The sequence below is a fragment of the Schistocerca gregaria genome, chromosome 2 (genome assembly GCF_023897955.1).
Source record: "Schistocerca gregaria isolate iqSchGreg1 chromosome 2, iqSchGreg1.2, whole genome shotgun sequence".
Taxonomy (NCBI): Eukaryota; Metazoa; Arthropoda; class Insecta; order Orthoptera; family Acrididae; genus Schistocerca; species Schistocerca gregaria.
Genome location: NC_064921.1, coordinates 548,307,472 through 548,451,650, shown reverse-complemented (window position 1 = coordinate 548,451,650; position 144,179 = coordinate 548,307,472).

Here is a 144,179-nt window from a genome sequence, read left to right as displayed (position 1 = left end):
GTGGAACAGGGAGAGAAGATGCTAGTTGTGGTACGAGGTACCCTCCGCCACACACCGTATGGTGGATTGCGGAGTATGTATGTAGATATAGATGTAATTACAGGGCACTGAGATCCGTTTAAGCAATCATTATTCCAGCGCTCCACGAGTGAACAGATCAGGAAGGAAATCTTAATACATGGTACATTGGGAAACATCTTTTTTCATACACTTCTCAGTGATTTGCAGGGCTTAGATGTCGACGTAGAAGCACATCGTTTTAGCCACCACATCTCTCGCTCGCTTGGCGGCTATGAATGGATCAGAGAGGAGAGAGAGAGAGAGGGGGGGGGGGGGACAGAGCGCGAGGTCTGACGTGTTTGTGGAGGGGTGTTTGGAAACTGGGTGTCGCAAGCAGCGCGGCGTATCTGTGCAAGCGGCGCCTGGGCGCTGCAATGCGGTAATTGCACGCCCAGCTGGCGCACGGCCAGCGCCTGCCGCCGCGGCCTTGTGCTGTGCTGTGGTGTGGTGTGCCGTGGAGTGGGGACCCTCCGTGCTGCCTGTGCCGGCTACTGCCTTTGGCAGCGGTACAGCCGCTCACACCGGCCGACGGCCGCCTCATTATTCCGGCGAACACATCTCTACTCGCATTTGGCCTGCTCTGCGACACTGTTGCAATGTCCAGCGCGCTTATTCCTACCGATATTGTACTAATTGCTCTAGACCCCGTTCTAAATGCTAACAACTGCGAGCCATAAAATTTGAGAACATTCCGCGGCTGTGGATTTTCCACTCGGCTCACTTCGTTGTGGTGCTGACTACAACCAATATTCTTAGTTTCCTTTACCCCAATACTGTTCTTTCAGATAACAAATGACCTACTTAGTTCACTCAAAGTACTACTCCATTTAGCAGGAAGAAATGAAATAACAGCAAGGTTCCACGACTGTAGTCAGATTCAAGTGGGCAGAGCAAGTAGTCTTCGACTTAGGAAGTCTGGGATTCAGTCCTAGATAGGGGCAGTAATTTTTCCTCATTCCCGTCTCCCAAGACTGCCAGGTCCGCTCGCATACTATCAAATGAGTACAAGCGATCTTTCCCGGAGATAAAAGCGGCCGGGGCGATAAGTACGTCATCCTCTCCCTCAGAGTACAGAGGGAGAGAAAGGCTCCACTGTACTCCCAGTCAGACCAATAGCCCTGCGACAGACAGATAGATTCAACGAATTTATTCTGGGTGTGCAAACTCCTAATAGTGTATTTTTGACTGCTAGTGCAACGCTACTCTGTACGTTACGATGTGTACAGCCATGTAACGGAAATTGATCTCGCTTCCGAATGAGGTAAGGTAATGTAGAGTGTTCCACAGGGTTCAATATTAGAGCCAATTATTTTCTTGATACTCGTCAGTGAGTTGCTTTTAACTGTTGTCTACTGGGTGTAGCATAATTAATAACGAAAACTGACACGGGTGAGACTATAGCTTCAGTCTGGAACCGCGTGACCGCTACGGTCGCGGGTTCGAATCCTGCCTCGGGCATGGACGTGTGTGATGTCCTTAGGTTAGTTAGGTTTACGTAGTTCTAAGTTCTAGGGGACTGATGACCTCAGATGTTAAGTCCCATAGTGCTAAGAGCCATCTCAACCTTTTTTTTTTTTTTTTGAGACTATATGATAGCAAAACGCCACTTCGGCGACTTGCGCGGTGATGGGGATGAAATGATGTTGATTAGGACAACACAACACGCAGTCCCTGAGCGGAAAAAATCTCCGACCCAGCCGGGAATCGAACCCGGGCCCTTACGATTGACATTTTGTCACGCCGACCACTTTTTTTTATCTCCTTTTGTTCGCTTTCGTTCGTTGCATTGGCTCGGGGCGGACGCCGTGAGACATCTGTTTTAGGTAGTTGTTGATCGGTGAACTCAGTTTTTTATTACAGAGGGCAGCTCATCCTCTGACCGAACACGCTGTGCTACCGTGCCGGCAGTACCACTCAGCTACCAGGGTTCCAATTTCACCCAAGCCCAGCGGTTGGTGGACGTGGTAAATGTGTGATGGGGTACCAGACTACTTTTGCTGGTGATATGACTTCCAACCCGCCAATATGGTTTGGGATGGATTGATTGAGTGGGCTCAGTCCCTCGGCCTCAAGTATCATCTAATCTCAGTCCTAGAGATTTCTCTGCCAGAGGTCTACATCTATACCCACAGTTATACTCCGAAAGCCACCGTGTACTGCGTGGCGGAGGGTACTTTCTGCACCATTGCCACTCCCCACCGTTATATAACTAGAAGGAAGCAATGTATTGCTCTCTGAATTTTGACTGTAAACCACATTGTGATGCTCAACTCCTGTCATATTGCGTGTGCCATTATAGTTGATTGGGCATGTCCGTATCGCTTTCGCGCTAGGTAAATGAAATTATGACAAAACTTACTGCTGCTACTTCAGTCTTATTGTGTCCTCCGACAATTCCGATCTGGCATGGCTCCCGCACTCACGAGCAATATTCAGATATTGGTCGAATGAGGGTTATGGAAGCTATCTCCTTTCTGGCTGTATTAAACTTACAAGGAATTCTTCCAGTCAATCTCAGTGTGAGACTTGGGCTTACCTGTGATTAGTTTCATGTGATCCTTCCACTTTAAATCGCCCCGTACTCATACACCCAGATGTTTAACCCATGTAACTGTTCGAATGAGTGTTCTGTAAACGTGTAATCAAACAATAATGGGTTTCTCTGCCTGTTTATGTGCAATACAGTTCATTAGCTAATGTCAACTGACAATCCTTGCACCAATTGACTCTCCGGAGGTTTTCCAGCATTTTGCTACAATTTTCTAGCGATGTGACTTCGCTGTGTACATCATACGCGAAAAGTCCCGTTGAACTTTCGACGTTATCCTCTAGGTCAGTTTCATATATTGCGAAAAAAATGCTTCACATTGCTCTGAACACTATGGGACTAAACTTCTGAGATTATCAGTCCCCTAGAACTCAGAACTAAGGAAACCTAACTAACCTAAGGACATCACACACATCCATGCCCGAGGTAGGATTCGAACCTGCGACCGTAGCGGTCGAAACCAGAGACTATTAAGTAACTAGTAATATTGGACGCTGCGGTTTGGAGTGAAGTCGACGTTGTAATTCAGCCCGAAAGTGTCCCGTTGGGTTCAGGTCACGACTCTGGGGAAACCAGTCCAGTCCAGGAATTTTATTGCTCACAAGCCATTGCCTCACAAATGTTGCTCTACGACAACGTCCTTTTTCATACTGTTTCTTGATACAATAATTTACCAACAGCCGTATGTATTGTAGAAATTTATTTTATGAGTGTCTTATGCTGTACCAGTTTCGGTATTACACTGATACCATCTTCAGGCCCCACACGTCTTAGTCGTAAAATCGCTATACACGGAAGGAGCCATATAACTGGATCCGTGAATCAAATCGTTATGCAACAGCTCTTGGTGGCCAGGCGACACAGAGCTGTTGCATAACGATTTGATTCACGGATCCAGTTATACGGCTCCTTCCGTGTATAGCGATTTTACGACTATGACTTGTGGGGCCTGAAGATGGCATCAATGTAATGCCGAAACTGGTAACGCAAAAGAAGTTCATAAAATAAATGTCTACAATACATACGGCTGTTGGTAAATTATTGCATCAAGAAATACATGCCAGCCGTTGTCCCATGATCGATAACGGATCGACGAAGATTTGTCATACTGATACAATCGTCAGCTCCGAGCACTTCCTCTACCATGCGCAGTAAACAATGCTGTAAAAAGTCCTCATATCCTTCCGAATTTAGCGTTTACTTAGGCGCAGTAAGGTGACCACACCAAAGACACGAAAAACACGCCCACACCGCACCGTCGTCTTCTCCGTACTACACATACGGCAGACAACGTTATCCAGGCAATCGCCAAACCTAAGCCCTTGCGTCGGATTGCCACAGTGTATAGAGTCATCATTCCAGCTCAGTTTTTCCCAGTCTTTCCACGTGCTGTGACGTCTCTCTTTACAGTAACTCAATCGACACTTAGCATTGACTACATTAATGTGTCTCTTGTGAGGAGCTGTTCGAGCACTGTGTCCCATTATTTTTATTCCCTTACGCACTATCTTTATGTCAGGTGGACTGCTGGAAGCACTTTAAAACTAAGAAGTCATTCCTACCGCTCATTTAATGCGATTTTCTTCAAACACCCTCAGCAGTGCTAGTCAGTCTCTGACTATCACAACATGAGATCTGTCTGGTCTTGCTTTAGCTGAGGTTGCTCCTTCACGTTTCCACTTCGCAAGCACATCATCAGCAGTCGACTTGGGCAGCTTTAGAAGGATTGAGATATCCCCGAAGGATTTGTCACTCGGGTGGCATATAATGGCAAGTCCACGTTCGAATTCATCGAGCTCTCCTGACCGACAATTCTGCTGTAACTGCTCCTGTGGTGATAACCCAACATTCCCCATCTCCTACTACATTGGTGGCTCCGTCTCCCATGACATGTAGTGGTCAATTCAGCGTTACACAGAGGTGTCCGGACACTGTTTAGCCGCGCAGAGTGGCCGCGCGGTTTGAGACGCCGTATCACAGATTGCGTGGCCCTTCCCGCCTGAGGTCCGAGTCCTTCCTCGGACATGGCTGTTTATGTTGTTCTTAGCGTAAGTTAGTTTACGTTAGCTTAAATAGTGTGTAAGTCTAGGGACCAATAACCTCAGCAGTTTGGTCCCTTAAGAATTCACACACATTTTTGATACGTTTTATCAGCTAGTCTGTATCGCTGAAGTAGTACCAGAATCTGTTCGCAAATATTTCTATACGAAATCTAAATTAAATCATTTTATTTTGAAATATACAGAATTATTGCCGTCAGTGGCGACTGATCGCAAACACAGTAATTACACAATAGCACAAATGTTTCATCGCATGCACTGTTCTGTATACTTTCGGATCATTCTCTCTCGTTCTTCTCGTTTATCGTGTCGTATGGCGCCCACTGTTTTCGTGATTCGACAGATTTATTTTGTTTTAGTTTTGTGGCTGAATACCCTTCTTGCCGCCACAGCCGCCGGTTAACCTGAGGTGTTCGACGTCTGTCTCCGAACTGTGCAATCTTTGTTCCGTGTGCTATCGTATTTTTTAACTCTTTATATTTCATATTTTTTTGGAGGAACATTGGGCTCTACCCCAGCAGTAACCTAAATGAAGGGGGAAACCCGGCCCAAAACAACATTCACGCTGCCCGGTGTAACAGACCAGCCGGCCTGTGTGGCCGAGCGGTTCTAGGCACTACAGTCTGGAACCGCGCGACCGCTACGGTCGCAGGTTCGAATCCTGCCTCGGGCATGGATGTGTGTGATGTCCGTAGGTTGGTTAGGTTTAATTAGTTCTAAGTTCTAGGGGACTGATGACCTCAGATGTTAAGTCCCATAGTGCTCAGAACCATTTGAATCATTTTTGTAACAGACCGAATTCTGGTTACTGCAGATGAAAGGTTTCTTATCCTTACTCATCTGCTGTATTTCCTCCATCCAGAGCGAGGTAAGGAGTTCCCTAACGCACGGCACATCAGTTATTATTATCGTTATTATGTTCTGCTCATGTGCTACACGTATTATATTTTTAACTCACTGAGGATATCTGATTAGATGTAAGAGAAGGCCTGAAGGCCTTAATCCTACCAGGTACAATTAAATAAATAAACAACTGTGTCACAACGGTTCGAATGGCATATCCCAGACCGAAAGATAATTTCTCACTCCTCGATGTCAGCTAAGACCTGCGGTGTTGTTGAGGCAGGTGTCAATGTTTTCTGCCTTGTTTTAGTTTATCTCGGCAATTTGTTGCCGACTATTGAGTGTCGTTACTCCTGATCTAACATTTCAACTTTCTTTAAAGGTCTTAGCACGGATATCGTTAGTGTGAATTAGTAAATACAAAAATAATATAAAATAAATGTGAGTGACAACTGCTATTTCATTGATGCCAGTTTTCCATGTCTTAAAGTAATGCTTTCCGTTTTCTTGTTCCAGGTACGTTGGTGTCAGCGCTGTTTGCGAATGAAGTAGACGCCTAGTAGGTAGGTTTGCCGCGCAGCGCACAGTGGGTTACTAGTGTCTCCTCTTCTTCGTTGTTTTCGTGTAAACTTCAAATCCAATATATATCGCTCAGGTATTTGTTGTTTTGTGGCAGAGAATGTTCCCTAAACGTTTTATTTTGTCAGAACTGACAAAGGTGACCGGCTGAAAACTCCGTTTTTCATACAAACCGGTAAAAAGAATAGGACGGTCAGGTAAGAGAGCTTCTTTGGTCACGCACACTACTACAAATTCTTCCTCTTTGCCAAAGTAATACGAACTAATTTTCGGTTCAAATTAAAGAACCGTAAACACTATTGTTTCTGCGACATCATTGTGTTATGACCGACATGACAATAAATTGAAATACAAGTGGAAGAAGTGGGACCAAAGACAGTTTAGATACAATGAGTACTGGGCAGGGGATTCTAATGGAATCCATTTTAAAAAAAAAGCACAGAAAGTGCATTCATTCCTTTTATATTTGAGAACCATACGGTGAAACAGAAGCAGGATCTCAACAGTGGGAAATGGAAGCAGCTAAATGGTAAAGGAAGGACTGTGGAATCAAGACAGTACACAAAACAAGGATACATACCTCACCTCGGTGTGTGAAATTGTTCTGTAAAAGACAGATGTTTGTTTGTTTTTAATGAATAAGGGAAATAGTATGGATCTTAAAGGTAAAGGTGACGAGATGATGAGGTAATCTTTTTCTTTTTAAGCTTTCAGCTAAAATTAATTAAATGGAGAGGGAAAACAGTTCAGGACCCGCAGATAAACGGAGAACTACGATATGTTCTGGAACCTACATCTGCAATATTGTCAAATACTACTATTTACTTAAGATTACCGCGAGACCGCTATGGTCTCAGGTCCTAATCCTGCGCCGGGCATGGATGTGTGTGATATCCTTAGGTTAGTTAGGTTTAAGTAGTTCTAAGTTCTAGGGGACTGATGACCGCAGCACGTTAAGTCCCATAGTGCTCAGAGCCATTTGAACCATTTGAACTTAAGATTAAGATAGGCGACATATATCAGGATCGAGAGAAACTAGGATAAAAGAAACAGCGTGTGCAGATATGTTCACGAAGAAGGCACAAAAGTCATATAAGTGATGGTTGACAGCCACAAATGACTGCTGTCCCATGTCGAACTAGGAAGAGAAGCAACTCGCGTGTTTATAGTCTACATCAGGGGCGGTGGATGTGTGTGTGTGTGGGGGGGGGGGGGGGGGGCGGGGGTGGTTAGCGGGGAAGGGGGTAGAAAGATATACTATGATTAAAAGTTATCAAACACTTGTTTAAAAAAAAGTTCTAAATTACTTCCAAGGTTATTTAGACTGCTTGTAAGTACAGCTTTCATCCTTACAGTATTTTTGACAAGCACACGTCAGCTAACTTAGCGGGTATAAACTGCCTCTTTTATGTTGCTTCCTTTCTTTCGGTACGCGTTTTGATGAGCCTTGCTATTTGGCGCATGTGACGTAAAACCAGCATTGAAATATTATTGCCATTACATGAAGTTTGGGCCTCTCACTAAAAATATTGTCAAATTTTTAAACATGTATTTGTTAACAACCTTTGTGAATGACACCAATATTGTTAATACGTTGCTGATGTTGTTGTGATCTTCAGTCCAAAAACAGGTTTTTTGCAGCTCTTCATGCTACTCTATCCTTTGCAAGCCTCTTTATCTCCTGAATATGCTTACTGTATTAATCTCGTGGTCTCCCTCTACGATTTTTATCCTCCATACTTCCCTCCAGTACTAAATTGGAAATGCCTTGATGCCTCAGAATGTGTCGTACCAACGGATCCCTTCTTCTAGTCAGGTTGTACCACAAATTTCTCTTTTCCTTAATTCTATTCAGTACTTCCTCATCGGTTACGTGATCTTCCCATCTAATTTTCGGCATTGTTCTGTAGCACCACATCTCAAAAGCTTCCGTCCTCTTCTTGTCTAAACTTTATCGTCTATGTTTCACTTCCATACAAATACTCCATATAAATACTATCTTCGGCATTGTTCCGTAGCACTACATCTCACAAGCTTCCGTTCTCTTCTTGTCTAAACTTTATCGTCTATGTTTCACTTACATACAAATACTCCATATAAATACTTTCAGAGAGGACTTCCTAACATTCAAATTTATATTCGATGTTTTAAAATCAAGTAATCTGCAAAATGTATCATTTTTCAATTTTAATCAAGAAACATTATTTGGAAGATGAATTTTTGTAAAACCAGGTGGAATCTGAACACAGATGCCTTCTTATTTAAAGCAGTGCTCTTAAAAATTCATCAACTGAGGCATAACCCAAGATGATACACAATTTAATATTGCATTACCACTCCATATCTTTCCAAACTTCTGTAATACGGTATTCTTGGGGTTAAGATTGGTGCCATCGAATTATTGATCGATAAGTGCGCTAAGATCAAGGCTATTTGGGAAACTTTATGATATTTATTTATAGATCGGGATTGTGTCTGATTTCCTTTCTCTGGGTAAATTTATCTTCGAAAAGGGGATGATGTGCCGGGAAAGGTTGAGAACTGATGCTTTATATAAGTAAAACTTCAACTGTGCTGTTTGTTCTATTCCAGTTTGCGACAATATCACGCCGACCGTTGCATTTATTATAATTACATATGGAAGCCTTTTATGTTGTTTAGACATTACTGTTATTAATTCCTCAATGGGTAGGATGGAGCGACTGGCTTCAGCCCTATTTGGGTGTTTATGAAGCTGCTCATGGTGATTGAGCAACGGTAGTTGTAGTTGTAGATTATGGTTAGCTTCCGCTAACTGAGTGAATGAAGGGTAGCGAAAGGTGGGATGATGTAGAGGGATCACGCCGAATTGTCCTCGTTGTGCGATAGAGAACTCTAAACACCTTAGATGGAAGAAGTACAGCAGATGAGGAAGGATAACATTCCTTTGATCCACAGCATTAAAAATCTTATCCTGTAGATGATGGAACAGAATTGATAATAAGAAAATGAGTCTTGAAGTTTGCCCAGAAAACGAAAGGGAAGTATGGGGGTGAAAGGAAGGGAGGATCTGTTGATAAACGTGTGAGAGAGTGTCGGGACTGAAAAAGATCAAAGAAGCCATGAGATTTTGTTGTAATATTCGTCGTTAAGCTGTAGGACTTTCACGCAAAGATGCCAACAACTTCAGCAGGGAGAATAAATGCTTGGAAGGGGTAGATTAACGTAAAGACTTAAGTAAGACCTGACGCGAATCGTAGGCACTGAGAAGCGTGAATTTGCAAGTAGCATTTGATGGAGGGTGCGGGAGGCGGTTTCGTACTCACATAGGGGTACATGTGTGGGATGAAGCAGCGTAACTTTACCACCAATGAAGAAGGGCAATATGAGTGAGGTAGGAGAGTGGTTTGGAGCATTCCCAGATATGGATTTGGTGGAGGAGAAGCATTATGTCTGAAGCAGAGGATAAGGTAGGTGTAGCAGACTGGAAATTAATAATTTTTAAGAGGGGTAGAGTGGAAAATACATTTAAGTTCAACTTCTTTTCCGAGGCCAAGAGAAATTGAGGTGCGATATTTAATATATCGACATTTCGAAATTTACAGTAATGTCTGCAGTAGTGAACTGTACAGATAGTGAGGTAAGTATTCCATTCTTCTCTGTCTTTCAACAAAACACCGTAAATTTCCCAAGACGACAGTCATTCCATTCACGCTGGAAACTCACGCAAGTAAAGAGCGTTGGTCGGATCGGCAGCGACATTTTTTCTTAGCTGTGACCACCTGCGTGCCACGAAAGAAACAGCTTTCACTCGCTAAAAGGCCATGTGCTGCTACCGGCCTTGAGTGACTACATCAAACGGTGTGTCAACCGAGCAGACGAAAACCACGGACCTAGTCTCTCGGCTTGTTCAGGGACATGTGATATGTGACACATCTTACTAGAAATTTTAGTGTTTTCCTTTTCTTTTAACTGAGTATGATACACGCTTGCTGTATTTGGTGTCGGCCCCTGTGGCCGAGCGGTTCTAGGCGCTTCAGTCCGGAACCGAGCGCCTGCTACAGTCGGATTTTCGAATCCTGCCTAGGGCATGGATGTGTGTGGTGCCCTTAGGTTCGTTAGGTTTAAGTAGTTCTAAGTCTGGGGGAATGATGACCTCAAATGTTAAGTCCCATAGTGCTCCTTTTGAACCATTTATATTAGGCACACATTACCCGTCAAGTAAACGATAACCGCCGTATGAACATCTCAAAGTTTTCGTTAGTCATTTATTGTAAATAAAAACTACATAATGTGATTCACTTCCCAGTTAACCAACTTCCTTCCATCTATCCGTTACATAGTGGCTGACCATTATTTTCCAAAACCATTATCTCACTCTTTCTTCAGTTTAGTACCGCGAGACAGTCTGTCAGAAGACCTGTCCGCCATCTATTCGTGTCTTCTTTTGTCTTTGTCATCAAAAAAGAGTGTAACATTCATGTTGTGGCTCGTTAATAATGAGGTAGATAGTCAAACACTCATCAATAATAGAAAAAACTTTCAGTAGTGTCTAAGAATTTCAACAGCCTCCAGGCTGACAAAGAATCAATGTTCGTGTGCGCATGAAAACTTTTTGTGTGATTGTGTTTTTAATTGTCGCTCGTCTACACACCTAATACCATGCACCGGATTCTGTAATTCCGATAAATGTGAGAACACATATTTGCGGCTCCTAATATTTAACCGTTTTGAATTAAGTAATACTATTAAGAAACTTTCGTTTCCATTAACATCAGTTCTTGTCACATTTTTCATGACGCCACGAACTTAATTCTCACTCATAAAAGTCAAATATTTCTAACTTTAGATCGAAACAGCGACGGTCGCTTTCTTAGAAATTTCTTCCTAGAACTTTCGTTTCACAGAAAAGCTAAATCATATAAATGACATTACTTTTATAGCACTTTTATTTTGCATATGGTAGAATTTTACCTTGCATGATGTTAAAATATTGCTGGTATAGGTAGCCAGTAGCCTTCATGAGCCATAGCTGAACATAAATGTTGCCACATCTAATGTATAGGTTTTAGACCATATTGGGGGTTTCTAACCGTGTTGTATCACAAGTGACTACAAGACTAGTAAATAATTTAATAAAATCAAGAAACTTTCGTATTATGGGAATATTTTAGTTTATTTGTAGATTGAAAAGCGCAGCTCCGATATCTATAGAAAAAAAAAGACTAGAGGTAAAAATACTCGTCAACACCCCATCCCAATAATGTTGAATGACAAGAAGGCGTCTTCAGATCAGTTCATCCAAGCAACAGATAAAATAATTTTAAAATACAGACTATCTCGAAAAAGGAACCAAAGACATTGTAATTAACGGCAACAGCAAGTTGCTTGACCAGTAGCACGCCAGATAAAATCCGAGAGGGCAATATTACTCCCATCAAGCGAAGGAAAAAAAAAACTAGCGAAAAAAAGCGAACATATTTAGGTCACAAAATATAATAGCTTTTCCCACAATCAAAAAAAGTGTAGTAGTAATTACACAACAAACAGCAAAATTTGATGAAAAATAAGGGAGACAGATTTATAAACACCATGAGTTCAGAAGTGCTTTACCAACATTTTCTAATAGTAATGTAGCTGTCCATTCAAATTTCAGTGCCAAAAAGAAACCCACTTTCATTACTTAATTTTCTGATGTGTATTAAGATTACTTCAATCTCTACGAAAATCCTTCGTCCATTTCCAAACCTCTTACGCTAAAAGTTCTTCTGCTGGAATGTCTTTTACGAGTACAAAACATCTGATTCTCATCGCAAATTTTCTTTTGTTTTACCGCAAGAAGTAGTAAATACAATTTCGGACATATTTTTCGAATGATAGAGAAATCGTAGTTTTTTGCCGGATAACAGATTTACCGAAACTGCCTGTTACAACAGGCTTTCTGTGGAAATTCTAGGAACGCTCTGTTTCAGTTTTCCGTCCCTTTTTGATTCATGTTCTTGTTGCGCTGCTTCCTTTCTCATAATGGCAAGACTCTCAGTATTGCGTAACAGTTGTTTAAAAGGTGCATCAATCGCATTCATTAGACATGGATGCTCTTCGCGTTGTTCCAATTTTCTTGTGATGTGGAAAACTCATCCATCACTTCACGTAACTAAAAACCCCACTCACTGATTAGTTAACAATCTAACTAAATAACGCTGTTTTATCGCATAAGACTTTAATATAGATGAAATTTTTGAAATACGATCAAAGCTATGTACTGTAAGCCTGTTACAGAATCTGTGACTACAGATGTAAAAGGAAGTATGAATTTCTACTTAACAAGTGCATCCAGTAACAAATTGAGGATTACCTGTGAAATTAGCATAAAATATTTACTTTTCGGACGAAAGTGGAATATTAATAAATAAAATTCAAGAAAATTGGCTCTAGGTATGTAAGTGCCGAGAACATTTGTAATCGTTGGGAAAGAACCGACGTTGTTCAGTAGCCTTGTTACGAGCTCGCTACCAAAACAAAGAGCTTCAGCGTGTGATAAAACAAACTCAAAGCTTTGTTAACGAATACAAGCCGAACAAGTGCCAAATGAGTGGAAAGAGAGCAATGTGATAAGCGATCAATGAATGAGAAAATAATGCACTGCTAGCGGAAATGTGCAGATGTGTGTGATTCCTAAAGGATCAAACTGCTGAGGTCATCAGTCCCTAGACATACACAGTACTTAAACTAATTTATCCTAAGAACAACACGCACACCCACGCGCGAGAGAGGACTCGAACCTCCGGCGGTAGGGGCCGCGCAATCCGTGACATGGCGCCTCTAACCGCGCGGCCACTAAGCGTAGCCTCTGCTAGTGATGTGGCGAAATATTCTAAGGAACCATGACAGTACTTAATGTGAGTAAGCAGACCAAAGTGATCTACATAGCCGCTTAGTGATCATAAAATCAGAAGAATGGAGGAAAACAGATTGAATTCAGTCGTCTAAAATTCTTTCACTATGGAAGGTCGTAGTACGAACCTCTTCAGTCCTCGCACAAGGTCGAATAGACAGATATTTAGGTAAGTGGGCTTGGCACAGTAAATATACTAAATACAGGAAAGGTAACTAAACCAGGTGAGGTTCTAAACTGATTATGCGAAAGATCTTTCTCCCTTCCAGCAGGAGTTTATCATTAGCCTGTCGTAAGTTAATTGCCTTTCACTTAGGTATAAGGGTAGGGTGTCAGTATACATTTTGTGTTTACAGTGGGACGTGACTGATGACACATCGCTAACGTACAGTGAGAGTACTGAGTGGGAGCTAGATAGTACGTATCGTCCCTGAGAAATAATTTTTGCTTCTTATGTTACATAGCTTTGATAAAGTTTAGAAATGACATTATACAGCACAGTAGACTGCTTTTTCATTTATTCCTCAATGTACGGCAGGTTTCTGACAAAGAACATTATCCAGGACATGTTGTGCAATTGTCTTATACAGGGCGCTCTAAAATTCTCTTTACAAACTTCTAGGACTTCTGGAGGAGACTGAGTACATTATATTTTGAAATGGAACCCATGTCAGGCAACGTACAGTTTCCATTCTATAACCATTTGAAAACATGTTGCTAACACGACCACTTTTCAAAGTAATTTATTGGGGGTGATGAAGTACATCATTCGTTTTACAATTCCGCTCATTAACAACGAAAGATAGAGAAAGAAAACTTAAGCAGATTTCACAAAAATTGTTGTTTAAAGGTAAACTTAAACCGTCTTTGTCCATTTCAAGGCATGGTAGCATTCTGATCAATTACAATTAAGGTTATATGTGACGACCACAATGTTCGGTGGACACTTTTCACCTACGAATGAAGTTGTGCTACACACACTATCACACCTGATCTCTGCAGTCTGTCCTGCAGCGAACACAACTCGTGCCACCGTCTCTTTCGTCTTCTTCCGTCTCTACAGAATTGTTGCTGTAAAACTCACAGACACGTGAATGAGGTTCGAATCAGGTCAGAAGGTTAGGACAGACGTCAAATGACATCAGCCGATCCGACTAAGCACTCCTCCCTCCCGTAAACCATGATACCCTGTTGCATAACCACCTAGCAAACATGTTTTCAAACAGCTGCCGCTGTAGCGTGGAAACGGTACGTTTCTGGATATGGGCTCCATTTCAAAATATAGCCTACTCAGTCCCCTCTGTAAATCGTAGAAGTTTTTGTGAGGAACTTTAGACAACCTTCTACACAGGAAAATTCCAACTAAAACGGTGTTTCAGAATTGTAGTAAAAATATGAGCAATACTCACATTTTGGGTTGACAACAAGAGTTACGTATACATGGCGTCCCAGAAGGAATGGTCAGTATTCAGGGGGTTATGACGAGGAATGAATCTTCAAAGCAGAAAAAGTCTAGTAAACATGGGCTCTAAAACGCATGCCTTAAGAGCTAGGAGGAGTTCGTCATCTTCGATGCTGTGGCACAAGTCTCTTCTACTGGAAGCTCCTAGATTTCCGTATTTTGAGGGATAGTAGTACGGACCAAAATACAAAAAATATCCAGCAAACAGGGGCTCTGAAGTGCATACCACAAGACCTATGGGCTCTTGCTCATCTTTGTTACTGTCATACGCATCTCTTCTACTAAACAAGTGCCGCGCGGGGTTAGCCGATGGATGCTTTAGGTTAAGTAGTGTGTAAGCTTAGGGACTGATGACCTCAACAGTTAAGTCCCATAAGATTTCACACACATTTGAAATTTTGTTTTACTTAACAAGTCTTCATAGCTCATTTATGGCCCATGTTTAGTAGACTTTTTTGCTTCGAATGATCGTTCCTGTGATATCCCTGAATACTGACCATTCTTCCTGGGACACCCATTATACGTCAATAGAGAACAAAATGACAAAAATACAGTAATTGTAAATAACTTTTAGCCATCCAGATGCATACGAATAGAGTGCCAGTTATAGACAACCATCAAATGAACGCACTCCGTCTCCGTAGATGGGTAAGCGTAAATGGCTGCCATGCGGAGGACCTAGGTTCGATTTCCAGTGCTGCCAAAAATTTTTCCTTGATGGGAAGACTGGTACGGGATGCACTCAGCCTCGTCATGCCAACTGAGGAGCTACGTGACCGAGTAGTGGTGGCTCCACTGTTTGAAAATTCTGCAAAATGGGAGAGCGGTGCGCTGACCACATGCTTCTCCATACCGCATCCGCATGACGCCGCGAGTCACAAGATGACACAGGGGCAGGCAGAGATCCCTTGGGCCTTCACAGTATGTCGAGGAGCTCATATCAAGGAACATACAAAATAAAACGGCAAGGCATAATGCAGAACCGATAACGTAAAATTTCGCTAAACTGGAAATAACGTGGACCTAGCTCCAGTCAGTCGGTCCTATTGACTAGCATCTTAAGAGAACAAATTGAACTGAAAAAAATTTTCGGTATATCTTCTCACAAAGGAAATTCTGCATCTCCTAGCTCAATGTTCGCCTGGGCAGTGTTATAATTGTTATTACTATTATTATTATTATTTCAGAGGCACTGAAAAAATGCAAAGAAGGGCAGCTCGTTTTCTGTTACCGCGAAATATGGGAGAGGGTGCCACGAACATGATAGAAGAAACGGGATGGCAGTCATTAAAACAAAGGTGTTTCTCTCTGCGGCAGGACCTTCTCATGAAATTTCAATCACCAACTTTGTCCTCAGAGTTGAAAATATTTCGTTGGTGCCCAGTGTGGTGTCACCGCCATGCACCACACTTGCTAGGTGGTAGCCTTTAAATCGGCCGCGGTCCGGTAGTATACGTCGGACCCGCCTGTCGCCACTATCAGTGATTGCAGACCGAGCGCCGCCACACGGCAGGTCTAGAGAGACTCCCTAGCACTCGCCCCAGTAGTGCAGCCGACTTTGCTAGCGATGGTTCACTGTCTCTATACGCTCTCATTTGCAGAGACGACGGTTTAACATTGCCTTCAGCTACGTCATTTGCTACGACTTAGCAAGGCGCCATATTCAGTTACTATAATTACTATGTGCAAGAATGTATTCTGAACAGACAATATTGTGAATCATGTACCGTCAAGAGCGACGTTCATCATTAATGGATTAAATTAAGTATCAAACTAATTACGTCCGCTTCCTGAATTCTCATTCCCCGTCGTGTTCCAGACTCACGTCAGTATAGTTATTCCCTCCTGGCGCTAGCCTGCTTAAGCTAAACCGCGTGCATTTCGGCCTCCACTCGTAACACGGTGTTGGCTCTTCTGCTAACACAAAACCCACCTACATAGGGAGATAATGGAACGGCAGAGAAGTAGCTTGAAGATGGTTCAATGAGCCCTCTGCCACGCGCTTAATTGTGAATTATAGAGTAATCATGGAGATGTAGACATCAGCTGCACTATGGAAGGGGAGGAAAAGCTCAGAAACACGTCATTACGTACACTTTTATAGCTTTCGCGATTAAAATTACGTAATATTTTGAAGAACCTTCACAAAATCGCTGATGGGAATAACTGCCGGCACTGGCGCGTGGCCAGAAACCAAAACCGCGCATTCGCCAAAGACCTGTGTTTATAGTGCGCACACTAGGCGAGATGCGAGAGTGCAATTGCAGTGATTCTCTTCCGCCCGAGCCCATCGGGCTCGAAAATACATTCATTTACACACGGGATTATTTGAGCTCGCATTTACATCGGTGATTGCCACAGAAGGCTTTACATTTCATTATTGTACAACGCACCTATATCGCCAGCCGCGTGGCGCCAGAAACGCCTCCATCGCGTGCTGGCGCCAGTCGCCTGTGTCCACCAAAAACAATATTCACATTCCCGCAGACGTAATTCATCGGGTGTGCGTTTATTTGCATATCGCAGCTGTTTTGTTTGCTTTGAGGATTGGAGCGTATATAGGTAGGTGCCGCAGAGAAAGGCCCGTTCGGCCAGCTGTGATTGTGTGCTAGTGTGTAATTGGAGGACGGTTCATGTGAAACGTTGCAAGCGTGCATTCGATATCACGACAGAAAATTGCTTATAAAATAATCAAAGATCAGTAAAAACTGAAGTCGTGCTGTCTTGATTCTGTCAACCACGACATACTTCTATCCACAACAGGGATCAAGACGCGATGCTCACGCATTGAATGGCAGAATTAGGATAGTTTCGTTGTAAGATTATATGTCAGAGTATACGGAGGATTAAAAAATCTGAACTCTCTCTTTGACAGTCAATACAAGTTAAAATGTAAGCACATTGAACAAACATTTCACCAGCACGAGCAGATATCAATCTATTACAGTATAGCGTTGTCTCCAGGCATGACGTCCGCCCCGATAGCTGAATGGCTAGCTGAAATGGTAGCTCAGCGTGTTCGACCAGAGAGTTGGTTAGCCTCTCTATTAAAAAAAAAAATACTGAGTAAAAGGATCAACAACGAACTTGAACGGATGTCATGCGACGCCCGCAACGACCAAACACTACGAACAAAATGAAAAAAAATGAAAAAAACGGGAAAATTATGGTCAGCGTGACGGACTGCGGTCCTAAGGGGCCTGGGTTCGATTCCCGGGTGGGTCGGGGATTTTCTGGCTCAAGGACTGGGTGTTGTGTTGTCTTCATCATCATTTCATCCTCATCCGGCGCGCAGGTAGCCCAACGTGGCGTCGAATGTAATGAGAGCTGCACCAAGGCGGCCGGAACTGCCCCGTAAGGGACCTCCCGACCAATGACGCAAAACGCTTCTTTCCATTTTTCCAGTCATGACCACGGTCACAGATCGTCCAGGAACAGATCCCACAAGTTTCTTGAGGTATAATACATGCACCTGCAGCTGTTCAGTGGTGATTAGATCCCGAATAGCTGCCAGGATGCGAGGATGCTTATTGCTGCTTTACATCGGTGTTGCAGATACACTGTCCCGTCACATTAATGCGACAGCCTGTCATAAGTCTCAATAGCCACCTTTTGTAGCGAGGACCGCTCCCTTGACGTGGAGGAAGAATGTCAGTGAAATTCTGGAAGGTACCGACAGGGACACGGAGCCATAGTGACTCCAGTGCCCTGGCTCCGTTGAAGATCTATGACGCTAGCAGCCCGATCTAGATGGTACCGCAGATTCACGATTGGGCTTAAATCTGATGAGTTTAGTGGCCAGAGCAGGATATCCTGGTGCTCTTAGATCCACGCACGTAGACAGCTACACGATGCATTTTCCTGCCGGTAGATGGGGTCCTGCTGAGGAAAAACGAGCTGCATTTAGGGGTGGAGTTGGTTCCCGAGGATAGATGTATACTTGTGTTAATCCGTGGTTCCTTCCTGTATGACCAGATCACCCAAAGAAGGCCATGAGAACATTCCCCACACCATAACGCTACCTCCTCCAGACGACGATTGTTGCAGTGTGTTTGCTTTCACACGCTCCACGCCATGCACGCCAACAGCTATCTGTCCGATGGAGCATAAATACGTGAATCATCTGAAGAGGCCACCTGTCGTCACTCAATGGACGTCCAGTTAAGTTACTGGCGTGCGAACAGCTGTCTGTATAGCTGCAAGAACGAGGCACCTGCTGTGGAGGCCCACACACTGCAGCGTTCGCAGCCCCTTGGTTCCCATAAGTGGTCAGTTTCTCTACAGCTGTACGTCTAATTTCCCGTACAAACATCGGCAGCCCTCGTTTTTCCCTGCCATCTATTGCCCTTAGTGCACCACAGTTGCCTTGGCGCCACTTTTGGATAGAGCCGTTTTGCCGCTCAGGGCATACTTTAACCATTGCGTCAAGCGAACGTTTTAAAAACTTCGCTGTTTAGAAATGTTTCCACCCTTGGCCCAAAAGCCAGTGAGCATGCCCTTCCGGGCATCAGATACATCGCTGTTTTATGCATCACGACTACGACTGCAGTGGTTTCCGCATCCCCTCGACGCGCTTTATATTCCCTCCACTGCCAGTCCTGCCACCTTCCGTCTGTGAGTGGTTATTGCACATCGACGACGAACGTAAGCGGGGGTCGAAATAATATCACTGCATCGCGTAGTTCCAGACAATTTCTATGAGAGTGAGAACAGGTCATTTTGAGAACCAGTCGAGGTGCTATACGGTGCCTGACTGCGTCAAAACTGGAATATACGCGTGTAGCCCTGTTTACAAATGGTTCAAAAGGTTCAAATGGTTCTGAGCACTATGGGACTTAACTGCTGAGGTCATCAGTCCCCTAGAACTACTTAAACCTAACCAACCTAAGGACACCATACACATCCCTGCCCGAGGCAGGATTCGAACATGCGACCGTAATGGTCGCGCGGTTCCAGACTGTAGCGCCTAGAACCTCTCGGCCACACCGGCAGGCTAGTTCTGTTTACAAAACTGCTTTTATTAGCTTGAAAGACGAGACTGTGCACAGCAGAACAGTCACGAAGATGTATCAAAAGGCCAATAACTGTTCGCAGATAATTCGGAAATATTTATTTATTTTATTTATTTATTTAACCCGATGAGATTAGGGTCCCTCTCTTACGTCGGGCCAGGGTTTCACGAACGCAGTACATCTTTTACATCTTAGTTACCTAAGAAATAACAACGATTTAATACACTCATTTTGAGAAAAAGCAGAACGCCTTGAACGAGTAGAGAGAGGACATTCATATTCACAGGACATGTACATCAGTATGTTTTGCAGAAATGGTTAACATTTGAACCATGTGGGCCAGCTTGTTGAAGGTCGACATCAATGTCAGGGCACAACACCACCCACCGGTAAAATTTGCCTGCGGCCTCGCAGAAGTATCCTGCACTTCTGTTTAAGTCACAATGATCCACTATCTTCGGTTTATAGCGTCAGCGACTGCCGCAGGCAAATTTTACCCATGGGCGCTACCGTCAAATCAGTGAGTTTGAAAGAGGGCGCATTACTGTCGTGAAAGAACGTGTTGCATCCATCCGGGAAACTGCTGCTCGTGTAGGATCCAGTGCTTCGGCTCTACAACGCGTGTGTGCAGAATGGTTCACGGAAGGGCTAGAACCACCCAGACCACCACCGAGAAGATCGACACCTCATTCGAATGGCACTACACTACAGATCTGCTTCGTCCTCGGCTCTGACGCAACAGTTGAAACGGTGTGACACATCGTATACTATCAGGGGTGACAGTCGATCGTCGTTATTACGGCATGGTTTACGTTCGCGTCGTTCACTTCTCCGTCTACCTTTGACGGATGTGCAGGAACGTGCTACACGACAATGGTGTATGGAAGAACGTCACTATGGACAGGAACGGCATCAGATAGTGTTTTCAGGCGAATCTAAGATCTGTTTGTTTGTATCTGATGGCCGCATTTTGGTTCGCCGCAGACAGGAGAAGCGGCATCACAGAGGCTGCATTCGCACAAGAGATTCAGTGCCTTATGGTGTGGGTTGCTAGTGAGTACAGCCACAAATCACAGTTGGTGCGTGTCCAGGGCACTGTGATCAGTGCTACCTAAGTGAACGACATCCTGCGGCCCGTAACCATACCCTTTCTGCAGAACACCGGAGACGCCATTTTTCAGCAAGACAATGCACGGCCACACGTTGCTGTACGAACTCGTGCCTTCTTGGTATCACAAGATGTCAGCCTTTTGCTCTGGCCCATCAGATCACCAGACTTGTCACCAATAGAAAGTGTGAGGTTCAGGGTGAAACGAACGTAGCATCGATGCAACCCAATGCCAAACGCGTTAGACGAACTTTGGAACGAGGAGATTGCACCAAGGATTGCTACACCATAGGACGCCTCGCAAGCCTTATAGCTGTCGATGACATCACGCATGGAACAAGTTATCATGGCCCATAGCGGACACTGGGCCTTGTAGGCAACAGGACACACGCCGAACCGGTGACTGAAATGCCAATCATTTCTGCGTATCCTCTGAACATGAGTGTCCTATCTCTAGTCGTTCAAGGTGTTCGGTTTTTCTGAACATGAGTGTATGACACACATCAATAAAATTATTGCCAGCCGGATTGGCCGAGCGGTTCTAGGCGCTACAGTCTGTAACCGCGCGACCGCTACAGTCGTAGGTTCGAATCCTGCCTCGGGCATGGGTGTGTGTGATGTCCTTAGGTTAGTTAGTTAGGTTTACGTAGTTCTAAGTTCTAGGGGACTTATGACCTCAGAAGTTAAGTCCCATAGTGCTCAGAGCCATTTGAACCAATAAAATTATTTGACTGTCTGTAGAGAGAGAATGTGAAGAAATAGTTCTAACTGACCATGTTGATGATGATGATGATAATGATGATAACAATAGTAATAACATTGACAAGGGCAGATATAAAAGAATTTATAGGTAAACAAAACAGATATTTTCTTATATTCCTAGTTCTGCAGAAGAGAAATTTTAGAATACTACTCCAGCTAAGATCATTGGGGACTGAGGAAAGTGTGGTTCGAAAGACGAATGTAAAAAGGTAACGAGTGTGCCCAAGAACAAAGGCAGTCATTGTTGTTACTTCAATAGATATTTCATGGAGTGTCTTTTGAATTTGGAGATGTTACTCAGTTGTGTAATAGAATGAGGGAGCTCCTCCTATTGAAAAGGACTTCGAAAAAGAGGCGGAACGATGCAGTGGGACAGAAACGATTTTGCTGTGAGGGGAACGGGTGTTTCTCCCATGTTGTTCAGACAGGAGTGTTAAGATCGAGGAGAGATATGAGAGATTGTATACGTTTATAAGACAATAGAGGGGACAGACTGTGTGGAAATCTCTGCGCCTATCTGCGCACAACCAGGGTAGCTGTGCATATGGTCGTGAAATGTGGGCAAAGAATCGAACGTCACAGATATAAACACCCTGGTTCATGTCCACCTTTATCAATGAGTCAAGTGGGCTAATGGTATGTGAGACACCACAGAATCACCTCCGTCGTTAAATACACCCTACACTGACTGTGAGTTAAGCGTCTCATTGGCCCATCGGTACACTCGACGTCTTGCACCGTTCGAAAATAGGCAAAATCGTGACTCGTTTGACCGCGTGGGACGACCCCGGTCAGTGTCTGTCTTATGTGCAACTGTGAGCAGTGCCCTGGGGACACAACCCCAAAAGCTCAATGGTTGTCTTATGTGCAACTGTGAGCAGTGCCCTGGGGACACAACCCCAAAAGCTCAATGGTTCCTTTTCCCTTCCCAGCGTTCGCGCGGATTTTGGTTGATGTGGGACTGTATTCACTGGCAGCAGGGGTTTCTGTCGCACTTGGAGCCGATTGCAATTGCTACACTTTACACTTGTTTCCCGGACAGTGGTAGTTATAGTATCTTTACGGAATAATATTTCTTGCGCCATGTTATACGGCTGCGAGTGGTGCAACATTCCTAGTAGACACGTTGGGCAGTCTGTGTTGATACACCAACAAATCTGGCAACGCCACTCAAAATGTAGCCATGGGCTCGTCAAACACGATAGTTCCTTTCTGCTGTTCTGTCAGGTATCCCTGTCGACTCGTTTTACAGTGCTGTTGCACACAATCGAGTGGCACACTGTCACCATTTCATTGCCATGACTTCGTCAGCTGTCGTTGGTCACATGATCATCTGGTTCTAGTTCTATAACACATACAGCATTCCAAAGCATCTGGTGTGCTCCTTTTAGGGAGCAGCTCATTAGTTCGACGGCTGAGTTGTTGATACTCACAGTGGCATTTAGCGTTGATGGTATCTAACCCACTAAAATGTTAAACAAATTAATGCTTTCATCGGCTACGATGTGATAGCTGCGCTCTCTCGTTGCGCCTTCACTGTAACCTAACTTAGTCGACATATTTCGTTTTTCCAACCCCCTGTCCATGGAATGCGAGATGTGCTAAGTCTGGAGCCCGTCTCATGTTCTCAGTAGCAATCCTACGTCCTATCCGGGCAGATTGTCGCTCAAGTACGCCTTACCATGTCTGCAGTATAGAGGTCTCACAGGTAAAAGTCACTGAGCTTCGAACAACTCTCGAATAGCAGAAAAAATCGATGTCTGAACTACACACATGAAAAACAATTTTTGCATCACCCTGGTTCCCAGAACTCCTGAAGACAGGCGTTCACTGTGGATATTGTATCACAGACACAGACCCTTTGACTGTTCAGAGACGTCACTAAACCCTCCCAAAGATGTAAAGAACCATACATGAGCAGCGCCTATTAGACGGAGGGGGTCCGACAGCCGATCAGCTCCAGTCATTCCACCAGGAAGTAGGTACATGGCTCGTGTGGTCTGTAATTTAACCATGCCTGGCGGTCAGTAGCGTGGTTCAATCGCGTCCACGTTGTTACTGTTCCAGGAAGGGCTCTCAACAAGGGAAGTGTCCAGGCGTCTCGGAGTGAACCAAAGCGATGTTGGTCGGACATGGAGGAGATACAGAGAGACAGGAACTTTCGATGACATGCCTCTCTCAGGCTGACCAAGGACACTGGATGACCGCTACCTACGGCTCATGGCTCGAAGGAACCTTGACAGAAATGCCACCATGTTGCATAATCCTTTTCGTGCAGCCACGCGATGCCTTAGATACACTGTCCAGCGAGTCAAGTATCTTCACTGAGTTCTTGAAGGTCAAACTATTAATGACGTTCTTGCTAAACTCTGTGATAAAATAAGAAGAAACCGACCCGAATTGTGGAAGAATAAGTCATGGTTCTGCATCAAGACAAAACACCGGCTGATGCCGCATTTTCTTTTAACAGGTTTCTAGCAAATGGCAGAGAACCCACCTTATTCGCCTGACCTAGCACCATGTGATTTTTATCCCCGATCTAGCACCATGAGATTTTAATCAAGTCCCCAAGTTCAGATATACATTATAGAGAACAAGATTTCAGTCTGTTGAAGCACTGAAAGAAAAAGCTGCATATGTCATCAAGGAGATCACGGAGGAAGATTTCCAACTGTTTCCAGAAACGGAAAATTGGCTTTGAGGGCTGTAGGGATAGAGCAGGGCAATATATCGAGGGTGGCAATAACTAAAAATGTATGTTTTTGATACAAAATGTTTTACAGCAGTACTCGCGTTGTTTTATGACCACACTTCGTACCCATATACTCCGAAAGTCACCTTGCAGTGTGTGGCGGATGGTACTTCTCTTATCATTATCATTTCCCCTCAAGTAGGCTTTATGCATGGCAACTACGACCTCCGTGTGACCTTTAATGTCTCTTATTTTCTCGTCGCGGGCGTTTTTCGAGACGTGGTGTTAATGTGGGAAGATGTAATACGTCCCTTGACTCTGCCTGAAACGTACTGTATCGGAATTCCAACCTCAAGATTCCGAACAACGCATTTGTTGTAGCTTCAGCTAGTGGAGTTCAATTACCGTCCCTGTAACCCTTTTACACCTATTGAACTAAGTGGAACTACACTTTTTAGACTTTTTAAGTAACAGAACACACAATGTTATCTTAGACGGAAAGTGTTCGTCGAAGACAAGTTATCAACAAGAGCGCCCCATACAGTGTGATAGGAATGCTTTTGTTCTCTATATACACTCTAGTACAACAACAACAACAACAACAACAACAAAAAACAAAGCGCCACGAAGGAATTATCCGAATGGACGAAAATCAGTGAATGTGGTGCACATGAACAGCAAACAAATGATTAGTGTTTCGAAACTGGATGATTTACTCAACAGAAAGAGCTTCACAAATTGTGCGGGTCGGTAATGCGTTGGTGCAACTTATTAGGGTAATCGGCTTGACATTGGCAGAGTTGTTGGGTGTCCTCCTGGTGGATATCGTGTCACATTCTGTCTAGTTGGCGCGTTAAGTCGTTAGCGGTAGTAAATCATTTACTTGTTTCATTTTTGAGCATTATTTGCCCAAATATCGACTTTATTACATGCAAATTAAATCAGATAATGTCTCTGAGCAAAGCATGCCCATGTTATATCTTCATATGAAGATCTTTGTAACAAGCAACAGTTGTACGGCACATTCTGGGTGCTGGCAAAGTTTCGCAACTAGGACATATATACAATGACGGACGAAAAATCGCAAAACTGGAGGAGTGGTACGACATAAACGAGAGGTGGTAGGAGTGTTTCTACATCTGAAAGATCACGTCTGTTCAAACTACGCGCCAGTCGCACGAGACTGGCGCTAGTAGCGCGAATGCGAAGATGCAAATCAGGTTTGCTTTAAATACACGCTGTAACGGTCGTGAACGTTAGTTACATCTGAGATTGGACGTGGCGAGTCGATGTTAGTCAAGAATGCATTTAAGGCGACAAAGATGCCATTATCAGCACATCCATTAGTCTGAACGATGTCGTGTAATAGGGCTGCGATAAGCTGGATGTTCTTTCTGGATACTGGGAAGACTGTTGGCAGGAATGTGACACCACACATGACGGCTGCCTACGATGGTCACGGGAATGTTCAGTGTCAGGAAGGCCGAGCTCCAGACGGGCCAAGTAGCGCTACAGAATGTGTAAATCGGTTACTTCAAGGCCAGAAGCTTGTATCGTGCATTCCGATGAGTCCATACCATCACCATTTGCGACTATAGTTGTGTCAAGCCAGAGCTCATGACGGGGGGCAAGGGGGGGGGGGGGGGGGGGGGAGCAAGGTGGAGGTCCGGTGCCAGTGACGGCCGTCTGTCGCTCAGAAGGATGCCAGGTGCAAGACTTACGCCAAGAGTTGCGGTCTAGGGTGCGATTTCGCACGAAAGTAGGAGCGCACCCTGACTGCAAATTTGCCCATCAGTCTGGTGATTCGACCTGTTGTTCTGCATTCATGGACAGCATTCTAGGGGGTGTTTTCCAACAGGATAACGCTCGTCCACATACCGCTATTGTAACTCAACAAGGTCTACGGAGTGTCGACATGTTTCTTTTCCCTGCTCGGTCACCAGATCTGTTTCCAGTCGAGAACATATGTGACATCATAGAAGAACAACTCTAGCGTCATGCACAAACAGAATTAACCCCCCCCCCCCCCCCTGTACTGACCGACAGTCAGGGACCTCCATCCTACAAACTGATATCCGACACCTGCACAACAAAATGAGTACACATTAGTGTGCTTGCATTCTGCATTCTGGCAATTAATGTACCAGCATTTCACATTTGCAATGGCTAATATGTAAATGTCATGTGAATAGGACCTTCCGTCGGGTAGACCGTTCGCCGGGTGCAAGTCTTTCGATTTGACGCCACTTCGGCGACTTGCGCATCGCTGGGGTTGAAATTATGATGTTTAGGACACAACAACACCCAGTCCCTGAGCGGAGAAAACCTCCGACCCAGCCGGGAATCGCACCCAGGCCCTTAAGATTGACATTCTGTCGCGCAGACCACTCAGCTCCTGGGGGCGGACATTTGCAGTGACTTATCTCATGCTTATACTAAACAGCGGTCTTGCAGTGTTAGTCACTTGAATACATAAATGTATTCCCGAAATTTCATTACTCTACATCAAGCATTTTTAAGTTGCTATTTGTTTACGTCTGTGTAACTGGCTCTGAGCACAATGGGGCTTAACATCTGTGGTCATCAGTCCCCTAGAACTTAGAACTACTTAAACCTAACTAACCTAAGAACATCACACACATCCATGCCCGAAGCAGGATTCGAACCTACGACCGTAGCAGTCGCGCAGTTCTGGACTGAGCGCCTAGAACCGCGAGACCACCGCGGCTGGCTCTCTGTAACTATTAGAAAAAGCGACTAGTTGCAGTTTTCTGTAATAAACAGTCACGAGTCCTTAAACATCTTTACGGGATAAGTCTAAACTCCTGAATTTTTGTCTGCAAAGGAATTTTTGAAAAGGAAGTTCAGCATTGCTACTTGTGCACACTTTCAACGTCCCAGCCCCTTTGCTTCTACGCATCCTGCAAGAAGGACTGTAGATCGTCTTACAACCCGTTATACTGTAGATTAAACACGCCCCTCCCGCTTGCCCGTCACCCTTTTGCCCCTCTCGCTCGGCTTCAACGCAGTGCCAATCTGCGTCACACACGTATGAACGAGCGCAGCTGAACAGGGAGTGAAAAGACTGCTAGCCGATCATTCCGGGCCGCGGTTCTGTTTCCGACAGTGTTTACACGCTCTGCGCTCCAGTTAGTGACATTCGAGTCGTCACCCAACATCAGATAATCACCGGGAAATTGAATTTGCAAAGTAAATACCGCTTTAATCCCGCTGTAACGGAATTATCTCATTTCAAAATGTTTGCGATGCAGTGAAAAGCAAATGCAGACAGCCCCTCTGCGCCAGTGCGATCCTCCCTGTAATTCTTAGTTACAGCAAATTTATCATGTTTAAACGGCGATCATACAGCCCTATAAAAAATTTATATTTCAATTGCGACAATGGCTTTGCCGCGCCGTGTTTAACTACGGCTTCTGTGCTTGCGAACCGCCCACCCTACGCCGCCCCCGCAGTGCTGCTCACGAAAGCGTGTTAATGGCTGTAGTATATCAGCAACTCCGGTGGCGTAATATTACTGAAAAATGCTCGGGTAATAGTTGCTGAATCACAATGTATACGCGCTTTTAATTACAGAAAAGTATGTGCGCGCGGTCTGTGATAAAAAACAGTGTAATTACAATTTATGCACACGGCCGGTACAGTACCGTATCTTAACTAAAAATTATACACTGGGTATTTTTCACGGTCAAGCTCTTTGCATCTGTGTTTTATGACACGCAAATCCCGGCAACACAGCACCACTTCAGCAGCTTGGCAACCGAGACAAAAAGGCCACTCCTATTAAGGACTCTGCGTTAACTTATTTCGTCCATGATAGACTGCTATATGGAAACTATATCGGTTTGTACTGAAGCGACTGAAGTCATAGGACAGCGACACCAACATATTCCAATGATGGTAGTATCGCATACAGAAGGTATAAAAGGTCAGTGCATTGGCGGAGCTGTCAGCTGGTTATGGTCGCATGACCATGGAGCTAGATGCATGGGACATTAAATTTGGGAAATCGTTAGGGAATTCAACATCACGAGATCCACAGTATCAAGAATGTGCCGAGAACGTCGAATTTCAGACATTATCTCTCACCACGGACAAAGCAGTGGCCGACGGCCTTCACATAACGACCGACAGCAGCGGCGTTTGCATAGAGTTGTCAGTACTCACAGACAAGCAACACTGCATGAAATACCACAGAAATCAACGTGGGACGTACGACGAGCGTACCCGTTAGGACAGTGCGCTGAATTTGACGTTAATAGGCTATGGTAGCAGACGGCCGACGCGAGTACCTTCGCTACAGCACGACGTCGCCCGCAGCACCTTTCCTGCACTCGTGACGAGATCGTTTGCACCCTAGACGACTAAAAACTGTGGCCTGGCGAGACGAGTCCTTATTTCAGGTGATAACAGCTGATGGTAGAGTTCGATTGTGGCACAGGTCCCATGAAGCCATGGACACATGTTTTAAACTAGGCACTGTGGCCTCATAACAGTGTTGGGTGTGTTTACATGGAATAAACTGGCTCCTTTGATCCAACTGAATCGATCATTGACTGTAAATTATTATGTTAGGGTATATGAAAACGATTCTCAGCTATTAATGCACTTCATGTTCGCAAACAGCGATGTCGTGTTACTGGGGCACAATTGTTCGCGATCGGTTTTAAGAACATTCTGGACAATTCAAGCGAATGATTTGGCCTCCTACATCGCCCGAAGTGAATCCTATCGAACATTTGTGGGACATAATCAAGAGGTCAGTTCGTACGCACAAAATGTAGCACCGGCAACACTTCCGTAATTATGGACGGCTATAGAGGCACCATGGTTCAATATTTCTTGAAACCATGCCACGTCGATTTGCTGCACAGCGCCGGGCAGAAGGAGATCCGACTGGATATTAAAGAGGTATCCCACGACTTTAGCCACCACACTGTATACCGTAAAACACAAATTAAAATAACTATCTGAATCTGTCACTTTAATTTTCTTCCACACAGCTTTCGAGAACTTACATTCTTAACTTGAGGCAAATTAGTTGTTTTCACGAGTATTTCTTTTCGTGGGTGTTCCCTTACGCATCATTTAAACGATGGTTCAACAAAAAGTACACTATATGTCACTGTATGCACACATTTCTGTCGCTGAGTGTCACACATGTATATAACGACCTGTGCTGTGCTTTTCGCTGCAACATCCACGAAGTGAAGTCAGTGGCAACATCCAGGAAATGAAATACTCATGTAAACAACTGATCGATTTGTAGATGAGGGTGTCAATCGCTCACAAGTAGACTGTGCTTTGGTTGGGTATTGTTTTAGGGATATTAAGTGTCACACTGTTACTACTCTATTAAGTACATTACAATGTGTCTTGGAGGTGACCGAAAGATTGATAGAAATCACTGAAAATCATCCAGAACCCTGAAGCAGGATATGACCTTATGATGGGAGTGGAGGGTTGGATAATAATTCTGACGAGATTAATTTGATCCTCATTTATTAAATTAAAGCTCGGACAGAATAGCTGAAGCTCTCACGTATGATTGGCATAGATGCGGAAGGTGTCTTCACCGTGCTGGTTGCGGAGAATCGGACACTACAGAATCTCCAGTGTATCAGGCCGAGAAGCCTGAAAATATCACCATAAACCTGTAACACAGACTTGGCAACAGCGTAGTACAAATCCTGACGCCCACTGCGACAGTTAAAGAAACCAAAGACGACAGTTTAATTTGTCCGAAAATGCACTCCTACTAAACTCTCAGTATATTTAACAAAATCCTTCCCTCAGGGAAAACAGTTAGTACATATACCTAAGGAGACTGTGCAGCCCGCCGTAAAACTAATAACCGTTATATTTTGCGGGTACAATTAAAGAAGACCTCAAAAATTACAAATGCAACGGGCACATCATAACTCGACAATAACTTTCATAAAACTAGTCAGATAAATTAAAGCTGTAGTAATAACTTAATTAAACAAATTATAAGAAATAACTTAGCTGATAATAATTAAAGAACTTCTAAAATATACAAGGCTGGATGGCATACTCGTAACGTCTTAAAGCAGAACGTCCAAGAAGGGAATAAGATGGGCTATTTCACTAAAATACTATTCAAATACGAGCGCTAGGTCCATTAAAATTACAACAAATATCAAAATGGGTAACGGTAAATTTCATAAAGAAAGGCCCTTAAACGTGAGTCGCACAGAACTGCACAATTCACTGTCTACAGCGCCTGCGCAGTACAGACAGTCACAGAGCCCAAAGTTTGCTTAGGATAACAGGATGGCCTCCACGCCTTAACTAACTACCTCGCGCCGTAATAAGGTTGCCACTGTACGGTTCCCGTCTGCTGGCGCGTATCGTCGAACAATCAGAACAACTACATGGTCCAGGTTAAACATCCCTGAATGCGACCACACCCAGAATAACAGTTACCGTCAAATTAGTAACTTAAATATCTAACTACAGTGGTGCACCGGTACTAAATTAACCAAGCTTTAGTGTAGGTACTTTCGATAAGGTACCACACAGAACAACCGACTCAGAAGAGGAACAGTTGTACGAGGAGCGTCCAGTTATAAATGTAACACTTTTTTCTGGAAGTACGTTGCTTTCGTCAGGATTACAATACACCATATTATTCCCTACTCTCTTAACTTAAGCTCCGTCTCCAATGCGACGTCCTTATGCCACCGTACTGGGACGACTTGTATGCCCGCATGGCACCATCCTACTGGCCGACGTCGGAGGCAACCTCTTGCTGCATCAATAGCATTCCCATCACTCACGTACTGCCTCCCACTGAGTGCGTCCTTCATCGGGCTAAAAAGAAGCAATTCCGAAGGAGTGTCTTCTGGGCTGTAGGGTGTATGAGAAAGAACAGTCCAATGAAGCTTTGTGAGCTCCCCTCGCAGACTGGTTGCGTTGGGTTTTTCTGGGGGAAGAGACCAAACTGCGAGGTCATCGATCTCATCGGATTAGGGAAGGAAGTTGGCCGTGCCCTTTCAAAGCAACCATCCCGGCATTTGCCCGGAGCTATTTAGGGAAATCACGGAAAACCTAAATCAGGATGGCCGGACGCGGGATTGAATCAACGTCCTCCCGAATGCGCAGACTGGTATCAGGCCTTGCGTTGTCATATAGAAGGAATTCCGCTGCATTTTTGTGGCGTCGAACACGCTGAAGTCGTTTCTTCAATTTCCTGAGGGTAGTACAAAACACTTCAAAGCCGATCGTTACATCATGACAAAGAGCATAAAACAGAATATCATCTTCAGAGTCCCAGAAGACAGTCGTCATCATTTTAAAGGCTGCGGTCGTGGCTTTGAAATTTTTCTTTGGAGGAGAAGTGGTGTAGCCGTTTTGTTTCCAGTTCGAAGTGATGAGCCCCCTTTTCATCGCCTGTGACTAGGTTCGACAATTGTCATGATCAGCCACGTAATGCGCAAACAGTTCCGCTCACATGGTGCTCCGTTGCTCATTATGGTCTTCTGTTAGGCGGAGAGGAACCCAGCGGACAAACACCTTTCAGCACCCCAACTGGCGGGCGATTGAATGAGCTCTTTCAACAGAGATACCCAATTGTGCACCGAGATGTTTGATTATGATCCGTCGATAATCTCGAAAGAGAGTGTCTGCACGTTCCAACACTGCAGAAGTCAAAGCTATGTGTGACCGGCGGGCGCGAGAGAGATACGACAGGTTTCTGCGACCTTGCCGTGATAGTGACAGACACCTCGCCCAAAGACTCACCGTACTTTCGTTCACTGTCAGGTCTCCGTAGGCATTCAGCAGGTGCCTAGGAATATCTGCGATGCTCTTGTTTTCTGTCAAAAGAAATTCAGTGACTCCTCTATGCTTGGATGCCTGGAATGCACCTCAGTTACAGATACCGCCACTATCGGAACTTCGATGTCACACAACAAATTCGGCATTTTCTTAACTTAAATCGGACGAGAAAAAAATACGTCGCATTACTTTACGAAAGCTCCTCCTATGGTACTGGATTCTTTGATGTCAGTCAAACAGGGCGGATATCACTCAATCCCTACCAGACCCAACTCATTTTAAAACACGATTACACTCCCGAAATCCTCTGACTGACAGTTCGACAACTTAATTGAGACGCTCACAAATCCATCCACACTATAAGGCCGCTGGCTCAAGATCAAACGGAGATAAAATGATTTCGCTGTGCCAGACTTACTCAAATAATTGTTTACAGGAAACGACCAGATATAGGGTGTCAAAAGCACCAAGTCGTATTATCTTGTAGGTTTTAACAACGCCATGACACTCGGCTCCCTAGCACAACTACGTGAACTAAGCGTTAATCAACACCTATTCGAAGCAAAACCAACTAAATACCAAGCTAATCTTGTTGCTGCACTCAGTCTTACTGCAACATATAGTAGCAACGCAAAGCATAATTATACTTCGCAAACGGTGTGCCCTCCGGCTCTTCTTGTAAATGGATGTATACAAGGACTGAGTCATACCTCAGTAAATTACAAACCACTACTAGCTACTCCGCCAGAAAACGTGTGACGAACTGCAAACACATCAGCGAACACTCGCAACGACAGCACCATTCAATAACAATGGATTATACTCACGGGAGTATCTCCTTTTTAGGCCAAGATCAGTATCCAAAGACTCAACATTGAATTAAATTAAGCTTAATGAGAAACTCCGACAGGCAGATAATAGAGGCGTTAAAATATCACAAGTTTCTCATAAATGTACCGTGAAAATAATGTTATGGTATTGCATCAGCATATTCCAGGATTAAAAAACAAAGCAGATGATATTCTTGATTGTTTAGAAGAGTTAGAAACAGGGGGTGGAATAGATGTAACATGCCTGTCTGAACATCATATAGCCACAGACATGGAAAAGGTAATTTTAGGTGAATATACGCTTACAATATGTGTAAGCAGAAACACTATGGAGAGAGGAGTTGCCATATACGTTATAAGTTATCATAGTGTGAAAAATTTAGAAACTAAAAAAAATTGTGTAGAGCAACATACAGAAGCATGTGCCTGTGGGTTTAAATTATATAATGGAAGTTTAATAATTCTAGCCGTATATAGATCCCAGTTGGGAAATTTTCAGCAATTTCTAAAAAAAAAAAAACTTGGATTCTTAGGTGTGCTATACGTCAGACAGAGGAAAGCAAATTATTGTTTGTGGGAATTTCAGCGTAGATTTTATGAAACAGTCTGATAGAAAGAATCACCTTGAAGCACTACTTGGTTCTTTCTATTTTACATCACTTGTTGATTTTCCTACCCTACTTGGGTAGTATAGGAAAGCAGCATATTCATAGATAATCTTTCCGATTATGACGCACAGCTAGTGACAGTATATGACATACCTCCATACAGTAATGCAAAACAGTCCTCCAATTATCAATTTAACAATAGCAAACTATAGGGAATGCTTGCAACAGTTGGACTGGGATGAGACGTACAGGGAACCTGATACTAATTTAAAATTTAACCTATACCTTTATGAGTATATTTGAAAACATTTTCCCTACGAAAACAGCAAAACATAACTATAAGCAACCGTCTAAAAAGCCGTGGGTTACTAAAATGATAAAAATACCTTGTAAACAGAAAAGGGAAATATATCTCACAGACAGAAAGAATAATGATCCATAAACTATCAAACATTAAAAAAATACTGCACTGCATTAAGAAAAGTTGTTAAAAAGTCCAGAAGTAAGAATAAAATATCTCAGATTATCAAATGGCTCTGAGCACTATGGGACTTAACTGCTGAGGTCATCAGTCCCCCAGAACTTAGAACTACGTAAACCTAACTAACCTAAGGACATCACACACACCCATGCCCGAGGCAGGATTCGAACCTGCGACCGTAGCGGCCGCACGGTTCCAGACTGTAGCGCCTAGAACCGCTCGGCCATTCCGGCCGGCTCAAATTATCACCTCTGATAATAAAATTAAAACAATTTGTAATACTGTTAAAAGAAAACAGGGCAATCGACATCACACGAAGACTGTATTTCTGTCAAACTCTATAAAAAGTTTGTTAACAAAAAGTCAGAACTAGAAAATATTTTTAAGAATCATTCTTAGGTGTTGTCGAAAAATAAAATCCAGCTGTTTAGAAAGTGCAAGGCTGTATATGGCAGAGGCTATACATATGCAATTTGATAAAACTGAAATTCAGCCCACCTCTCCTACTGAAATTACGAAAATAAAAAATTCACTCAAAAGTCAAAGCTCACAGGGAATTAATGGCATTTCCGACAGAGTACTAAAACTTATTCCCAAAAGATAAGTAGGAGACTCAGCCACATATGTAGTTGCTCACTCAAACAGTGGATTTTTCTGGATAGACTGAAACGTGCTATTGTTAAACCATTGCATAAAAAGGGGGTAGGTCTGCTAACAACTCACCCAATCTCGCTTCTGATAGCTTTGTCCAACGTTCTTGAGAAAGTAATGTATTCAAGAGTAGCTCCACATATCTGTAAAAATGAAGCACTAACAAAATGTCAATTTTAATTTCAGAAAGTCTTCTCAACAGAAAATGCTATATATGCTTTCACTGATCAAATATTAAATGCTCTGAATAACCGAACATCATCCACTTGGGGTTTATGTGACCTCTCAAATGCTTTTGATTGTGTGAATCACGACATTTTTCTAGATAAACTTAAGTATTGCAGTATGAGTGAGACGGTGTACAATTGGTTTAATTCGTATTTAACAGCCGGCCGCTGTGGTCTCGCGGTTCTAGGCGCTCAGTCCGGAACCGCGGGACTGCTACGGTCGGAGGTTCGAATCCTGCCTCGGGCATGGATGTGTGTGATGTGTTTAGGTTAGTTAGGTTTAAGTAGTTCTAAGTTTTAGGGGACTGATGACCACAGTTGTTAAGTCCCATAGTGCTTAGAGCCATTTTTTTCGTATTTAACAGAAAGATTGCAGAAGGATGAAATCAACAATATAGATTGTCTGCAAAAATCAGCAGTCGTCCAACTGGGGAGGTATCAAAAATGTGTCCCGTAGGATTCAGTCTCGTGTCCCTTATTGTTCTTAATGTACACGATGATTCAAAAGGAACTGTACAGTCTTAGTGTGTGTAATGTATGGATCAAAATAAGAGTAAAATGTTAAATAAAGTTTTGTGTGAAACGGCTTATTAGCGAGTTATGTCTTTTGGGGTATTCATTACATCATGGGCCAGTACATGCTTTTGGCGTGTAGTGTTAGCCTGCGTATCGACAGATGTTGCTTTGTGGACGGTACCCCTGCACATTCCATTCGGGAGTCGAGAGAGTATCTGACAGTTGCTCATCACAGTAAGTGGCAGGTCGTGGAGGACCAGTTGCTGAGCCCGCCAGATCTCCGGGTCTCAACTCCTGGACATCTGCCTTTGGGGACGCCTCAACAAAAGGGGGTACCACGGCGTATTAAAGTTCTTAGGTTGGCAAAAACGACAGACACCAACGAGAACGCCCTCTAGCCGGTGCTGTGCAGATCTGCGAGCTCTGCTCCAGATTCAGCCCTTTTCATCAAGAGCAGACGGCCTGGAAACTTCGCTTCAACCTCAGCTTGCTATTGAGACTACGTACTACTTACGACGGGAATACGGTTTTGCACCTACGGGCTCTTTAGTTGTAAAGTTACTAAGTACCTGGGTGTTAAAATTACGAACAACTTCAGTTGGAGGGACCACATAGATAATATTGTCGGGAAGGCGAGCCAAAGGTTGCGTTTCATTGGCAGGACACTTAGAAAATGCAACAAGTCCACTAAAGAGACAGCTTACACTACACTCGTTCGTCCTCTGTTAGAATATTGCTGCGCGGTGTGGGATCCTTACCAGGTGGGATTGACGGAGGACATCGAAAGGGTGCAAAAAAGGGCAGCTCGTTTTGTATTATCACGTTATAGGGGAGAGAGTGTGGCAGATATGATACACGAGTTGGGATGGAAGTCATTACAGCATAGACGTTTTTCGTCGCGGCGAGACCTTTTTACGAAATTTCAGTCACCAACTTTCTCTTCCGAATGCGAAAATATTTTGTTGGGCCCAACCTAGGTAGGAATGATCATCAAAATAAAATACGAGAAATCAGAGCTCGAACAGAAAGGTTTAGGTGTTCGTTTTTCCCGCTCGCTGTTCGGGAGTGGAATAGTAGAGAGATAGTATGATTGTGGTTCGATGAACCCTCTGCCAAGCACTTAAATGTGAATTGCAGGGTAGTCATGTAGATGTAGATGTCATTGACTACTAATTAAACGTACTTTCCCGTAAAAAGCTGTACCGAGAATCTTCCCTCTCCTGCTCCTGCTCCTGCTCCTGCTCCTGCTCCTGCTCCTGCTCACTCCCTAGATTCGGCCTACCCATTTCGTTTACAGGAGTAGACCCACGCGCCGCATTCCAGGCGAGATACAAAAAAGTCGTGTACGTCACTCTCTTCATCAACATGAACATTTTGGAGTAATTCATTATTAAGGAAGAGAGTATTCACTTCGCAGAAGAGTGTAATCGGAATGATAGCTGGGGCCCACCCAAGATCACCCCCCCCCCCCCCCCCCCAGACACTTACACAAAGAACCCGGGAATTTCGCAATACCTTCACAGTACATATATACGTTCACTCACGAAATTTGTTGTTAATGACCCATTCCAAATCAAAAATAATAGCAAAGTGCATAGTTACAACAATAGAAGAATGGATGATCTTCACTACTCCGGGTTAAAACTGACTTTGGCACAGAAAGGAGTGAATTATGCTGCTCCAAAAGTCTTTGGTCATATACCAGATAGCATGAAAAGCCTCTTCGGTCATATACCAGATAGCATGAAAAGCCAGACAGTCAACCAAAATTTAAAAGCATGTTAAAGGAATTTATGAATGACAGGTCCTTCTACTCAATAGATGCATTTTTAGATATGATGTAGAAACAGTTAAATACATATACATAATGCACTACTCCGTAGTTTCACCGTGGTCTGGCGACTAACATGACAGGCGGCGGTGGTTAAGCAGTACACACAATAAAACCTTTTAGCAAACTCGAATCTACCGAACTGCGATCACGTCTTGGGAAACCAAACAGTTCACCAGGTCTACGGCGTACGCCAAACGCAACGTCGCTCCTAGACCAGGCTGTTACTGGAACCACCAGTGGCAATTCACTGCGAGCCTCCCAGGTGACACTTAACTCCTCGTGACGACTTTGGACGTCGACTGAGCCACCCGATAGTAGCGCATGAAGCACCACTGACGGATGGACGACGAAACTGCCAAATGAACTATTCAGTCGATGGGCATGTCGCGACTTCGAAAGAACCGGAGAGAAAATCGACTCAATCTAACTACCGGGCAGTTTAGTCACACAATATTTTTCTCATCTCCAGTTCTCGTTTTGGACGAGTATCACTGGAGACGAAAGAGACACACGACTGAAGCATCATAGCTGAGCAAACTAGTAAAGCCGTACAATTACCATGCAGAACGGCGATTCTGAACTCCCATTGTTAACAGAACTCCAATATGAAATGATGACGACCTGACATAGCTGTATTGGAGGCGATCTCAGACTATAAACATGGCTGATCTTCTTATTACATAAGTGTAATCGTCCAGATCCCATAAAATAACACAATGGTTACTGTTTTCAGTGAAATTAAAGCGCCATCTTCAGATCATTTCTATAGAAAAAAAATTTACAGGGCCAATCCATTTCGTCGACTGTTCACATTAGGTCGACACAACATGTAGAGACGATATCCATAGTGCTGTCTTTCTTCAAATAATAATCGAATGGCTATATAAACAGTGTACAATAGTCACAAAAAAATACTTAAGACATGTATAAAATTCTGAAGGATTTTATGCAGGTTTTATATATTTTATTTCTCACTGTTGTGCACTGTTGGAACAGATATTCTCCTACAGTATAGAGACAGCACTATCGAATATCGTGAAGGATTTTATACACGTCGTATGCAGTGAAGCGCCATAGACAGTGGTATAGGTGTGCTTTCGGAGCCGAAGGCCCACTCGTGTACCCTTGATGACCGCACGACACATAGCTGCACGCCTCGCCTGGGCCCGTCAACAATGATCACTGGTCCGTTGATGGCTGGAAACATGTTGCCTGGTCGGATGAGTCTCGTTTCAAATTGTATCGAGCTAATGGACGTGTACGGGTATGGAGGAAACCTCATTAATCCATGGACCATGCATGTAAGCAGGGGACTGTTCAAGCTGATGGAGACTCTGTAATGGTGTGACGTGTGTGCAGTTGAAGTGATATGGGGCCCCTAATTTGTCTAGATACTACTCTGACAGGTGACAAGTACCTAAGCATCCTGTCTGATAGCCTGCACCCATTCATGTCCATAGTGCATTCCGAAGGACTTGGGCAATTCCAGTAGGACAATGCGACACCCCACACATCCAGAACTGCTATGGGTCCGTTGATGGCTGGAAACATGTTGCCTGGTCGGATGAGTCTCGTTTCAAATTGTATCGAGCTAATGGACGTGTACGGGTATGGAGGAAACCTCATTAATCCATGGACCATGCATGTAAGCAGGGGACTGTTCAAGCTGATGGAGACTCTGTAATGGTGTGACGTGTGTGCAGTTGAAGTGATATGGGGCCCCTAATTTGTCTAGATACTATTCTGACAGGTGACAAGTACCTAAGCATCCTGTCTAATAGCCTGCACCCATTCATGTCCATAGTGCATTCCGAAGGACTTGGGCAATTCCAGTAGGACAATGCGACACCCCACACATCCAGAACTGCTACGGAGCGGCTCCAGCAACTCTCTTCTGAGGTTATACACATCCGCTGGCCACCAAACTCCCAGACGTGAACATTATTGAGCATATCTGGGATGCCTTGTAACGTGCTGTTTATAAGAGTCCATTCTTACAAATTTATGGACAGTCGTGCAGGACTCATGGTGTCACCCCCTCCAGCACTACTTCAGACTATGTCGAGTCCATGCCACGTCGTGTTGTGGCAGTTCTGCACGCTCGCGGGGGCCCTACACGATATTAGGCAGGTGTAACGCTTCCTTTGGCTCTTCAGTGCACATTTTATCTATGACTACTGTGAACTGTTCGCAACAGATATTTTCTTATTGTATGATGAGAGACAGTACTATGGAATATTATCTCTGTAATTTGTGTCCAATTAATGGAACACTCGACGAAATGGAATGGCCCTGTAAAATTTTTTTCTGTAAAAATGATCTAAAGATTTAATTTCGCTGAAAACAGTAATCATTATGCATTTTTATGCTCTCCGGGAGAGTTAACTTATCTAATCAGAAGAACAACCGTGTTTCCGACATGAAACGTTCTGCTCTTGATATAGACGTTGTGCTATTCGCAACTACAACCTCTCTGACATGAATACTATCGTGTAATAATCTTATATTTGTAGTAAATACCGTGGCCGTCTAATAATTTTACGAACAGAAAACTGGAAATAGTGTGTGGACCGACGTAAGCCGTAGTCAGACCAAGAGCAATGAAGTTGAGAGGTTTTAAAACACAGTTCATGCAGGCTCTCATTGCCACCCTACTTTCGAATCGTGTAAGCTAATCACGCGGAAACACTGGAGTTTCATTCTCGTGATTTATTCTCTGGATACTGCGTCGAACACGACAAGCGTATTGGTAAATAATGCAAAGCGATCTACCAGTATTCTTGAACTTCTTGAAGGACTGTAGCCTAAGGAACAGAGAAGCCCCAAAACGTTCGGTGTCTTAGATGGCTGGACCTGAAATAAAACTAATATCGTTGGGAAGCATGGTAGCTGCATAACGACTGAGCATTTGGTTACTGGAAGCCGAAACACGATAAATTACATATTCCCGGTACTTTTCGTCTACAAGGAGACCATTTGCTATTAGGTACTAGAGAGAAATTACGTGAAATAGAATCTTAGTTAGACCTCACTGCTTTTGAGTGTGACGAAGCCTTCTATTACCACGTGATCACTGTAATCTTCAATACTATTACCAACAATAGCAGCATTCGAAGGAATTCCTGTGAATCATAGATGGATTGCTGTCAGTTTCTGGGACACTGACATTTTCAATACTTTTTTTTTTAATGTTACAGATGAATCCAACCTGAAAGATGTAAGAATCCAATGTAAGTCAAAAGAAATGGAGCTTCAAACGTCAGTATTTTTATGTACTGACCAAGTCCGGTATCAACTATTAAAATTAAACAATGTTATGTAATATTATTTAGTACGTGCATTCAATTTGTCGCTGCGCTCTTCACCCGTTCATGATCAGGGATTACATTAATACACAGCTACACTGCGGCCATAACCCATATTACGAAACGTAGATGATACATGACGCTCTGTGGGCAGTCGGCGCCGTTTCCCTCCTGATGCATGTGGAGAACTTGTTTCGTGACGGGATGGAGGGTGAATTTCATGCACATATTGACGTTGTATGCCCCACAAATGGTGTCCACACTGAGCGCCTGTACTGTGAACTAAAAACTTGGAGGTAGCCCTATCCACTAATACGTGTGTGTTTTAGTTTCCACGCAGTCTTCTTCTGTGACGGCGAAAGTATTTATGAACAACCTTGTATGATAATGTTTGCAAGCATTTGTATAGTTTTGTTTCACCAAATTAAACCGTCAGAGAGGTACATGGAATATAACCATTAAATTAGATGTAAGCTATGTGTAGCTGCTCCTGATCTGCTCAACTCATTCAAACGTAGTAGGAAAAGGAAATTACTTGTGGTTACAAGTTACGTGCACCATAGTAACCCCAAATGTCACATGCAGAACTTCATATAACGTTTTCGTGTGTAAAAATATCATAGTTGTAGAAATTCCTGTAAAAAACCTGACGAATGGTTCCTCCTGTTTCATCTTTCCCAAGGGTATGAGCTCGCTCTGGGGCGTGTCTGACAATGAGATAGAGCGAACAGTCCCTCTAGTTTTAGGCACCATAATCTATTCAAATACGTTAGCCTCACCATGCAAGTGCTAAAATTACATCGTACGTTTGCAGTTAGTGTATAAGATCAGTTCCATTGCGCGCGCGCGCGCGCGTGTGTGTGTGTGTGTGTGTGTGTGTGTGTGTGTGTGTGTGTGTGTGTGTGTGACCACCAGTAAAATACAGCAACATCCATTTGTTTGCTTGCCAGAATGTGCCAGAATAGGTTTCCATTAATAATTCGTCTGGATGAAATTCATACCAGAAGTAAAGCTGTTGGCTATCCATTGGAGTAATATTTTTAATACATAACACGAAAAGTAAAGTAAAATCTCGCAGTTGTAATGTTCTCGCTTTTCATCTAAACGTGTAATGGTTGGCTTATAGACGCACGGTGGCCTGTGTTCGGTGCGCGCTCTTTTTAACTATTGAATGCGACTTCAATTAAACACGACAGTTTAGGAGCTGCAATACCTTTGTTCTGCGCTGTTTTGAAATATTCCGATAAAACAACGTGATGCAGTACTGAATGGAAATCCAATATGTAGACTGGAGAGACTGGAATTAATAGAAGATTACAATAAACTTAAAATCGATTTCCTATTAGTGAATACCTGGCCGCAAGATGAAACTAGGGCAAAATAATCAAAATGCAGAAATTATCGCAGAACACGACTGAGCTGAGCAGCGTTTTCGGGAATCTAAGATTTATCCTGACCAGTAAGGACGCCGGAAAGAAACTGAAAGCTAAGGTCTACCATATGTGGAGAGTACCAGTTATAATCTGTGGTCTAAAAGTATGACGCTGACTAAGGCTAGTTCTCGAAACTGCAGCCGGCCGTTGTTGCCGAGCGGTTCCAGGCGCTTCAGTTTGGAACCACGCGACTGCTACGGTCGCAGGTTCGAATCCTGCCTCGTGCATTAATGTGTGTGATGTCCTTAGGTTAGTTATGTTTAAGTAGTTCTAAGTTCTAGGGGACTGATGACCTCAGAAGTTAGGTCCTGTAAAGGTACGAGCCAGCCTCAGGGATACCAGAGGATATGAGAAGCAGAGCAAAGGTAATAGCTGTTCTAGAGAGAACTGCACAGCTGATGGATCAGACATGTGGCTCGACAGCATCACTTTAATGAACTCCTCTGATTGTTCATGGGACCACAAAAGCAGCATTGGAAAACCCCAAACAAGATGGCTTTATGCCGTGAATCTGGTGGCTGTAACTCGATGGTATACCTAGTGGCTCAAAATCTGAGACAATAGAAAAATGTGGAAGAGGTCCACATTGATGTGACACAAGCCATGGGACAGCGTTGTGCACATGTACCGATGGCGATAGTATGGCATACACAAGGTATAAAACAACAGCGCATTGGTAGGGATGTCAGCTGTGCTCGGGTGATTCATGTGAAAAGATTTCCGACGTGATTATGGCCACACCACGGGATTAACGGACTCTGAACGTTGAATGGCAGCTGGAGCTAGACGCATGGTACATTCCATTTCGGAAATCATTACGAAATTCAATATTCCAGGATCCACAGAGTCAATAGGGTGCCGAGAGTATCCAAGTGCAGGCATTACCTCTCACCACGGGCAACGTAGCAACCGACGGCTTTCGCTTAACGACCGAGAGCAGCGAAGTTTGCGTAGAGTTGTCAGTGCTAATAGACAAGTAACGCAGCGTGAAATAACCTCATAAATCAATGCGTGACGCACGACGAAAGTATCTCTTAGGACTCAGGCAAAATTTAGCGTTAATGGGCTATGGCAGCAGACAATCGACGCATGTTTGCTAACGCACGACGTCGCCTGCAGCGCTTCTCCTGGGCTCGTCACCATATCGGCTTTATCGTAGGCGACTGAAGAAACCTTAGCGTCATCAGATGAGTCTCGATTTCAGTTGGTAAGAGCTGACGGTAGGACTGGAAGATATAGACCCATGTTGTCAACAAGACATAGTGCAAGCTGGTAGTGGCTCCATAACGGTGTGGGTGTGTTTACATGAATCACTAACTGGAAATGTTTGCAAGAAACGTTGGAGTGTTTATGGATGACAATGTACTCTATCACTGGGCCGCAGTTGTTCGCGTTTGATTTGAAGAACATTTTGGACAATTCGAGCGAATGATTTGGCCACCCAAATCGCCGGACATGAAACCCATCGAATATTTACGGGACATAGTCGAGAGGTCAATTCGTGCACAAACTGCTGCACCGGGAACGCTTTCGCAATTATGGACGGCTATAGAGGTCAAGTATTCCTGCACGGGACTTCGAGCTACTTGGTGAGTCCATGCCAGGTCGAGTTGCTGCACTATACCGGGCAAAAGGAGGTCCGATACATGTAATAGGAGGCATCCCCTGATTTTTGCCTACCCAGCAGCAGTGGATTAAGATAGGCCGTAGAAGAAGAAGTGTAAGTCACTATTTGTTAATTAATTTCCACTAGTACTTGTTCATATCTTACACTAATACACTCCTGGAAATGGAAAAAAGAACACATTGACACCGGTGTGTCAGACCCACCATACTTGCTCCGGACACTGCGAGAGGGCTGTACAAGCAATGATCACACGCACGTCACAGCGGACACACCAGGAACCGCGGTGTTGGCCGTCGAATGGCGCTAGCTGAGCAGCATTTGTGCACCGCCGCCGTCAGTTTCAGCCAGTTTGCCGTGGCATACGGAGCTCCATCGCAGTCTTTAACACTGGTAGCATGCCGCGACAGCGTGGACGTGAACCGTATGTGCAGTTGACGGACTTTGAGCGAGGGCGTATAGTGGGCATGCGGGAGGCCGGGTGGACGTACCGCCGAATTGCTCAACACGTGGGGCTTGAGGTCTCCACAGTACATCGATGTTGTCGCCAGTGGTCGACGGAAGGTGCACGTGCCCGTCGACCTGGGACCGGACCGCAGCGACGCACGAATGCACGCCAAGACCGCAGGATCCTACGCAGTGCCGTAGGGGACCGCACCGCCACTTCCCAGCAAATTAGGGACACTGTTGCTCCTAGGGTATCGGCGAAGACCATTCGCAACCGTTTCCATGAAGCTGGGCTACGGTCCCGCACACCGTTAGGCCGTCTTCCGCTCACGCCCCAACATCGTCTAGCCCGCCTCGAGTGGCGTAGCGACAGGCGTGAATGGAGGGACGAATGGAGACGTGTCGTCTTCAGCGATGAGAGTCGCTTCTGCCTTGGTGCCAATGATGGTCGTATGCGTGTTTGGCGCCGTGCAGGTGAGCGCCACAATCAGGACGGCATACGACCGAGGCACACAGGGCCAACACCCGGCATCATGGTGTGGGGAGCGATCTCCTACACTGGTCGTACACCTCTGGTGATCGTCGAGGGGACACTGAATAGTGCACGGTACATCCAAACCGTCATCGAACCCATCGTTCTACCATTCGTAGACCGGCAAGGGAACTTGCTTTTCCAACAGGACAATGCACGTCCGCATGTATCCCGTGCCACCCAACGTGCTCTAGAAGGTGTAAGTCAACTACCCTGGCCAGCAAGATCTCCGGATCTGTCCCCCATTGAGCATGTTTGGGACTTGATGAAGCGTCGTCTCACGCGGTCTGCACGTCTAGCACGAACGCTGGTCCAACTGAGGCGCCAGGTGGAAATGGCATGGCAAGCCGTTCCACAGGACTACATCCAGAATCTCTACGATCGTCTCCATGGGAGAATAGCAGCCTGCATTGCTGCGAAAGGTGGATATACACTGTACTAGTGCCGACATTGTGCATGCTCTGTTGCCTGTGTCTATGTGCCTGTGGTTGTGTCAGTGTGATCATGTGATGTGACAATAAAGTTTCCCCTTCCTGGGACAATGAATTCACGGTGTTCTTATTTCAATTTCCAGGAGTGTACTTCACAATTTCGTAACAGTATCAAACCATTCATGCATCATGACCTAAGTAGTGAACTGTGTCTTACTTTCATCCCATGCAGGCTTTCACGGCCGGCGTCTTGATCAGTAAACACTTCCAGGCTAGAATGAGATTCTCACTCTGCAGCGGAGTGTGCGCTGATATGAAACTTCCTGGCAGATTAAAACTGTTTTAATCTGCCAGGAAGTTTCATATCAGCGCACACTCCGCTGCAGAGTGAGAATCTCATTCTGGAAACATCCCCCAGGCTGTGGCTAAGCCATGTCTCCGCAATATCCTTTCTTTCAGGAGTGCTAGTTCTGCAAGGTTCGCAGAAGAGCTTCTGTAAAGTTTGGAAGGTAGGAGACGGATACTGGCAGAAGTAAAGCTGTGAGTACCGGACGTGAGTCGTGCTTCGGTAGCTCAGTTGGTAGAGCACTCGCCCGCGAAAGGCAAAGGTCCCGAGTTCGAGTCTCGGTCGGGCACACAGTTTTAATCTGCCAGGAAGTTTCACTTCCAGGCTAAATTGCCGTGGTCGATCTGTAGAACTTCTTCTCTCTGACGTTTCGTTCTCAACCGCAATTTAGCCCGGAAGTGTTTACTGATGTGTGTTACTTTACTGGGCCGGCCGCTGTGGTCGAGTGGTTCTAGCCGCTTCAGTCCGGAACCGCGATGCTTCTACGGTAGCAGGTTCGAATCCTACCTCGGGCATGGATGTGTGTAATGTCCTTAGGTTAGTTAGGTTTAAGTAGTCCTAAGTTTAGGGGACTGATTACCTCCGATGTTTAGTCCCATAGTGCTTAGAGAAATTTGAACCGTTTTACTTTACTCTAATTTATGGCAGTAATCACATTCATTTGCAAACGAGAGAGAGAGGGAAGAAAAAAGCGAGAGGGAAGGGAGATATTCAAGACGTTTCTTATGTTTGGCAATAAACAGAAATTAAACAATAAATAAATGACAGATAAAGTATAAAACTGAGATAAGCTTGACATGACAAGTGAAGAACTAGGTATTTGACAGGGGACGGGACACATCGTTGGGTTACGTTCTGAGGCTTGTTGCGGTCCTGTTTCTGGCAACGATCGGTGCAGTTCTGATGAAAATGACACGACCAGATAACAAAATGTATTTTGTAGAACTACAGTTGGATGTGAAGGGATTAACGCAAGACGAACTGAAAGTGGAACCCGGAGCTGTGCATGAAGCGATCCACCGATTCACACTGCGGAGTGCGCTTTACGCCCCTACTAAAAGGTGTTTGTTGCTAACACTTCTCCATTGTCTTGCTGTACAGCACTAACAGCCTTCTGCATGGTAATGGATCAGTTGGTAACATAACTTATGCTGGAGACTGAAGTTCAGAAAGGTAAAAAAGAAAACTGTAGACCTTCGCAACTGGCAGATAGGTGCTCATGTAATTCAGTGACCCGGGTTCGTGTCCCGGACAGTACATAGTTTTACTTTGTAAGTGTGTAACATGCTACAAAATGAAGCTTTCATCTGAAAATCATGTGGAATCATTGAGGTCTCATTCAAAACTTTGCCGCTAAGTACATTTTTGTCATTACCTGAAAAATGAATTACGCGCTGACTTCAAAAAGTAAGTTACACATTATTACCGTAAGCCAAGTAAATTTTGTTGAATGATAGACTGCCCTTCAAAATGACATAGATACGTGACGCTATTTTTCAAAAAGTCGCCAAGTCTCTGTAAGCAATGGTCGGAACGTTCTACTAATCGTTCAGTTCCTTGACGACAGAAATCCGCCACGTAACCATTGGAGGACGTAGTCTTCGACGGAGAACCTTTGATTGCCGCGAATCGGTTCCTCGATCGTCTGGACATTGTCCTCTGTGTTTGATTTCATCAGCCTTCCTGCCCATTCAGCATCACCTGCGGCCTTGGTGAAGTTATTGGCACCTTTTCACTAACGCTGGATGCGACGCTCTATTTGGCCCAAGACCGCCAACATTTCGCACTGAATCTGTAATGAAATTTCGACATTTTGCCAACAAGAATCGCAGTCTCGTGCGTACTTCAACTTTACAGTACATTTCCATTTGTCACGCTATTTCACACTCACACTACGATGCACCTGGTATCCGCATAACACCAGAACTTGTCCGTAGGAAATCCAGAACATATTTTCTGTTCTGAAAATGCTCCGCTCTGGTTGGGCAGTGATCATGGCGTGGTACGATATCTGTAACTCATTTGTTGAATTATATGAATGCGTGACGTCTGTTCTTCAGGACATGTCCGAAAGAACGAACACAACGCAATTTTATAATTGATTCGCCTACACCGGCAATGGACCCACCTTCTTCAGTGCGGATGCACAAGTACGTCCGACCTCCTGCGGGAATCCCAGAGTAATGGGACAGGGTTTGCGGATAGCTGGGGCTCGGTGGGAAAGAGGGTCGGCCGTGAGGCGTGCCGGTATAGTCCGCCCGGTTGCCATCTCAGTTTCGGTTGGAGCAGTTGTTAACGCACCTGCCTAGTCAGCACGTGTTTCCAGCTTCCACTCTCGGTCCGGTAGACATTTTCACTCGTCGCTGCTGATTTCGCGTAATGTCCCGATGCAGCTGTCATGAGTTATCCCTTCCTTTCCCATTCATTTCTTTCCTCCCTCCTTTCAATTTACATATCATTTGCTGAAGCCCCATCTCGGACTAAGGAGAAGGCTATTTATATATATTTTTAAGGCTTTCAATTTGACTATTACAGAGACTTGCAGTTCTACTAATAAACATGCCGAGTGGTTATAATTAACGTGCAGCTATTCACAAAGGCCCAGTATGAGCTATAATTATCGTATGGTAGCGAAATTTGGTACATATTCCAATGTGTAAACGTGGAACTAATTTACGCTGGAAAAAAATTATTTCTGATTTTAGCCACCGGCTACAAATCTGGCGCTTTGAATACAAGTCAGATGTATGCAAGCCTTTCCACATGTAATGGATTAGAAATGGGACGTGTGCAGAACACGTCAAACACGTGAGAAAGAAATAGTGTTGATTTTATTAGTAACTGCAGCTTACACAGTTTGTTCAATCTGAGCACCGTAGACGCCAAGAGATGCTGCACAGTCCCAGATTTGCATCTGGTGGCCAGAATTAGAACTAATTTTTTTTCCACAGTAAATCGGTTCCGCATTAAGGCATTAGCATATCTACTAAGCTTCGCTGCCATACGATAATTACAGCTCACACTGGATCCGTGAGTGGCTGCACGTTAATTATAACCAACCCGTATAACAACCAAATTAATGGACTCAGTCTGCAGAAGTGTTCGTGATTTGTCCTCAGAGAGTCATAATTCGCTAAAACTATTTAACATTGAGTAAGAGTGGAATCACGATTTCACAACCGCTGTACGAAGTGCACATGAAATGAATTCGGTATGTGGGTAGTTCACCGAATACCTCTAGTGATGAATAACAGCCGGCGCTTAAAGTCTTGGGCCTACCACTGATTGCAGAACGCTGTATGAACATGAAAATTTACGTCAAGCTTGGGGATAACATCGGACAAAGTCTTTATTATAAACTACCAGAAAATTGTTTTAGTTTCTCGTAATGTATTGTACAGCAGACACTTCAAGCCGAGCTTTTGTATCCATCATCAGCATCAGTATCCCATTCGGAATAAAATCCTCCCTCATGTACTGTGAACTTACGCCATATCCTCCCACGTTGCTTCGGTGTGTTTTGTAACAACTCACCAACACGTTTTCCCTAGATCGATGCCTTGGGAATTTCTTATCTCTTGCTGCAACCCAGGTAGTAACTCTCTATATCCACCTGTTATTCACTTTCTTGACTAATCGCTCTCCAGCTTCATTTGTTTCCAGATATCTCCCAGTAATTCCCAACATGCATATTCCCACTGACCATTAAGTAATCACCGGCATTTGAATGTTTTTGCGTTGAAAGATATTGTCTCTCACTGTCGTAAGTCAGAATGCCGACAAACAGTCATTGTAGACACAATGCCAACTTGCTTATAAAAACTATGATTTTGCTTCAGACAAGCAGTTCAAATAAATTTAAACCAGGTGTTACGCTGTTGCCGTTGTGAGTTTGCACGATGGACATGTCTCCTTTCAAATAGAAGGTTGCCCTTATGTCTGGATATGAAACACGTGTAGTACCGAAAGTGGCATTCCGTTAGATTTATATACCGGTGTATCATAGAGCCGGATGAGGGAGCTGTGTGTCAGTGGACATTGTACTTTACTTAACCTGGTGAGCATGTTTTCCTTGCGTAGTTGTAGCTGGCATGTGGCTCGCCATGCTTGGATGGACGATTTGATCGACCGCAATTTGATGTTTACCTCCTTCTGTCGCTCATCTCCTCACTGACACATAATCCTTGTGTACGGCAATGAGATAATAGTGTGCAGTTGGAAGCAAACTGATTCACGTCTCCTCTACACACGGCCCACCTATTCCTACGTGCAGTGGTGCCTATCAGAACTCCAGCCTGGATTTGGATCTGCTGTAAGACATCTTGGGCAGTCTGAATAATTTTTTCTACTGCAAACATCTGTTGTGCAGATTTCAGGGCACTGAGAGAGGCTGATCAGATGAGGAAATGAATACTGCGATGGCGTCTCATCCACTCCATTGCTTCAGAACTTCGGGACTTCGTTTGCTTAAGCATCATAATTTGTTAACTACATCCTAACACATGATGAGTCTCTGACGGTGCAGGGCAATTTCAACGCGCAGCTGGAAAGGATAGTAAACATGGAACATGTCGATACCAGTATATAAAGTCTTTGCAAATTTCATAAAGTGTACTCAGTAGGGCGGTAACTATGCCCCGCAGACAGGCGCGTGAACAATATACACAGATGTGAGCATTTGGGAGAGGACGTGTAATTGGGTTCAAGGAAGGCGATTGTAGTAATCGGCGGATCGCTCCGCGTCCGCGTAGGAGCGATACCACTATTCGACGATTTTGGCAGGAATAGATTAATGATGCCCGAACACTGCATCAAGGTGGGACAGGTCGACGTAGAAAATCGAAAGAATCTGAGGACAAAGCAACTGTCACAGAGGCACTCAAGAGCCTCGGATACGTCACCATCACCGATACGATGTACAACAGGTGCTTCACTGACCACAAGGACCATTTATAAGTGGCTCACAAAGAGAGAATGAGCTTATGTGCTCCTTGTGATGACTACTTTTGACCTCTGTACAACAGCCAGCTCGTTTGCTGTGGTGTCGGGAATATTCGGCCTGGAATTTCATTGGCTGGAGTAGAAATGTCTTCAGTAATGAGCTCCGCCTCGACCTAAGCCCAAATGACGAGGGAAAACGTGTCTGGAGGCCCCTGGCCGGTGGGGTACCCGGCTGATTGAAGCCCCCCACACAGCCCGACAACCAGGAGTGATGGTCCGGGATGCCTTTTCTTTTCATAGCACGACCTCTTTGATTGTCACCACCGCCATCCTAACAGCAGTACGTCGACGACATTGTACGCTGCGTTTTGTTGATCTTAATGACAAGCCATCCTCGGCTTACATTTCAGCAAGATAATGCACGCACCCAAACGGCGAGAGTTTCCATTGCTTGTCTTCGTGCTTGTCAAACCTCACCTTGACCAGCAATGCATCCGAATCTCAGCCCAGCTGAGAACGATTGAAGCATTGTGCTCAGCGGCCCACAATCAGATTTGGAGTTTGACGTTCTAACTTGCCAGTTGGATAAAATTTGGTACGGTGTCCCTCAGAAGGGCATCCAAAAACTCTGTCAATCAATGGAAAGCCGAATAACGGTTTGCATACAGTCCATAAGTGGACCAACGCGTTATTGGCTTGTTCACTTTGTGAAGCTCTTTCTCTTGAATAAATCATCCAATTTTTATGAAATTTTAATCATTTGTTTGTCTCTACATGTACATCACACTTACCGATTTTCGTCCCATTTAGATAATTCCTTCGGTTTTTTTAAGTTTATTACAGGAGGTGGAATCTGAAGACCCTATGAGGAGAGAAAGCTGAACAATCAAGTGTATTCTCCTGCTTGAACATACACATATTATGTATTGAATTGTTGGGGAAAAAAGCTCAATGATCATTGACCGGATTGGTTGGGTCGTTGTTTTTTGTTTAAGTAGTTAGTCACTCACTTAGCAGATAGTGTGTCGTAAAAACGTTTTTTAAAACGATAGGTGGAATGTAACACACACGCAGCATATATATTAGTCGACACAGCCACGTTCTGAATAAATTTGCTAATGTGTGTTCCTGGGAAATCACAACAATTATTTCGCTTATGAGAACATATATCGTTCAGACCAGGAGACGTGTGTGTTGACATTCAGTAAGAGCACTGATTATGTTGCTGTTGAGCACGCTGAACTCATCATCATTCATGTTCACGTTTGTGACACCGCTTGAAAATATTTTACTACCAGATTTGCTCGCTCGCTCCAGGACGCTCTCGGAACACTATAATTATGAGACCACACGCAACTTCAGTCACGGCCTAGACTCTATTGAAAATATATTCATGTTATGTTTTCCGATACACGGAAATCTCATTCCACTTGGTTTCAATCTGAAACGACTCCACTATGGAACTGGTAAGATTTAACTCTCAAGGTAGTGGTCACTACTATCCACCAGTAGACTTTCGATTGGTAATTAACAAAGTTTCGATTAATTACGGTTCTTTTCATAGCTGCAGAACAGACTTTGAAGTTCCATGTTTACTGTTAATTAGTTATGGAGCGTAGACCTTCACCAGTTTGTAGGTTTCCGCTAATCTCGCTAAAGAGATTGGAAGTTACTTACGTATGTGCTGGAATGAAAGACAGAACAACTAGGTTTCACCCTCTTTTAAAAAAAAAAATACTTGTTTTTCTGTCATTTTTATTCATCGTAAGTATTGTACCTCTCGCACAGCAGTCACCCCGCTGCGCTAATAGGCAATATGTAACTGCGTCTCACTCTCCCACGGAAAACATATATCCGAATGGAGGATAGTACTTCTCTCTAGGTTAACTAATTAACAGCCACATATGTACATATCTGCTACTAAATGTCGTATTCATAAATGAACGAATGGATTCGACATAATTGTTCATACTTTTTTAATAAAAACCCCGCCGAAATACCAAAGGCGGAGCTACACAATAATCACAATGGGATTATCCGCAAAGCGCCGAGTACATTAATCACGCAGCTTGGTTGAAATCATAGTTGTCCAGCGACCTGCAACAATTCCAAGAGGACTGCAACGAAATATAGTTAGGGGACGAGGTAATTCCACTAGTAGGAACTACATAGGGAGCTTATAATCAAGCTTTCGCTACGGCAGACTCTACAAGCAGAACTAGAAACGTCAATGCTGCCAGAACAAGAGAAATAGAATCAATGAATAAACAAGCAGACCGAAATACGAGGACCGTGTCGAAATCATTGCAGAAGTTGTCATGTCTTCTTTGTTATTTGTTGCAATCGTTTAAATTCGATGTTTGGTTGAAATGAAAGAAGGAACACTAGTGTTTAACGTTCCGTCGACAACGAGGTAATTAGACACGAAGCAGAAGCTCAGATTAGAGAAGGGTAAGGAAGGTAATTGGCTGTGCCCTTTCTAAGGAACCATCCCAGCATTCGGCTGAAGCGATTTACGTAAATCACGGAAATCCTAAATCTGGATGCTCGGACGAATAAGAGTCCAATATATTACTAAGGACATGATATGTTTAGTAAGCCAAAACACTGTTATGTTCAAAGGCTTTTAATTATGATGGTATTTTTTGCTGCTATACGCTTATTTCGGCTCCATGGCCATACCATGCCATATGCAAACATATGGAGTTGTTAGTACATTTACCTGTGTCAGTTTGTAACTAGTAACAATTTTGTATATAGCTGTCGTTGTACTTTTTACTGTAACACTCTTTAACCCTGTCGTTGTCTAATATCTTTCACTGCTGTGTCGTAGGCATAGCGCAGACGAAACTGTAGATACGTATGTCTCAGATGTGGAATATTTTGTGTTTAACATCTTTCGTAAGTTTGAGAGATTCCTCTGACATCGATTTTACAGCGGTATGTAATTAACTTTTTGATCTGTAGAGTGTGTGGTAGCGGTAAATTTTTTGCTAATGCTTCCTGATATTTTGTCTGTAAATTTGTTTTATCTTTATCGTCTTCTATAATTTCAATAAAGTTGTCAGTATAACCTTTATGTTTTGAATCGGTTTTTTCGTTACTAATTTTGTCCGGAAATGTGCGTGTGTGTATGTATACAGGTATGGTTCCTTCTAAAAATTTCATTATTACAGCCTTTGGTGTTGTGTGCAAAATTTACATCGCATTTTCGTTTTGGTTTACTTTGTCGCTTTCTGTTTGTATATGGCCGAAGACTGTGGATGGGTTTATGTCAACGTTCCTCATATGTTTTCAGTACCTAATTTTAACATTGCTGCTTGTTTGGCCTGTACAAAATTATACATTCCTGGGTAAGTGTGCACTGGTAATTTCATTTTTCCGGAGTGGGTTTTTGTTCCTGGGTTATGTGAAGAGCGGTATGCAGATCTTGCTGTGGTTTTCTTTAGTAATGTGTTAAATTTGTTATATTAGTATAGACTTCATTAAAAGGATTACATTTGCGACGTTGTTAGAACTTCAATGTTGGTTTCTCCTAGTACGTACCTGTCATTTACGTAATTGCCATTCACGTCCTGTAACCTTCTGCGGATATGGTGTGTTTATATTTACTTTTGCCACAAAGTTAGTGAGATGACGTTTCTTATGATATGAAACTTTTATTTACCCGTAAAAAATTAATAAAATTTCTAGATCTATCTAGAGGAATAATCACATCGACTTATTTCTTTACTGTCGTACTTAATAAAGTTGTTAGCGACTGTCCTGAGTGCAATAAAACACTGCTACTTACCCTTCTAAAATGGAGTTGTAGCTCATGCAACACATTCTGGACTTCTGCTCACCATTCCGTGTTTATCCACTAGGTTTAGTGATGGTTCTCGTAATATGTCCGTTGAGTAACTTGTTACGTTACGGGGCACCGTGGTATTGGTTGGCGAAAGACACCTGCGAGCTTGGAGATTAGGCGAACGGCAGTCTGATTGGTACGCTAGAGGCACTGCATGACTAGTGTACAGCACATTCCCAAGCACCAGGAACAGGTGTAGTATGTACGACATTGACCCTAGTCGATGTGAGTTGCACTTATTAACAGGTCATGTCCCATATCCTAGACATCTTCATCGAGTGGCATTCTATGAACGGGGAGGAGAAGGTTCGGCTGACCACGTCGTGTTCCAAATAGACAGGCAATCAGAATCTGTGATTTCTCTGAAATAGAATTACATTTCCAGACTTAGAGGGGCATGTAACGACGAGAGTTATTAGTTAAAATATATAAAAATAAGAATAATTTAAAAAACAAGAAAATATACCCAAATAATAACATGCGGAGGTGCTGAACGAAGCAGGTACCGTTTGTTAAGAGACGAACGTCAACTGCTGGTTAGTGTGGACACGCTAGGGGTTAATTGGGAGAGGGTCCACCCACCGGCTTCCACATGACGTCAGTAGCAGCCAATGAGACAAACAGTAGATAAAGACGTTATAGAAGTAAAGTATGTACAACGGAGTAACATAAAATAAAACATAAACAGTGAAATTGTAAGGTAAATAAAACAATTGTTAACATTTATGGAACATTCCGTCAGTTCTTGGAGGAACGTAGGACCATTAATAAGTTGAATACACAGTATCAAGGATCCACAATAATATTTATTTAATAGGCCATTATGAACTGGCTTTCGGCTTCGGCTTCTATCTGACGATGGCCTAAGGAGCCGAAAGAAGATTCGAAGAGAAAAATTAAATATGTATTATTGGATCAATGATGTAGTTTGTATTGAAATTATTAATAAAAGTTAACTGCTAGAGAAAGCAGTTTATTAAATTACTTTTGATAAATTACAAGTAGAGAACCAATAGGAATCGCTTCTGACAAAGAAGACTACATTCTATGGGCCGTTCGTGAAGTCGGCGACGATACATCGACTATAACAAAAGTAAAGATAAACTAAAGAGACATCGTTGGTTGCCAAGGAAACGTGTAGAGCATCGATATGAACCGTGTGAGGCAACCAGACATTGGTTCCAAGGACGTAACAACCACTGGCCACTGCTACGTGTTGACGAGGAACGGCAGATACAAAGGTCCATTACGTGTCGACGTTATGTATGAAAACATGAGAAACGGTGAGCGGAGCTTCCCTTTTATAACGCTTGGCCTTTACTAGCTAGATTGGTGACAGGTACCGATCGGTACTACACAGCTGCACCTAACGTTATCTGAATAACATATGATTTTGCCGAGTAACAAATGTTGCTTTCACATTAGTCTTTAAAGCTGGATAACTACTCAAGAGGCCGTCGTTATCACAGAAAGAAAACTGGCGTTCTACAGATCGGAGCGTGGAATGTCAGATCCCTTAATCGGGCAGGTAGGTTAGCAAATTTAAAAAGTGAAATGGATAGGTTAAAGTTAGATATAGTGGGAATTAGTGAAGTTCGGTGGCAGGAGGAACAAGTCTTTTGGTCAGTTGAATACGGGGTAAATAGGGGTAATGCAGGAGTAGGTTTAATAATCAATAAAAAATAGGAATGCGGGTAAACTACTACTAACAGCATAGTGAGCGCATTATAGTGGCCAAGGTAGACACGAAGCCCACGTCTACTACAGTAGTACAAGTTTATATGCCAACTAGCTCTGCAGATGATGACGAAATTGATGAAATGTATGATGAGATAAAAGCAATTATTCAGGTAGTGAAGGGAGACGAAAACTGAATAGTCATGGGTGACTGGAATTCGACTAGGAAAAGGAAGAGAAGGAAAGGTAGTAGGTGAATATGGATTGGGGCTAAGAAATGAAAGAGGAAGCCGCCTGTTAGAATTTTGCACAGAGCAGAAGTTAATCATAGCTAACGCTTGGTTCAAGAATCGTAAAAGAAGGTTGCATACATGGAAAAACCCTGGAGATACTAGAAGGTTTGAGATAGATTATATAATGGGAAGACAGAGATTTAGGAACCAGATTTTAAATTCTAAGACATTTCCAGGGGTAGATGTGGACTCTGACCACAATCTATTGGTTATGTGAACTGTAAATTAAAACTGAAGAAACTGCAAAATTTGGGAATGCAAGGAGATGGGACCTGGATAAACTGAAAGAACCAGAGGTTGTACAGAGTTTCAGGGAGAGCATAAGAGAACAGTTGACAGGAATGGGGGAAAGAAATACATTAGAAGAAAAATGGGTAGCTTTGAGGAATGAAATAGTGAAGGCAGCAGGGGATCAAGAAGGTAACAAGACGAAGGCTAGTAGAAATCCTTGGGTAACAGAAGAGATACTGCATTTAATTGATGAAAGGAGAAAATACAAAAATGCAGTAAGTGAAGCAGGCAAAAAGGAATACAAACGTCTCAAAAATGAGATCGACGGGAAGTGCAAAATGGCTAAGCAGGGATGGCTAGAAGACAAATGTAAAGATGTAGAGGCTTATCTCACTAGGGGTAAGATAGATACTGCCTACAGGAAAGTTAAAGAGACGTTTTGGAGAAAAGAGAACCTCTTGCATTAATATCAAGAGCTCAGATGGAAACCCAGTTCTAAGCAAAGAAGGGAAGGCAGAAAGGTGGAAGGAGTATATAGAGGGTCTATACAGGGGCGATGTTCTTGAGGACAATATTATGGAAATGGAAGAGGAGGTAGATGAAGATGAAATAGGAGATATGATACTGCGTGAAGAGTTTGACGGAACATTGAAAGACCTAAGTCGAAACAAGGCCCCGGGAGTAGACGACATTCTATTAGAACTGCTGACAGCCTTCGGAGAGTCAGTCCTGACAAAACTCTACCATCTGGTGAGCAAGATGTATGAGACAGGCGAAATTCCCTCAGACTTCAAGAAGAAAATAATAATTCCAATCCCAAAGAACGCAGGTGTTGACAGATGTGAAAATTACCGAACTATCAGTTTAATAAGTGACAGCTGCAAAATACTAACGCGAATTCTTTACAGACGAATGGAAAAACTGATAGAATCCGACCTCGGGGAAGATCCGTTTGGATTCCGTAGAAATGTTGGAACACGCGAGGGAATACCTTACCCTAAGACTTATCTTAGAAGCTAGATTAAGGAAAGGCAAACCTACGTTTCTAGCATTTGTAGACTTAGAGAAAGCTTTTGAAAATGTTGGTTGGAATACTATCTTTCAAATACTAAATGTGGCAGGGGTAAAATACAGGGAGCGAAAAGCTATTAACAATTTGTACAGAAACCAGATGGCAGTTATAAGAGTCGACGTGGACGAAGTGGAAGCAGTGGTTGGGAAGGGAGTGAGTCAGGGTTGTAGCCTCCCCCTGACGCTATTCAATCTGTATTTTGAGAAAGCAGTAAAAGAAACAAAAGAAAAGTTAGGAGCAGGTATTAAAATTCCTGGACAAGAAATAGAAACTTTGAGGTTCGCCGATGACATTCTAATTCTGTCAGAGACAGCAAAGGACTTGGAAGAACAGTTGAACGGAATGGACAGTGTCTTGAAGGGAGGGTATAACATGAACATCAACCAAAGCAAAACGAGGATATTGGAATGTAGTCGAATTAAGTCTGGTGGTGCGGAAAGAATTAGATTAGGAAATGAGACACTTAAAGTAGTAAAGGAGTTTTGCTATTTGGGGAGTAAAATAACTGATGATGGTGGAAGTAGAGAGGATATAAAATGTAGACTGGCAATGGCAAGGAAAGCATTTCTGAAGAAGAGAAATATGTTAACATCGAGGATTGATTTAAGTGTCAGGAAGTCGTTTCTGGAAGTATTTGTATGGAGTGTAGCCATGTATGGAAGTGAAACATGGACGATAAATAGTTTAGACAAGAAGAGAATAGAAGCTTTCGAAATGTGGTGCTACAGAAGAAGGCTACAGATTGGATGGGTAGATCACGTCACTAATGAGGAGGTATTGAATAGAATTGGGGAGAAGAGGAGTTTGTGGCACAACTTGACTAGAAGAAGGGATCGGTTGGTAGGACATGTTCTGAGGCATCAAAGGATCACCAATTCAGTATTGGAGGGCAGCGTGGAGGGTAAAAATCGTAGAGGGAGACCTAGAGATGCATACAATAAGCCGATTCAGATGGATGTAGGCTGCAGTACGTACTGGGAGATGAAGCAGCTTGCACAGGATACAGTAGCATGGAGAGCTGCATCAAACCAGTCTCAGGACTGAAGACCACAACAACAACAATAAAATCCAACATTGTATCGGACCTCCTTTTGCCCGGCGCAGTGAGGTAACTCGACGTGGCGTGGACTCAGCAAGTCGTTGGAAGTCACCTGCAGAAATACTCAGCCAGGCTGCCACCATAGCCATCCATAATTGCGCAAGTGTTGCAGGTGCAGGAGTTTGTGCACGAAATGACCTCTCAATTATGTCCCGTAAATGTTCGACGATATTCATGTCGGGGGATGGGGGTGACCAAATCATTCGCTCGAATTGTCCAGAATGTTCTTCTAGCCAATCGCGAAAAATGGTACAGTGTCACCCATCCACAACATGCTATCATTGCTTGGGAACATGAGGTCCATGAATGACAGTAACTGGTCTCCAAGTACACGACCATAACGATTTCGGTTCAGCTGGACAAGAGGACCCAATCCATTCCATGTAAACACAACCCAGACCGTTACGGGAGTCACCAACGGCTAGCAGAGTGCCTCGTTGACTACTTAGGTCCATGGCTTCGTGAGGTCTGCGCCCACGTGAACCCTACACTCACCTCTTACCAACTGAAATCGGGACTCATATGACCAGGTCACGATTTTCCAGTCGTCTAGCGTGCAATATATATGGCCACGAGCACAGGACAGGCGCTGCAGGCGGTGTCGTGCTATTATCAAAGGCACTTGCGTCGGTCTACTGCTGCCAAACCGATTAACGCCGTATTTCGCAGCACTGTCCTTACGGATACGTTCATCGTATGTTACACATTGATTTCTGCTGTTATTTCGCGCAGTGTTGCTTGTCTGTTATCTAAGACAGCTCTACGCAAACGCCGCTGCTCTCGGTCGTTAAGTTCAGGCCGTCGGCCATCGCGTTGTCCATAGTGAGAGGTAGTGCCTGGAATTTGGTACTTTTGGTTCATATTTATACACTGTAGAGCTAAAGAAACTGGTTCACATGCCTATATTCGTGTAGGACCTCCGAGAGCACACAGAAGTGCCGCAACACGACGTGGTGTGGGCTCAAATGATGTCTGAAGTAGTCCTGGAGGGAACTGACGGCATGAATATTGCAGGACTGTCCATAAATTAGGAAGAGTACAAAGGGGTGGAGATCTCTTCTGAACAGCACGTCCAAAGGCCTCCGAGATATGCTCAATAATGTTCATGTCTGGGGAGTTTGGTGGCCAGCATATGTTTTTTTGACGCAGAAGATTGTTCCCTGAAGCCAATCTGTAACAACTGCGGACGTGTGGGGCGTCGCATTGTCATGCTGAAATTGTCCAAGTCCGTCGGAATCTACAATAGACATAGATGCAGGTGATTAGACATGATTCTTGCGTACCTGTCACCTGTCAGATTCGCATCTAGAGGTATCATGGGTCCCATACTGCTCCAAATGCACACGCCGCTCACCATCACAGAACCTCCAACAGTTAACAGTCCCCTGCTGACATGCAAGGTCCATGAGTTCATGAGGTTGTCTCCATACCCGTAACGTCCATATGTTCGATAAAATTTGTAACGAGGCTCGTTCGATGAGGCAACATGTTTCCAGTCATCAACAGTCCAATGTCGGTGTTGACGGGCCCAGGAGAGGCGTGAAGAGCTGTGTCGTGCAGTCGTCAAGGGTACACGAGTGGGCCTTCGGCTCGGAAAGCTAATATCGATGATCTTTTGTTAAATGGTTCGCACGCTGACACTTGTTGATGGCCGAGCACTGAGATCTGCAGCAATTTGAGGAAGGGTTGCACTTCTGTCGCGTACTTGCAGGATCTTTTTCCGGTCTCAGCGATGTGGGAGATTTGATGTTTTACCCGATTCCTGATGTACACGGTACATTCGGGAAGCGGTCGTACGGGAAAATCCCCACATCAACTTTACTTCGGAGATTCTGTGTCCTATCGCTCTTACGCCGACTGTAACACCACGTCCAAACTCACTTAAATCTTGGTAAACTGCCATTGTAGCATCAGTAACCGATCTAACAGCTGGCCTTAGGCGTTGTTTTACATAGGCGTTGCCGACCGCAGCGCCATATTCTGCCTGTTTACATATCTCTGTATTTGGAACGCATGCTTGTATCAGTTCCTTTGGCGCTTCAGTGTATAACTACTTTCTTCGAATAATTTCGTTTCCAGGATGACATTTCACAACAAACGATGCTATATAGTTACAGAAATACCCAAAAAGTAAACATAATTTGATGTATACACTGATAATCCAGAAAATTATGACCACTGACCAACCATCGATATAAAACCATCCAGGTGACAGCAGCGTCACCAGGCGAGGAATGACTGTTACACACACGCATGGTGCAAGTAGTATCGGTGGCTTTGCTGTCCGTGTGTAGGTTGGGAATGGCGCGCGATCTATCTGAGTTTGACCGACGGCAGATTATGATGACCCGGCGGCTCGGCACCAGCATTTCGAAAACTGCACGATTTGTTGGGCGTTCGAGGAGTACTGTGGTGAGTGTCTTCAACGCGCGGCGAAACCGAGGTGAAACTTAGCCCAGACGTCGTGGGTTTGCGCGGTCCTGCGCAGGCTGGTAAAATAGGACAGGTGGCGAACTGTGACGGAACTAACATCAGACTTTAATACTGGGCAGAGTACATGTGAGTCTGAACACACAATACAGCGACCACTCCTAACGATGGACCTTTGCAGCCGACGACCCATGCATGTACCAATGTTAACATCACGACATCAGCAACTGCGAATGAGATGGGCACGTATGGCTCTGGACGTAGGCGCAGTGACAGAGCGTTGCACGATCTGTAGAATTCCGATACTCTTCTTCATCATGCTGATGGGAGGACGCGAATCCGTCGTCTTCCAGGGGAATAGCTCCTGTATTGCGGGACGGAGACAAGCTGGCGACGGCTCCATTATGCTCTGGGGAACATTCACGTAGGCATCCATGGCTCCACTGGAGCTCGTGGAAGGCAACGATGACCAAGGAGCATCGTACACTGGTTGCCGACCATGTATACCCCTTCATGACGATCATGTTTCCCAACGCAGTGGGGTTTATCAAGAAGATAATGCGCCATCTCAAACGAACAGGAGTGTGATGGAGTGGTTCGAGGAATACAGTGGCAAGTTTCAATTGTGGTGCTGGCCCCCAGCTCGCCAGATCTGTACCCAATGGAATAAATCTGGAATGTGATTTAATGTTGTGTCAGAGCTTATCGCCCTCTTCCCTCCTCCACCTCCCTCGCCCACCACCCCCGGAATTTATAGGAAATTGGTGACATGTGCAAATGTGGCTCCCACTCCCACTAAAAAGGCCTCATTGCTTGCATGCCACGACGTATCGCAAGTGCAATGCGTGCCAAAGCTATACCTACTGGCTATTAGATGATAATGTTCTGGCTGATTACTGTAGGTACCTGATAATAACAGATTCACTTTGAAACACACAATGCCGGTGGTGGTGGTGGTTAGTGTTTAACGTCCCGTCGACAACGAGGTCATTAGAGACGGAGCACAAGCTCGGGTTAGTGAAGGATTGGGAAGGAAATCGGCCCTTCCCTTTCAAAGGAACCATCCCGGCATTTGCCTGAAACGATTTAGGGAAATCACGGAAAACCTATATCAGGATGGCCGGAGACGGGATTGAACCGTCGTCCTCCCGAATGCGAGTCCAGTGTGCTAACCACTGCGCCACCTCGCTCGGTCCACAATACCGGAAGAAAAGTGGGAATGAAATATTTGCTGGCACAGTAAACAACGCGACATCTTTGACTATGTTTCTGCCATTTTTATTGACAAACCTCTTAGTGCGCAGGAGTGACTCGTCCAAAAGCATCTCATTATGGACACGTGAACAGCAGTGACAAACTAAATCATTGCAGAGTAACAATGAAATGCGGCAGCTGGTGAATAAAACATTGAGAGGAATTTCCCTCAACCTGGAATGTACAGAATTCCTAGTATGTGCATTCGTACACCTACCAGTGAACAGCGAACCACGTCCGCTCCACTAGGTCGGAAGCAATGTGGCTAGTGGATCAAGGGTCGCTCTCCCGCCACCTGGCCTGTGAATGCGGCAGATTAATTAAATTTTCCTCCCCCGTATAAATATTAACTGAAGTGCAGGGGCTTTCCATCCTTGGACGCCGGCGGGAGCCGTAATTTCTGGCTCCGCGGACAAGCAGATGGGTGTGCGTGTGGTGCGGAGGTTGGTGGCGGCAGCAGTGGCGACCGTGCCAGGACGGGAACGAGGGAGGCAGCGAATATCGGCCGAGGATTAGCATTTTAATTGGATGTCTTTCCTCGCTGCGTCGAAACGGTCGCAGCGGCGTCGGCATTCGGGAAGATGCATTAGTGCCGGCTTATTTAATCGCGTGTGTGCGCTCGCTTTTAATCAGAATCTGCTGCCCGTTCTCGGAATTAGGACGTTCCCAGTTCGTGTGCTCCTATAAACTAACGGGAATCACAAGCCTCCAGAAGATGTAATTCGATGATGTTCTTTCACTGTTAGCAAGTTTACTTTCTCTTTGTCCATTACGTTTAATGTTAGATTCTTATCTCTGACTGCGAATAGGTGTATTACTAGTATTGTTAAGTCATGTTCACGCATTAACATGGGTCAGTAGTTCTTTCAAAATTCAGCGTTAAAAAAAAAATTAAGTTGTAACCATGAAGCCTGGTGATGAAGTCATTCCTTCTCCACATGGTTATCCTGTAATGAGACACATTTTTTCCTCAAAGATGGATGACATGGTAAGACTTTGATTGCAGAAGTTCAGCAAACATTCCATCTCCAAAATAACCTGGCATCATTCGCTGCTAAGCAAAGGCTTTTTCGTCCAAAGGAAGTGGAAGAAGTCACTGGGTTCGTGTCATAAGAATATGAGCGAAATCGAATTCTGATTGACCATGAAGCAGCAACTGTGACTGTTCTGTACAGAATGAACTGACGCGTTCTTACGAAGCAGAAGTATCATCTTGAACACCGTTCCGCTTTGCATCTTCTTGACAGTCTTCCGTAATCTCATCGGGAGATTTCTGTAGCGTGCTCCTATGACAGTTCGCCTGTACGTTCTGTTAGGACGGAACCATAGCAGAACCAAAAAACATTCAGCATCACCTTACCGATATGGTTGGGCCTTCACCTTTACAGGCAGTTGTGAAATCACAAGTTTCCGCTTACTTTGCTCCTTCATCCCGGAGACATAGTGAAACATCGCGCAATCGACGATTTTGATTAGGTGCTAAAGAAGTAATCTGGGTTTTGTGACACAACTGTAACATTTCTGCTACTGCCACGGTTAGACGTGCTTATTGAATGGGTGTTAGAAGGCCGTGGCCTGTTACGTTCCAAATGTCGGGAAAGATGTTCAAATAAGATCATTATCGTTTTTCATCTTTTCCACTCTCGCCTCAACTGTTATACACCGCCGAGCGGTTCTAGGCGCTTCAGTCTGGAACTGCGCGACCGTACGGTCACAGGTTCGAATCCTGCCTCGGACATGGATGTATGTGATGTCCTTAGGTTAGTTAGGTTTAAGTAGTGCTAAGTTCTAGGAGACTGATGACCTCAGATGTTAGGTCCCATAATGCTCAGAGCCGTTTGAACCATTTTGTTATACACCGGTCACAGCGCACCAGCAGTTCTTTTGCGATTCACGGTTGCTCTTCACCACGTTGTCAAATGATGTTGCATTGTTGCCGTACATTGCACCAACTCGCCATTGCTTGTGCAACGGCGATCCCCCTTCAAATGCAAAAAAGTAATTATTACATTTTGTTATCCATGTCAAGCGACAGCTTCCTGGATTTTATAAGGTGGCATTTTATAAGCTGGAACATAAAAAGAATTAGTGCAGTACAGCAAAGGCGTATCTATTGTGACAGGGATGAGATTTAGGAGGCCCATCAAACGCTGGAATTGATATAGTAGCAAGCATATACTGGGATCCTTCCGGCGAAAGAGAAGACGTATCAGCACAAGAAAAGACTGATAACGACGTTCCTCCGGCATCGGCAATCGATTTTGTTGATAGACTTTTTGACTTCAGGGCAAATGAAAACGGCCGACAGATATAGCGAAACCATCAAGATGCTTTGTCGGTTCATTCCAAATAAAAGGTCCCCGACATAGGTGGTGGTTTTGTTGCACGACAGTGTTTAGCCTTGCAATGCCCTCAGAAAAATCGAACTCAACCATAGTTTTCAAACTGCTCGTATTCCAGACTGAGTTTCACGTGACTTCTTACTTTCTCAATTTTGAAGAACTTTGCAGGCGATTTTTTTGTATTTTATTTAATTTTATTTATTTATCCTTTTTTTTCAACACACCAGGAACTCATTAATGTCGGATACAATGGTAAATACGTGAAAAAAATAGCGTTACTCCTGTGTAACATGTTTCGTAATTTTTGTGAATATACACTCCTGGAAATGGAAAAAAGAACACATTGACACCGGTGTCTCAGAACCACCATCCTTGCTCCAGACACTGCGAGAGGGCTGTACAAGCAATGATCACACGCACGGCACAGCAGACACACCAGGAACCGCGGTGTTGGCCGTCGAATGGCGCTAGTTGCGCAGCATTTGTGCACCGCCGCCGTCAGTGTCATCCAGTTTGCCATGGCATACGGAGCTCCATCGCAGTCTTTAACACTGGTAGCATGCCGCGACAGCGTGGACGTGAACCGTATGTGCAGTTGACGGACTTTGAGCGAGGGCGTATAGTGGGCATGCGGGAGGCCGGGTGGACGTACTGCCGAATTGCTCAACACGTGGGGCGTGAGGTCTCCACAGTACATCGATGTTGTCGCCAGTGGTCGGCGGAAGGTGCACGTGCCCATCGACCTGGGACCGGACCGCAGCGACGCACGGATGCACGCCGTAGGATCCCACGCAGTGCCGTAGGGGACCGCACCGCCACTTCCCAGCAAATTAGGGACACTGTTGCTCCTGGGGTATCGGCGAGGACCATTCGCAACCGTCTCCATGAAGTTGGGCTACGGTCCCGCACACTGTTAGGCCGTCTTTCGCTCACGCCCCTTGTGCAGCCCGCCTCCAGTGGTGTCGGGACAGGCGTGAATGGAGGGACGACTGGAGACGTGTCGTCTTCAGCGATGAGAGTCGCTTCTGCCTTGGTGCGAATGATGGTCGTATGCGTGTTTGGCGCTGTGCAGGTGAGCGCCACAGTCAGGACTGCATATGACCGAGGCACATAGGGCCAACACCCGGCATCATGGTGTGGGGAGCGATCTCCTACACTGGCCGTACACCTCTGGTGATCGTCGAGGGGACACTGAATAGTGCACGGTACATCCAAACCGTCATCGAACTCATCGTTGTACCATTCCTAGACCGGCAAGGGAACTTGATGTTCCAACAGGACAATGCACGTCCGCATGTATCCCGTGCCACCCAACGTGCTCTAGAAGGTGTAAGTCAACTACCCTGGCCAGCAAGATCTCCGGATCTGTCCCCCAATTGAGCATGTTTGGGACTGGATGAAGCGTCGTCTCACGCGGTCTGCACGTCCAGCACGAACGCTGGTCCAACTGAGGTGCCAGGTGGAAATGGCATGGCAAGCTGTTCCACAGGACTACATCCAGCATCTCTACGATCGTCTCCATGGGAGAATAGCAGCCTGCATTGTTGCGAAAGGTGGATATACACTGTACTAGTGCCAACATTGTGCATGCTCTGTTGCCTGTGTCTATGTGCCTGTGGTTCTGTCAGTGTGATCATGTGATGTATCTGACCCCAGGAATGTGTCAATAAAGTTTCCCCTTCCTGGGACAACGAATTCACGGTGTTCTTTTTTCCATTTCCAGGAGTGTATGTATACCGATTTTGACTAGTGTAATCTACAGGATATTCAAAAAGATGGACACAAATTAATTAGTTTTTTATTTTTTAAACATAAACATGATCAGAATACTCTGCATATTGATGGAAAGAAGAACTTTTACGGTTTACAATCTCTAGTTATAAACGTTGCATGGCTGCTACATAGCAAAGTAAACATCTAAGTGATAGCAGAACTTGTCCGAGAAGCAAAGAATCATCTCTTGGGATTCGGTACCGCAAGTCGGTCAGAGCTCCGTAGAAAAAAAAAATGTCGTATGGAATTTGAGCCGGAGATGTCAGCCGCCAGACCATAAAAACCAGGTGTTCTTCCTGTGTGACGTATCCTTCGCTGAGGAAGGGACGGGTTAAGAACCCGTCGGATATCAAGGTCCAATGAGGTGGAGCTCCTATTCTTTTGAAAAATTATGTTGAGGAAAAAACCAGTATTCCAATATGTCAAGGTACGTTATTCCACCAACAGCTCTCCCCGAAACAAACAATTTAGTCACAAAATTTGTTTTACGATAAGGCACAAAACATGTTTACTTTTGCTGAGTCTCTCCCACGGTGCAGTGTTTGACGAGGACATTGGGGACCTTTCACGCAAACTCTGTAATTGCTGACCTTTCTAGCAACATGAGAAGGTGCTGCGTCACTAGAGCAGGAGAAATGTTTAATCCTCTATAATTTTTTGCGTTGTCACTCGAAAATTCGATACGTATTCCTTTCTCATTTTCAACAAGAACCTGCAGAGAGTGTAAACTGTGTCTGTACTGCGAATGGTGTCTCCAAAATCGCCGAACAGTAGACTGGGGTATTCCTCGCTATCTGTTAGCACTGTTGGTTAATTTACTTGGACTACACAAAAATCTTATTCATTTCGTCTCCCGTCCTCATCTTAAACACGCGGTCGGCCCATGATCTGTTCTCCGCATAGATAACAAGCTGGTTGAACTTCCTTCAAATAATGGCACCAACTGGGTCTCTGTCAGTGCGAGCACTCTAGATGTTGTCTACTCAGTGTCAGTTCTGTAGTGAAGGTATTGGTATTGGTATCAAACTCAAATTTTATGATACAAAAATTAATTAAATTGCGTCCATAATTTTGTATAACCCTGTCATTCCGGAGACGTTTTGTACTTTGAATATATGGTCCTTCCAGGTCTTTCAGTCATTCTTTTACATGGAAGTTTACCTAAATGTCATTTATGATTATGACAGTAATCACTTGTAACTGGTGTAGCACAGTTTAGATAGCTTTACCCAAAATATATCCTCCAGTTCCGCGTGAAACTAAGAGAATCGTAAAGACTTGGTTCATGCTTTGAAAATAAATGTAATTATCCCGTCGCGCTTGCTTATTAAATGGTTCAAATGGCTCTGAGCACTATAGGACTTAACATCTGTGCTCATCAGTCCCCTAGAACTTAGAACTATTTAAACCTAACTAACCTAAGGACATCACACACATCCATGCCCGAGGCAGGATTCGAACCTGCGACCGTAGCGGTCTCGCGGTTCCAGACTGAAGCGCCTAGAACCGCACGGCCACTAAGACCGGCCTTGCTTATTAGATCACCGTTGTAAGGTACTCGAAATCATAAACTGTTCTGGACTCCAGACATAATAGTAGTGTTCTGCCTCGCAAAACGGGTATCGTGGGCTGTTGTCAGGATTTTAGAATGTTTATGTGCTATGTACTTGCGGGTGGCAATGACAGGGACGAGAGAAGCTCTGTAATATTTAATAATAACCAAAAATAAAATGTGAATGCATACGTATAAGATACCTCCGACCCTGAATGGACACCTAAATAAAATCTATAAAACCTAAATGCATATTTGATTCTGGCGATACCATTCAATGTTGAAAACTTTCATAATAACCCCTTCTAGAGTAAACACTCAGTAACTTGCAAATGTTCATTTTGTCCATCTCTAGAAGACATAATGGAGTAAAAATAAAAGATAAGCTTTCTAAGACTGTAAATTATTGTTATGATTACGGTTCTCCTTCGGATATTTTTCCCTAGGGCATGCAGCTTTACTGTAGCATGGAGAGCTGCATCAAACCAGTCTCAGAACTGAAGACCACAACAACAACACATAAAACGGGATAAAACACACTTCTACTTAACAGAGCGATAACCCAAATTTCACATTTAACAAAAATAGTCACATCCATAATGAAAACTAGAATAAAATGTAAAACAGAACGAGAACACTTCATGAAGATCATAGTGGTTTTCAACCAAAAATAGGTACCAGAGATGCCATCATAGCAAAAATTTGGAAATTTGCGGTAAATTCCTGTGGGACGAAACTGCTGCGGTCATCGTTCGCTAGGCTTGTAAGCTACTTTATTCTAACTTAAATTAATTTACGCTAAGGACAAAACACACACACACACACACACACACACACACACACACACACACACACACACACACACATGCCCGAGGGAGGACTTGAAGTTCCGGTGGGGGAGAGCCGAGCGAACCGTGGCGAGGTACCTAAGACCGCATGGCTACCCCGCGCGGCCCATGATAGCACACAGGAGTGAAGGCCAGAAGTAAACAGGGATACTTACATAGCCGTTATTGATCTAGAAATGGCGTTTAACACTGTCAGCCGGGCGAAACAAAAACTGTAGCCACTTAGAATGAAAATATTGAAAAACCAATTTAAAAATGTACAAAATCAAATTGTGATTTAGCAATTACTGGAGGGCACTGTAAAGCCAAAATTAGAACATGGGAGCACACGGGTGCTCATTATCCCCTTATATTGTTTAACCCTTTCGTCGTAAATGCTACAAGGATCATCAACAAAAACATATCTGGAGTTAAAGTGAACAGAATGTCCATTCACTGCAAAAGCTTTGCAGATGATATTGCCTTAGTAGATGATAGTGAAAAATATTTAAAATAGGATTTCTAAATTTTCAACAATTATGTAACTGTAGGAACATAAAATTAACTGCCAAAAGACCAAAGTCATGGTAGTAAGTAAATAAAAAATGAGCAGGACACTTTATATCTAAATTCACAAAAAAACTTGAAAAGTTTTATAAAGTTTGTTAATTAGGTATCTTAATTACAAATGAGAACAGATGTAGCTTGGAAATGAAACTGTGGTGGCTTGACACTGCTAAATACGTGTAGAAAGCGCAAGGAAGCGAGGCTTTAGGGAGAAGGATAACGAGGTCCGGTAGGACAAAAAGAAAATCCAATTACGATGTTGCAAAAGAGATCAATGAACAATGAAACCACGTACAAACTATTAAAAAAATAGAAAAAAAAGCTTTTACAGATTGTTGAGGCACAATAACTTTTTAAAAGATGTAATAAAATTTTGGGATAGAAAACCAAGGGGAGATCAGAACAGAAAATAGTCGAAGATTTATCGGCTACAACAACACAAAATAGGACAACACAAAATAGGACAGAATGATTAGAACAAAGCATAGTCTATGGAAGAAGAAGAAGAAGAAGAAGAAGAAGAAGAAGAAAAAGATGATGATGATCACGATGATGACGATGATGATGACACTGATGAATCTCAGAAGGGAGGCACAAATTTTACTGTCTCTTGTATGCCGCGCGAGATTAGCCGAGAGGTCTCAGGGGCTGCAGTCATGGACTGTGCGGCTGGTCCCGGAGGAGGTTCGAGTCCTCCCTCGGGCATGGGTGTTTGTGTTTGTCCTTAGGATAACTTAGGTTAAGTAGTGTGTAAGCTTAGGGACTAATGACCTTATCAGTTAAGTCCCATAAGATTTCACATACATTTGAATATTCTTTTTGTCTTGTGTATGTTAGGAAACTTTACAGGTTGACAATATGAGCAGCTCACATTTCAGACTTCACTTCCCCCTACTGAAAAAAGGAACTGCAGATAGATCTCAAATGTTATTTTCACTTGCTGAAATGAATATAATTTCTCTTTGAAGATGAATAAATGCAAGTTAATGCCCATCATTAAGACATTATGTAACGTTAGTCCTAAACATGTGCTGCCTATCCGACTGTATAAATTCCTGTGGGTAAACCTGTAAAGTGACAGAATATGGAAAAATCAGCTCTGTGGAAAGGCCTAGATGAGGTAAGGCGACAGAATGGCTTAGCCCAGGAAGCGACCAGTCTTAGGGTCTGTAAACTGGATCGAGCATATTATCCGACAAAACGCTTTGGTAATAAGAAATTGAACATTGGATCCTGACCACCGATTTTCATTCACTCTACATGCGAATGGGTCAGGACAGGGAGTGGAACCAAGTTCTCCTCACTATAATATAACAAGGTCTTTTGTAACGTTTTCAAATTACGGGGGCTTACGATATTATCTTATTGTCAACCATGTTTTTTCGGATATACAGTGCTGATTAATGTTTTTGGATATTTACAGAATGTTGTAGCAGTCTGGCGAATTTCTGCCGGGTATAAAATTAGTCGAGTATATACGTCGACATTTCTACGTGTCAATTAGTCTTCTTATAAATGTCACAACAGAATATAAAATAAAAGCTTATATAAATTTTATTTCATATGATAAAAATAACGTCTCACTTATATTTGTTTAAATTATCGGGCTATATTATGCCGATTTTAATATGTGGCTCAACTTCTGTATTTATGAGAAACAGTTAATTTATTTTTTCACTTTCCTAAATATCTTTTATCAGTATAATATTTTCAAAGCATTTTAATCTTAAAAAAAACTAATTTTTACTTGTGTTAAATATTAAATGCGGGAAGTTCATACCTCACCAGTTTGAATCAGCGAACGTTCTGAACATTATAGGACTGATATGCGTTGAATATATAACGTGAATTGACGCGAAAGACGCGTCCTCTTAGGCACTAGATTTTCGACTATGCTCATGTACAGTTTACGAGACTCTTTACTATGAACGATGTGAATAAGTTTTGTTATGCAAATTCTTAACTTTAATTGTTGTGAAAAATGTTTGTGATACGTCTAATAAATTAGAAGAAGTGCAAATAAGAAGTGGACATGAAAGAAATTAATTAACTATACTTGAGTTACTAATGAGAACTACTTGCGACTAAATTCTATTTCATTAAGCTTATCACTTGGACAAGAACCATAGACTCTGACGCCACCTGCTAGATCAGAACTTCAGGAACGATACGAAGGTCTCCTGTTAAAACATTTCCGTATTTATTACATGAACTGTGCTGCTCACTTATTTCCCATAAATTTGGAATTGTAACATTAGAAGATATTAATTTTATTTTCCGTAGAAATATTGGAACGCGCGAGGCAATACTGACCTTACAACATATCTTAGAAGCTAGATTAAGGAAAGGCAGACCTACGTTTCTAGCATTTGTAGACTTAGAGAACGCTTTTGAAAATGTTGCCTTGAATAGTCTCTTCCAAATTCTGAAGGTGGCAGGGGTAAAATACAGGGAGCGAAAGGCTATTCACAATTTGTACAGAAACCAGATGGCAGTTAAGAGTCGAGGGGCATGAAAGGGAAACAGTGGTTGGGAAGGGAGTGAGACAGGGTTGTAGTCTCTCCCCGATGTTATTCAATCTGTACATTGAGCAAGCAGTAAAAGAAACAAAAGAAAAGTTAGGAGCAGGTATTAAAATCCATGGACAAGAAATAAGAACTTTGAGGTTCGCCGATGACATTGTAATTCTGTCAGAGACAGCAAAGGACTTGGAAGACCAGTTGAATGGAATGGACAGTGTCTTGAAAGGAGGATATAAGACGAACATCAACAAAAGCAAAACGAGGATAATGGAATGTAGTCGAATTAAGCCGGTGGTGCTGAGGGAATTAGATTAGGAAATGAGACACTTAAAGTAGTAAAGGAGTTTTGCTATATGGGGAGCTAAGTAACTGATGATGGTCGAAGTAGAGAGGATATAAAATGTAGACTGGCAATGGCAAGGAAAGCCTTCTGAAGAAGAGAAATTTGTTAACATCGAGTATAGATTTAAGTGTGAGGAAGTCGTTTCTGAAAGTATTTGTATGGAGTGTAGCCATGTATGGAAGTGAAACGTGGACGATAAATAGTTTAGACAAGAAGAGAATAGAAGCTTTCGAAATGTGGTGCTTCAGAAGAATGCTGAAGTTCAGATGGGTATATCACATAATTAATGACGAAGTATTGAATAGAATTGGGGAGAAGAGGAGTTTGTGGCACAGCTTGACAAAAAGAAGGGACCGGTTGGTAGGACATGTTCTGAGGCATCAAGGGATCACAAATTTAGCATTGGAGGGCAGCGTGGAGCGTACAAATCGGAGATGAATACACTAAGCAGATTCAAAAAGATGTAGCTTGCAATAAGTACTGGGAGATGAAGAAGCTTGCACAGGATAGGGTAACACGGAGAGCTGCATCAAACCAGTCTCAGGACTGAAGACCACAACAACAACAACAACAACAACGACAACATACAAATTTAAATATTGAAAGGTAGGTCTGTACATAGCTAGTGAAATGTATATGTAGATACAGCAGATGTCGATGACTGTTATGAGATGCATGAACTACTCTTTAAAGGGACAGGTTTTGGTATTTTAATGAGGGGTTTATGTTCGATTGTTACCGCGTTAAAGATTTTAAATTGATAACAGTGAGAAGAAGTCGTCACATCAAGTGTGCGAGACAGTCCGCTCTGGTACTGTCAGATTAATTTAAGGCCCACAGTTTATCCTGGTCTTGCCTAAATTCCTCGGTATATTTAGAGGCGGCGCAAGTAAATTAACGAGGGTTGCGCTGTGCATCTAGGTCGGTAATCCCAGCTGCCGCGGCCGCGCCAGTGTCCTGTTTATCGCGAGCGGATGCGGCGCATTTGCGTCACGTCACGCCTCAGCTTCTGGAGCGGCTGCCCGGCAAGTGGCTTAACCGCTCCTAAGGACCGGTCCGCATCCTCCCTGCGGTTTGCGGCGTCAGATTTCCCCAATTTATGAGAGCCAAATGCCACCACTCAGAACACAACCACCAATCGTCTTCTTCGTTTGCAACTAGTTAGTTGAAGTACGAAATTGTCCTTTCTGTCTCTCAATGAAAGCTTTTTCGATCTTATGGACCTATGCGTATTGCTTTTAGCAATTTGTTTGTATGATCTGATAAAAGCACGCTACATCGGCCAGTAAAAATATCACATACACTTGCTAACGTGATACGTCTACCATTTTGAAATTGTCAAGATTAATGGGAGTGGGGGGTGGGGTGGAATGCATGAATTGCGACGCTCGTTGCGATGAAGGTCAAGTCGTTATGAACCCACACAACAATGTAGACAGGGAAGATTCAGACGTGCCTTCAGAAGAAATCTAACTGTAAAATACCTTTAAATATACTTATTTTGAAGAGATTCCCAAGTTGGATTATATTGTGAATGAAGCAGTAAATAATCCCTAATCCACCAATTTGCTCTGTCTTTAATGGCCTCATTTTCGACGGGACATTAGATTCTCATCTTCCTTTTTGAGTATCACTATTGTTCTAAGTGCGTCTATACATTGTTTTTAGTCATCAGTCTCCTGACTGGTTTGATGCAACCCGCTACGAACTCCCCTCCTGATCCAACCTCTCCATCTCAGAGTAGCGCTTGCAACCTTCATCCTCAGTTATTTGCTGGATGTATTCCAATCTCTGTTTTCCTCTACAGTTTTTACTCTCTACCGCTCCCTCTAGTACCATGGGAGTTATTCAATGGTTCAAATGGCTCTGAGCGCTATGGGACTTAACTTCTGAGGTCAACAGTCCCCTATAGCTTAGATAATTTAGAACTACTTAAACCTAACTAACCTAAGGACATCACACACATCCATGCCCGAGACAGGATTCGAACCTGCGGCCGTAGCGATCGCACGGTTCGAGACTGAAGCGCCTGGAACCGCTCGGCCACCGCGGCCGGCCATCGGACTTATTGTGTGATGTCTTAACAGATGTCCTACCGTCTTGTCCCTGCTTCTTATCGGCGTTTTCCATATAGTACTTCCCTTGGCGATTCTCCGATGAACTTCCTCGTTCCTTACCTTATCCGCCCACTTAATTTTCAACATTCTTTAGCACCCCATCTCAAACGCTTAGATTCTCTTCCGTTCTAGTTTTCCCACAGTCCATGATTCACAACCATACAACGCTGTGCTCCAAACATGCATTTTCATAAATTTCTACCGTAAATTAAGGTCTATGTTTGATGCTAGTAGACTTCTCTTGGTCAGGAACTCTCTTTTTGACAGTCCTTTTTTAATGTCCTCCTCGCTCCGTCAGTCTTGGCTTATTTTGCTGCCTAGGGAGCGGAATTCCTTAATTTCATCTACTTCGTGATCAATCCTGATATTAAGTTTCTTGCTGTTCTCATTTCTGCTACTTCTCATTCTTTAGTCTTCCTTCGATTCATGACCGAGCATATCCTGATCGCCTCACGCAATGCAACCACTCCGTCACAATAGAGGGCAAACTCAAGTCCACTCTAGACACAAATAATTCATTTTATAAGCAGGGAGACGTTAATTGACCTACCACACGTAAAACGACACCTAATTGCCAGTCACCTTCGTGGTCAGGTGATTAACGTCACTAGCTGCTGATGCGGATCGGGCGTCCGATTCCAGCAATGATCTACGATGTCTCCGCAGTGAAAAAGGCTCGCAAAGGGCCCATTCGTGAGGCTAAATAGTGTTTTACTCGAATGGTATTGTTGCCTGGAGACCCCAAGGGTTCTACTGCTTGGTCGGAAAGGGTTTTCTAATCTAAGGACATCACACACACCCATGCCCGAGGCTGGATTCGAACGTGCGGCCGTAGCGGTCACACGATTCCAGACTGAAACGCCTAGAACCGCTCGGCCACCCCGGCCGGCCATGGGAGTTATTGTGTGATGTCTTAACAGCCCAATTACTTGCGAATATGTGACAGTTCTGTCATACGTGTCTTAAAGGGTGTGCTACCCAACCACGATCCTTGGTCTTCCGTGGCCGTTATCGGAAACACGCGGTGACGTTACAGTAAACGAGTACGGCGGTCACTAAGGAGAACACATCGTACTCTCTATGGTTTCAGATCAGCTGCGCATGTACTACGAAATGATTCAGTGTGTCCTCGTGAAATATCGTCAGTAGTGCAGAGCGGTGTTATCCATAATCGTGGATACCCCGACTCTGAGAGTGGCAAGCAGAGGAAGATATCACGAAAGCAACTTATATTCAAACTTGTTCAATTTTCCCAGAAAGGAATAATGGAGAATATAGAGTTCTAGAAAACTAGATAAAGCACTTCGATAAAGCACTTATTCGAAGAAAATTCTTAGAGTATTATATGCAGAAGAAGGAAACACCAACGTTGCGAAGGTTGCTAATATTTTCAAAAATTGACCTATATTTTCAGGGGGAAGAAAAACAGAAAAGGGAAACATATCAGAAATTTTTTGAAAGAGCTGGGATTTCGTTCCAGAAAATGTAAAAATAAGAGCACTGTTTTTGCAAGTCGTGCGGAATACCTGAGAGCAATCAGAAATAAAAGAGGCCAAATAAACAATTGAACTGACGGACAATACGTGGCCGCATTCGCACTGGTACCAGGAAAAGTGTTAAGAGTAAGAAGAAGTTGAAGGTGTAATGAATGATTAATAGCAGTGCAGGCCAAACAGCTGGATTATCAGTTGGTTTCATAGCGGGAGCAGCGTTAATTTATTATTCAAATTTGTTCAGTTTTCACAGAAAGAAGTTGGAAGGAACACATAGAAAATGTTGTGGGGAAGATTAACAAAAGACTGCGTTTCATTGGCAGGACACTTAGAAAATGTAACAGACCTACTAAGGAGACTGCGTACACTACGCTTGTCCGTCCTCTTTTAGAATACTGTTGCTCGGTGTGGGATCCTTACCAGATAGGACTGACTGAGTACATCGAAGAAGTTCAAAGAAAGGCAGCACGTTTTGTATTAGCGCGAAATATGGGAGAGAGTGTCACAGAAATGATACAGGATTTGGGATGGAAATCATTAAAAGAAAGGCGTTTTTCATTGCGACGCAATCTTCTCACGATATTCCAATCATCAACTTTCTCCTCCGAATGCGAAAATATTTTGTTGACACCGACTTACATAGGGAGGAACGATCACCAAGATAAAATAAGGGAAATCAGAGCTCGTACGGACAGATATAGGTGTTCATTCTTCCCGCGCTCTATACGAGATTGGAATAATAGAGAATTGTAAAGGTGGTTCGATGAACCCTTTGCCAGGCGCTTAAATGTGATTTGCAGAGTATCCATGTAGATGTAGATGTAGATTATTCCAAATAAAATTCCAAGTTTATCACGATGATAAGAATGGGAATAATTATGACAAATGTTTAAAAGAGAAACAGAATTCTAACATCCCGGCTGGTAGTATTATTGTTCTTGAAACGCATTATGTCATACTGTTCAGACAATTAGAGTCCCCATTATTGAAACTCGCAAAAAGGATGTAATTGAATGGCTCATTTAGGCTAAAATCAGTTCCGAACTGAGCTTAAAAAGGAATGAACTTTTACAAATTCTGAGTTATAATAAGGAAAAGACTGTTTTTAAAGCAGACGCAAAGCGTTACGTGATGTACTGTTCCAGACTCCTACCGTACCACAGTGAGCTAAACTCTACATAGATGATATGAACTACAGTGAACCAAAAATTGCAGAAAATTTTTTTCCATTAATTCAACTACTGTAAAACAAATAACCAAAGAGATTTTATCTGAGATTATCCAACACGATTGGCTAAAAGTGTCGAACATGTAAAAGGAATTACAAATTAATACTGGCGCAGAGATGCATTAATGCAAACAGCAATGGAAAATATAATAGTTATTGTTGGTCCGCAGAGTGGATATGAATATGTACTACATGAAGACGACGGTGATACGGAAATCGACACGGCGGATGAAACGAACGGGTTACAGTGAATCGGATACGCATGAAGACCTTGGCGTCTACTCCTTTTGTGATGGACCATCCACTTCGAAACTCTAAATCACTAAAGTTAGATCGGTTTTCACTGCATAACTGCAGTTTTTCCGTCACCCCTCCCCTCCGCTACCTCTATTATGCACTAATTCAGGATAAGCCGACCGAAGCACCCTCACAGCCATGTGCAATAATATTGTGATCGATTAATAGGTGAGTGTAATGGAAGCGCTATAGTGTGGCGTTATGTTTGTGTCGAATCACGATGACGAGGAGACTCCTCTCGAATAGCAACAAGGGACCAGCGGGGCTTAGCTTCCCCTTCCGGCGGACGGATCAGCATCAACACCATCGCAAGCCCTCACACCCTGATACAATGCACACTGGTTTAGAATTGAATCCAGGCAATTGGTGCAAAGAATGGTACTCAGAAACTTCACACCGCCATCTTTAGTCCCAATGCCAGTCAAATACTGGCAGTGAAAATTTCATCCACCACAAGGATTCCAACCGGCTTAGCTCCAAGTCGAGTGACACCGCACAAGCTTACGTTGGCGACCACGGCTTTGAAGGCAGTTGCTGAAGACGTAACAGCCCCAGTTTCGAGACCAACTTTGATGGCTCCAGTATATGTCCTAACCACACAGCACTCCAGTACTGCCATACTATGAGGCGCACGACAAACCAGTGACCGCAGTTTCCTGAGCTTCTTAACGCCGTTACTTTTATTGCCACTGAACTGATATCCACCGTTACAATGGTTAGGAGGCAATTTTCCAGAGTACTCATCTCTCAGACATAATGTCATGAGGAGAACTTGAAGTTACAAGTCATATACACCGTACAGAAGTTACTTTAGGCGAGATATCCAGTTTAAAAAAATTGCGCGCTTATGAAATAAACAGTTCTTTAACATATTCTCTGCTAGTCTTTGGCAGCACTTTCAATTTGAAAAAAGGATAACGAATTGTGCTAATATGCCATCCTTTGCAGTAGGTTCATCTAATTTATAGAATCTCTCAAAACCCCTATTAAGACTTTCTTTAATAACTTCTGTCGGCACACCACAGTGCCTAGGTTTATCCATTTGCAAGCTGCTTAGCATTCTTTGCATCCTCATTATTTCTGACAGAAGACATCTATAGTAGATATCTTTGATACCTTCTGAACTTCTGATGCTATCTGCAGTAAATGTGGAACAGCTTGTGTGTTCATTGAGAAAGGGTATTTCAATTTCTTTAAAAGCTACCAATCCGAGTTTTCTTAAAGTTTCATTTTGAGTATACATCACTGTCTATAGGTCTTGTATAGAATCACGGTATGAATTCCGTCGTGTTGGACACGGACAAGTAGAGGATTTTCCAGTTGATTCTAAGTAGCTTTCATCAGATTTAGGGGACCTTGAACACAGGTTCCTAAGTTCTTTAAATTTTTATACGGCTGTAACATAAACTTTTTTGTACTAATTACCCTGAGATATTCCTTATAAAAATCTCTTGAAGCTACTAAATGTGATGCGTGTCCCCTTGCTGTCTTTTTCATTCAGTTCCTTTCGCGTTATCAGATCATTTCAGTACATTAATTACACAAGTAATAGTGGTAAACGTATAATGTGCACTCAAGTCTTACTGCTTTTCTAACAAATGGGTTCATGTTCATATTCACCTGGCACATATACCTATGGTGCCTATTGCCCCGTCTGTATCCATCGTGGAAATACTTTCGTTTAGAAAATTGCTCGTTAAATGAATGAAAATGATATGTATGAAATAAAAAGATTCAAGAGAAGTATTTTGCGTCTTACAAATATAAAAGTAACATATTTTAAGTATTTCAAATTAAACAGAAAATCCATTTTGAAAAAAGAATACTCCTGTTCAGGAAAAACAGAACACCTTAAATGACTAGATACAGGACGTTCATAATCACAGGACATGTACATTAGTATGCTCTGCAGAAATGAATAGCATTCGCACCATGTCGACCCGCTGGTTCAAGGTCAACATCAATATCGCGGTGCAGCACCACCTACCGTTAAAATATGCCTGCGACTGTCGTTGTCGCTATAAACCGAAGGTAATGGATGAGTGTGACTTGAGCAGAGGTGCAGGGTGTCTCGCAGACGTATGCGAGAATCGTACCGTCGAATCAGTGAGTTTGAAAGACGGCGCATTATTGGTATGATAGAATGTGATGCATCCATCCATCCGGGAAACTGCCACTCGTGTGGGACGAAGTGCAAGTGGTGTGCGCACAATGTTTCACGGAAGGCCGTAGAACAGGACGAGATGGGTCAGACCGCACCAGCCAGACCATCCCCCGAGAAGATCGACACCTCATTCGAATGGCATTCCAGGACAGATCTGTGTCCTCCTCGGCTCTGGAACAGTTGTCGAACAGTGTAACATACCGTACACTTTCAGGAGTGACAGTCCATCGTCATTTACTACGGCATGGGTTAAGTGCGCGTCGTCCACTTTTCCGCCTACCTTTGACGAATGTGCAGAAACATTCTAGACGACAATGGTGTGTGGAGCGACGTCACTGGAGACAGGAATGGCATCAAATAGTGTTTTCAGACAAATGCAGGTTCTTTTTATTTGAAAATGTTGGCCGCATTTTTCTTCGCCACACACAGCGGGAGCGACATCACAGTGACTGCATTCCCACAAGACACAGCGCCAGCTCAAGCTCTCACGGTCTGGGTTGCTACTGGATACAACCACAAATCACAGTTGGCTCTTGTCCAGGGCACTTTCATAAGTGTTAATGACACCTTGCGACCCGTAGCCATACCCTTTACGCGCAACGCCCCAGACGCCGTTTTTCAGCAAGATAACACGACCACTGGTTGTGCACGATTACATGCCTTCTTGGTGTCACGGGATGTAAGTCTTTCGCCCTGACCCGCCACACACCAGACTTGTCGCCAGTCGAAAATGTGTGGGATATGGCGAAATGGTGAAACAACTGTCATTTTCATTACTAGATACGTCGCAAGCCTTTTTCCTCCTTCAGCTGATTCTGATCCAATCTAAGTTAATGTTATAAAGAATAATCATTTTGATAGTTTGCCTACGAGCTGCCTGTTTTATGGTTTTATCTACATCTCACAACAGAATAAGGGAATATTTCAAGCTTAAGATTTACATTTTTTTTCTGTAGATTGTACAAAATGAGGTGCATCATGATAAGACAAAACCAGCTGTAGTTGTAGAAAAAAGGAGTGGTTTAGACTTTTACGTGACGTAACGTGCTCTGCCGAGATTGACCTCAACATCACGAGTTGCGAAATAGTCGCAACAAGATTCCCCAGTTATTCAAGAATGGTTTTTTTATATTTAATCCAGTTAAGGACTATAGTTTTGTACATGAGCTTATTAATTTTTGTCTGTGATGGCTATCTTCAGACCTGAGTACAATTTTCCGACCACATTGAGCGAACGTATGTAAAGGTGGAACAGTTAAATAATAAGCCAAATAAACATCATCGTTTCCGTGTAAAATTGTTAGTTCCACGTACACTATTCTAACAGACATTTTAAACCTGTACAGTATTTTAGCTATATCTCCCACATCCCGAATTCATTATTGTTCTACTATGTGTCCTCCACTATAGGTGACATTCTGAGATGAATTGTTAGAAAAGTAGCATTATACTGAAATAGTGTCGAGTGACTTGCCCATATTAATGCGATTTAAATAATGCAATAAATAATCTTTGTTATTGCTATTTCTTATTTTTGTACCAATTAAAACGCTTTTTCATGCCGCAGATAAATGTATTTAAATACCCAGACGAATTTCTGTTTTATTAACAAAGTATCATCAGTGGGTGGCAGTTAAAACTGAATCTCATTTCCTGACGACTGTATTGCTTTCATTCCCCTGGTTCTTTTGCATGTCATTAATATGTTCAAGTCGCAGTTGCTTGCAGATATTGTGGTTCACACTATACATTCATTTTAATTGGTGTCGTTTTAATAGTGAACACAACTTCATGCATTATTCCTGGTCTCTTGGAGAGTACTTAGTGTAAAACAGGTGAGACGTCCCTGGTGATCTGCTTGCATCAAGCTGTCAAACGTTTCCAGGTGTTGATTGGTAAACAATACAAATACTTCAACTGAAACAAAAAAAAGTAATCGAAGGATAAACTTTTTATGAAAGAAACTAAATGAAAATATCAAGAATTGCTTTGTAAATTGCTGACTATTGTGGGTGCAGTACATTATCTATGCAATACCCTGCTAAATTCTGGAGTACACAAAACAAGAATCAACACGCGTGCTAAAAGCTGCGCTACTTGACCAATTCATAGAAATTTATGACGCTAATTTTGGTGTCACTTCTACAAAAGACGACGAAACCAGATAGACTAACCTGTAGTAGATCATGAGGTAAGATCTGGACGTAAGACAAACGGTTAGGCGTAAAACACTATAAAGGAAGGGGCCTTAGAGTTTAGGCGAAGAACGTCCAGTCATTTACCTGAAATGTTTTACAGAAACCGCAACAATTTATATCAGGTGCTGGGACGAGTATCCGAATCCTTGGCATTGTGAGTGTAGTGTTGCCACCAATACGTCGGCTCACTCGTTGAAGCTGAAGGATACATCATTTCCTCTCATCAAAGCTCCTTACAAAATTTTGGCTACTGGCAGTGGAGATAGATTACGAAACGATATTGACGTCACAGTTTCTATATACAGACTGCGTTATCAAAGCAAGAGATGTTACTACGCGCACACGGAAAATGGTGGAGAACAAAGTCGAGTTTGATTTGTGACGAGAAACTTCCGCCATGCACTGAATAGTGCTGAATACGGAAGTAACCATATTAGAGTTTTTATCGTGGTAGTGTCTTAAACAAAGTAAATCAAGAATTCGAGTAATTTCTGTATCCCGTACGGGACGACGACAGATTTCTTAGTACACAAAATACAGGAAAAAAATAAGGAAACAATAAAAGCGTATTATCTAAGACAGATATAATTTCAGAAACGTAAATTTATTTTCAGGGCAATTCGATGACCAAAAATTGAGGGTCTCACAATGATTAAAATATTGCTAACAACTTTAACATATTCTATAGCGCAGTTTTGAAAAAGAATAGAAACAGTAACAGAAATCAGAAATATGGCGTTTTCTCGGCGGGAAATTTCTCTCCTTTTATATTCGAGTAGCAGACAGATATTTTAATGCAGTTTTGAAAATGTATCACGCAATAAGTTTCACACAAGTGTAGAACCATTATTTGTTTCCGCTGAGCGCCAAGGCAAGCATAATGATGGTTCACTGCTGCGCCTCTAATGAATGTCAGAAGTACAGCGAAGAATTGAATAAGGAAGAGCAGTACTGATAGCTACATTGGATACAGAACTGTAAGAAGCAAATTTTTTGTGTGGAAATATATCTATCAGTCGCTCTGAATGCATCTAGATCGTCACTATAAAAATTGTATTAACGCTTTAATGTGCGGGCTATGTTTATTTTATTAATGGCTTAGAGAGAGTTAAATTGAACATAAATGTTTCTGAAATATTTCCGTAGCGCTGTAAACGTCTGCGTTGAATTTATGACACCCTTCGTGTTTATATCACTCTTTCATTTTAAATTTATTGGATGCTGTGTCAATTTCGTATTTGCTTGATCTACCGCGAAGATACAGGTAAGAATTTCTTAAAACGACCTGAAGTCGAAGACGATGAAATTTGAAGTAAATAATAATTATAATATTGTACGCAGTTGTCATCTTGTATCGCAGCTCATGGGGCACTGGAATCAAAGAATTTGATTTCCACTACCATATATTTCCGAAGTAACACATGAAGATTTATCCCCTTCGCAATACCAAGTGAACTGTTTTAGAAAGCATTTCCTCTTAAGGATATATGTTTTTCCGTAAGCTTGCCCGCATTTCTTTACTGTAGCGAGAAGCTCACTGTGGCTGGTTCCTACCATGCTTATATGCTCAATTTGATCAAATGCTCTCTACAGTCGATAGCTCGAAGGATTTCACAACCAAACAGACCGTCCACCTGTCTGAGTTTTAAGGTACCGGACGTTGTCCTGGTGAACAGTAACCTTTCAAAAGGTCATCAGATACGCCAGTATCCGGCGTAGGCAGTTGCCTTCGATGTGACTGTACTAAGGTCAGCCGCTCTAAGCCTGCAGCATTAGATCCGTGACTCCACGTTTGCGAACAGTGGCCAGGATCACAGAGAAATGGGAGCAGCAGTGCTTTCGCCGCTGTATCCTGACAAGCTGCTCATTTTCGTCGTATAGCAAAGAGGAATGTTGTCGATGAACAGTGAACTGCTCCGTTCTTACTACCAGGCAATTCTCGTACTACTTCATGCCGACAGCTGAGGGTCACAACTCACTAACTAAAAGTATCCTTTTTAAACTCATCCATAACGGATATTTTAGAGCCCGTGACTGTTAATTGAATGTAAATACATAAAACCACAACCAGTCACCTTTTTAAATAGTTCTTTATTATTCCATGAACTTATTTTCGAACCTTTTCAGGTCAATCTCCAGAAATTTTTTTCTGAAAGTAACATATCTGTCAGAAGAAGATGGTACATGCTTTGATGCATCGCCATATTCCATGCCAGTACCCAGCAATATGCTAGAAATAGATTCGTAACCCAGAAAACCATCTGGGTTCTAAAACCGATTTATGGAATAACAAACAAGTTTTGGAAAAAGTGACTGGTTGCAGTTTTAAGTATCATTTTAAAGGAATTCTGACACGTAACCTGCAGATAACAAGTTTAATCTTCCTGTTGATGCTTGAGTAAACACGTTTCACATTCCACTCTGCATTTTCTTGTCTCCAGTTTTTCCTAGGCCCCTTATCAAATTATACAATACCTATGTGAGATCCTTGTTATACGCATCATGAGCTCATTCATTTGAGGAAGTTGTGCGTTACGACGTGTTGTTTTTTGCCATACCTCGGAAGCAAATCACTTCACACACGACACACGACGTTTCGGGCGAAGGTTCCAATAGAAGATACGGATCTGTCCATTTCGTAAGATAGTTTTAGAATACAACTTGGTGAACGGCATATGCTTGATTGTTTTCATTTTACTCCTTCCCACAACCTCACAGTATTTCAGAAATGACTACGTTCTGAAAATGTTACTCGAGTTATTTATTGCAACGTTACAATTTCAGTATGTGTGCAGTAATTCTAAAGCGGTTACTCAGCATGGAGTGCGCCAGTGCTTATTCTTTGCGGTTAAACTGATGTTGCGTAGCGTCCAGCCATTGTTCTTAGGTACTGTAGATGAAGAAAATACACTTGGCGCCAAAAATAGAACCACCCAGAAGGTATGATCTGATGTCAATGTAGCTTCGTACAGGTAATCACCTTCGGTGGGTATATAATTGACTGGAATTGCAATTTTCCGTGACAGGTACAACAGCCACGAGACTTCATCAGTGCAATTCGTGTTTAGTGTTGTTACCAGGCATTGTAGGGTTTATAGGAGGAGTGATCACTGTGAAGGTCACGGAGATGCCGCGTACTCGTTAGAGACAGCGTTATCAGCAGCTCACGCAAAGTGAAAGGGACCTCACTGTGGGCCGACCGGTGTGGCCGAGCGGTTCTAGGTGCTTCAGTCCGGAATGGCGCGACCGCTACGGTCGCAGGTTCGAATCCTGCCTCGGTCATGGATGTGTGTGATGTCCTTAGGTTAGTTACGTTTAAGTAGTTCTAAGTCCTAGGGGACTCATGACCACAGATGTTAAGTCCCATAGTGCTTAGAGACATTCGAAACATTCGGACCTCTTTGTGGATCTCCGTTTGGAGGATTGATCGTATTGTGCAATATCCAGATTAGTAGAGCTCTTGGATGTAATAACAGCCCGATGTCGGACTGCTTGGAAATGTGAAGAGAGGTATAATCGTCGTCCAGGTTCCGGTCAACAACGCCTGACCAATCCCTGAGAGGATTGCCATACTGCGCATCAAGCACATCGTAATGTCTTCACAGCTGTGCCTGCCATCCGATGACAAGTAATTGACTTCCTCCAATATTCTGGGCCATACGAGACCACTGATCGGAGATGGACTAGGGTATTACCGCCCCATGCCTAGCCTTCAGTTAACACCACAGCACAGAGGACTACTCCCGGAGTGGTGCCGGGACTGGCAGAACAGACTCCTGATGAGTAGCGTCGCTTCGTGCTCACCAGTGAGCCACAGTTCTGACCGTTTCGATGACCATCGTGGGTGATAATGGCGGCGACCTCGAGCGCTATTCTGCATCGTTCATACCGATCCGTGTAGTTGGTTCGTTTCGGTAGTGGCGTCATTTTCGGTTCTTTATCGAAATATCTTATTCAGTACGCTTCGGAGACCTGTTACCGAATGGTCCTCCCACCAATTTTACGACAATTGTACCGAGAGGTTTGGGATTTCGGTGTGGCCCTGTCTATCGGTGATCTGTGGTTTATGTACACCTATAATTTGTTATTTTAAACATATTTAGCGGCTTTGGCTTTGGATTTAGTGATTGTGTTACTAAAGAAACCACTAGAGGGCGCATTCGGTTGGAAAGTGAATTCATAATAGACTATTTTCCTTTGTTACAAATATGATTAAGCTAGTTTGTTACTGTGAATGATTTTCGGTCAATATTCTCTCAAAATACGTGTTATTTTAATGCAAATAAGAGTTTAAAGATCATTAAATAGCATGACATCTGCTCTGATTACGTATATTACATGAGTGTGAACTGACGTTATTAGTGACTTTGTGTACTTTTTCCCCACAAATGGTTTAGTTAGTAATTATCGAAGCGTGTTTACAACTTTCAAGTAACACTGGAAAGCAATTATGTGACGCCTGATATTAGAAACCTTCCAAACTATTACGCATTTCTGACTTACGTAACATCGTTTGGCAACGAAGTCAGCAAACGTTCCTCCGCAATAGTACAATAATTCAGCCACGCGTAGCTCTTGTTTAGCATAGCGAAGTGGTAAGCACGCAGGACTGCTACACGTAAGAAGACGGGCTCGCGCACGAATGGATGCAATTTTTTTTTCCTCTTCATATATGCAATACGTTCTGAGACTTTGCTATTCGTGTAAGTTAAGATTTTTCTGCAATATTACTTACATGTAAGAGCGCACTTCCTCAGTAATGATTTCGTGATTTCTGTGTGTTTAAAATACGATATACGAAATTGTTGGAGATGAAATTGCTGTGAGTATTTTAATGACAACAACTGACAGTGACCTTTATATTTTTTATTGTCAGAAATAATTCACCATTTTTTCCGAATATGTAGCGATTTCCGAGTATGCGATTAGACAGGAATCTAAGAGCACAACTTAAATTATCGGGAATGTAATTAGCAGCAGTTATCTTCATAATCTTACTTGTCACAAGTCTTTATCTACGATCGAATCCTCAACAACAGTAAACAGAGATGAAATACTTCCGCCGTAATATTTTTAGACTGTAGCACCATATACGAAACATTTTCATTCGTGAGATGCACGTTACAAATTTCGATGAACTGCAGGAGCTCTCGAAAACGCGTTTATTCAGTTTTGTTTTTGAGACCGAAATCGTTGACGTATCACGTAGGGAAATGGGCTACTTAATCATTTGGTTCTCTAGGAGCGAGTTACAACCACATTCTGTTTATCTTCTTATTCTTTGAAACTGTCAATCAATTTTTCGGGTGTTTTTATAGATGTATCTGTGCCATGTGCTACTACACACTATTCCTAACTCATTTTCCAAAACGTAAAATCCAAAACACGATGTCAGCGTGAATGACAATAAGATGATATGATGCGGAATTTACGACAATCTGCAGAATACAGTCAAAAACACTATCGTTATTATGCATGCATGGAAACATGCAGTCAGGGAAACTGTAAAAATTTCTATGCATTTCAGCTGAGAATCATTTTCGTCCGACATTTCCGCTGGTATTTTAGCAACACTTCGTACTGCGAAAACGCAAGATCGATACTGCGAAGAATAGCGCGCCTGTGTCGTCTGCTACCCGCTTTGTGTTCGTGGCGCTGTGCGCGCTGCAGTGCACATGCGCGGCTGCTTGCTTTTGACTGGCTAGCGCGACGAGAACTGACAACAGCGCTTCGGTTCTCTAGACCCGAACGGTATCGCTACCGAAATGCATACTGAATAAGGACGGGGCTCTAATTCGAGTACTGGACCGTTCGGTGCTCTTGAGTACCGAAACGATCGGCACAATAACGGAAAGATACAGAATAGGCACCCTGAGGAGAGGCGCACTCCTACCGTCGTGGTGTGAGGAGCCATCGCATCTGGCTTCAGGTCACGGCTCGTAGTGATTGAGAGAACTCTGACGGCACAATAGTACGTCATAGACGTCCTGATCTCTCATCTGTTACCGCTCGTGCGACAGTATTGTAGCGTCGTTTTTCAACAGAACAGTTCTCCTCCAAACATGGCATCTGTTTCTACGAACTGTCTTTAAAATGATGAGTTACTCGCGTTGCCAGCAGGATCCCCATATCCATCCCCAATATATCTTGGGTAGCGTCAGCTCAGACATCAACTCCGTTCCAGTGCTAGTAATCAAGTTACCAAACACTAATTATGTCAGTTGTTGGCCAGCCAGCCTCAGCTGATTCCAACTGAAGCAGTACAAGCATCCAGGCCAGGAATTCGCTATACGAACTTTCGCACATCATCCTGCTCCTGCAGCTTCTCTCACAACGCTTGAGTAACGAAACTGCTCTCCATCTTCTTCAGCAAGACGTGCTTCGGTGTGACAGGTGGAAGAAGTCTTTTCTTTACTTGCGAGGAGAATGTAGCAAGTTCCATAATCCGATTTTCCAGAAACTGGAACAGGGGTCAAATGAAGAGAACCACGTGTGTCTGCTTATCCTTAGGTACTGTACCTTATCTGTAAAAACGACGGTCAAGTTGTTCGACGTGCTTTAGATGCCTTCCAGCGCGCCATGATTTCAGCGGAAATGGTGGCAGAGTAGCTAGCGTCGTAGCCTCTCAAGTCTGCGCCCCGGGTTCGAGACAGGATTATTGTTTTTATTTATTTTATTTTATTTTCGTTTACCTACTCACGTCCATAGAAGATTATTGCATGAGTATTTCTTATCAAGTTAAGAGATACAAAGGCGTTATATTAACTGTAAAATTACAGCTTGGTTTCACAGTAACTGTCATATATTTATTATACGCCTATATGGTATTTTCAGTGGTTTCAATCTCTTTAAATTCTCAAATACTTACATTTCATTCTCGCATAACTTCTCATACACTGATCGGCTGGAACATTATGATCGCAGACCTACTATCGATATAAAACCGTCCACGCGATAGCAGCGTCACATTTGCAGGAATAACTGCTAGTCAGACACAAGCATGGTGCACGCAATATCAGAGAAAGTGTTGTCAGTGTATAGAATGGGGAAGGCGCGCGATCTATCTCAATATGAGCTAGGTCAGATTGTGATGGCCCAGAGGCTCGGCACGGGCATTACGGAAACTGCACGATTTGTACAGTGTTAGAGGGGTGCTGTGATGTGTCTGTTCAACACGAGGCGAAACCGAGGTGAAGCCACGATCAACGACGTAGGATTGGGCGGCCATCCCTCATTACAGATGTCGGACGTCACATGCTGGCTATTCTCGCAAAACTGGACAGGTGGCGAACTGTAGCGGGACTAATATCAGAGTTTCGTGCTTGTGTCTGAACACACACTGCACCGAACACTCCTAACGATAGGCCTCCTCAGCCGACGATCCATACATGTTCCAATGTTAACACCGCGGCATCGGCAACTACGACTAAAATGGGCACGTGACCATCGCCACTGGATGTTCGAGCAGTGGCAGAGCGTTGCATGGTCTGATGAATCCCGATACCTTCTTCACCATGCTGACGGCAGGACGCGAATCCGTCGCCTTCCAGGAGAACAGCTCCTTGACACCTGTATTGCGGGAGGAAACAAGCTGGCGGCGGCTCTGTTATGCTTTTGGGAACATCCAAGTGGGCATCCATGGGTCCAGTGGAGCTCGTGCGAGGAAAAATGACGGCCAAGGAGTATCGTATCCTGGTTTGCAGGCCACGCAGACCCCTTCATGACGATCATGTTTCTCGACGGCAGTGGAATTTTTCAGCAAGATAAGGCCTCAATATTTCACGCTACTCTTATTCGTGCCAACGGTCGATATACCGGCTGCTATTAGGTAGGTGGTCGTAATGTTCTTGCAAAACAGTGTACTAATTCTTATATTTCAGTCTTTTGTTCATTTTTCAGGAAGATTTGATGTATTCCAACGACCGTAGAAATATTCCGAATATAAAAATTCTGAATGCCATGCCCACGCGCAAAGCCATGTTTGCCACAGTGACATTTCTTTGTAGGAATCTCACTTGGGAAAGAAACGTTGTAAACATTACTGAAGATTTCAAGTGTTGGCAATAATTTCAGGACAAACCACGCATAACGGATCACTTTTCCTGAAACTGGTACTTGCTACGGTTGATTGCGAATCTAGATACACTACAGGAATTTCACTGAAAACACTTTCAAACAATTTCCTCATTATTTTTTAAATTTATTGAGATATACAATTAGTAGACGAATAAGAACAACGCTATTATTGGAAGACGTTCGTTTAATAACTTTCTACGGGCACTACAATAAAAATTATAATCGCGTTTCGAACACGGGGCGCAAAATTGTGAAGCCGCGACAGTAGCCACTGTGCCACCGATTCTGTTAACTTGTGTACTCGCTAAAAGGCTATTTTCTCTTATACACAGTAAAGTATCTACGGATAAGCCGCTTATTTTGACCCCTCTTTCACTGAGCTAAGTTTATGGGAAATCAGGTTACGGCACTTGCTGTGTTCTATTCGTTACTAAGATTAATCTCTTTCTTAGTCCTTCAGTTAACGTAAATAACAAATAATTGAACAGGTTTATAATTGATGTAGGCCACACAAAGCTGACTTAACACTCGCTCTCTAAAATAATAAAATTGTTACAGAAATGTTAGCGGCCCCTCTTTGCGTCCGATCACCTCAACATCCACAGGTCAAAAGAAATTACGACTACCTCCCGTTTTTAGTTATTTGCTTCAAGAAAACAGAAAGTACAACGACGGCTTAAACAAAATAATCACTTGGGTGAGTGTGTAATCGATAGTAAACGGTACTTAACGAGTAAAATAAAGCTGAAAACTTTACGTCCGTTGAATGCGAAACAGTAAACATTTTCATTGCCACCATTTCACTAATTCCTCCTTGGGCAGGCTCATTTCAGAGACTGATGTATTCCTGAAACAATTAAACACACGAAACAGCTGCAAAAGCATTCTGTATATTTAGAAAGTCCATACTAAATAGCTAGGTTGGATACGCCCACATACGGCACGCGATCTCCACACTATGTGCTTACTTCATCGATTTCTTAGCCACTGGTGCCCCCAATACTTATCTTCTCACATTAAACACCTATCGTCATTCCACAATCGCAACACTAGATCGGATACGTCTATCATCTTGGCTGTACCTTTACATAACACAAAATCTTTCTCCGTGTCATTCTCCATCTCAGCCATACGACTATGGAACGCGCTCCCCTGTGATCTGCGTCTTATCCAGAACTACTCAACATTCAAGAGGGAACTCAAAGCTTACATATTAGGGACGGTATAACCACCATTCTTGTGCCCCTCCCATCTCTTTCTTTCTCCTCTCCATCACAGCTTCGAATTTTACCGTTCTATTTCTCTTCCTCTAACCTATCTACCTCTTATATATCTCTTTCACCCCATTCTATCGTCTTATGTCTCTGCTCGATGAGAATAACTCACAAGCTGCAAGAACATAACGAGAAAATTCCCAACTAACAATGGGACTGACATTCAGAAAAGAAAAGTATGTTTACTTTCATATACATAGTCATTATTATTATTATTATTATTACTATTAATATTATTATTATTATTATTACTATTATTATTATTACTATTACTATTATTATTATTATTATTATTATTATTATTATTATTATTATTGATTGTTATAATTATTTTTTATTGTTATAATTATCATTATACTACTGTTATAATATCTATTTTTTTCTTTAACATCAATACTGCATAATAGGCTATATGTCCTTAATGTTAAGTAGAAACTGTAACTCGTTCAACCTGAGTATGCCTGGTTAGGTGTAAGAGAGGGCCTGAAGGCCCTAATCTTGCCAGGTAAAATAAATGCATAAATAAATAAATAAATAAATAAATAATAAATAAATGAACATACTCTTGAACACTCTACCATACTTCTGATAGTGCGAATAATCTAATTACTGTCTGTCAAGAAGGTAATTGCATTAGGAGGATATTGACATTAAATTTACAGGAAGTTCGGAGAAGAGCAGTGCCATTTAATGAGTATAATTACTTAGCGATAACACTTACGTGGCCTGAGCGCCTTCGATTAGGCGACTGTGTTAAGGCCAGGCTCTCATTCAAATGAGCAAAAAATGGGAAAAGTTTGGAATTTGTTTTCTGAGGCGATCAAAAGACGTACTAAGGATCTGTTTGGGGATTATGATTTATCATACTCTGTACTTTATTCTAGATTTGTAATACAAAAAGCAAAATGGCGCCCGTAATTATGGTTTGATCAAGGACCTGCGAGTCTGAAATACGAAGACTGCGTGCATTGGGGCCATTCAGAAGTTATCTGAAATCAAAAATGGGTAACATCAGTCGATACAAGATTAAATTTATGGGAGCTTATATCTAACCACAATGAAATAACCTTAACTTTCATGATAAGGTGGAACTCGAACTCTAAGTTCGATTTTTGAGGATTTGTTTCACTTTTTATGGTTTTACCAAAAATAAGTTAATATTAACAAATTTCATATGTTATAGGTACTTTTCGTGTGTCAAAGGTAGAAGGTTGACCCGTTTTTATTTTATACTGCACGCAGTTTTGAAAAATTCTTTGTCGAGAAAAAGTTGTTTAAAGTGTACGGAAGACTTTTACAAGTAACATAAGTTCAATTTGCATAAAACTACATGCTATGATATATTTTTGATGTCACTAAACACAAATCTGAAGTTAGATTTTCAAAATTAAAAATGGTTTATCCAATATGGCGGACCAAAGATCATGTTTTGACAAATTTTGAGGAAAATTTGAGCAAAAAAATGTGTTTTCGTTACTTAAGGTTGGTCTGCAATGCCAGAAGCGTATATCAACCCTTCCTCTAACTCGAATTGTTCCTGGAGAGCAATTGCCTCGTCCTTCTTCGCGATAAAAGCCGATCTGGCCATGCTGAGTTAGGCAGTTTGCACGTTGAGCCGCGTGCACTTATTCGTCCACAGACGATTCACCTGGTGTTAACTTAGAGCTCCAATGTGCTCGAGAGCAAATGCGAGCTTACCGGTGTTACGCAATGGTGGCGTTGATGTCAACGAACTTTTGTTTTTATTGTCTTCATATAATTACATTGCTCAATAACCTAAGTCAAATGTCGTTTGGTATTTTGTAAAACAGTTTTGTTTCCGTTGTTTCTTTTTTCTTAAAAAAGTTGTTGTGCTGTAAACGTTTCCTTCAAATGAATAAACTGTGATACCATGCCGTCATTAGTTCTTGGTTTGCTGGCTCAAATGGCTCTGTGCCCTATCGAACTTAACATCTGAGGTCATCAGTCCCCTAGAACTTAGAACTACGTAAACCTAACTAACCTAAGGACAGCACACACATCCATGCCCGAGGCAGGATTCAAACCTGCGACGGTAGCGGTCATTCGGTTCCAGACTTAAGCGCCTAGAACCGCACGGCCAGTTCTTGGTTGTGAAGCAGTTTATAGCAAATAGACATTCATCAAGAACTTGAAAAGTATTCTAAGGAATCTGTTTATTATTTTTTAACAGCTGAGTGCCTGATTTCAGTTATGGTTGTACTTTTCTCGAAGAGCATCCCAAAATTGTAATGTCACAGGGAAAACCGAGAATGTCTACTATACGGTACGAGCGACTGAATGTGTATTGGGATTAAATGTAGGTAACGTCATGAGCTTGTGAAAGGAAGCAATGCAGTAGATAACACAAAAAGAGTTGACTATAACAAAATTTTTGCGCAAGATCAGTGCAACATTTGTTGAATTATGACCAAAGGCAAATGCGCTAACAAATGTCTTAACTATGGCCTGAACCTCCGTCTCTATCTCCTCGTCAATGCGACGTTGAATCGTAGTCTCATTTCTATCTCTTTTGTTTTTACCGTTTTAAAACGAATGCAAGTAACTTCGTGTGCCGATTAGTTAATGTGGATGTGATATGGCCGCGCCACTTCGCACAAGAAATAAAATAACACAGCGTGGAAGTCGATGACTGTGTATCAAAGGGGAAATGTGTTCGATCAGCCACAGAGGTTTTACAAGGACGCAGTAGTGATTCTCTTTTTCGGTCACCTTGCAAAGGCTAAATCAATACTTGGCGGATACTACACAAGTCTTATGAATCAAGTGAGTGGTCAGAAGGTAAGTGAGTGTAGTTCTGAACAGCAAAAACCTCCAAAAATCATCATTCGGTAGGACATTGTACTTGCCCGTAAATATGCTTTGGCAGCGAATAAACTGAAAAATATGAAGTACTTATTTATTTAGCCTGATTCAGTTAGGGCTATCAGGCCGTGTCTTAATCGGATTTCACACAAACAGTACCTTTTTTACATCATATTTAGCTACGAAATAAAAATTTTAATATGATAAATAGTATTAAAATTCTTTGTGTGTTTATATTCGCAATGTGCTACATAATGCTGACTATGAACTAATAAAGTTAAGACTGTCGGTACTTGTACTAGTGCTGCTGCTTCCACTAATAGTGCAATAATAATGGCAATAATAACAATAATGATAGTGACAGGTAAAAAAAATATTTTATAGATGTACAAAACAGACGCTTTCCGGTATAGGGAGTTCCGGGGAAAGGAAATTTAAGGAGACTGCACGATTGCTGGGAAATTAGGAAGATCTGGCTGGACAGAAGGATATACAAGGGTAACGAGTGTATATAAGGACAATGATAATCATTATTGCTGCTTTACTAGGTATGTCGTTAACTGTCTTCTGAAGCTCAGTTCTCTAACACATTGTGGGAGATTGTTCCAGAGTCGGGTAACTGCTGCTGAGAAGGACTTCGAGAAAGTGGCTGAACGATGGAGGGGGACAGAAAGAATTTTGCTCTGACTAAAACAGATGTTTCTGCCATGTTGTTCAGACAAGAGCGTTAAGTTCGTGGAGCGATGTGGTGGAGAGTGTACATCAATAAGACGGTAGAGAAGACAGAGGGTATGGAAATATCTGCGCCTGTCTACACACAGCAAGGACAGCTGTGCATATAATAGTGAAATGTGATCAAAGAGTCGAACAGCATAGATATAACGACCACAAGCATTCATAACCAGACCCAGGAGTCGTGAGCTTTCCTGAGAAAGGCCTTGCAGGATAACATCACTGTAATCAATAATTTGAAGTATAAGTATTTTTATAAGTTTCTTTTTCAAGTCGAGAAGGAAGAGCTTTTTATATTTTTAGGGCATTGAGAGCTGCTTATGTCTTCTTGCACACTACATATGTGCTCACTCCAATTTCTGTTTTCATCTATTATTCGTCCTAGACTCTTTTCGGAAGAAAACAAGTTGATATTTGTCCCATTTAGGGTTAAAGATGGTAGACATTCCCGATAGTTCGGGTTAATGACCCTAGAAATACCAATCATTACTGCTTGGGTTTTGGATGGCTGGAACATCTGTGCTATTCACCAGATTTGTGAATCTGTAATTTCTACGTATCCGAGAAATTTTTAAACTATTGCAGGTGTTACAGCTGACACGTAAGGCTATAATATCGACTCCCACGATCGCACTTAGAAGATCAAATCAACCCATTACAAAAATCCCACCCACAGTCCATTGGCCGAAAAGCGGACTGCAAAAGAAAACCCAAGTGCATCTTCTCTGTCAAGCAGAGAACATCTAACTTTGCCCTCGTAGCGAACGGCAGTGAATTACATGATGCTTGAATCACACCAAAAGATATTTTCTGTTAACTTTAGCTTCAATTTAATTTCCTATTATATCGATATTTTTTCGCCCAATGTTCCTCTTTCAAACGTTGGACAGGGGATCACTCAAACGTCTCTCGCGGTAACATAAGTAGAATTGCTAGCAAGTGGCTCATACGACTGTTTTTGAAATGAGTGGTTAATATTTCAAGTACATTTTCGTACGGTTCTGAGAGTTCGAAATCACTCGCTCCAGCACAGTTGCTAAACATGTATTGCGAACAGTGCTTAAGATATCTCTTCAAGACACACATTTGTTCACTAGCATGTTTCCCATTGTACGTGAGTGGAATATTGTCATTACGCAGTTTATTCTTGTCGCTTGCCCTGCAGACAATGCATGCAAACTTTGAAAGTGTATATAAACTGTCTGAGAAGCCAATACTCAGGGGAATATATAGAACCACTTTCGATGTATATCTCTAGTTGTAAGAGCAATTACTGCAGCGCTTAGCTTTCGCTACATATTGTTATTCATAGTGTAATACTATTTTATTTCTTTATATATGTAGCTGTTCCATACGTAAGTCATATGTTGAACAGATTTCAGAACAATTGCTTAATTTATCTACAGCAGATTCTGCTCGGAAAGACTGGCTTACCCTGCCTAACGAGCGAGATCACTAAATCGTTAGGACTCTGGTCTTGTGGGGAAGTAGCGAGTCCAGGATTTCCGCCCAGTCATCCGTGCTCAGGTTTTCTGTGGTTGTGCCTAAATCACTGCAGGCAAAAGACGAAATGGCTTTTTAAACGAGACTCGGCCCCATCCATCTCAATCAGAGCTAGTTCTCTAATCAGCTCGACGTCGACGCATCATTAACGACCAAATTTCATTCTTTTACCTGTCCTTCATCAAGTGTAATAACAGTCCAGCCGTGAGGGTTACCAAGAAACGGTCGGTGGATTTGCCATTAGTTTTTACGAACAGTCATTACGGCTGACATGGTGAATGCATAAATCACGATGTTTGTTCTTTTTGTCCGAAACACTGTAACAATGTAAGAGGCCTGCCGTTCCAATATAAAGAGAAGGATGAATCTCAAAAGCTTCGAGCTATTAATTTGGCGATCTTGAATACCCATTTCAGTACGATCGCAGCATGGAAGACATCTTGCCACATCGATTCCATTATTATACATACAATGTGATTCGAAAATGCTACTTCACTTGCGTTATATGTCCTAACTTCATGGACAGTTTACTCTTTCCTCCCTTAGATTAGATATCTACACAGCCGGGTGTTGGATTTATGATACACAAGACCATATAGTTTAGTGGTACCAGTCGTACTTCTGGTTAGAAATAAATTACCTAGCGTGAAACACAGTAAAGTGATCAGTGAGAAAAATATTTTTTCAAGGTTTTTGGTCACATTGTGACTGAAACACATATCTGTGGCTTCTGAGTGTAGAGATTAATAATTTCAGCTGTCTGATCAGGCCTACACGGAAGGGCGAAATGACACTATACTATACCAAATCTAGGCCTGCCATCACTTAAATTGGATAGGGACTTCAAAAGCTGCAGATATATGGGTCAAATCGCCTTATTTTCTCGATCACACACAGCCTGTCGACGAGAAATTGGCTAGTGGCGGGGCGACGCAGTGCATGCGATCGTCGGTTGTTGGCGGTTTCTCATTTCTCTGAGTAAAAGTAGTGTATAGGAGAGCATCTAAACGTGCATGCTGCTGGTTTTCTTACACAGAACGAACGAAACTGCCTACTTGTCTTCATTTAGTGAATTTAAACTCAGATTTGTGGAGATCTATTTATTGCCAACTAATCGAATATCTCCAGACACAAATAAATAAATGTCCTAGTTTACCTCGGACAGATTTGTAAAAGAAATACCCCAGGACGCCCGCAAAATTAGAACAAATACTGGGAAACGCGGAAACGTGGCATTCTTATGACCTCTCAGGACTAGCATCCATGGGAGAACGCTTGGTGTGATGGATACAGGCAAACAACAACGTAAGATTGACACCAGTATGTATGAAAAGACTTGAGATTTCCTTGGAGGACTTACAGATACTACTAGTCTCTTACAAAGCACCAACTGTTTTTGTGCTATAATATTATATAAGCATGGAGAAGCTGTTGTAGCTCGCTCAGACGATAACTCCTTGTACCTACATGTAATTAAGCAATCCTTTTCTTACTATTATACAAGTAATAGAAGGAATTTCGGTTCGTTGCTACAACTAACATATTCGTTTTCGTGCCAAGTGTAGTACTTTGTCCTCTTGAGGTTAGAATCTGAAGCAAGAGCCCTGCTTTATGAACACGAATACCCTTTAGAGATCGATTAGTGTTCCAATCAACAATCTCATAGTAATATCATAGTAGTGTAGCACTCATTATAGGCAGGACTTCGTAATGGAATACTGTGGCAATAAATTGCTATAAAAACTTCCAAATGTGCTCTTGTGACAATCGGACCTTACCAAAACAGACTACTGGTGACTATAGGTCATTTGACGAACTGGTACAGATAGCCACTGCGGCAAATTATCTACAGAACAAACAGTTTGTTCGAAGAAAGAAGGAACCACATACGTACCACTTCATGGAAAATTGATCATGCATCCAGTAATTCGCGTGATGAACTGACTGTGGGGGCTGCGTCGAAATGCAACTTGCGACCTGTCAACACGTGCTGGCGGCGCACGGACACTACTGCTTCGAGGAGGGTCTATGACACTGCCTGTCTCTTTGCAATTTGTAAAACGCCTCACCACGCTTGTTTTAGACAGCTGTGACCTCCCATACCGACGTCGATAATTCCTCAGTAACTTTGTCACAAATTTGCATTCTGCATATCAGACGACACACTACGCCTTCGGCTGGTACATTTTGAAGCCATATCTGCAACGAAGATCAAAGCAAAAATCTTCGACAGCTACTGAACGTCTACAAAAACCACGTCGCTCTATGGTTAACACACTCTAATACAAAAAAAAAAGGTCGCACTATGAAGGAATTATCCGAACGGGACAGAAATCGTTAGATGTGGTGTGACGTACATATACAGACGGATAAATGACTACATTTTCCGAAAAGCTTCACAAATTCAGCAAGTCAGTAACGGATTGTTCCACCTCTGGACCTTGCGCAAGCACTTATTCGTCTTGTCATTGATTGACAGAATTGTTGGATGCCCTCCTGAGGGATATTGTGCCAAATTCTGTCCAACGGACGCGTTAGAGCGTCAACATCCCGAGCTGATTGAGGGGCCCTGCCCACAGTGATCCAAACGTTCTCAATTGGGGAGAAATCTGGCAATCTTGCTGGCCAACATAGTGTTTGAAAAGCACGAAGTCTACCGTTAGGAGACCTCGCCGTTTGCGAAGGTACATTTTCTTGCTGAAATGCGAGGGCAGGATAGTTTTCCATGAAGGGCAACAAAATGGAGCGTAGAATATCGCCGACGTACCGCTGTGCTGTAAGGCGTCCTGCTGTGAAATGAAATGGCACCCCACACCATCACTCCTCGTTGCCGGGGCATATGGCGGGCCACAATCATGTTGGTATTCCACCGTTGTTCGAGACGTCTCCAGACACGTCTTCGCTGGTCGTCAGGGCTCCAATAGAAGCTGACTCATCACTGAAGACAATTCTGCTCCAGCCAGTGATGATAATGATGATGATGATGATGATGATGATGACTGGTATGGGGGGCGCTCAACTGCGCGGTCATTAGAGCCCGTCCCAATTCTAAGACAGTCCCGTTTCTACACATTCCAGTCTATCCACCGCCACGAATGATGACGATGACGATGGCGATGAAATGATGAGGACAACACGAATACCCAGTCCCCGGGCAAAGAAAATCCCCATCCCGGCTGGGAATCGAACCCGGGACACCTCCAGGCACTGAGATTCCAGACCGAATGCACCTGATATCACGGACTTGTTAGTGTGCAGAGGTCAATGATAGTCGGCACAATGGGTCCCGTGAGCTCAACTCCCTTTCTGTGAGCCGCCTATTAATTTGTGGTCACTGAACTACCAGTCGCACGTCGAATCGAAGACAACGATGAAACCGGTGCTTGAGTGCCTCTGACACGATTGCTCGCTAGTCACGTTCTGTCCCTTCTCTAGGTTGACTGTTTCCACCTTGATGCTGTGTTGGCCATAGTTCGCCCACTCCTGCTGACGTAATCGAATAGTGGCATCGTCCCTATTCAAATCCTGAGTGATCCGCCGATTACTCCAACCGGCTCCTCTGAGCCCAAGTAAATGTTCTCCCAAACGCTGACATATGCGTGTGTTGTTCATGTGCCTGTCTGCCAGGCAAAACTGAGCACAGAGAATGAAATTCGTGAACAGCTACACTGTGTGATCAAAAGTATCCGGATACCTGGCTGAAAATGACTTACAAGTTCGTGGCGTCCTCCACCCGTAATGCTGGAATTCAGTAAGGTGTTGCCCCATCCTTCGCCGTAATGACAACTTCCACTCTCGCAGGCATACGTTTAATCAGGTCCTGGAAGGTTTCTTGGGGAATGGCAGTCCATTCTTCACGGATTGTTGCACTGAGGAGAGGTATCGATATTGGTCGGTGAGGCCTGGAGTGACGTCGGCGTTAGAAAACATCCCAAACATGTTCTATAGGATTCAGGCCAGGACTCTGCGCAAGCTGATCCATTACAAGGATGTTATTGTCGAGATCACTCCGCTAGAGGCCTTGCCTTATGAATAGGTGTTCGATCGTCTTGAAAGGTGCAATCGCCATCCCCGAATTGCTCTTCAACAGTGGGAAGCACGAAGGTGCTTAAAACATCGTTGTAGGCCTGTGCTGTGATAGTACCACGCAAAAGAACAAGGGGTGCAAGCCTCCTTCATGAAAAACGCGACCACACCGTAACACCACCGCCTCAGAATTTTGCTGTTGGCACTACACACGCTGGCAGATGACTTTCACCAGCGTGCATTCGCCATACCCAAACCCTGCCATGGGATAGCCACATTGGGTAACGTGATTCGTCACTACACACAACGGTTTTCCACTGTTGAATCGTCCAATGTTTACGCTCCTTGCACCAAGCGAGATATCGTTTGGCATTTACCGGCGTGACGTGTGGCTTATGAACAGCCGCTCGACCATTAAATCCAAGTTTTCTCACCTCCCGCCTAGCTTTCATAGTACTTGCAGTGGATTCTGCCGCAGTTTGCAACTCCTGTGTAATGGTCTGAATAGATGTCTGCCTATTACATCTTACGACCCTCTTCAACTGTCGGCGGTCTCTGTCAGTCAACAGACGAGGTCGGCCTGTACGCTTTTGTGCTGTACGTGTCCCTTGATGTTTCCACTTCACTATCACATCGGAAACGTTGGACCTAGGAATGTTTAGGAATGTGGAAATCTCGGATACAGACGTATGACCAAGTGACACCCAATCACCTGACCACGTTCGAAGTCTTTGAGTCCCACGGTGCGCCCCATTCTGCTCTCTCACGATGTCTAATGACTACTGAGGTCGCTGACATGGAGTACCGGCAGTAGGTGGCAGCACAATGAACCTAATATGAAAAACGTATGTTTCTGGGGATGACCGGATACTTTTGATCTCATAGTGTATGTTCCCTGGCATCGACAGGTCCCACGTTTAGTATTCTTGCCAGCTGCGCGGTGAAACTGCTCTGCAGCGCCATACATTCATTCATCAGGCGCAAAAAATGTATAATTTTGCGTCTTCCGTCAGAATCTGTATGTATATCAATTTGTGATCAGTTTGCATTATTCCTTCGTAGTGCGTCATGTTATTACTTCTTTCTCTTAGAATACCGTCCTCCTAGTGTCAGAGTTACGTTTTTTTTTTAAATGATAAAGGGACTTTATGGATGCTGATACTTGGTATCTTGGATGTTTGTCAACCTAGTGCGGTTGCTACAGTAAACAAGGATGCGCTATCTATAACAAGCTGTGCACCGGAGCTGTGTTTCCCGTCGTTGCTTCTGGAAAGTCTTGTTGTCACGCAGCATTCAGTATCTGTGCTCCGCCAAGAGCTGAGTTCACGTTATATCGTAAACTATTTCTGTCCTGGAATCGTTCCCGCGCGCTCTTGCGTCAGTGCTGGCATGCGGGTGGACCCTCCGTGCACGCCTGCGGCCTTCTCTACCGCATTATGTCGCCGCGTGAGTCAGCTAACGGCCGAGGAAACCGCTGTTATTCTGAATACTGTGCAAATGCTTGCATCACGGATAGGCGCGCAAACAAGGCAGCCGACGTACGTCGAATTAAAGCCGACAGCCGGCATCTTGCGGGAAGACAAGAAATAGCACTGAGACACGCACACCTCCGTCCAATATTTCAACAAATGCTTAATCAGTCTTATATCAAACAATTAAATATTAAATACGGAGTTAGGAAATCAGGGGAACAATTGGAATACGGCATCATTTCCATGCAATTTGCATTTATTGTAACACTTGATAACAGACCAAGAAAATGTCGCGTGTTACACTTGATAGATAATAGCACTAGAACAATAACAAACACGTGATTCAGTTTTCTGCACTTTAACTAAAGTTCAACAGGCGAACACAATTTAAGTTCTCCCATAAATATAAATATGTGCGTAGGCGCGTTAAAGAACTGTTTCTAACATCAAGGCAGGCGCACTCCATTTAAAGGGAAAATAATTAGCAAGTTTACACATTGACTGGAACATTAAGAGCTGGCCGAAGTGGCAGAGCGGTTCTAGGCGCTTCAGTCTGCAACCGCGCGACCGATATGGTCGCTGGTTCGAATCCTTCCTCCGGCATGGATGTGTGTAATGTCCTTAGGTTAGTTAGGATTAAGTAGTTCTAAGTTATAGGGGACTGATGACCTAAGATGGTAACTCCCATATCGTTCAGAGCCATTTGAACCATTTAGAACATTAAGGTGAAGAATAGTAAGTTCCTTTCTTTACAATATGACGTTAAGTACAGCTCAATATTAAAAAAAAATTTAGACTCCATGCCCATAAGCGATATTAAAAACTGGTGGAAAAACACTAAATTGGAAATTGATAAATCTATACTCAAAGGAGCCGCATTCCATGTAAACACCCTAAAAATGGCAACTCAATGGCTACCTAGAGTAACAAAATTAAGAATAGCATGCTTATAGATTGACTAGAATAAGGGAATAAACAACACATACACGGCTTCTGACGGCCGACAAAATGTGTTGGTCTATTGAGCAGTCATTAATTTAAGCTGTCCACAACGTACGCTAACCAGGTTAGCGGCGTATTGAAAGACAAGCGTCGAGCAAGAACCACGGCCAGAAGGTAACAGAACCAGTACTGATTTACAACTAACTACGGTATTGATATCAACTGATGACAGGTTAATCATTACCGAAGGGGCGTACGGTGGACAGTCAATAGACTGCACACTCAGCTGAAACCCAAGTATAATGCTGAGGGGCGAAACGCCCAGCCCAAAGCATGTTTAGTGCAAACACTTAGTTTGAGAACAAAACAACCATGAAACAAGAGGATGATATTGCAGCTTGCAGTACAAATGCCAGAGCATGAATATAGCCTTAACCCAAGGCAGGGCTAAAGCACACTAGTTTCTCTCTCAATAAAAGTTTTCCAAAACAAACCAACACTTCCGTTGATACCACAGAATCAACTAGCACAACATAAATCATTGACACATTACAGATAATATTTTAAAACAAATATACTTAAATACTATTGTTTACGACAAGCTTTAATTAGTTCACAGGTTCGACTCTGTTATTGATGCCACGCAAATGAGGCAGTAAGATAAGGTCTACGATTCTACTTTGCCATTTAACACGCGTGACGAGGAAAGAAGAAATCCAGCTAATTAATTTAAGGTCACTACTTGGATTCAGTATTTGACGATGCGCTTAAAATAAACAGTCAAAGGTGAAAGTCAAGTTTACAATTGCAAGCAGCACACGCAGAACACGAGAATAAGGTGAGCATTAAATAAACTGCTCCTTGTTCAATCATTTACACACTGACGAAACAAATAATCTTCGCCGAATTACTGCAGACGTCGCAGTCCCCAGTTGCTTCCTCCTCCAGACCGACGCTCTCCTGCAAACATGGCAGTCAGCCGGCCGCAGCAACCCCTACAGCGCCCTCTGGCTAGGGTAAGAAAACAGCAGAGAGCAAAGCGGGAATTTCAAAAGGAACGCGCTACAGACAAGGAGGAAACGCAGAGAACTAACCGTGACATTTCGTCACGGTTCACGCAGCACCTCTCTCTCAGTGAAGCGGCCTACTCCTTACATACGATTCTATATGGTGACCAGCTGAAAAATGCTCCTGCTTAAAGGACTCTGACTCAAAAGTGAGGTACCAGCTACCTCATTCTACCTTCCACAGAACCTTGACAAAATTTCCACAAAAGTTTTGGCATGCTCTTTTTAGGATGCAACTCATCTCTCACTCCCACAACTAACTGTAATTCGATCACATCCACTAGCCCATCGCTGTAAGTCCCTCTTACCCATCCATTCTCACTTACCCGTTCTCTCTCAATCATCCAGTCCAAGTCATCGTCATTATCTCATTGTGTCTCCTGTGCCACAGCCACCGTCTCCTTCGTTCTCACTGTCACTGTCTCTCTCTTGCTGTCTCTTACTGCTACTATCTCATTCATTCCTTTCCACTGGTTCTGTCTCTTTCACTGTCACTATCTCTCTCTTCCTCTTTATCGCTGTCATACACTCAGTCTGTCAATATCACTGGCTGTCACCCACTTTCGCCGTCTCTTTCTCTTTATTCCCCTCCCGCTACTACTGTAACCTACATTCTTCTCGTAGCACTGTTGTGTCATTGACAAATATGTTCGTCTGTCATTGTGTACCTCTCTTTCTCTCACACTGCCATTGTCTCCTTCGCCCTTTCTATACCATAACCACTGTCTACTATCTTCCAGTATTTATTACTCCTCCTTCTCTTTCTCATCGTCACTGTCTCCTTAGCGTAAGAAAGAGAGAATATGTTCGCATTCCAAATTTTTGGGGACAATTTTAAAGGCGCTGACGAAGATAGAATGAGGCAGCTGGTACCCCTTTTCAGTCAGCGTCTTTTAAACAGGAACATATTCGCCTTCTTTGTGCTCCGATAGGAGCATTTTTCCGCTGGTTCCCTCCTTTCCGTTGCTACAGCATGACATGTTACTCATTTGAAGAGAACTTTATAGGCCAATGAAATGTTGATAGTTCGCTTATGTGAAACTGAAATAAGGCAAAACAAATTTTACACTTCAGATCGGAATTTAGGTGCACAAAAGTTTTGCATGTGCTTCACTACTACTGCAACGTGGTGTTCCCAGAATCCTTATGATGATAACGGTGACACTTCACAGCGTATTTCTCCATGTTAACTTGATAAACAACATTTCCGCCTCCCGCCCGATATTATGTGCGTGCATGTACAAGCAGGGTAACTTTGAGCCTCTGTATCTCAGAAATGGATATATATACCAAGGAAATTTTCTAAGCTGTTCGAAATCGGGATAAGAACATATCGTAAAAATTACAGCTATCTGATATGCATAGCCGTCTTGGAATGCTATGCTAGGTTTTCGTTCCCAAAAGCAATGTTTTTGTGATATTTCTCGATAAACATTTTAGAAAAACGGAAGATGGCATTTCTAGATAAATGTACGTAGAATGTACTGTTAAAATATGAGCTGCGTTTAGTTATTTAGGTATCAGCTGCTGACGATGAAAAACAGTTTTCTCTAGAACTAAATGATTCCACCATAAACCCCTTCAAAGTCGGACTGTAGGCCACATCTAATCCAAAAGGAACGAACCGATTGCCTCCATTTGCTCAAGCTGAGGAAAGCGTGTAACATTTAAACTTTGATCTGTACTGTAGGATAGTTGCTGTAAGACGATCCTTCCGTTGGATATACAAATGCTCGCTAGCCTCACGGCTATCTACAACACTTGACTACACCAATAGAACCCGTGGTGTGATCCCCGGTAAAATCCCATTTTCATGCGCGGCGTTTTGGAACACACTGGTAGGGCATGCTGCCCCATGCGTACTTATAAATGACGAACGTGCTGGAGTTAAGCATCGTAAAAGGTATTTTCCTACAATTTAACTTTTAGACTGCCTGTTATTCTTCTGGTAATTTAATACATTAGCTCTGAGCACTATGGGACTTAACATCTATGGTCATCAGTCCCCTAGAACTCAGAACTACTTAAACCTAACTAACCGAAGGACAGCACACAACACCCAGTCATCACGAGGCAGAGAAAATCCCTGACCCCGCCGGGAATCGAACCCGGGCAATACATTAGCTATCAGACAGTCTAACTGTCTGATACGTCGTGATTACCGCAACAATAAATCGCTAGTAATGGGGCATTTATCGATAGCACTGACGCTGCAGCTCTTGTCTATCTCATGTCATTGTCATTTGTGATGGGTAAGGGCGTTTCAGGATTCATACCGAATCTGATTTTCATTTCACAAGGGAACACCGACAGTCGTGTGTCACAGATTTTGATGAAAATTTTATGAAAATTAGCACAAAAAAAAATAGGCTTGAGATGGGATAGAGGCTTCTCATTCTCGTTGAAGGCTCTTCATTCCCCGCCAGGCCATCCATGTTTACGTCACTTGTGACTTCCCAAAATCACTCCAGACAAATGCCAGAGTGATTCCTGTTGGGTTGGCCCAGGGGTCGATGCCAAGAAACAGGAGGGTTCTGAGGCAGAGAACAAAATACTTAGAAGGACGCTATATATATATGTAATGTCCTTTATTTAACTTTCTTCTGCAAGTCCAAATAGTATTCCACACCAGTACGTTACATAGCTAAATCTGTCATAAACAGTCACAGTAATAGAGAAGCAAACTAGTAACACTACGAAGGCTCCAAGTGAACTGTGCGATTAGACTGGCTGGCGTCCTAGAGTCGCCTTCTTAAACTGGATCCGAGGTCGTGGTAACCCCGCGTGCAGCAGAGAGTGTCTAGAGCCGGCTGCGGGTTGGCAGGACAGTCACGTGTGTTGCTGCCAACCTCCGGACGTACAATACCTGGCGTGGTGTCGACAGTGTGCGACATCACAGTTGCTTTACAAAGGACACGGCCGATTTCCTTCCCCAAATCGTGCTTGCGCTCCGCCTCAAGTCCCTTCATCGATGACACAACGTTAAATCCTAACCTTTCTTTGTTTTTTGGTGTTCTGCAGCTCAACATGTAAAAACGGAACCCTTATGAGACCACTTCGTTGCCCGTCTGCCTGTCCGTCTGTTAATAGTCCTTTTTCTGAGGATGGGATAGAGCTATCAACTTGAAATTTGTATCAAATACTGAGGTCTACGGTCCCTTGGCAGAACAAAAAAAATTCATCTCCTAAGTCAGTGCAATCGATAGATATGACCATTTATGTCACATTTTTGCTACTAGCAAACTCGATCATCAAAACGTAGATGAACCATCCACAGACACAACTCAGACTGTACGGGACCCTCACAGCGCGTGTCCTTCTTGTATTTCTTTGGCTTTTTCTTTATTAAATTGAAATCGACACATATTTTAGATTTTTCTTCAAAACACTGTAATTTTTGAGAAAATTTGCACTGGCGCTTTCTGTTGCATTCTAATCTTAGTTGTCACAAGAGATTGACCAGAAAGTTCGATGGACCAATGGCAAAAGTGTCATTCTTCGGATTTTTGGACGCACGTTTAAGTCCGCTATCCCATTCCGGTCACAATCTCTTCTACTATTGCTTGCAAATAAGCCCATTAGGACTATTAAAAGTGCTTAGAGGTGGGTGTTTGCCTCCTTTTCTTCTCATATTTCTATCATTCTCTTCCTGTAGGCTTTCTTTCTCTCTTCAGACCATGTTGTTACAGACTTCTTCTTTGGTTGTTTTCTCCTAGTCAACTTGCCATTTGTGAATTGTGGGCCTGAAAATTTTACGATTTTGAACATCTCTGCCATTTCAGATCACTTTTGATCTCGGCACTCCGTTTCATCGTGTCAATTTTCGCTTTACGTCTGTTGTCAAGGGATTCAACTGTTTTGTAAGTTTGTATGGGTTCATTCTCTTAACAAGTCCGAAGAATCAAATATCACTGTCGATAACTGCCTGTTGTTTGATTTCCTGTTTGCATCTGTCTCGGTACTGTTCGTCAGCAACTTTTGGACCTAAAAGTTTTGTTATGATTTTACGTTATTTTTTCTCGTTGTTTTCAATGTCTGTTTTCCGATTGAAAATGTTTTTATAATACCTTCAAATTATAAATATTCTGGGACTCGTGACGGTCAAGCCGTTGAATGTGTTCAGTTATCATGCAAGTAGAGCTAAAGCCATTCTACCCATTTGTTGTGTAGTCTGTCCTCTGTTTGTTCTAGGTTTATTGCAATACTTCATTACGAAATAAAATAAATGATACTGGAATTGCGCAGTGTTTGTCAACATCCACAATTTATTTTTTGTTGTTGATTAAATAACTGGACTGAAATATGGCGTTTTGCGTATTTCCTCTTTAAATGCAAAATCGTAAGAAAGTGTGTTGTAAATTTTGGTTTCTTAACTCTAGTAGGTCAGGCACGAGACAGTCAGAGGTGTGAAAAAAGTGAATGGAACATTGACATCAGTTTAAATGTATCTGTTTCTTCACGATCTATGTTAGGAATAAGAACCTTTGCATTAAGAGACATGATAACTGTAGAAAAGTTCCACCACGGTATCACTTGCTTCCTTGGTATAGCCAACCAAATCACTTAAGAGTAACGTCAGTGTAAACAAAACAGAGGTAAACGGATGTGTCTACCATGGGGTCCGTATTCTCGTCCATGTCACATTATTAATGATGCAGACGTCTATGCAGTAATGTATGAAGAACTTTTCTTCAAATAAGTAAAATTTGTAGACCCTGCCCATAATGTAAAATTGTTTGTCTGCTACATTATATGCGGCGGCGCGGTTCTTTCCGTCCCTTTACGACGGAACCGCACCTACCTATGAACATTGTCTCAGCAGATCATCAGTAGGAAAGCCGAGTGAAACCTACTGTACTTCGACGTGAACCATGCTGCAATTTAAGTCACTAATCTACGTTTCGGGAGAAAGTTTTCACACAAATGAAAGGTTGGAAATGTTGTCCTCAATTAATATATTCTGAAACTTAGGTGAACAAGTATCACTGCCAAGCCCGTGCAAGTCTTATAACAGTCACTCACAATCCCTTTCACTCACGTTAGAAAGTTTATGATGTTGCGTTTCCCGAAAACGTAATATCTACAAAGATACTGATTGTTTTTGATTGATAATGCTCGCCAAATATTATGTCTGTCGGTACCAAATGAAATCACAGTTTTTAGTCACCGACCTACTCAATACGCCACGCGGGATATATGTCTTTTCTCGACACAAAATTCACTTAAAAATTCCAAAATTTCTACACGCCCATCGTAATAATTATGCCGTCACTTTACCACACTTTTGATGTATGAAACACTGCTAGATCCGGCAACTTATCGTTTCCATCGGAACTACTACTACACACGTCCGAACTCTTTTATGGTTAGGCTCCCGCTCCACTCTACAATACTCTTAAGTCTTCTCTACGAGCAGTGAAAGGCGCGCGAAGAATATTGCTTTACTATTGGTGAGTTTACTAAACAGCCAATAGCAAAACAAATTTCTCCCGCGTCAGTCGGCGCTTTTCATTAATAACCAATCGAAAATAATAAACCTAGCGACTGCACTTTTTACCGACGTAATTATCTAATATGCTGAAGTTTTGTTATTGTTATTTATACCTGAATTATCTTTCCCTGTACCATAAACATACTATACAAAACTATTCTACAGAAATCCATTTTGTCCATATCCATACTTCTGCGAAATGTTCCCACACTAAATCCCACTACATAACTCGTTAAACAGTTATCTTCATATTAACCTTAAACCACACTCACGCATCATTCATACTGCTAAAACACATTCATAACGTTTTGCATACACAAAAAGAAATAATAACATTTTATGAAAATACTAGATCATTTAATGAAAAACTTTCTATTGCTTTAGTGCACTGCAGTGGGCACAATCGAAACTAAAATCACAGTCCCCCTATCCAGTATTGTCCTCTATCGGCTGATACATAAACTACGTGAGCGTCCAGTCTCGCTTCACCATCTGTCACTATCCAGCTCTGAGACACATCTCCTACTTAACCGCCTCCAAGGCAGGATCGTTATACGGCGCTACGCCTCATATAGTACAAAAAATGTGAAACTTATACGAGAATTATCGCTGCCGTGTGACGGTGGCCCGAAAGCAGTTACGTTGAAATAAACAATTGTTTTAAAGCATTGGGTAGATGCAGTTTTAACCATGATTGATATTGATCGTTGCCTTCCGAGTGGTACGGATGTCCCGCTTGATTGCGTGCATCATGTTTGCGAAATATCGCAGCGAAATCCAACATGCGTTAGAGCACAGGGTGGAGTGGAGCAGGCATTATACATGTTTAGGCATGGCGAGTGGATGCGCACCCCGTGGGTCTGCAGCGCTAGCCGGACGACATGTAAATGCGGTGTGGGGAGCTGCTGAGGAGGCGTGTTGTTTCTGTAAACAGGGTGCTGCGCGCCGCCCTCGCGAGGATGAAACGAATATGTTTGCGTCGGGCAGCTGCGCGAGGTGGCACTGTAGCTGACTAGGGGAAACAGTTCCCTCTGTGCACATCCTAACTGAATTCTGCCCTCGTTCCACTTCAGGTGAATACTGGAGGAGGGTGCCTTAAAACATACCACGTCTGATTCCATGAGCATTCAACTACTCAGCTCAGTCGGAAGGCATGCTGCAATTTAGCCCCATATAAATGAAGTCAAGTTACGTAGCGAAATGACCACTGGACTTACGGAAAAAAATCGCAACACCAATAAGCACTTATGCGACGTAAACGACAGTTAGTACATCTACATATACATACATACTCCGCAATCCACCATACGGTGCGTGGCGGAGGGTACCTCGTTCCACAACTAGCATCTTCTCTCCCGGTTCCACTCCCAAACAGAAAGAGGGAAAAATGACTGCCTATATGCCTCTGTACGAGCCCTAATCTCTCTTATCTTATCTTTGTGGTCTTTCCGCCAACTATAAGTTGACGGCAGTAAAATTGTACTGCGGTCAGCTTCCAATGCTGGTTCTCTAAATTTCCTCAGTAGCGATTCACGAAAATAACGCCTCCTTTCCTCTAGAGACTCCCACCCGAGTTCCTGAAGCATTTCCGTAACATAATATTTCACACACATTTGAACATTTTTTAGCTTATACGTTTCAGTTATATCTCAGTAGAAAATATTTCAGTGTTTCTTAACCCACACACATGTAAGAGAGAAAACAATACAAATTACGATACACGCAAATGTATGGGTGGTCAGAAATAATCTGAAAAGTTTGTAACGGAGTTGTAGGACAGGCTGTGCTGAGAAATAATTGTTAAGAAAAACATTCGGTATGTTGCGCCGGGCAGGCCGCGGTAGCCAAGCGGTTCTAGGCGCCTCAGTCCGGAACCGCGCGACTGCTACGGTCGAAGATGAAGCTTCGCTACCCTCCTGAGTTGCGGCAGCTGTTTACTTTACTGCTCTTCCAACAAGATACGGCCTCCTCTGTAGGTCCCGCCACTGCCGTAAGATGTTATTCCAGACGCCAATTAAATATGGAGCGGATAACAATGCATACATTACGTACTCATCATTGCTATAATTATAAATTATATACGCAAATCTTACTCACGAATCAGCCTATCTACCATGTAAAACGGTATCAAAATTCCAACAGTAGTTTTTACGTTTAGCTTACACATATAAATGAAAAACGCGGATGGTGGGGCTTTAATTTATAATGCGTAAAAATTTCTCTTGTGTAGAACAATTGGTATGTAAAATGTAAAAGGCATAAAACAGTAAAATTATGAAATGGAGCGATGAAAAATTGATAGAGGACAAAGAAGACAAGTCAGTGGGCGAGGGGGGGGGGGGGGGGGGGGAATAGTGGCAGTGATGCTATGGCTTATACTAAAACTGCAGAAAGTCAGTTATATAAGAAACCTTCTGTTAAAATACCAGAATGGACGCTTAAAACTGTAAGAGGGCATTAAAATAGTTGATCATAAAAGAGGAAATAAAGTACCGAAAACTGAATGATAATCAAAGTGTGAGACATTGAAAATATAAATTCATAATATTTAACTCTGAAAATATAAAATTGCTTAATTATTTAGAAAACCCAGTAGCTGCAGTAGCCAGCAAAGTTGTCCACTCGAGCACTATGTGGATGATACTATTTTGTTAGTTAAAGGGAATGGAAGTGATGTGAATGACAAAGCGAAGAGAACGAGTGCCATTTAACCAAAAATTAGATTTACATATTTAGATTTGCTTTGTTTTACATCTGCAGATGATCCAGAGTGATGGAAACATGCAGTCTAAGAATATGCAACTGAGACTGAACCATAAAGAAAAGTTATCCTAAAAGTCATTACAGTTATTTTAAAACGGACAGCGAACTCCACGAAAATAAAAAAAAATGCATGGAGCCGCTGTGATCTAAACGTTACACCGCAAACTGGAGATGGATTTATTAACTTTTGCCCAATCAGGATTATAATTTTACTAAATCTCCGCCGGCCGTTGCGGCCGAGCGGTTCTAGGCGCTTCAGTCCGGAACCGCGCTGCTGCTACGGTCGCAGGTTCGAATCCTGCATCGGGCGTGGATGTGTGTGATGTCCTTAGGTTAGTTAGGTTTAAGTAGTTCTAAGTTCTAGGGGACTGATGACCTCAGATGTTAAGTCCCATAGTGCTTAGAGTCATTTGAACCACTAACCTAATAACAAGTGTTTATACAGTCGAAGCGCGACGCTGTTGGCACTTCCGCATTCCGGGGCGAGTTACATGACATCTTAAACTGATAGTTTTGTAATATTCGTAGATATCTGCACCTACTTTCTTTGTAATGGAGATTATTGCTTACTTTTTTAATCTGAGGTTATTACGCCTGTCTGATGTATCTTTCACACCAGGTGGAATAGTTTTGTAATGTATGACTCTCACAACGATCTCAATTATTCCGAGCGAATATCATGGACGCCACCGACGTTGTTTCAGCTTAGGTCTTTTAGTGAGCTGTGAAACTTCTTTCGCAATGTCGTATCTCTCATCTCACCTTCATCTATTTACCCTTCTATTCCTATAACATCCTGCACTCTTCAAGTTTGTTTCCCTTATATAGACCCTCTACATATTTCTTCTACCTTTCAGCCTTCACTTCTTTGCATCGTATGGGCTCGCCATCAGAACTCTTAAAATTCAAACAGTTGCTTCCATTTTCTTCAAAAAGTGGGGTCTAGCTTTACTGCAGTCATAAATACTTCTACATCTGTTACTGTTTTCTGTTCCTGTTTACTTTATTTTCCTGCCACTCTTCTCTTGCTGTTTTCGACTGGGCGCTAAAGTCCTCGCTATCCTGCGCCCAGACCACATTATTCGTCCATAATCTACAGCCTTACATTTTTCGTCTATCCTTCCCTGCTTTGCCATGTCCCAGTTCCTGTCAATCTCATTTATGGACGTGCATATTCCCTTTTGGCCAACGGCCTTTCCGCTGCGGTAGCACCGATTCTCATCATATCACCGAAGTTAAGCACTGTCGAGCTTGGCTGTCACTTGGGTGAGTGACCGTTCGCGTCTAACAAGCGTTGTTGGCAAGCGGGGTGTACTCAGACCTTGTTTGAGCCAATTAAGGAACTACTTAATTAGCAAGTAGTTGTTGTTGTGGTCTTCAGTCCTGAGACTGGTTTGATGCAGCTCTCCATGCTATTCTATCCTGTGCAAGCTTCTCCATCTCCCAGTACCTCCTGCAGCCTACATCCTTCTGAATCTGCTTAGTGTATTCATCTCTTGATCTCCCTCTACGATTTTTACCCTCCACGCTGCCCTCAAATACTAAATTGGTGACCCCTTGACGCCTCAGAACATGTCCTACCAACCGATTCCTTCTTCTAGTCAAGTTGTGCCACAAACTCCTGTTCTTCCCAATCCTATTCAGTGCCTCCTCATTAGTTTCGTGATCTACTCATCTAATCTTCAGAATTCTTCTGTAGCACCACATTTCGAAAGCTTCTATTCTCTTCTTGTCCAAACTATTTATCGTCCATGTTTCACTTCCATACATGGCTACACTCCATACAAATACTTTCAGAAACCACTTCCTGACACTTAAATCTATACTCGATGTTAACAAATTCCTCTTCTTCAGAAACGCTTTCCTTGCCATTGCCAGTCTACATTTTATATCCTCTCTACTTCGACATCATCAGTTATTTCGCTCCCCAAATAGCAATACTCCTTTACTACTTTAAGTGTCTCATTTCCTAATCTAATTCCCACAGCATCACCCGACTTAATTCGACTACATTCCATTATCCTCGTTTTGCTTTTGTTGATGTTCATCTTATACCCTCCTTTCAAGACACTGTCGATTCCGTTCAATTACTCTTCGAAGTCCTTTGCTGTCTCTGACAGAATTACAATGCCATCGGCGAACCTTAAAGTTTTTATTTCTTCTCCATGGATTTTAATATCTACTCCGAATTTTTCTTTTGTTTCCTTTACTGCTTGCTCAATACACAGATTGAACAACATCGGGGAGGTTCAGTATCTCATTTGTTATCCAGGAATATGCATTTTCTTTCGCCAGTTTGATTATCTGCACCTTTGACTATTGCCTCCTCTCTACCGATTCATCTTTGTTATATTCTTTTCCAGGCGTTTACGAGAAATGTCGTGTGAGTAAACTCATTTACTTGTACTCCTGTCAGACTCCATTAAATGGCAGGTAATAAAACAGCCGGAATAGTGACACGGCACGTTTAGCGGGATAACAGCATTTGAATACAGCGCGCAACGTGACAATCACAAAAAGTGGCAGGCATACCGGCGCCGGTCGGTAAATCGTGATAACTGCGCGAGGGCAGACGTTATTACGGGCAGAAAGAGCTACATCAGCCAATACCACTTTAGTGGCATACAGTACGGTGCCGCGGCGGTGGCGAAATTTGTCCGCTGTGTGCCGTAATGAAGACATACACGCTGTGCGCAGACCGCCCGCAATAAATTCGTCTGAACCACGCAGTGCTGCCGGGCCCTCACGTCACACACACGCACACACATGACAACGAGCGACGCAGGTCACGCTCGGATCCGAACTTTTAATTTGGTTCCGCAGCCCCGAGTTCCACGGTCGCTGATTCTTCATTTAAATTTGTAATGTAATTTTTGTTTCCGGTCAGGCTGAATGGGGTTAACGCCAGTCGCCATTTGCGGGGCCCAGCTGTATCGCCCGCTGGTTGTGCCGACTCCTTTGCCGCTGATCGCGGTGAACAATGGCGATTCGATCGGATGGTTGAATTTTAGATTCCGCTGGAGACGTTAATTCCACAAGACAAAGCGGACCCATTACGTTTAGCAATAAATTTATTTCGGGTTCATTTGTGACTAGTGAACTTTTAACAGTACTGCCTACAGATAACGTTTGGATATAAATAAGAGCAGACGAATTACAGTGCGATTCCGAATTCGATCGACAAAATTTAGAAGATTGTTAAGGGATATTTTTTGAAGTTTTTTGTCTTTAACGGACCCCTGGTCTCACATCTGCATATCTTTTTGTTTCTTACTCCAATTTTATTTTTGTATCTATACAGGGTGAAACACTTAACACTTGTGTAACGCTGTTGCGTTAATTTGTTCTGAAAGCGGTGCTGATATTCAAGACCATAAAAGTGGGTTAAAAGCTGTGAGCTATCTGAGGAAGTTAACCTTGCATTACTGCGCAACTGTTTCACCAGGTATCCAGTCTAGCTTACCAAATTCTCAACCACGCTAACATTAATTACAATCTTTTAGTACTCATCTTATATATATATATATATATATATATATATATATATATATATATATATATATATATAAAGACAATTTAAATAAAAAGAAATAAATCAGTTTATATTTGGACATTTATTTTAACATTGATCATGTTCCGTTAAAATTTCAGAATATCAAACTTGATTCATAACTAAACTGGTGCCTTATTTAGGATTGTGAAAATGTGAGTTTGTAATCTTATGGAACACATCAAATAGGGAGCCAAGATTGGGAGACTACATACAACACTGCATTCATAAAATAACACACGAAGAACGTTGAAATATATCCTAGAGGAAATAAACCAATCCTAGAGGAAATAAACCACAACCAACCGAATCAATTTTCACCCAAAGAAGTTACGTTCGTAGCGCAATCCTGTCCGTCATGAAATTACCTCTCACTGCTATACTAAATTCATACTAACTCTCTGTGAAATCTTCCCGAAAAGAGTAGCTGAGGGCTATTTTGATGCTTACACCACATGCTTCACGTGGTCAACTTGGTTTACACATAGAGTGTAACTCAACAATAATTTTGATAATTAAAATAAATTACATCAAACGGAATTTGCAAAAGAAAAACCTCGAACTGGTTACAATCGACTTACTATTAACCTGATGGGTCAAACAATTGTATAAGCACGTGGTACTGGTCTCACAAAGTACACCCCACGTGGGTTGAACATAAAGAAAAGTTGCTGTATTGAAAAATATTGTCAAGACGAGACGTTATAATCTCACGCACGTTCGCATTTAAGATTGATGATCTTAGTTAGAGTTACTGATCAACTCGTGGTTCCTCTTTACTCACATAGTAGTGACAAAGCAACTACCGGAAGATATGCTGAACTTCACACTCGAATTACACTGCGTTACAATTTAAGATAACATTAGATATTTTAGAGCTAGACCTGAAATAAAGGTGATTAGATTTTCAGTTAGGCTGAACTTAAGAAATCCATTGTCCTTCGGACTTAGCAGACACGCGCTTAGCCGGAGATCTTACCACTTCAGACGCTCGCCGCGGACAGACTGGCTGGGCCCCTTCCGTGGGTGCTTAACAGATACAAACGGAAATGACCAGAGAGGCAGCTTCCTATACCAACATGACAAGGGACGGACAGGACCACACTAAGAATAGAAACCTCTCTGCTTTTAGAAAGCGTAGCTACCTGTTCCGACGTTGGTCCTACTGTTCTCTAGCAGACAGGCTTGTCTGCTACAATCAAGCATGCAACTATGCAACTAGAAATGCATTTGCTCATTCATCCTCTCATACAGAAGGGAAGGGGGATGACAGTATCTTATCGTATACAGTATATAAAAGAAAGCGGATGTAGGTTCCGTATAGACTGTGTGACATGAACTACATATAAACTGTGTTTTAAAGTGTAGTAGTGTGACAGATCGTATTTGTTTATGTGTAAAAGTAACACGTTTCACTGCTTAGTCTCCTCCTAGATAGTCAGAAACATCACAGTAAATTTAGAAGAGGAATTTATGCCGTAAATGACAACAGATTTAAGAAATTAACATGAAAGGAATCCAACAGAGACCTTTCACTTGAACCGCAAATATTTCGGTAACGGAAGACGCCACTGATACGTGGATTTCACTTATTGGAATGGTGGGAAGGGGACCGCCTATGCAGCCCATGCGCAGAGTGTTACGAGTTCAAATGTACATTTTTTTTAAAAAGGTAATTTTTTTCAATGGAACAGTGCCTATTGACAGTATCACCAGCCAAGTAGACTAAATTAGAATTTCAGTGGTGTTCGTTGCAGGAGTCTAGTGCAAGTACATAGGTGTCCAAAATTAAAGCAACTAATCACTATTTCCTCTTCCTATGTCTATTTCACGATATAATTATACAAACTGCCAACAGATGTCGTTACGACCATGTTCTGCAAGGACGATGGCATTCTGATCAGCGGACAACCACCCCAGGAATGACATTTGGTCCGGCCGTAGTGGCCGAGCGGTTGTAGGCGCTTCAGTCTGGAACCGCGCGACCGCTACGGTCGCAGGTTCGAATCCTGCTTCGGGCATGGATGTGTGTGATGTCCTTAGATTAGTTAGGTTTAATTAGTTCTATGTTCTAGGGGACTGATTACCTCAGATGTTAAGTCCCATAGTGCTCAGAGCCATTTTTTTGAATGAGATTTGGGCACCAATCAAGCGGGTTAGGGTTTGCAGAGCAGTCCCACATCCATAATAGCTGTGTACGCAGTCACAGAAGGGGCAATGTGGTACAGAGAAGACGCCTACAGACTCCCTGCTGTGGAGGGCCGTAGGAAGAATGGAAGCAGGAGAGTCGCTAACTCATGTGGCGCGATGGCTTAATGTGAATCGTTCTGTTGTTTCCCAGATGAGGCGACTGTTTATAGAGACCGGGACTGTATCCCGGAGACCCGGAAAGGGCCGACCACGTGTGACATCAGGAAAAGTGAACCGTTATCTGGCTGTAAGGGCAGGGCGGTACCGCCATACTACTGCACTGCAACTGACATCTGACCTGACAACATGCTCTGGAAGTGTTCTATCGAGGCAACCAGTGTACAGAAGGCTTCAACACAGTGGCCTTTATTGTAGCAGACCTGCTGTCTTTTTGCCTAAGGAGTGTTTACACAGAACGGAAAGTTTGGAGTGGAGCAGTCAACATGCTACCTGGGTGGTCTAACGGTGGGCCGATGATCTTTTCACAGATGAGTCCCAATTTGGCCTGGTTCTCGGCAGATTCACACATGAAGGGCACGTGGTACACGATTTAGGGACCCAAACATTGTGGAAAGAGACCGATATCGAGGAGGATCCGTATTGGTGTGGGCAGGGATTATGTTGACCACTTGGACACCTCTTCATGTGTACTGTACGGGTGAATCAGCAAGATTTAACTGCTGTTAGGTATCGTGATATCTTGAGAGCTCATAGGTGTTTATTGCGAGGTGCTGTGAGCCCTGACTTCGTACTGATGGACGATAGTGCTCGACCTCATAGAGCACGGGTGGCTGATACTTTTTTGTAAACGGAAGAGATGACATGCATGGTGTGGCCTGCTCTCCCGACTGAATCCCATAGAGCATGTCTGGGATACGCAGGGGAGTTGGGTTGCATCACGTTAGCGTCCAGCAACCACTCTCCAAGACTTGTGAGCAGCTCTGCAGGAAAAATGGGCCCTATTTCCTCAACGTTAGACTGATGACTGATGACATCATTAACTGCATGTCCCGTCCTTGTCAGGCCTGTATTGGTGCCAGAGGTGGTCACACCCCATACTGAGCAGATTAACTAGTTGTAGCAATGCGTCTGCAAATCCGTTAAGTTGGAAAAAAAATTCTACCGTTACGCATGTTGAAGCTGATAACATTCTGTATTCTTTACGTTGTTTCTTATTCACTATTACCTGTTTATACGGTTTTGTAGCAGAAATCGTTACAAAATTTCCGTTTTTGATTTTGGACACTAGTGTAGTTTACGAGATATTGTAGTTAGAACATTTTAAATATCGACTCTTGTTTGTTCCTATTGCAGCACAAACGAATGTCAATTCCACTTGGATGCGTACGTAAAGCCCCACACATGTCTCTGGATGTGTCGTACTGTTAAATGGGACATAGCCTAGGACAAACGAAAGGCAAAGAAAGGTGAATGCAGTCCCTCTGTGGAGTTTGACACGTAAAGAACCAATGTATTCTCAAAGCCTGTGCTCGAGGCGACCTTCACCAGCTTCAGTACAAGCTTGAAGCCTGCCGTGCGACGATTGTTCCACACGTTCTAGCATTTCTGCGGAAACTGCAGCGCAGGTAGTAGTAATATGCCGTTTCATACCACCGGTAATGTTTGAAGAGGTGGATGTCTGATGGGATTACTTTGCCGGCCGCTGTGGCCGAGCGGTTCTAGGCGCTTCAGTCCAGAACCGCGCTGCTGCTACAGTCGTAGATTCGAATCCTGCCTCGGGCATGGATATGTGTGATGTCCTTAGGTTAGTAGTTCTAAGTCTAGGGGACTGATGACCTTAGATGTTAAGTCTCATAGGGCTTAGAGCCATTTGAACCATTTTTGGGATTACTTTCGGCGTACACGGTGCACGAACGAACAGCATACTTCCTACATTCACCATAAGCTATGGGCATGTAAGCATTTTCCACACTAGGGTATTGCATCTTCCAAGCACGTCCTAGTGCGTCTTCTATCGCACAATAATTGATAGTACCGCCGCAATGCAATCGCAGTGTACATACGACACAATGTAAACAAACAAAACATCGTCGCCTAGCATCTAACAGTAGGATGGAACAAACAGCTGTATCTGTTTACAATGTTCACAATATAAGAACTTGTAAATTACTTGCATCGGCTTCCCGCAACAAACATTACTTTTAGAATTTTACAGTCAGTTGACATTCTTTCAATTAAAAATTTGTAACTGTTGTAAAAAACTGCACTTTCGTCAACATCTCTGAATCTGCGTATTGGCTGCGAATACGCGCCAATTGCCTACAATTCAGTTATGTGAAAACCGCGTATCGATAGTGCCTTCCGTGCCCGGAATATCTGCGGTGCAAATGTTAGGTTATTCGCCCTGTACCCGTATATCACTGGAAATATATGCACAACTATGGAGATGTCGATAAAAGGCGCTGTTTATCTTGACTGGAAACCAATTTGTTCGATTCAATCGCGGTACTTGTTACTGGCAGCAGTAGAGACCACGTTATTGGTCTCCCTCAAATTCGCATTCAGTACTGGTCGTTTCTGACTCTGGTCTGTTTTTCCGTCACTGTTAGTTGCTCTTTAACACTGATACACACCAATACGGACAGATTTACTAATGAAGCATTGGCCAACAAGCATTTTGAGTGTGGATTCACAGAATACGGTGAAAGAACAGCACAACATGGCTGTGTTGACTTGTTACTACACCGACAGAAACCACATCGTGGTACTTTCCCATCTGTCCGCTGTTGTGTGCAGTATACAGAGAATTCGCAACCAAAAAACTGTGGAGAAATGCAGGAATATTGCAGAGGAGAGAGTGACAACTGAACATCACCATAAATAAATGTAACATCTTATGACTATATAGTTATAAAGACCCTTTACTGAATAATTCCACGATTGCAGAAACTCACTAGTAGCAGTTACTTCTACAGTCCCGGAAAAAATTAGTACACTCTTTTAGAGGTTTTCAGTTGACTCAGGGAGTTGCAACAGACCATGTTGGGTTCATGAAATTATTACATTTACAGGTCAGTAGCAAAGCCGGTTGTGAGGTACCAGGTATCGACGGATGCCGAAACACCCATATTAATACGTAGTGTAGCCTCCAAGGAGGCTGACACTGGCATACAGTCGATAGAACATATGGCGAATGCTATCCTAGGATACGTTATGCTACACCACTCGACCTGTTCCCGTCGTTCTGTAAGAGTTGTTGGTTGGCGAGTCGCATGGATCACTTCTCGTTCCATCAAATCTCACACGTGCTCGATTGGATGAAAAGTCCGGAGGCCGTTCTGGCCAAGGGAGTTGCTGCACGCCTTGCAGAGCACGTTGAATTCAACGGGCGAGCATCATCCTGTTGGAACAATACGTCACAATCCTGTTGCAAGAAAGGCAAGAGAACTGGACGTACAGAGCGCTGGTTAGCCTCACCTCCAGAGACACCAAAGCTGAGCGACAGTTGTAGCTTGTCGCACCCAAGACCTTAAGGCCTGGGTTGGGGCCAGTATGTCTTGGACGAATGCACTCTACGAGACATTCTCACCAGGTGTACGTCGTACGCAAACGACCATCACTTGCGTGCAGCCAGAAGCTGCTTTCGCCGCTCAAGATCACTGTGCGCCATTCTATCTTCAAAGTGATTCTGTGACGGCACCAGTCTAGCCGTCCACGTCGATGGTGTGGTGTGAATGGAAGACGGAACAGAGTTGTGTGTGCCTGTGATCCCATTGCCAATAAAGGGTTCACAACAGTTCGTGTTGACAAGTCTGGCCTCACAAGCCCCATTACCTGTGCTGTGGTAGCTGTACTATTTACCACTGCTGCCCTTACAATACGACGATCCTGGGGGGCGGGAAGGGGGGTGGGGGAGGGGGGGGTGTCTGTGCTGCTTCAACCTCGCCTACCTGTGTAGGAATGTTCTCGTGGCAACTGATACCAACAGTCGCACGATTGACACAGCACGTCCAACTACAGTGGCAGTTCTGTGAAAGGAACATTCCGCCAATCGGGAGGCAACAATTTGACCCGTTCATCCTCGCTCAGCTTTCTGTAGGAAGCACAAGTGCTTCTCCGTGGCATGGTTACCTGCTTGCTTCACTAGTTTGCACTACACTGAGCCTTCTGGTGGTGAGCATCCCCTATTAAAGGGTAGAACAAATGCTGCTCTGTTAGCTACACCATTACGCTACCTGTTGGAGGAACTTGAAACTATTATCAGTATAGCCCCAGGTGGCACAGGTCGTCATCGGATCAAAATCGACGTCGTCTTTCCAGATGTACTTTTTTCGATAGTGCATAAAGTATCTAGGAGAAAGTATCCGGAAAGCGTTTGACACAATCACCACTGCAGACTGTTGACGGAAATCCGTGCACACGGACTAGGTCCTCATATATGCGAGAGGCTCCAAGAGTGCTCAAGTAATAGAATCCAGTACATTGCCCTGGACGGCGATTGTTCATCAGAGACAAAGGTATGTCAGCAGTGTCCCAGAGAAGTGTGACAGGGCCGCTGTTCTTCTTTGTATACATGAATGACATGACGGATAGGCTGAGCAACTATCTGCGATTGTTTACTGATGACGCTGTAGTGTAGGGGGATACAGGATGACTTCGAAATAATTCCAATTTGGTGAGATAAATGGCAGCTTGCTCTAAACGTAGAACAATATACGTAAATGGAGATGATTAGGAAAAACAGCGCTGTGATTTTTGAATACAGTATTAGTGGTAGTAACGTTTCAAAGTGATATGAAATGGAACGAGTACGTAAGATCGGTGGTAGGAAAGTCGAAGGGTCCACTTCGGTTCATTGGTAAAATTATAGGACAGTATCGCTTGTTTGTAAAGGAGAGCTCATGTTTAGTGTATGACTTGTCCCCGCAGTTCGCCTAAAGTGTCGGCAACCCCTCAGACAACGAAGCATCACGGATTGGTATATGTACAAGGCGTTGCCTCCAGGGGCTGTATCGATCACAACAAGGACGATAGATAGCAGGGCGTGTTCCGACAGAGGTCCTCCGTGCCAGGGACCTATTTTCTCCGCCGTGTCACGCGTGCGGAACTGTATCGGCACAAATTTCTCCGCGCCCCGGCTGTATAAGGCGGCAAAAGGCAACGCGTCGGCAGCCGCTCCAGCGGAGCTCTGGACCACCTCACGCACCGGCTCTTAGCAGCCCATGAGTCAGAGCACGATCGAGTCACCACAGTGGTACCAACGGCTTTCCAGAGATATCCTGAGACGTACCTGTCGGCCAGCTACGCCGAACGCTCAGCCTCCGTCACTAGGGATTATCGAGGTCGTAGTCTTTCACGTCCCACTACGTGTATTCATGTATGTTCCAAGCGTATACCTGTTATCGTCTCAGGAGTTGTATTATTTTTTATTGAGAAATCTCCTTACTCGTTTAATATCTCTACTGTGGTCGCAACAAACCCTTGATCTTGTTTACCTGTGTCTTACTATTTCTTACCAAGCATCCCCGTGGGAGATACAGCAGTGTGACCAGTTCTTGAAGACAGCTCGAGTGTTTGGTATGAGAACCAAGTCGGATTAAAGCAGTGTATCGGAGCAACTCAGAGGCTTATTACCAGATTTCTTATCGGTAGGTTCGATCATCACACGAGTGTTACGGATATACTCCGTGAACTCAAACAGGAATCCCCGGAGGGAAGGCGACGACAATATTGCAGTACCTGTGTTGTTAAGAACAACCTGTGTTAAAAGTACAGATAGTGCAGTATAGTATTTGTCCGGCAGCGACTTTCGATTGAAAATGTCCTCCCCTGTACGGGAACCACTTAGTGTACGTACGAGTACAGGCTGTGACGCGGGAACGACGGCATATGGAAGATGGAAGTTTGTAATCTGGTCGTGAGCCGTACACGGATAGCTAATGGGATTAAAAACCGGCCGCTCGCGTTAAGCGGGATATCCGGGTTCGAGTCCCGGTCGGGCACAAATGTTCATTGTCGCCATTCCCTTATACAGCTGATGCTTGTTCGTATTCACAGCTGCGAATACGTCTGAGAAAATTTATAGAGAAACTGAATTAGCGGCTGAATGCAGAACTATTGTACTGTCGCCAACGTACATTTCGCGTAAGGACAGTTCAAAAAACGGTTCAAATGGCTCTGAGCGCTATGGGACTTAACATCTGTGGCCATCAGTCCCCTAGAACTTAGAACTACTTAAACCTAACTAACGTAAGGACATCACACACGTCCATGCCCGAGGCAGGATTCGAACCTGCGACCGTAGCGATCGCGCGGTTTCATAATGAAGCGCCTAGAACCGCTCGGCCACTCCCGCCGGAATTGCGAAGTACGTATGTAGATATAACACAACACATTATAAGAACATTATTACTCTTTAACGATTCGCCAGAGGCTAAGGGGTTCTTATACCGGAATACTGAACGACCCCCACAATTTCATCGGTGCAGCACTATATCCCGGATGCTTTTTGCCACTAGATACGGATCTCGAGAAGAAAGTTTCTATGGGAAGATACCTGGGTAAGAGCTGTTCAATTGTATCGTGAGGGTGGATTCATACGAGCGTAAGGTTTAATCTGTGCCTTCTTCGTTTCAGTCTGGAACAGCAATTATAACTAGGGAGTTAGTATAATCACTTTGACATCTCCCTTTACTTTTCATTTATTAGAAGTTTCATGAGTGGAGACATAATCGTAGCAAAAATCCACCGTGATCTAGGAAAGATATTTTATATTTCTTTTTCCAGATACGGGCCACAATATTTTACCCCAGGCAATTACTTTCGGTCCTTGATGACCATCTCCAGAACCTGAGGACAAATAAATTTTCTGTTACACGGAGCTAATACAAGTACACATGGTGTAATCAGGGCGTTACAAGCCAACAAAGGTGCGTAAAAACTGAGTACCACTCACACACTATTCGATCAGGCGTGTTGACTCTAATACACATCTCAGCAGTTCAAACATTCGACTGCTATTCCTACGGAAACTGTATGAGAACACATTACGTAGTCATCCTTCTAGAGACGTTACGGTCTCGAAACAAATAGATGTTTTCCATTCATATTGCTTTCGTGTTGAATTTGCAAGGTTACCTTCAAATAATTTATCAATGTTACTGTAAGTAAATTCTCAGTACTCTAAATGAATGCTAATACATTTTTTCTCATATGTTTGGATTTCGCATTTAGTGGCAACTATTATTCCCTGTTCAAAGCCGAATTCAAGAACTCTGCGATGAAGTACTTTTGTACAGCATCGAAAGGGGACAAGTTCAACAGAGGGTGAACTGGTAAACTCTTATGTACACAGAATATTGGCGATACCACTCGTACAATGCACACTGAACTATGCTTTAGTTTCCCATGGACAGCTTCTTATGTTCCTCCTTCCCTCTGCGAAATCGAAAGAAGGGTCTGTTACTGTCTTCCTTGTGGTCCACACCGTGCACAACAAACCCCATTTCGCTACGTGCTGTACTTCCCCGATGGTCAATTAAAGAATTATTTCACTTGTGGACCAGCATCAACTTTACTTGTGGAATTTTTTCAATAAGGATTATCAGCTTCACTTAGATACGCGAGACGAGTTTAATCAGTCATAAATTCTGCATCGCTGTTAAGAGTCTCGTTGCCATTTTATTTCATTGAGAAATTCGTAATGTGGTTACTGGGCTACAAATTATACACTGGTATCAGCTGAAAGCTCTTTCCGTGCAACTGCCCATACACAGAACTACATGTACCCTAGGTAAGTGCTTAAGCCGCCGTAATATCTACCTGATGGGTTTGTATCACGGCATGTTGCATGTGGATAACACACGTCTTTGTTCGTTACCCGTGATACGACACTTGACAGATTTTAATCTTCTCCACAGTTAGCCTCTTTACCTCTTCGTCACTGCAAAATGATGCGCAAACTGGAAATCATAATATTTGTAGCTGGCTCGTCATTGAGCCGTGGATCTCATCGACTTATGAATTTTGAAGACATGGTTGTTATTTCGAAAAATTTGTGCAAATATCTATCTTGCTAATCCTCCCAAATAAAAGAACTTGGAAAACTTTCAGTATTAAAAAAGACTCACTTTCTTTGGCCTTTGTTACTTTTCATGTTATTAACAAGATCAGTTTCCTAAAAGCTGTAGGATAGATGCGTGGAGATACCAAGTTTAGATAATAGGGGCTGCGACAGTTTCACTGACGCTACAATCCACTGCAGCAAGACAAGTGCATCTTATTACGATATGTTTACGTAATGTGTATACATAAACATACGTTATAAACGTCCCCGTTCGGAGTCGCTAATTATAACGATATGTTTCTTTTGTGCTGCAACATATAGCTATAATCAGCGGTGGAAATATATTTGCAAACGCCGACCGTGTGCGGCTGCCTCTTGTTGGATCGTCTGATCAGTCGGAAGTTGCATTGCAAAGGAGAGTAAACATGAATTTCCTAAGGGACCGTAGTTTATCATGCATTTACCAGCAGAATGTGGAGCGAAGAAAATATTTCGCTGCATACAACTTCCGTCCGATTTCGACGAAAGAATTCGTGACTGTGAACTCTCTATTTGGCAGAAACATAAAGAAAATTAAATAACTTCATGAAGGAGTGAGACATAGATTCTACACTAAATAAATAGTCAATACACCAATTCCATTTAAATCTGAATTTATGGCAATTAATGGATGAACTTAAACTACAATGAAGAATTTTAACATGGATGCCGTTTTCACTGGCACTTCTCTTCTCGTAATGACAATAATTCCTTTGACGTTTTCGCATACACGTCGCACTATAAATTTACTGCTATGCAGTATTGCACTTTACTTTACACTAAAATAATATTATTTTTAACGTTAATAATACAGCGGCAAGACATGCGCGTCCGACACAAGTTACAAGAGACAAGAGAAGAATGAGTAACTGTTCATCGAGAATATCTAGTACATAAAAAAAGAAAATGTGTAAAAGTGTTCTCCTTCTGTCCGTTTATCGCGCCGCGGTTGTCAAAGTCAATAACTCACTGCATCTCTGACGGCGCTTCGACAATAAACAAGTTACGTCACAGGTCGTTCACCTTTTACATTCTCGCAACATTATTTGCTAACTGTAGCTGTTGCCGAGCGACTGCTCGATTAGTGAATGATTTAAAGTGATAAGGCAATCACATAATGTTACAATCTTCGTAGCACTTCCGAAGAATTTCGACAAACTGCAATCCGATAGACAATCGTCATAAAAATTAGCAAATCTTCTGCATTTTTAGCACACTCTAACCACAAAAATCTCGAGTTCGATCTTCGCCTCTGTCCTCGACATTTGTCAGTATTGTGTCCCTATAAATTGTTGTCAGTATCCCTTATGCGAAGAAAATAGATACATCCAATGTAACCAGAGATGCGACATTCCTATTTATGATCCTAATTCGTTCATTTCGACAACTGTCAATCGTAGAACAGAAAATTCTCAAAGACGAAGAGCTTCACAGAAATAACCATTTAAGTTCAGAGAAAACAACACAGTTCATTCCCAGTTAAAACAAAAACTAGATAAGTTCCTCCTTCAATGTTAGCCTTATGCGACTTGCAATTGGTATGAAACCTAAAACAACGCATCGTCTGAAAGAAAAACTGCTCTAAGCTGACACATAATATCCGCTGTTCCAAAATCACAACTGCCACAGACACTATTGCCTCCACTTCTCACACTGCAGGCCGGCAGGCGCGACAGCTTCATTCCGTGAAACGTCAGACCGACTTTTCAAATACTTTATACCGGAGCAGAAGCCTGAAAATTATTTAGCATTTGCCTTCCAGCCAGTTTGCATTGTTTTCCTTCCTCTCTTGGACCAACCTCTTCATCTCGGAGTAGCACTTCCTCAATTATTTGTTAGGTATCTCTTTCATCCCCTAGTACCGTGGAAGTTATTCTCAGACGTCTTAACGTATGTCCCTTCATCCTGTCTCTTCTCCTAGTCATTATTTTCCACTTGTTCCTTTCCTCGTCAGTTTTGCAGAGGACTTCGTTACTGTTTAATCATCATTATACTTAAAACGTGATTTCCTTTGGACACAGTAAAGGGCATTCTCGTTAGTTCTGTTCCTATTTCATCTGTTCCATTTAAATATTAGTTACGTTTCATCTAAATCTAGACCTATACTCCACAAGCCATCTTAGGGTGTGTGGCGGAGGGTACTTTGTGTACTACTGTCACTCCTCCTTTCTCCTGTCCCAATAGTATACGCTTCCCGGGAAGAATCATTGCTGGTAAATCTCTCTGATTTTATCTTCATGGTCTTTCCGTGACGTATACGCAGGAGGAAGCAGTGTATTCGTTGACTCTACTAGGAACGTACACCCTCATAATTTTAACACTAGACCATACAGTAATGTAGGACAGCTCTCATGCAGCATCTGCCTCTGTAATTGAATTAGCGTCGCTGTGAAACACTCGCGCTTATTAAAGGGACCTGTAACGAAGCGTGCTGCTCTTCTACAGATTTTCACTATTTACAGTATAAGTCGTATCTGGTGTTGTGGATGTCAGATCGATGAGCAACATTCAAGTATTTAATTGTAAATGGTACAAAATACCTACAGCACGTGCTCTTTCCTAATACACTATTTTAATTTATAATTCGAAACTATGTTAATTTTGTCCTGTTTCTATTTCTTTTTTTTTTTTCATTCTCCATGTTTGCTTCTTCCTCAAACAATTTCCTACTTTACCACGACAGGTTCAGATATTTCCAACGATCATCCCAACTTACCAGAATCTTCTGTGATATTCTGTCCAAGCCGTCTCTTTGTTCTCGAAGTCCTTTAAAGTCTTCAAACCACCTCTTTGTTGGTTTTCTTCTCGATTATTTACTCCCCTCTTGAGTTCTTGTAGCTTTTCACTGCAGTATTACTTGCCTGCTTTCCGCTCTCCATGACGCCATTTTTATCATCGGTATTAGTCTATCTTTGCATTGCAAGCATTCTTGTACAATAAAATTCTGTATTGTTTCACGTGTTTCTGCATCAAACTTATGTCTTCGAAGAGGAAACAGTCCATACATTTGTAGTTAGTAACATGACATTTGCTTTCTTCTAAGCATGATTTTTCTATTATATTTACTGATGACGTTCATTTTTTTTTCAGGTAAGCAGCTCATTTAATAAGTTACCGAACGTCTGCTGATGGTAAGTGGACACTGAAGTTCAGATCCAAAATTATTTCAGAATTTATTATGTAATGGAACTATAACTGGTTAATGAACCATTCTCTGTGTTTTGAAAAATGCATTAATTTTGTATTGTAGGCGTCAGTAAAGTAATATGACCATTTAGGTCGTAATCTTACTCTGTTTAAGTACAACTAGCTCATTTTATCCATACACATATCATCGAAGATATAATGTAGAATTGGATAAAATGATCGATGAAAGCAAGGGGACTCTCTCTGATCTCAAACGCTCTGAACGCTTAGTACTCTGAGTGACGTCGTTGTTAATACGTTTACATGCCTCAGACATTCCTTCCGGACACTTACTGTTGTTACGTACACATTACAGGTACTTAGCAATACGAAGATCGTCTGAAAATTTAGGCCCAACCTCATTGCGCAATTACTAACCTTGCTCAAGTATTACCGAGTTAAGTACAGAAGGTGATATGCACTAAAGTACTAAGATCATGGGACAGCTATGACGAAATAGGCAGACCTGCCCTGTACTCTACTGAGCTCCATGTGAAAGTATATATTTGCCTCCTTTGCATGTTCAGATTACTTTGACTGCCATGAGAACATTAGTGCAACGACAAACGATTCAAGAACCACACCTCATATACGTAGTAAATACACTGAAGAGCCACACATCCGGTGTGTGATTCCCAGCACATCGACACTTTTACATGATGTCATGGGTCGAAAATGCTTATGTTAGCTGGTATTGAGAGTTATTGGATTTGGTTTTCATTGAGTTTTCGTGCAACTTAGAATTGCTGCAAAATTAATCAGTGTGATGCTTAACGGTTCTGGCACGGAAAAAATAATTTTGCGAGCGTACAAGAGTGGATAATGAAAAATTCAGAAGGCTCGACTTAGAGACACTGTTTTTGTATGTGGCAGCTATTTCAAGCATTAAAATCAATGATTCAGAAAGCTGTGTTGTGGAAAGAGCGCCAACCATACTATAAGCAGTAAACACATGAAAAATTTGAGCCCATAAAACTGTATTTCATATGCAAAATTCAGCGAACTCAGTTCTCGCAGCCCGCCGTTTCAGCGACGTCGTATTATTTCCCTGTGACTTGCTGCATAACTCTAGGGAAGAGCCGTATTAGCGTTGGTCGTGAGGTGTCACCCATCTTCAACATCTGCGTTGGCGTCCGTAGTCCAGGATAGAGATACAACATGTGTGTTGGTGTCTATAGTCCAGGATAGAGATACATACATACAACTTCGGCGATATACATATTCACTTCTAGATCGCCACATCAAACAGTCAGCCATTGCTGATCGCACTACGAATACAGGACAAATTAGATTCAGTGTTACATCAACAGTGCCAACCTGCACCCTAAGTAATAGTTTAGTGAAACTGGGTTACGGCAACGCTTTTCCTAACCTGGCTTCCTGTCGTATCTCATTGTCATGCAGCCCGCAGTCGACAGTGCATTGGCTAGCCGACTGTGTATTTAAATTTATACGGCGTCCAATTGGTAGACGAATAAAATTTGCTTCATGTAGGCCACCTGTATATGATTATCATTTTACATCAGTGTATATTCTGAGAAGAATTTACACGTACGGTGACGAGGTTGGCCGATCATTTATTGAAGAAGTCTTAGAAGCACGGTTAGTTACATGAGGATTTTTCTCCAATAACATTTTTCAATTACGTTTGAGCTAAACTGACTGTCGAGACTATCAGATGTCAGACATAATAGTAACGAGGCTTGGTTGTAAGCCAGTGACGCTCAATCTCCAGCAGAGTGGATAACCACTTGAGCGACAGTGCTTTCGCGTCACTTGCTTTCTACGTGATGAATTGCTTTCACGCTCCTGAACGACAGTTATATAGACTCGTTATACGCACAAGGCGTCGCTAAGCTTTATAGAGCCCTTTGTCCTGTCGCTCGGGTGCCACGTGTCGCTGCTTGTCGACATAACACGTGAACTCCGTGTAGACTACAACTTCTTGGAATGCTCATTAGCTTCACTTTACTTGGCGTCTGCGACGATGCTTTTTAAATAATGATAATGGAGAAGTACACACAAAGCCAGATTAATTTCTTGTAATGTGGGTCTACAGCTTTTGTAAGATTAAAGAAAAATTTGTCTCATTTGATACAGTAAACCTAGTCGCTACCGTGCCGATAATGGAAACCATTGACATCATAAAAAAGAAACTACTGAAACACAAAAAAATTGGGATTGCCGAAACTGATGAAATTATTGAGTTGCCACAACTGATCTCATCCTTCTATTATTTTAAATTACAAGATGAGATATATTTACAACCAGATGGTGTTGCAAGGGGCAGTTGTGTCGCAAGACACTGGCAGGTATTTTCATAAACGGTACAGAGAACCAATTACTTGAAAAATTTACTGACACGACCAATAAGCTTTTATATTACAAGTAGTATGTAGACTCTCTTAAATGGCACATTTGCTGAAATAGAAAGTATGCTTTCACAATTTAACAGTGTACATTCAAAAATTGTTTTTCTATGGAACTGGGAAAAGGAAAGACCATTATTTTTTTTTTTTTAGATTTGGTGATAAAGAGTAATAGTGGTGCCCACAAAGTCTGAATGTTTCGTAAACCAACCTGTACTGACAGCATAATCCACAACAGTTCGTGCCACCCAGAAATTCATAAGAAAGCCTTTTTTCAGTCCATGATAGATAGAATCATTAACCTTCCATTAAAAGACAACTAAATTACCGAAGAGATGTGTGTACGAAAATATATTGCAACAAATAACGGCTACAATGCTGATGTGGTAGACAAAATATATACTACAAAATTATATAAAAAAGACGACAATACACGAGGACGTCCTGGAAGTAATGCCTCCGAATTTATGTGAAAAATCTTAAAGCCTTTTAAATAAAACAAACTTTATTAACATGTTACATCTTTGTTCTTCATGTCTTCATCTTTATTTCTCAACACAGCCACCCTGGCGACGAACGCATTTCTACCACCGAGAGACCAGTTTAGTGATACAGTCAACGTAAACTGTTTCACTTTTTTGGCGGAGCCACAACCTCACCTCTGCTTGCACCACATATTCACTATCGAAGTGAAGTCCTCGAAGGTGTTCTTTAAGTTTTGGAAACAAATGAAAATCCGAGGGGGTCAAGTCTGGACAGTATGTATGGTGATCGAGGATTGCAAATCGCGTCGGATTGTTGCAGGTGTCACTGCTGTCGTATGTAATTTGGCACTGTCCTGTTGAATGAGAAGGAGCTCCATGAGCGGACTTACTCTTAGAATTCGTACTTTCAGTTTTCTCACGCAGCGACACAGTTACGTTACACACCGACGTGTTACACGCTATCATTGGGAGTCCTCCGACGACAGAGTGTTGCAACTTGCGCCAGCAAAGCGGGAACGTCGACGGTGTAATTTGTATGACATGTAATACCTCAACAGATATTAAAAAGAAAAATTCGGAGGCATTAATTTTTTTTTCAGCATGCCATCGTATATAAAGGAATAAAATTAACAAGAAAGTTAGAACCAAAACAGAAATACATTGCTTTACCTTACTATGGTGCCAGATCAGACAGAATAGCCGATAGTTTTCGCAGAAATAATGTACAAACCAAATTCCGCACGGACAATAAAACAAAGACAATAGTCAGACACACCACTCACAAAACACAACCACTTACATAGTCAGCGATTTTAAACCGAAATGCGCTGAAGGTGAAAGTTTCTATGTACGGCAAACACGTATATGTTTCTCCACCGGATTCAGAGAGCACACAAACGTAAGCTAGAACTGTAAATCTTTATTTCCTGCAGATCTGGGAAACTGCAATCACAACACCAACAGCATCGATGAATCTTTGAAGGTACTACATGGGGCAGAGAAAAGCTGACTAATGAGTGCTCTAGAAAAAAACTGAAATTTGTGGCACCTTCAAAGAACAACCATACTCAATGAATAAACAGACTTTAGAAATAGAAATCGTCTTCATTGTTTTAGACACTTATTCTAATACATTAAGTATATATTTTTCATATCAACCTGTAGTGAACTCAGAACTACTTAAACCTAACTAACCTAAGGACATCATATACATCCATGCCCGAGGCAGGATTCGAACCTGCGACCGTAGCGGTCGCGCGGTTCCGAACTGTAGTGCCTAAAACCGCTCGGCCACTCCGGCCGGCCCTGTAGTGATACACACAGGATGTGGCAAATAAAAGTGGCCCAGACGAATGGACGTGAATTTGTGGCAGCACTAACGGAGGAGGAAAAGATCTACAGTTACTTCCAACAGGATGGAGCAACTGCCGATACAGCCGGCCGAACGTTGGAGCACATTTACACAATCTTCAGGAGCCTAACAGAGTTGTTGACAGAGGGCAGTCTGGTCGTGGCCCTAGCTCTCCACTCTCGTCACCTAATCTTTCAGTGTACGATTACTTTGTGGCGGAGCCCTCTGGTCTGAGGTGTGTCGCAAGAACCCTCACAGTCTTCAAGAACTGCAGCAGAGCATTTCGAATGAGATTGCAGCAATTCCAGCAGTCCAGCTTCCATCCGCCTTCAGTAACTTGTTATCAAGAACCAAAAGTACTAAGAGATGAATAGTGATCACTACGTCCGGTTGATTCTGATTCGTTGACATACCGCCATTTAGCAGTTTATTAGTTTGGTCTGACAATGATTATTGAGTTTCATATTCTGGGCTACTTCGCTCTTATACCTTAATCAAATGAAACTAAATGATTGCTGAGACCTTTTAAAGTCTAAAACGTCTGTGACGTATACATGCAGTCTGAAGCAACGAATTAAAATTTGTACCATTTCGGGATTCGAATTCGGATCCCCTCTTCACTTAGGCAGATGCACTAGTCACTACTACATCCTGGCACAGTGCCTTTCCACAACTGCTTGGAGTAGTACACCTCACCCCTAAATCCAAATTTCCATTCACGCCTCATCCCACTTAGTACTCCTCCTAAACTCGAAATGCTTTGCATCGGCTCTCCAGCTTTATTGGAATAGCTTGGTACAAAGTTTCATTCGTCACTTCAGTCTGCATCTACACGTCATACATGGTCTCTAGAACCATGTAGCTTCATTTGATTAAAGCATCTATGCCTGGGTTTCAGGCAGAATCCCCGTTCCGTTCGATGCTGACATGCAACTCCAATACAGATGCAGAACGTCTGCAATGCATTGCGAGGAATGGGGAATAACAAATCGGCTGAGGCGTCATTGGGTGTATGGATTGAGGAGGGAGACGTGCAGTTGTGCACTGCCACTGTGCCAGGTTGGCGTAGTGTTTAGCACATATGCCTAATAAGCAGGAAACCTGGGTTTGAATCCCAACGTCGCTACAAATCTTCATTCGTCCCTTCGGTCTGCATACATATCATGACTTATTTACGTATCACCAGATGATGCGATTTTCAGTAGCCATCATGCAATCACACCTTTCTTCACTTGTAGGAACGGCTTTTTACTACAGTGAAGAAAAGCTCGCATAACGATGAAATATTAATCAACACGTCCCACAAACATAGAAATACTACAGCATCAGTTTGGTGGCATTTGATCCAGGCGTTCATGGTGTAATAATTTCCATTCCCGTAACCACAGATAACTGTACGTAAGATAGTGCAGTGGGTTCAAAAAGCCGAACGCTGCAGATATTTACAAATAAGTACTCTTTGTAATCTCCTGCGTCTGAATTTGTTCGGTCTTTTGATTAGTTTAAATAGCAAATTTTGAGGAAATTTCTCGTGGAAAAAGCAGCAGTCTGACTAAAATATCTTAAAATGGATTAAAAACAATCTTGATCGCAGTAATACATTTATTTGCTGTGGTTACCTGTTTCGGTGGGAAAGCGACCACCTGTAGACCTTTAAAACGTTATGGTAGGCGGTGGCTGTAAATAGAATAGGTTTTGCGACTACACGAACGTCAACTGCACGTCAGATAACAACTGAAAATACATAATTTATTGTAGTAAAGACGGTTATTAACTTATTTTTTAAATAATTTAAATTAAATCTATATCCTGTTTCCCCAGTAATAAGCCAAATAATTCACTGTTAAAGAAAGAGTTTCAACATTAACTGCAATCGGACATTAAAACAATTACAATGGCGACAACTGAAAATTTGTGCCATACCGAGACTCGAACCCGGATTTCCCGCTTATCACGTTAAACGCTTTCGGATATCTGAGCACGTTTCCCATCCACCCTAAATTACCATCTTTCGCACACTATGTACACAGCTGCCGGCCGCGGTGGTCTCGCGGTTCTAGGCGCGCAGTCCGGAACCGTGCGACTGCTACGGTCGCAGGTTCGAATCCTGCCTCGGGCATGGATGTGTGTGATGTCCTTAGGTTAGTTAGGTTTAAGTAGTTAAAAAATTGTCTACAATTTTGCCATAATGTTTATTACATTGTTATAGGCTACGGTCGCAGGTTCGAATCCTGCCTCAGGCATGTATCTGTGTGATGCCCTTAGGTTAATTAGGTTTATGTAGTTCTAAGTCTAGGGGACTGATGACCTCAGATGTTAAGTGCGATAGTGCTTAGAGCCATTTGAACCATTGTTATACTGTTGTGCTAATGCTGAGACAGTTTGATCTTATTTCCGTCATTGTTCTTCCTTCTGTTGGTGATAGAGCATGGCAGCCCCATTACAAGTGTGCACCAAAGAGGAACAACGGGCGGTGATCTGATTCCTTTGGCCGGAGGGTCTCAAAGGGGCAGACATTCATTGCAGACTGTCATCGCAATACGGGAGAAGTGTACTATCACGTAAAACTGTGGGTTTGTGGATCGAGAAGTTAAAATGTGGTCGAAGAAGTACAGCGCATGAAGAGGGGGCGGAACGGCCATCAACCTCCACTACAGACGATAACATTCAGCAAGCTCGAGAGATGATTCTGGCGAATAGAAGAATCACTATTGATGAGGTAGCATGCCCTTTGAACATCAGCCATGGCTCCGCCCATCACATCATCCACAACGAGCTCGGTTTCCCTAAGGTCTGTGCACGGTAGGTACCAAGAAAACTTACCGACGACCATAAGCTCAGCCGTGTTAGTGTCTGTCAGCGCTTACTCACCCGCTTCAACAACGAAGGTGATGCATTTTTGAGCAGAACTGTCACTGGAGATGAAACATGGGTGCATCACTACGAGCCTGACTCAAAGCGCTAGACTATGCACCCTGGATCGCCGACGAGGAAGAACTTCCAGACGGGGTCATCCACAGGAAAGGTTATATGAACCGTGTTCTGGGACTCACAGGGGCCCATACTGGCAGGGTTCGTGGAGAAGGGAATGAATAACAGTGCGTGGTATAGTGAATTGTTGGAAAAGATGCTGACGCCAGCAATTCTCACCTAACGCCGAGGTTTGCAATCGAAGAAGGTGTTGTTGCATGGCAATGCAAGGCCACACACGGCCCCTTCAAGCTATTGAAACCATCAACCCTACAGCCCAGGCCTTGCTCCAAGTGACTTTCACTTGTTTGGGCCACTGAAGGACGCTTTGCATGGTCGCCGATTTGCGTCAGATGTGCAGTGCAAAAGTGGCTTCACGACCAAAGGAAAACCTTTTATTTGGAAGGAATACGTAAGCTCGTTGACAGTTGGGCCAAGTGCAATGAGAAAGAGGGAGATTACGTAGAAAAATGATGTGCATTGTGTACCCCTAGCTTCTTGTTAATAAACGGTAGAATGAAAAGTGTAGATAATTTTTGACTTGCCCTCGTACTTAGTGAAAGTGCTGCGTGCTATAATTTATCACATATGTGTAGAAGAACGTGAAGACCGGCGTGAGAAATAAAAATCCTGACCTTTGAAGATGTTTCAGAATAAAGCGAAAATGAGTTTGGTCTTAATTAGACTTAATAATGCACAAAAGACTGTTTTGAGCCTTTTTAACTTGTATAACTGCAAATGCGGAAGAAAAGAGGCCGAAAAGCACAGAAGACAGCGATTATGTTTCACTACAGGATAACGCATTTACATGTACGTCATTACTATTTAATAACTGTATCGCCTGGAGTAATATTACTATACTGCAGCATCCACCCTTGTAATCCGACTTCGAACCTTCGAGTTCATAAAAAGTTCCCGTGTAAAAGGAGGAAAATGAAAGGGGTGGTCATGAAGAAGTATTGAAAAATGCTACATTATAGTACGAAGCGCTTTCTGGCGATAACGAGCTCAGGGGAAAGTTCGGAAAACTGTGTGAATTTTAGATGCAAATATTATGATTTCTTTCTTTTTCCATTCCCCATTCATGCGGAAAGGACTTGGCTGTACTGTCAGAGTAGCGAAAGATGATGCAAGTATAATGACAATTTTGTTTCTGTTTAATTCTATGAATATTTGGACTCGATCTCATAAAAGTGGTAAGATAAAAAAATTCAATTTGCTGCGCTGAAGTAACATAGGGAAAGGCCGAGAGAAAAACTACGTGTCAACCCCAGCCATGCACACTGTGGCTCTGCGAGGTTTATGTGCGTGACCAGGAGACGGGTGTTTCTCGGCAGGGCTCCTGTGGGAAATTGCCAGCGGGGAATCGTCCCGCGAGCCGTGGCGTGGCTGTCCCCAAAGTCCACTTATCGACGGCGACGCGGATGCTGCGATGCGACTGGTGACCCAGCCCGTCTTCACACACTCTGCTGTCTGCATGCAATGTCGAGCCACACTTCTGATCGTGAAATAGTCAGCAACGTCTGTTTAGTCATTTATGGTCCTGGCATTTTGCTAGGCAGTTGAGAAGAGCTAAGCTAATGACTATGAGGTGTGAAGGGATCTGTGGTTATGACAGAATGAATTTTTTCTTTTTATATGTGTGAAGTCTGTCCTTTCTGACATGTCCGAGTGAATAGATGCCACACGTACGATACGTGCGCCTTGACGGCAAATAATGATAACCTACAGTGCGAATGCAATCCTTGTTCCACCTTTTGCGGGAATCATGAGAAACAGCGAGTAATGAGGATAATGGGCAGGATAAGCTGTGTAAATGGTTCAAATGGCTCTGAGCACTATGGGACTCAACTGCTGTGGTAATCAGTCCCCTAGACTTAGAACTACATAAACCTAATTAACCTAAGGGCATCACACAGATACATGCCTGAGGCAGGATTCGAACCTGCGACCGTAGCCTATAACAATGTAATAAACATTATGGCAAAAGTGTAGACAATTTTTTACTTGCCCTCACATATCCACGAGTTAGTGTTGTGAAGATCCACTGCCATCTCGCCATTTTCTGAACTTAAGTTGTTCCTTATGTACCTTTTCTGGATGTTTTCTCCCGATAGTTTTCACAGGTGGTGGTGAATGAAAGTTCTTAAACACGGTCACCCTCTCTGCTCCTAAATTACAGTGAATGGGATCAGTGCAGTGGAAAAGATTATTCAAAGTCATGTTAACTTTGTGGTTACATGGAATGTTTGTACATTTACTTTATGAACTCCATGCTGATTTGAACAGAAACCAATAAACAAAAATTAACCATTTCGGTGCTTAATATACAATTTCTGACCTTGCGCTCGGTTCGTCCTCAGGCTGTTTAGAACGCTAAAGCTTTCCAGCATCTTTTGGAAGGGGCATTTAGTCCAGCCTGTAGATAATAGACCAGTATTTAAGAAATCGGTGGAACAAGGGGACCGCTTCTGCTCATCACACCCACTTCGTCCAGATTGAGTAATTGTGCAGGGCTTGGCCACTAATGGAAGTGAACAAATTGGGAGCGCCAGATTATCCAGCGCCGTTTTGAATCGTTGGCTCGATGCGTCGCTGTGGATGCTATCGTCGCGTGAATCTTGTTTTTCTAAAGATGTTCCAGGCACATCAATATTTTCACTTGTACCATCAGAGTTTTCGGTCTATTAGATGTTTTTCACAATCTTCGGCCGAGAGCCAGCAAGCGTACGAGCTCTGTTGACTGTAGCTATGAAAAGATAATAAAATCGAAACCCTTAGCTGCCGACAGCTGTTGTTGACATACATCAGTGGGGACAGCTGAAAATGTGTGCCCCGATCGGGACCCGAAGCCGGGATCTCCTGCTTACATGGCAGATGCTCTATCCATCTGAGCCACCGAGAGCTGTAGATTTAGTTGTTCCCAAGTGCCGATGGTGCGCCTGCACTTGCTCCTCGCACCTACTATATCTTTTGCACCCTGCTACCGAGAGATGCTCGTCCAAAGTGAAACTAATGGAATACGAACTCTTGTACGCTTTAGTTACTGTCTGTTCTTGGAAAGGTATTTCCAGAGTCCTCGTGTATTCTTAAGTACGACTTTTTCCTGCCAATATATTTTTAATCCCAAATATTCCTTTGCCTTTTCCTTTCGTGTCTTTTATGAAAAGGCTAGCTGAGTACCTGCCATTGCCCTGATACAAATTTATTGCAGTCTTCTAGCAGTCCATCCCTTCCGTCCCCTCTCTCTGTCCATTCCATCATTCCCCTCTCTCTGTCCATCCCCTCCTACCCCCTGTCTCTCTCTGTCAACCTCCTTCTCTTCCCTTACTGTCCATATCCCCCTTCCACTCTCTCTCTCTCTCTCTCTCTCTCTCTCTCTCTCTCTCTCTATCTCCTCCTTCCCCCAGTAGGAGGTTGCTGGTTCCTACCCCATAGTGTTTCTTTCCTTGTGCTAAGTATCATCTGTACCAAGTTTGGTTGAAATCGATCCCGGTGTTCAAGGAAGAACTTTTTGCCAGCTGCTTTGACAGTGTAGATACATTTTACACGTTTTTCCCATGTATTTAACATATTCCACACGCATTTGTACACCTAGTTAACCTGTATATCTAGTGAATTTCACCCTGCAGATTCTTTTGCACTCATCCTGACGTTTACGACGTATTTCCTGAGCTATGTGTCGCACAGTGATATAATTTTGTAGGTACATTCAGCGCCATATATGAATACCACATGAAAAATATGTTGCTAATAGAATAGGTAGCAACGAAGTAATAAATTTTCCGCTGCGCTATTTGCTGGCTGGAAACTCGAGTAGATGGGTCCCCTTTGTAAGTGGATTGCCGCCGTTGCCTACTACACGGACTTAAGTGCTTGTGACTTCCACATGAAGGCAGGTGTTTTCTCCACCACCTGTCGGAAATGAACCTGCAAGAACTTCTGGCAGAAAGTAACAGCCCAAAGTGCGATACTATTACCGAGACCAGGAAACGGCCAGTAAAAATATCTTAATCTAATATTGCTGAATGGAGTGAATGTGAAAACAATTTCGTGATGCGGCCTGCACCATGCAGAAAATTTTTAACTAACTGGCAGCCCTCGGCGACGTAGGAGGCGGGGCGGGTCGTGTGATGGATTTCGCCTAAATGTACGCTATACGCAGGGCTTGGTCGGAAATAAAAGTGACTGAGGTGGAACCTGCAAATGGCGTATCGTTTAGAAATATAGCATCTTTGCCGCGTGCCGGGCGAGGCGGTGTACTGAGGGTCGGAAGTTAGTGTTGTTTGGTGATCTCGCCCCTTTCCAAGACGGAAAGCCTGCAAAAATTCGAAACTATATTCCCATGCACGGGATCTTTCCTGTTTTGCGACGTGCGTGTTGCAGTTACGTCAGCGTACACGTAGTCGATAGCAGGAGGCCCCATCGCATAACGTGGAGCGGATAGGTAGCTCAAGGTGGTGTTTCATTAACGTGACGAGCTTAGTGTGGCCTAATTCAAGCCAGCGCACGAGCATATGTTATTGCAGTATATATTGGACACCGCAGATCTGTACGATCTTGATACTTCCCACGTAAAAATGTTCACTACGTTGGCCATCGCGTCTTGTAGTTGCATTTTTATACCAGCAAGCTGTACAATATCATTCCAACTGTTTCCTGAGTTCGGTCTCGCTGATACCGACCTTGATAGTCCTATGACTTTGTACATGTAGCCCGCATCTCGTGGTCGTGCGGTAGCGTTCTCGCTTCCCACGCCCGGGTTCCCGGGTTCGATTCCCGACGGGGTCAGGGATTTTCTCTGCCTCGTGATGGCTGGGTGTTGTGTGATGCCCTTAGGTTAGTTAGGTTTAAGTAGTTCTAAGTTCTAGGTGACTGATGACCATAGCTGTTAAGTCCCATAGTGCTCAGAGCCATTTGAACCATTTGTACGTGTAAATAAATACAAATATGAATTTATCGACACCGGGAGTAATATACCGTTCGTTTAGGATATTACTCAATAACTGGAGTTTAAACCTTTGAATTTACCGAGATAATGCAGAGAAATAAGATAGGTTGTTACAAATTCCCATCCAGGTTAATTGTCGACGTTTCAAATCAAACAGTTCGTGTATTTATAGCCAGTAAAGTTGTTGATCTGTTGGCTTCGTAAATGGAGGGTCTGTTCATTTTAAAGACTACGTACACTCTAAAACAACGAAGTGACGCACCACGAAGCAATTATCCGAATGGAACGAGAGTCGGTAGATGTACGTACATTTACAGAAAAACAAATGATTCCAATTTCAGAAAAACTGGATGATTTATTTAAGATAAAGAGCTTCACAAATTGAACAAGTCAATAACCCGCCGGTCTACCTCTGCGCCTTATGCAAGCAGTTATTCGGCTTGACACTGATTGATAGAGATGTTGGATGTCCTTCTAGGGACATCGTGCCAACTTCTGTCCAACTGGCTCGTTGGGTAGTCAAAATCCCGGTGTGGTTGGAGGACCCAAACGATCTCAGTTGGGAAGGCACCGGCGACCTGGCTAGCCAAGGTAGGGTTTGGCGAGCACGGAGACAAGCAGGCGATGAGATTCCAGGCCGAAGATGGGTCTGGAGACGCCCGGGACAGCTAATCAGGGCCAAGCCGAATAACAGCTCGCATAGGCGCCAGAGGTGGACCAACGAGTTTGTGGCTTGCTCTTTCTGTTGAACAAATCATCCCATTTTTTTCTAAAACTGTAGTCTTTTGTTTGTCTGAACATGTACATCACATCTACCGATGTCAGTCACATATGGATACTTTCTTCGTAACTACCGATACCACTATCATAAGAGCGGCACGGTGAATATTGCCAGGAAATAGTACATGTTCATTTAATTCGTTGACTGCTCACGCATAGTGATGGATGTGTCACCACCAGGCCAGGCATGAGGTATGAGGCTCCACTGTGGTCGCCAGTCAACACGTTAAATGTAGATTTCTTACTTACAGTTGGAAAAGTGTGCTAGTACTGATATATATATTTTGCTTGCTTATTTGGTGACTTCCTATTACGGATACAAGTACACATCGGCCCTATTCTGTAGAAGTGTAGATAGATGTGACTATCATGTATCTGTTTAAATTTGATCTTCATACTTTCACAGCTTGTCGTAAATTTATTTTTATTTAATCTCTTTGATTCTCTACCGGTATCCACATTTCCGGTTTTGTAACAGAAGCAATACATTTTGGTCAGCATTTCTGGTGAACCTTCCTCAGTCAAGTTGCACTTCCTGGCAAGATGGCCTCGAAGGGATAAACCATAACCGTGTCCTGTGATGCTTGTGAATTCAAAGCTATGGTTCAGTAGCACCTACTCGGGACGACGTAACTGAAATAGAACGTGTTTTCTCTTGACCCTGTTTTGTACGACATAGGGACAACTCGGCTACGATTTCTGTAAATGTATAACACTACTGGCGGCGCGTACTGCCTGTTTCCTAATAACCGAACTTCTAGTCCTGTCACAGGAAAGCCAAGTACAAAGCTACCGCGGAATGTATAACTCCAAATATGACCTTAAAATGCAGTAATAGTTTCGCTCTGGGAGGAATTTTGCTGTTTGACTGTGCTTTAACCTAACGGATAGAGGAAATCGAACATGAATTTCTTAACGGTGGGAGTTAGTAGATAGCATAAAGACTATAATTTAGAAAATAATAAAAGTAGAGAAAAGTTATGGGTCTTGCAAGAGTAACTTTCATAAATTCTTAGTAAAGTGGAATGAACACGAACAAAAACCAGACGAACTGCACTGTGGGTAGCAGTAATTATCAACAGTATAGTTAGCAATCACAGAAATGTAAAACAGATTTCCAATCCCACTTGCTATTAATTATCTTGCAATGCTTTGTAATCATTTGCTTATCGCACCATTGTCTTCCTGTCGGTAAATTTTCGCGTCTGTAGCACGTCATCTTCGTGGTGTAGCAATTTGAATGGCCAGTAGTGTATGTCATGTTGAGATGTAATCTTCCACCCGTTCTGGTTTACTTCCCTCTTGACGTCATGTGGGGGACGAGGGCTCTCATTTCCGTAGCACGCCGGAGTTTTGGAGTCCAGTGCAGTGGGAGACGCCGGCAAGTCAGCAGAAATATTGCACTGGGACTGCGGACGCCCTCGCCTCCTCGGCTGGCTGCGCACCCCAGGCCAGCCCAGCGCCGGCAGCCGCGCTCTGCTTGCGCCTCTGCGGCTGCCGGCTGTCTGCGGTGCTGACGGCTTAATTAATGGAGTTACAGGGGGCGGGTAGGGGGGCCGAGAGGCGGCGCCGGGATTCGGAGCGCCGCAGCCGAGACGCCGCTTCTGTACCGGCCGCTGCTGCGCTGCGCAGACCCGCTGCGCCGCCGGCAGCGTTTTCTGTCGCCGAGCTTGGCACCCACTGTCCGACACACTGCCACTACCACTGGCACACAGAGTACTGCAACCTGCTTGAGAATCGACACAATATAAACCAGTGCACGTGGCCCGTGAGCCTCTACATCTGCAGTGGATCGTACACAGTGTAGCAGTCACTCAATTCCCATTCCATTCGCATAGGGTACACGGAACCAAGAAAGTGGATTCAATGCCTATCGAAGCGAATCGGTTATACGAATGTATGGTGCCTCTTCTTTCAGACAAGTCAGAAAGAACAGACACCATGCATTCATATAACTGAAATGAAATGAAATGATCGTATGGCATTGTTGGCCGGGAGGTAGCATGCGGGGAAGTTCGGCCGCCGTATTGCAAGCCCTTTTTAGTTGACGCCAATTCGGCGACTTGCGAGTCAATGATGATGAATTGATGATTAAAGACACACAGCATCCAGTCATCACGAGGTAGAGAAAATCCCTGACCCCGCCGGGAATTGAACCCGGGACCACGGTGCGCGGGAAGCGATTTGCCTCGATGGTCAATGTATCCAGAGCCTTCAGTGAGGATGCACAGGTACGTTCGACCTCGAGCGGGAATCGAAAATTAGTGAGGATGGAGGTAACGGATGGGACCTGCCGAATGTGAGATGGCCGGGTTGCATGCCTAGACAGTCCTCGCACTTGTGATAAACACTGTGTCCGGCTGGCGTAGTGGTTAACGCAACTCCCTACCAACCAGAAGACCTCAGGTTCGATTTCCAGTCTGGCACAAGTTTCACTCGCAGCGGAATAAAAAAAAAAAATGTTCAAATCTGTGTGAAATCATGGGATTTAAGGTCATCAGTCCCTAAGCTTACAAACTACTTAACCTAAATTATCCTAAAGACAAACACACACACACACACACACACACACACTCACACACACACACACACACACACACACACCAATGCCCAAGGGGGCTCTCGAACCTCCGCCGGAACCAGCCGCACCGTCCATGACTGCAGCGCCCTAGACAGATCGGCTAATACCTCGCTTCACACTCGCAGCTGATTACTCATAAAGAAGCGATGGAGCTGATATCAATAGTACCTTCCATATCC